A 119,559-nucleotide genomic window follows, 5' to 3' on the forward strand; every position below is an offset into this window, starting at 1 on the left:
CTCGGTAAAGTTAAATAGTGCCTGTCAGATAAGATGGTCCAACAATGTGTAATTAAATCTTGTTTGCATGGTTGATAACATCTTTCCAATGATTACTAAGTTTGTACCCATCATCACGGTTGAAATTATGTCTGTGTTTGTATATCTGAATGGCTTCGTGTACAAACCTTTGATGGTAGCCAGAGGGTTTGCAGAGCACCTTAGTCTCGGAGAAAACAACCTCATGAGAGCCCACCGAGTTGTAGCAATGATCGGCAACGGCAGAAGACTCAATTTTGCCGTGTTTCAAATCTGACTTGTGCTCGCGGGCACGATCAGAGACATGACGTTTCGTTTCCCCAATGTAACAGTCACCACAACTGCAACTCAGTTTATAGACTCCAGGGTATTGCAAGTCAGGGATGACATCCTTCACAGATGGAATTAGATCACGGATTTTATGTACTGTACAGAATCGGACTTGGATCTTATGTTTGTTTAGAATTTTGGAGATCTTTTTGGTCATGCCTGCTATGTATGGTAACGTGACAGTTTTGATCGAAGTTTCAAGTGGCTGTTTCTGTATGGTGGGAGAGACAGCTTGGCGGATGATGCGTTCAGAGTATCCGTTCATCCTGAGGGCCCGATGTACATGTCTCAATTCACTGGCCAGGTGGTGGTGGTCAGAAATGCCATGAGCTCTGTGGTAGAGCATGAGGTTGTTTTCTCCGAGACTAAGGTGCTCTGCAAACCCTCTGGCTACAATCAAAGGTTTGTACACGAAGCCATTCAGATATACAAACACAGACATAATTTCAACCGTGATGATGGGTACAAACTTAGTAATCATTGGAAAGATGTTATCAACCATGCAAACAAGATTTAATTACACATTGTTGGACCATCTTATCTGACGGGCACTATTTTACTTTACCGAGTGTTAACATCCCTAACGTTTAACAGTACTCTCTTTATTGTCAGCCAACATTGGTATAAACATGGGCATTTTCTTTCCTTTCTATTATGTACATCCACAGAGACTTGCGCACAAACACGTCGTTGACCACGACCACGAGTACCCCGTCCCTCTGTTAGCCCCGCCCCCCCTCCCGATACGTTCCATTCATTGGCTACCACATTCTGATAAGCCCCTCCCCCCCTCCTCCCTTAACTGGTACTTAAGAGCTTACACCTTGAATCCCCTCCCTCACTTGATGCAGCTAATCTGGCTGTGACGGTCCCACCTGATGACGGAGACTTGTGTTGCCTCCGAAACGTCGTGATTTTTATTGTTTTATTTTAATTTTAATTAATTTTTTTTACCTACGTGACTTTACCGAAAGAACCAAGAGTATGAATCCTTGCAGTCACGAAAGCTTCAAATCTAGAAATACATAATAATTTACATTTGTACGGCACGTTTTATCTGTGTATGAAAAGCAGGAATTAAAAATAACCAGAGTCAAACTGCCAGAATTAGGGGATATGTGCCAATGCAAAGAGGTACCTAAATGGGTACACTCTGTAACTGCTCTAGAGGCATTTAAAACGGGTACACTCTGTAACTGCCCCGTGCAGGAGCTGAACGAGGCTGGGTTCGTGCGGGAGGCTCTGCATCAGTAGCTGGAGTCGCGGGTGGAGGAGCTCAATGAGTTGAACAGGCGGAGCCAGGAGGTACGGATCACCGGGGAGACAAAGGCGGCCGGGTGTGGCGCTGGCCACACCACCCCGCTCACCACTTACTACCACCGCTCACCACAGCCACGCACCACAGACCACCAACAATCACAAGTCACTCAACGAGTGCTCACCAACCGCTCACCCACAACCACCAAGCTACCGCTCAACACCGGCCTTCGACAACCATCAATCGTCTACCGCTCACCACAACCACTCGCAACCGCTCACCATCACTCACCACAGGCACCAGTCTTCACTTACCACTCACCACAAACACCACAATCTGAATATGTATTTATACTGGAAGAATCCGATGAGCTGTAAAGCTCTTTTCACCAACCCACTCTTACTCCCCCTCCCACCCCCCTCTCAGCTGGAGCGATCCCTCAAGCTGGACGCGGGCGGTCTCGGGGCGGCTCCGCCCCGCGGGCTGCGGGTCGGGCCGGAGGGCCCCCCCGGGGGGGGGGCCCCTCTCTGCCCGAGGCTCTGGCCGCCCTGAGGGCGCAGTACGCGGAGGTCGCGACTCGGTTCCAGGACGAGATGCGAGACGCGTTCTCGTCGCAGGTGAGAGCAGCTGTCGCAACAGTAGCAGTTGTAGCAGCGGCAGCAGCTGTAGCAGCGGCAGCAGCTGCAGCAACCAGAGCATCCAACTACAGCAACAGCAGCTGTAACAACAACAGCAGCTGTAGCAACCACATCAACAGCAGCAGCTGTAGTAGCAACATCATCAGCTGTAGCAGCTGTAGCAGCGGCAGAAGCATCTGCAGCAGCAGCTGTAGCAACCAGAGCAACCAACTACAGCAACAGCAGCTGTAGCAACAAGCAGCTGTAGCAACAGCAGCAGCAACTAAATCAACAGCAGCTGCAGCAGCAGTAGCTGTAGCAACTGTAGCAACAGCAACTGTAGCAACAGCAGCTGTCGCAGCTGTAGCAACTGTAGCAACAGCAGCTGTAGCAGCTGTAGCAACTACAGCAACAGCAGCAGCTGTAGTAGCAACAACATCAGCTGTAGCAGCAACTGCAGCAACAGCAGCAGCTGTCAAATCATCAAAGTGATTTGCTGCTCAAATGAACACATTGGTGATCATTTACAGCTTACAGCGGTGCAGAGCCAATCGTGGCAAAATCCACATTCCTATGGCCGAGTATATCCATAGGACATCCGCTGGTGACTTCCTCGCGAATCCCAACCCCAGCCCTGACCACAGCCCCCCAACGCTTTCCCCAACCTTAATCGTAGCTATGACACTAAGCCTTTTTTCCAGTGCTACCCCCACAGCCCCAGTCCTAACCCGAATCCTAACCCTAACCAGAGCCCCAATCCTCGCCGTAACACATCTCTTACCCAGTTTTGACCCCTACCACAATCCTAGCGCTGTTCCACGACTCGCATGCCGAGAGTAACCTCAACCCCAAAGCAGCCTCCACCATCTCCCACGCGCCTCATTGAATGAATGCATGAACGAACGACAACACGAGTGAACGCGCGAACGACTAAATGAGCGAACGACTTAAGCCGGCGAATGAATAAACGGGCGGAATTGGCCCCCAAACACTGCCGTGTCCCCCACCCGTGTCCCCCACCCGTGTCCCCCACCCGTGTCCCCCACCCGTGCCCCCCACCCGTGCCCCCCACCCGTGCCCGCCCCCCTCCTCCCAATGTTCTCAGTTCGACTCCCCCACGGGGCTAGAGAACGGGGCCGCAGGGCAGGCGGGGACGTCCGGACGGGAGATGGAGTCGAAGCTGATGGAGGGGTCCGTGGCGGAGCTGAGCACTCAGCTGCAGAGCGAGAGGAGCCGGGTGAGCATCCCACGCCCCCCACCCACCCCGAGTCCGATGGGCGGCGACGTTCAACCAGGTTCATGCGGAACACAACGCCGGCTGCGGTGGGGTGGCGTCCCCCGTGACGGCCTGCGACACCACGCAGCCCCACCCCAGAGAGACCCACCAGGTGTCACCAGGTGTCACGGAGCGACGCGGAACACGTCCTCCACGAGCCACGTCCTTCCTCCGAGACGTTTCAGCTCCGTCCGTGATATTCACTCAAAATCCTCTGCACAGGAATTCTCCTCCCAGTTGCATCCAATTGTTCACATTGCTACTCGTGGTGCAACGTAATCCACCGTCTTCGCTGACTTCTTGCGGTACTTATCATGTCCCCAGCAGTCAAAGACAAAGATCCCCCGTATAGCCTGAACAGAATGTTGGGGCAAGTGCTGTTAGCGAGCACCCATGAAGGCCGGAACGGTACACGAGGGGGTGCATGGCAAACACCACGCCCGGCCGTCTTTGTCTCCCCAATGGCGATGTTTACACACCGCACCAGGTACTCATTTGAGGCTGAATCGACCTTGGGGAGGCCCAGGAACGGTTCACATAATCGTCACTGGTCTTAGCCGTGAGCGGGAATCGAACTCGGCTCGCTAACCGCTACACCACCGCTCCTCCCAGTGGCATCCAATTGTTCTCATTGCTACTCTTGGTGCAACTGAATTGACTGTCATCCCCGACGTCCCCAAGTAGTCAACCCCACATTCACATGCGGCCTCGTGTGTTCTCACTGTCTGTCCAAGAAATCTACCACTCTGCCTGTCCATAAATTATTCCCAACACAATGTTTGGACACGGTCACCGATTGGTCTGAATTAGGCATCGCTGTTTAGGCCACTCCACCAGCACTCCTATGAAGGTTTCCCGGCTCGAGATTGTGCTCTGAGATGTGGACACTTTATGGACAAAATGCCTCTGTGTGTGATAAACTTTCGTTGCGTATGTGGCTTTCGTGCAATTTCTCTCGTTTTGTTTAATCTTTTTTTCCCCTGAAGGTTTTCATTCGGCTTGGTAGTCGCCATAAATCGGAGTGGTCCCTCGCACATGAATTAATGCACGGCGTTGTGGGATGCAACTAGCACGGACGATGTGAAATGACATTGGATCATCACATTTCGCGACAACGGGAAAACGTGGCGCGCGATCGGTGCTCGCGAGAGGCCGCGGCCGTAGGATTGCCCCCCCCCCCCCTGGTGAATCGCTGCCCTCGTTGGTCCCCCCCCCCCCCCCCACGGACGCTCTCCTCTCAGCACCAGCAGCTGCACAGGGCCCTGGAGGAGACGGAGGGGAGGACGCGGGCGGCCCTGGAGGCCCTGGGGGCTCGCTCCGGCACCCTCCGGGAGGAGATGGAGTGGGCGAGGGCGGGGCTGGCGCGGCAGGCGGCGGCGCGCGCCGACGTGGCGGAGGCGCGGGGGGCCCTGCAGGAGGAGATCGCGGCCTACCGGCGACTCGTGCACGAGGCCGGGGAGGGCGGCCACTCACGGTGAGGGTCGTCAGTGACGGCGGCGGCGGTGATTGGGAGTGGTGGTAGTGCGGTAGCGGTTATCGCATAACACTACGAACGCGGCGACCCGAATTCGGTTCCCGCTCACGGCGGCCAACACCAGGAGCGATTATCTGAACCGGACATGGGCCTCCCCTAGGTCGACTCAGCCTCAAATGAGCACCTGGTGTGTAAACATTTCCACTGGGGAGACAAAGGCGGCCGGGCGTGGTGTCGTCCACCCACCCCACCCTCTCACAGTGTCGTGCCGGCCTTTATAGTTACTCGCTAACGGCACTTACCCCAACAGTCTGTTAAGACTATATGGGGGATCTTTGTCTTTATTGATGGTGATGCTAAAATGTCAGATAAAAGAATGAGGATTGTGATTCGATGATGATGATGTTCATAATGGTGGTGGTAACAATTAAGAAGGTGGTGATGGTGATGCAAGTGATGATTATTTTCATCGTGATGATGACGATTATGGTGATGATGACGATGATCACAGATGTGGGAATGATATTAACGATGCTGATTATCATGCCGATGATGGGTGACAAGCTTGACATTGTTGATGAAGATGCCGTTGATGATGATGATGATGCTGCTCCTACTGATGATGATGATTATGCTGATGTTTTGTCCGTGTCACCAACCCAGAGGGATCGCCGTCTCTGCAAAGTGCGGCGGTGCCCTCCCCATTGCTCGCCCCCTTCCCCAACGAAGTGTCGGGGTCCCAGGGGCTCTGGGGGTCCCCGTGGGAGCCAAGGGTGGCCCCACTCTGCGAGCCGTTACCGGTGAGTGCCAGAGAGTCGAGCTTCAAGTCGCTCGTTCTCTGTGAACCCGCGGTGTCTACCGCTTCATTATTTATATCTGGGGGGCCACGGTTGGCAAGATGTTAACTCCCTCGCCTGGGATGCAGGAGGTCGTGGGTTCGATTGCGACCAAGACGCCTGCTGTATATTTGGAGTTTTTGTGTTCTCTCCCTCCCCGTGAGCTTTTCCTGATAAAATAAAAATATAGTTTAGTTAGAGTGGGTGTGATATTGATTATGGAGGCAGCAGCGAGGGTTAGTGGATAACCGCACAGACGATGTCGTGAAACATCCTTCCCCGTGGGTGAGCGTGGAGGAGGCTGGCTCTGCCAGGAGAAGGTGGCACAGCAAAGTGTGCGGACGAATCTCCATCAGCCTTAAATGAGAACCCGGTGCTGAGCGAGACAAAGGCGGCCCAGACGTGGTTCTGGCCACACCACGCCCTCGTGCGCCGTCCCGGCTTTTGTAGGTGCTGTTCGCTAACAGTGTTTGCCCCAAAAGCCTCAAAATGCTATACGGGGGGCATATTTGTACGCGAGTGTGTGGGTGTGTAAATGGCATGACGTTAGTTTAACACATAGACTTTTGCGACAAATAATATCAAGAATAGAGGATTTTTGTGTCGTTAAACCTGCCACCACCCGTCACGTAAACAAAACGTGCCAATTGGTCACTACTTCAGCACAGCGGTGTGTTGGAGAGTATCCCCACAACATCTACAATTCGAGTCCGACGTTTCGCTGGTGATTACCAGCTTCATCAGGCGATAGTCAGAATTGTGAAGAAGTCCTCCTGTTTTGGTCTTAAATAGAGGGGAGCAAAGGTGACGTCATCACCGTGGGCCTATCGGGTGCGACGACCAGAGAGGGGGTTAATGTCGTCGTATAAGCTACAGTGGATCTTGTTAATCTGAAAAGACGCCGTACCTATTATTGGTTGTCATGACGCGTTTGCTGTGTGTCACCTGACATCATCTTGGACATCCTTGCAAACGAGATGTTCCACTTCGTCGATTATCCAGGTGAAATAACCCCTCCTTCCCTCCCTCCCTCCCTCCCTCCCTCCCTCCCTCCCTCCCTCCCTCCCTCCCTCCCTCCCTCCCTCCTCCAGCAGCCGCCCAGAACGGGGCCCGTGGAGGAGACGTCACGAGGGCCCGTGAGGAGGGGGAGGAGGGGGAGGAGGGGCGTTCCACGGGGAGGGCCCCGCCAGCGGGGCCAGCAAAGGGGGCCCTGGGGGACGAGAAGGTGCTGAGTGTAGGACCCCAGGAGGTCAGAGGGGAGGTTTTTGAAGAGGATGATGTCATTTTGGAGAAAGCTTTAAAGGTCAATAGTGAGCAAGGCCAGTTTAATGGTGAGGAGCTTCAGAATTTCAATAGTGAGGAGCTTCAGGTCAATGACGAGCAGCTTCAGAAGGCCGATGGTGAGGACCTTCAGAAAGCCGATGGTCAGGAGCTTCAGAAGGCCGATGGCGAGGAACTACAGGTTAGTAGTGAGGAGCTTCACAATTTCAATAGTGAGGAGCTTCAGGTCAATGACGAGCAGCTTCAGAAGGCCGATGGTGAGGAACTTCAGAAGGTTAGTAGTGAGGAGCTTCACAATTTCAATAATGAGGAGCTTCAGGTCAATGACGAGCAGCTTCAGAAGGCCGATGGTGAGAACCTTCAGAAGGCGAATGGTGAGGACCTTCAGAAGGTGAATGGTGAGGAGATTCAGAAGGCCGATAATGAGGACCTTCAGAAGGTGAATGGTGAGGACCTTCAGAAGGTGAATGGTGAGGAGATTCAGAAGGCCGATGGTGAGAACCTTCAGAAGCCGAATGGTGAGGAGCTTCAGAAGGCCGATGGTGAGAACCTTCAGAAGGGCAATGGTGAGGAGCTTCAGAAGGCCGATGATGAGGAGCGTCAGGTGAATAGTGAGGCGCTTCAGAAGGTCACCAGTGAAGGCCCACAAGGTCAGGTCAACAGCGAGGCCCCACAAGAACATCAGGTCAACGGCAATGGCCCTATGGGAGTGTTTGGCGAGGACCCTCAGGGTGGCAGTGAGGTGAGCGGTGAGCAACCTCTGGAGGTGCGTGGTGAGGCTGACGACGATCACTCGCAGGCCGGCGAGGCTACCGGTGATGGCCCACGAGATGGCGCCGAGGTTCTCGGTGAGGAGCCCCGGGCTGTCGGCGAGGAACCACTCGCCGGTAACGGCCCTGCCGGTGACGTCACGGCCAGGACAGGCCCAGAACCGCCCCTTGCCGAGGGCTCGGCCCTGCCAGGGCCCCTTCAGGAGGAGGAGGAGAAGGGGGAGGAGGAGGCCCGGGAGGGATCGGCAGGGCCCGGGGAGATGACCAGTGAGCCTGAGGGCGAGGGGACCCCCATTCGGGACCCTCAGCAGGGAGAGGGGGCCCCATAGGCAGAGGGACGTCATGGGAACCGCCGCTGGAGGAAAGGGATTAGGAGGATAAGGAGGAGGAGGATAAGGATAAGCATTAGAAGGAGGATTAGGAGGATGAGGAAGAGTCAGAAACTCGTATCGATTGATCTGCAGTGGTGGTGCTGGAGCAGTGTTCTATTTTCAGAGGGGGGGGGGTCACTTTCGCCGATAAGACATCATCAGTGTAAGGAGGGCCGCCACACATTTGAAACCATTTGGTGAGTTTGACAACAGCACTGATGATTGGGGGAGGGGGGGTGTCATGTGTTGTGTATTGTCGGGGGGTCGCACGTCAGGGGCCTCACTAAAGGCCACCAGGGGGCCGCCAGTGGCCCGCGGGGCCTTGCGATGAAGAGCGCCGAACTAGCCCATTAGGGGCTGTCCTCTGAACCTCCCTCTTCAATGTATACAATCCGAGTGAGATGACGGAAGAGAGATAGACGACAGAGACACGGATGGAGCTGCTGAGAGAACAGGAATGTGGGCAAAATATTGCGCGACGTCTTGACGTGAATCAGCTTGTTACATTTATGTCAATTGACTCGTTATGTTCGCTTGTACTTGTGCCTAGCGCCGCCATTGCTTGCCTGACAGCTGTTTCTGAACGTTAAGAGTCAAAAGGTGAAAGCTACCTTGGCTGATCTCGTCAAGGAGTAATACATCATCACGCGAACTCCTCGCAAGTAGCAGCGGCGACTTTTGGCTGCCGGCCATCGAACAAAGATGGTCACCGCATCGTGCGTTTTTGGATGCGCTTCTGCGGCCGTCTGGAACGCTCTTCCTTGCGATATTAGGAAGCCGCTGGAACTATGCACTTTTAAATAATCGGGATTTACAAACGAATTTCTTGAGAACTGTTTTTTTGTGTTGAGTTTGTTGTCCTTACCCCGCACCTCCGATTAGCACGGTTGGCTATGTACGGTGCAAAAGAAGTTCAACATACACACACACATACGTGTGCTGCTCCAGGCCTGCCTTTCCACCTGCGTTCCAAAGTTTTTCTCACCAGGTGAGAGGCCGAGGGGCCAGGATGAAGTTTCAGTCGCGAGAGTGACCCCTGGGTACACGAGCAGCTGCTGGTGACATTGATCGGTGACAGCACCCCAGCTAAACATCGATTACGGTGCACATTGTTTTCGGGCCAAGGGTCAGACGGCAAAGGCGTAGCCCTGCAATTGCTTGCTCAGGCCACTGCTGGCGGAAGGGGCCTCCACTGGAGGGAGCTCTGGAGAGGCCGCTCCCGAGGGTATACAGATGCGTTACGAAGACCCCATCGTCAGTCAAAAATATCGTCAGTCGGGCCATCGTAACTCGGGGACTATCTGTATTTCGCTTTAGTTTTTTTTGACGTCTCGGAAGTGATGGGAGCACCCGCACTTTACCCCCACCAGACGCAACCTGCCGATTGACGATGCACGTTGAACTTCTTTCGTACCGTACGTAGCCAACCGTGCTCATCGGGAGGTGCGACTGTACAGTGTTATCCATTTGAAACCGCTTGGTGGACAGAGGATTTCATAAACTTGCCCCGTGGTTTCAACCGCCGTGCCGGGAGATCGAATTGAACCGGTGTCTGCCGGCACACATCAAAAAAATTATTCCCGGCCTTAAAGCGAAAAATGTATCTAGAATTGGATTTCGCGCCGTGTACATTTATGAAGAATCTCAAAAATGTAACGGTGTTGGCTTTCTCGACCAATTATTAATGATCTTTGGGTCAGATCAAGTAACTACAATGCGTTGTGCACTCTCCTCCTCCCGATAAAGTCAATTCAATACAATTCTCACGTTTGTTTAAAGGAAGTGACCCCCACACAGAGAGCTCTCCCGAGCCCGCTGCGACACCTGTGCCCTCCCAAGCCCGAGATCAGAATCAGAATCTTTATCCTGGAGCAATCCGATGAGCTATGAAGCTCTTCACAGATGCCAATTAAGGGGTGGGTCATAAGTTACAACAAACAAAACCAAAGACAGTACAGGAAAAATAGAAAGTAACGAAAAATAAGTTGCATATCCTAAGAGCCCCTGTCAACCCATACGGGTTACCCGTATTCAAGTACAGGGAAATTACTTTTCTGGTCCATAAGACGTTTCAATACGGGCAAAACTAATATGTTTGTGTTTTTCCCTCGTGATGGGACTTTGTAGGATGAAGTTGAGATTGTTAAGGGGCACGGGGTGACCAAGAATGTCTGAATTGGTCTGTAATAAGTCGGGCTCTGATAAGGGGTTGACAGGCACGAGAGCAGATGAAACCGGCACGCGAAGGTTTCTCTGCTTTGCTCACGGACCCTGACAGTCCTTTGTCAGCCACCCACCCACCCCAAACCTCTCCGTGGTTTTTAACAAAGGGGCCGTCTATAAATGACGTCACGCACCTAGGGGGGGTCAGACATTTGTGACGTGTGATGAGGGGGGGGGGGTAGAAATGTGACGTCACATCAAAATGCGCAACTTTAAATATAAACACGTTCTACTTAATTACAACATCAGAGTGCAGCGCCACATTAAATACGCACTACAACGACAACAGTTTAAAGCGATTTGAAGCATGTTTTATTTTGGAGGGGGGGGGGGGGGCAGAGCTTTGTGACGTCATATTTGAGGGGGGGGGGGTCTGACTTTTTGTGACGCCGCGTGACGAGGGGGGGGGGGGGTCAAAAATCGTCCAAAATCGCGTGACGTCATTTATGGACGGCCCCAAAGTGAAAATAACAGTTTGTCTGGGTACACACTATGCCACTAACTTAGCGCAGGTAAACACGCGCGGAAAACGTGTCGAACAAAAGGAACGCGCTTACGTGTGTCAGCTTATTGGTCGTGGATGTAAGTGTGAAAGGCAACAAAAAAATAAAAGTTTGTTTTTTTAAGTCAAATGTGAGCACCGCGAGTGGAAATTCCACATTCGCACGGCGGGGCCAAGGATGGCGACACCTGCAGGCGGCACGCGCACGTGCGCGCCACCCACGTGACCCCCCCCCAGCCCTGGGCCACGTGGGCGACGCGGCCACCACGTAAACTTGGCGGGGGGGCGGCTTCCACGCCGCGGCACATTCGCCAGGACCGTTCAATGCGCATTTGGCCCAGTTGGCTCGGGGCGATGCCGCCTGCGCCGGTGAAGACGCAGGAGAATAACGCGAATACCGAGTGAACTGTGGCCGTCCGTAAGCAGCGTCGATGTCTGTTGTTATTTTTCTAAGTTCGGAATTAAACGAGGGGGGGGGGGTCGGGCGCCATGAATCAGGCGAAGAATAAATTTGGATTTGTGCCCGGAGGACGCCGTTGAATTACATAAAGCGCATAAGCGCGGGAACGCTGGACACGTGCGGCGGGTCACGTGGGGCCGCTTCGGCCAATGGGAGCGCGGCCAGGGCGGCGCGCGGTGCTTAAGCGCGCTATGGTTTTATAAGGAGCGAGGAGGCGGGGCCCAGGGGGCGCGGATCGATGCCTCAAAATGCGATTCACGCGCCTCGATTCCAAGTGCAAAACATCGATTCTGTGTTGTCTGGTGTGTACTGCGTCTTGTCTGTACTGTGCATTGTATAGTATACTGTCTGTGTGTGTGTATTGTATACACTGTCTGTGTGTGTGTGTATTGTATATACTGTCTGTGTGTGTATTGTATACACTGTCTGTGTGTGTGTGTATTGTATATACTGTGTGTGTATTGTATATACTGTCTGTGTGTGTATTGTATACACTGTGTGTGTGTATTGTATATACTGTGTGTGTATTGTATATACTGTCTGTCTCTGTATTGTATACACTGTGTGTGTATTGTATATACTGTGTGTGTATTGTATATACTGTCTGTGTGCATTGTATACAGTGAGGGAAAAAAGTATTTGATCCCCTGCTGATTTTGTACGTTTGCCCACTGACAAAGAAATGATCAGTCTATAATTTTAATGGTCGGTTTATTTGAACAGTGAGAGATTGAATAACAAAAAAATCCAGAAAAACGCATGTCAAAAATGTTATAAATTGATTTGCATTTTAATGAGGGAAATAAGTATTTGACCCCCTCTCAGAAAGATGTCTGGCTCCCAGGTGTCTTTTATACAGGTAACGAGCTGAGATTAGGAGCAAACTCTTAAAGGGAGTGCTCCTAAAAGACACCTGTTCACAGAAGCAATCAATCAGATTCCAAACTCTCCACCATGGTCAAGACCAAAGAGCTCTCCAAGGATGTCAGGGACAAGATTTTAGACCTACACAAGGCTGGAATTGGCTACAAGACCATCGCCAAGCAGCTTGGTGAGAAGGTGACAACAGTTGGAGCGATTATTCGCAAATGGAAGAAACACAAAAGAACTGTCAATCTCCCTCGGCCTGTGGCTCCATGCAAGATCTCACCTCGTGGAGTTGCAATGATCATGAGAACGGTGAGGAATCAGCCCAGAACTACACGGGAGGATCTTGTCAATGATCTCAAGGCAGCTGGGACCATAGTCACCAAGAAAACAGTTGGTAACACACTACGCCGTGAAGGATTGAAATCCTGCAGTGCCCGCAAGGTCCCCCTGCTCAAGAAAGCACATATACATACCAGTCTGAAATTTACCAATGAACATCTGAATGATTCAGAGGACAACTGGGTGAAAGTGTTGTGGTCAGATGAGACCAAAATGGAGCTATTTGGCATCAACTCAACTCGCCGTGTTTGGAGGAGGAATGCTGCCTATGACCCCAAGAACACCATCCCCACCGTCAAACATGGAGATGGAAACATTATGCTTTGGGGGTGTTTTTCTGCTCAGGGGACAGGACAAATTCACCGCATCAAAGGGACGATGGACGGGGCCATGTACCATCAAATCTTGGGTGAGAACCTCCTTCCCTCAGCCAGGGCATTGAAAATGGGTCGTGGATGGGTATTCCAGCATGACAATGACCCAAAACACACGGCCAAGGCAACAAAGGAGTGGCTCAAGAAGAAGCACATTAAGGTCCTGGAGTGGCCTAGCCAGTCTCCAGACCTTAATCCCTTAGACAATCTGTGTAGGGAGCTGAAGGTTCGAGTTGCCAAACGTCAGCCTCGAAACCTTAATGACTTGGAGAAGAACTGCAAAGAGGAGTGGGACAAAATCCCTCCTGAGATGTGTGCAAACCTGGTGGCCAACTACAAGAAACGTCTGATCTCTGTGATTGCCAACAAGGGTTTTGCCACCAAGTACTAAGTCATGTTTTGCAGAGGGGTCAAATACTTATTTCCCTCACTCCCTCGTGTACCGTTCCGGCCTTCATATGTGCTCGCTAACAGCACTTGCCCCTACAGTCTGTTAAGGCTATACGGGGGATCTTTATCTTTGTATTGTATATACTGTCTGTATGTGTGTGTGTGTATTGTATCTGGGCAAAGTCCCATCAGTGAGCTCCTCCGGCAGGCAAGGCTGCGTTGGCTGGGTCATGTAGCCCGCATGCCCAGCCACCGCATGCCTAAACAGCTTCTGTTCGGCCGGATCGAGGGGGCTAGACGGGCGCGGCACGGGCTGGAGAAGAGATGGAGTGATGTGGTACAGGAGGACGTGGAGCTGAGTGGACTTGCCGATGACTGGTACCAGCGGTGTCAAGATCGGCCTCAGTGGAGGAGGCTCGTGAAGGACGCTACTGGGCAGTTGGAGGCAGTCGCCCTCCAACAACAACGGAGGGCGGAGGAGCGACGCTCACAACAACGAGCGGAGCGCCGGGTGGCTAAAGCACAGCAAGTTGGCACAGTAGGGGGCACAGTTGGTGCATCAGCCAGTCATCTCGGTCATCTCGGTCAGTCGACCCGTGACACCTGGGTCTGCCCCGTGACCTCCTGCCAGCGGGCTTTCGACACTTCACGTGGCCTCAAGGTGCACTTGGCCTGGCACAAGCATCGTGGTGACGTCACCGCCACTTAGTGGCGAATGGCGGTTGTTGTTGTTGTTGTATTGTATATAATGTCTGTGTGTATGTGCATTGTATATACTGTCTGTGTGTTTGTGCATTGTATACACTGTGTGTGTATTGTATATACTGTCTGTGTGTGTATTGTATATACTGTCTGTGTGTGTATATTGTATATACTGTCTGTGTGTGTATTGTATATACTGTCTGTGTGTGTATTGTATATACTGTGTGTGTATTGTATACACTGTGTGTGTGTATTGTATATACTGTCTTTGTGTCTTGTCTGGTGTGTACTGCGTCTTGTCTGTACTGTGCATTTCCAATGTGTAGTTTGCATGGCCTGGTCGGTGGTAGTGTACTGACAGTATATGTGTATTTGGCTGCTGCTATAAATGTCCACGTGATGATGATGATGAGCCGCTTCGTTGAGCTGTCATTTGTGATCGCCAGGTGGATTCTGAAAAATAGCTACACAAGCTCAGTGGGCCTTACCTGGGGAAATAAAGTTGAGTTTTTATCTGCACTATCTTGTCCGGTCTATACTGTGCCTTGCCTACATTGTGTGTGTTGTCTGTGCTGTCTTGTACCACTGCCTTGCCTCATGTGCACCGCTATTGGCACTGTGGTCTCTGTACAGATCGTCTGCTGTCCCATACACACACGAACTGGCTGGCACCGTGTTAAGTGTGCTCTGTTGGCTGTCTTCGTTGTGTTGTTTATGTTGTCTCTGATCTCCACCTTTCTGGCCTGTGTGTGTTCTGAAGAATTGGCATCGCCCGAAACGTCCCCAATTATATATTCCCTTTGAATACCAGTGTTGTTACAGACACGGCATGCATTGGGTCATCTGTTCGGTCTGATCTGCCACTGTCAACTCGATACAACGGGGTCGCATGGGCTACATGGCACGACCTTGCCACGAGACATCTGGCAACTCGGCAGCTTGGTTTTGGCGTGACTTGCTGATGAGACCCACGAGGTCGAAACTGCTCCAGAGTTTGCTCGCCTAAGTTCTGCTGCATATATTGGTCTGGCAAAACAACGGACTGATGGACTAAAACACGTGGTCATTAAACACGTGGAGTTGACACAAAACCCGGTGGAGGCCGGGTGCTTGACTCAGGCCATCATCACTCCTTTCGGGAGGGGGGTCGATAAAATAAATACAAAGTTGTCCGGATCAACAGTGGTTGTTGTCCTATGTAAATACTCGCCCCTGCCATAGGAATGTGGAATTTCCACTGCTGGTTCTGCAGGGGCTGTAAACCAAAGCGTCGAGAAACTCCACTCGAGACTTTGGAGACAAAAAAAAGTCAAGAGTAGGAATCGTAAAGGATCGATTCACGCGCAGTCGCTGTGAATCGATTCCCACTCCCCCCCCCACCCGCGTCATGCAACCACTCCCACGGGAATCGATTCGCTATTAGTCGACTCGAGGCGGGGCGCAATCGAATCGAAGTAATCGCTTCATGCCTACCGGGCAGCATGGCGGACGGAGAGGACAAGAGTCTGGATGACTTCTTCGCCAAGCGCGACAAGAAGAAGAAGAAAGACCGCGGCCGCAAGGGCGGCAACGAGGGCGCCCCCGTCTCCTCTTCGGCTTCCTCCGTCGGGCCCTCGGCCGCAGCGGCGGCGGCGGCGGCGGCGGCCCCGACTCCGGCGGCGCCGCCGGTCGCGGCGGCTGCCATCGCCGTCGCTCCCTCGGTCTCGGCCACGGCGGGCGGCGCGGCTGTTGCCGCCGGAGGTGCGAGCTCGGCCGGCGGGGCCGCTCCAGGCAACGCGGGGGCTTCGGGTGGAGGGCAGGCCGCGGCCTCGGCCTCCGTCAAGAAGCCGAGGCGGGAGCGGGAGAAGGCGCAGCGCGGCTCGGAGAACGCGGATAGCGCCGCGGTCAAGGTGAAGCGAGGCGCCACATTCGCCAATCCTCGTCGTCATCGTCACCACCACCCCCACCACGATCATCATCATCGCCACAGCTGTTACCATATCCACCACGATCATCACCATCTTTATAATCGCTCGCGCAACCATTACCGGTGTCCATTGGCAATAGCGTGATGGTGGTGGTTGGGATGTTACTCCGGCCCTTGTCATCAGACGTCGCCACCATCATTACCGCCGCCGCTGCGGATTAGAGCCACCCACCATGTCCACGGGACGTTCATCGCCACCGCGCCAGCCGCGCCGCACGTCGTGTTCGGGAGGGGTGCCACGCGGGGCCCTTGTGCTTGTGCTGAGGCCCTGGCCGGCGTCATCCATTGAGTGGTGGGGAAATTAAAATAAAAACCCCTCGTCATCATCACCATCGCGATTACCATCACCGCTACCCTTACTAATGCCACCGTAATTAGCGCCACCACAATCACTGTTACCACCAACACCGTCACCCTCGCTAGAGGGATGTTCACCCCCCCAGCTACTATTACCGCCACTCACCACCACCACCATTACCTTTCACATTGCTAACACCAGCATCGCCACTATAACCATCACCACAACCTCCAATGCTATTACTACCATTAACACTACCACTACTCCCGCAATTACTGTTACCACCACTAATCACCACTATCACAATCAACACACACTCCACTACCACCGTCAGTACTATCACCACGATTTTTACCACCACCATCACCACTACTGTTATCATCTCTACCAATATAACCATCATAACCACTGTTGCCATCTCCACGACTGTTACGAAGACCACTACCATCAACCACTACAATTACCATCGTCACCATGACCACCATCACCACGACACTTACCATTTCCACCACCGTCACAATATTTATTAATAGTGGCGGTGCTCATGGTGATGGTAATTGTGATGATGGTAGCGGTGGTGATAGTTGTGGTATTGATAGTTGTGATGGTAATAGTGGTCGTGATAGTGGTAATTATTGTGGTGGTGATAGTGGTGATGGTGATGGTGGTGGTGATGATAGTGGTAATTATTGTGGTGGTGATAGTGGTGATGGTGATGGTGGTAGTGGTAATAGTGATGGTTGTGGGAATAGTGAGTGCGCTCTTGCGAAATGGTTGACACGGGGCTCCCCCCCTCCCCCTGCTCTACAGCTTGCAACCCTGCAGCCTCCTCCATCGCACACAGCCCAGCGTCTTGCATTCACCCTCCACTCCCCTCCCTTCTACCTACACCCTACACTCCACACCTTACAACCTACACCCTACACTCCACACCCGTCAACCTACACCCTTCAGCCTCCACTCCACACCCTCCAACCTAGACCCTCCACTCCACACCCTCCAACCTACACCCTCCACTCCACACCCTCCAACCTACACCCTCCACTCCACACCCTTCAACCTACACCCTACACTACACACCCTCCAACCTACACCCTCCACTCCACACCCTCCAACCTACACCCTCCACTCCACACCCTTCTTCCTACACCCTCCACTCCACACCCTTCACCCGACACTCCACACCCTTCACCCTACACCCTCCACTACACACTCTTCAACCTACACCCGACACTCCACACCCTTCACCCTACACTCTACACCCTTTAACCTTGATTTGTGGGGGGGGGGGGGGGGTACACCGTTCCAAAAAGATTGCGAACCACCGCCGTAGGTAGGCCTTGTGGGGTCAGATTCCCACACTATCCATTACACCCAACCCCCAGTGTGTGGCGGGGTGGAGTTGACCCTGGCTGGCCTCTCTTGCCGGCACGAGGTTTGGAGCTTGATGACCACGTGGCCTAGCCAGCATGGTTCTTTTTTTTGTATTCCCGTCGTCACTTTTTCCAAATGGCGAATGAACGGCAGAGAGGGTTTGACGCAGACTCGGCATTCAAAGAGGAAGGAAAAAGGCGCAGACCTGCAATGACTTGCTCTCACCACTGCTAGCGGACGGGCCTCCTGCTATAGACGTCAAGACCCTCTCGAAAGGATATTTGATTTACCCTTCCATGCTGACCACACATTTTGGAAGAGATGGGAATACTACCCGCACTTTAATTCCACCGCACGCGACCTCCTGCCAGCCAATCGTAAGACTTAATCGTGGTGGACAAGTCGACAGTGCCAGGGTGGACAAACGGCCCTCGTGGGTGGGGGGAGGGGCATGGGGAATTGCACCGGCCTCCATAGGTGGCCGCTCATGGCACTTGCCCCAACAGTCTTTGCTTGGAACCGCTGGGATGACGCTGCCTGTAACAAACCTGCGGCGTGACCGCCATCTTTGCAGGAGGAAGAGGAGTGGAAGGAGTTTGAGCAGAAGGAAGCCGACTACAGTGGCCTCAGGATACAAGCGCTGCAGATCAGGTGAGCGTGCTTGCCGAGCCCTCGCCTCTCACGTGACCTCTGCCCACCAGTCCTCCCCTCGATGCGACGAACACCTCTGTTGCCCAGGTCATGGTGGCCAGAGGGCGCCACGGTTACGAAGAGATGTTTAACTCCCTTGTCTGGTATGCAGGAGCTAGTGGGTTCTATCCCAACCCTGACGCCCACTGTATATTGGGTTTGCATGCCTTTCCCAGTGGTCGCGTGACTTTTTTTCCAGGGTCCTCTGGTTTTTCCATCCACATTTAGAATAAATGTCACGTGCTTAGAGTATTTGGCTGCTAGATATTTCCACATGATGATGAGCCACTTCGTGGGGCTCTCATTTGTGGCCAGGTCGCTTTTGAAAAATGAGCTATACAGCTCCGTGAGCCTTACCTCGTAAAATAAAAATAGTCTAGTCTAATTAGTGCTATAGCAGATCGTTAAATAGTCTGGTCACGGTACGGACATGGCCAGGTTGGTGGTGATGGCGACGCAGTGGTCGTGCGATCACCGCCTGTAGCAGAGGGAGGTTCACAGTTCGAATCCGGCTGCCAAAGCTCTGCGGTCCTCTATAGGTGTTATTGGCAAATTAATGACCGTTCATGTCGCCGACAGCGGTGTTCCCGTTTGTACTGCTGGCTGGGCAGAGGCCGAGGTTGGGGTGGTGGGGGGAGGGGGCCTGGATTTAAGAAACGTTCCACATAGTTTTAACTGCCGCGCTGGGAAATTACATTAACACGCCCAGGTCAACAAGGTTCGCATCTCCAAATTGAGAAACCGGGATCGGGTCGAAAAATGTAACCACCAGAAAGCAGCAGCGGCAGCAGCAGAGACGACAACAAAGCAGCCAAATTTCCTGAAGCGACGAAGAGGTTGAGAACGGCGAATCGGAATATCGCAAGTAGGGACACGGAATGTAAGAATACCGAGGGCAACAGGGTTGTTAGAGCTGCACAGAAAAGGATGTGGAAAAATACAGGCGACGATAGCCTAGGACTGGCAGAAATTCGATGGACAGAAATGGGGGAGATAAATGGGGGTGAAGTGCCCATAATAGAGGTTTTTGGGTGAGATTGCGTAAATATATATAATGTGTCATTAAACCCGCCACCACCCGATACAGCCATTTAGTAAGGTTTGTCTCGTAAACAAAACATGCCAATTCGTTACTAGTACAACACAGCGATGTGTTGGAGAGTAAACTCACAACATTTACAATTCGAGTATGACGTTTCACCAGTAATTGCAACTTGCATCATCAGTCAACAGACAGATTTGGGGATGAAGTGATCTGGTCTGTATCCCAATAATGATTCTTCAGCTTTTGCGCTCCACAAGAACCCTGCTCCTCTGGTGTGCACTTTGTCTTCTCCTGAAGACATCATTCGAACTGTTGAGACAAATGTGGGCTTGGGTTGGACGTGTCGTGAGGAGGGATGATGATGATGGCCGATTACCACGGCGCTGTTCGTGATGACCTCTTGACGGTGCGTGTCCCCCCTCCTTCCCCGTGCGGCAGCGAGGAGAACGTGGAGGAGGAGGGCGGCCTCGAGGGCAAGGAGGACAAGGACAGCGACGGGGAGGGCACGGCGCGCGATAGCGAGCGCTCCTCCGGAGTGTGGAGCCGGCAGGGCGGCCAGGCGCAGCCCACTGCCCCCGCCGGTACGCAAGCACCCGTGTGTTTGAGCTGTCTGTCCATCCATTCGCGGTGGCTAGAAGATGTTAACTACCTCGCCTGTTATACAGGAGGACATGGGTTCTATGCTAACCCTGATGCCTGTATATTTGGAGTTTTTTCCCCTCCACATTTAGAATGAACATCACGTGTTTAAGAGTATTTGGCTGCTGCAATACATTTCCACGTGATGGTGATAATCCACTTGGTGAGCTATCATTTGTGGATAGCCAGGTCGCTTCTGAAAAATAATCTACGTAGCTCAGTGGGCCTTACCTGGTAAAAAATATGTTATGATGAAATAATTTCCTGCTGCCCCCCCCCACCTCCCTTGCCGAAGCAGCGAAGCTAGCGGCCGAGGCGCTGGACGTGAAGGGGGTCGTGGGGGGTGTCTACCGCCCCCCGGGTGCTCGCTCGGGCTCAGCGGCGACCCCTCGCCGGGGACCCCAGAAGCCCCCTGAGATCACGAGCGAGTCGCAGTTCCCCTCTCTGCAGGCGGCCGCCATGGTGGAGACGAAGAGGTGAGTCTCTCCCCGTCCTCGCCCTCTCCCCCTTTCCATCTCTATAGCATTGTCCGTCTCCCTGTCTATAGCGCTGTCTTTCTCCCCATCTTATCTTTCCGTGTCCCCCTTCTATAATCTTGCGGTCTGTCTCGTCTCCCCGTCAATGTCTGCGTCGCTGCAGGGAAAAGGAGCTGGAGAAGACGTTCGAGACGGTGAAGCACCGCGGGCGGGCGCGCGAGGACGGCCAGCGCGCCAAGGGCGTCGACCTGGAGCTCGGCAATCAGTTCGCCGTGCTCGGCGAGTAGCGACCAGAGCCATGGCCCATCTGGTCTTTGGGGTGGGGGGGAGGGGGGTGCCAAGTGGGGGGGGGGGGGGGGTTAAGCGGGAGGGAGGGATTGGGGAACAGGGAACGTGTGGCGATGGGGTCGGAAGAGAGGTGGGGGGGCTCACTTTCTAACAACAGTGTATCGGCGTCGCTTATTCTGTACAAAAAAAAAATAGATTGCCTAAATTAGATTTTAAAAAAAGTGATAAAAACACAACGTACTGGATGTCGGTGAGTTAAAAATTGCGGCCGGCGTTTTTGGTGCAGAATAAATGGAAAATAAAAAAAATTAATAAGCCTGTAATGAATGAAACGAAGAAAAAACTAATCTGAGAGACTGAATGGTGACGTGTGAGACGACCCAGGTCGTCGTGCGGCCTTCCCAGCCCAGCGATCGCTGTGACAACGCAGCCAGATTGGACGGCAGAACGGGAGGGATTGAGCAGATCCAGGGGTCGCAGGTCGGTGGTGGGACTGCGTGTGTGCTGCAGGCTGGCCGGTGTGCGTCGGGGGACCCGGGAGGTTGGGCTGGCGATGTCGCCCCCCATCGTCGCGTCTCGTGATGGTTGTGCACCCCCCCCCCCCCCCCCCCACTCTGTGCTCTGTGCGCTAAGAGAAGAGTGAACAAGAAGTGAAAATCACTGCAGTACTGGGCAGTTGGAGGGGTCAATTGATTGTAAGGGGAGCACACGAACCAATCTGCCCTTATCTAACCCCCCCCCCCACCCCCAATGCACTAGCTGACTTGCCAAGCAACATACTCGCTCCAATCCTTACAAACCAGACATCCAGTCACTTAGCATTCTCTCTATTCCAAACCCTAACAACACCAACAGCACTGTTCCCCTCACCTTCATAACCTAGCCAACCACATTCTTGGCCCTACACCAAAACTTAACTATATAACTAGCCCCTACAACCAACACGAACTAAACTTAAAACTAATCAATGAGCCAACCAGCCCCCTTACCAGTAATAAGCTCTATCCTTAACCACGGTAGCCAATCCATACTGCCCAACCGCCTAACGCTGAAAGACTAGCCAGCAAAAACCATAGATCTACATTTATATCTAACAAACTGGACAACCAGCCCCCTAACATTAGCCTGAGTCACAACTCTCACCACACTATCCAACCGCACCTTAACCATAAACAAAATTAACCAACCAGCCCCTGATCCTAACCCTAACTAAACCATTCAACGTGGATCCCACCATCACGTCTAACCCCCACCTCTGGCACTTAACTTCCCATCTCCCCGCCACCTTTTACCAGTCTATTGTTCTCTTTTCATCGTTGCTGTTCCCAGAGAGCCACAGCTCTTGACACGAACGGGGGTGGGCAGCTGGGCTGGGCTGGTGGAGGAGGGGCCTTTGGTGTGCGCACATGTGGATGCAGAATCGGAAATTGTGAAAATCTATGGTGTCTGGTACCCAGTTTTTTTCCCACTGCGTCAACCGAGCCGAGTAAGCGTGCGGAGTCCGTTGCGGTACTGGCGATGTGCCACTGGCTATTTGCCGTGCTGAGCCAGAACCAAACCTTTTCATACGCCAGACGGGATCTGGCTCGGGGGTGGGGGGGAGCGGGGTTGGTCGGTGGGGTCGGTAGGGTCCGAGCAGGGCCAGGGGGCTGGATAATTCTGCGCGTGACATTAGTGCAGGACTCCACCGTCACCGACTCGTGTACGTGCCTCAACTTGTATGATCGCGCGCAACATCGATGGCTTGGCTTGGCTCGGCTCGGCTTCTGCAGTGAGGAAAAAGCTCAAACTTGGTGCCTCGTCTGAGCTGCAGCGGGGCTGGCCCGGCCCCGGCGTGGCACAGCTCGGTTTTGCAGTGGGAAAAAGACCTCTGGGAGACGCGTTTTGTTTTTTTCCTCTTTCCGCATTCTGGCGAGGATGTGGCGGTGGGTGGGGGGGGGGGTCGCTATTGCACCGGGTGCCTTGACAGACGCCTCGACCCGACGTGTGCCCCATCTCTTCGTTTCGTTGTCGACCCTTAGGGTTGCAGACACTACCCGCTCGGGAAGATACTTGAGAGTAAACTAAAACAAAATCCGACACTGTGAGGAGAGAACAAAAAATATTTAAAGCTTGTTAAACTAAATGGCACAGCTTACGGAGTTCAGAGAGGCGATTCAAGGCGCTGAACTCGTACAGAGGTCACTTTAACAGACGTGGAAGCTTTGCGCATTGATAGTCCAGTAGCCACAAGACTTCGTGAGACTTTAGCGGTGCCAACGTTTTCCATGGTCATTGAAATGAATCGATCTTGGGTCGAGAGCTCATCTCACAGGGGTTCTTTATCTCTGGCTCCGAAAGTCACGACGGATCGACTCGTCGATTCTTTCATGCTCGCCATGGTCGTGTAGGAATTGATTTGCAGCCAGTGGTGACACATTCACCGCATTTAAAAAAATATTCTTGAATCGAATTGTGACCTCGAATCGAGAGCCGTAGTGGAGAAGGTGTAATGACAGTCTCGTTAAAGTTTTGACGCGCTACGAGTTTGCATTGATACCAACGATAAAAATTGTGTGGCACAGCAAAGGAGACTGCCGTACGGTGAATTAACCAGGAATGAAAGGGGGTGGCGAGAACCAAACGTTGGCGCACTCCTGAGAAGTATCACCACTCCGAATGACATCGCAATCCTTTTCCCCAACTGCAGCCGTTTGTCCCCTTGTTGCCTTACACTATTACGTCGTGCCCTTTAACGCACCACACATTGCAGCATCGTCCCACCCCCCACCCCACCAGCCCTAAAACCAATTCTGAATGGCTGCAATGGCGCGTTTCACTACGACGGGGCGTTATCCTAAAGCAGGGCAACTGGCGATGGCGTCGTCGTGATCCGCAGTGCATTATGGGGATTGCTCCAAGTGCTGGGAAGGGATTATTGGGGGTTTGCGTTACTTTCCTCTGGGAGCCGGGTTTGTGAATGCAATTATGCATTTTAACGAATTTTGAGCTCACCGGCCACGTTGCCATGATTTGATACCCCCGCGGTGGCGCGTTAAGGGATTTGGCAACCCGCTAAATAAATGGCGGTTTAGTAGACACCCCTTCCTAGCCCGCCATGTTTTAATGTTACTTTTGGAGCAAACACGCGACCGACATCCGACGACGACGTTTCTGTTGTACGCTTTTAAACCCATCACTGCGATTACATCATCGGTGCATTTCGTTGCCGAGAAAGTCGCTTGCGAGTTATCTTTCTCGCCGACGAAACTGCGGGGTCGAAGCGCCTTGTTTCAGATGGCCCAGGCCACGCAGCAGCCTGGCGGTGCGTCTGGGCGATTACGACCGCGTTTGTCTTTTTTTTACTTTTTCGGCTTGTGTTCGAGAAAATTGCGTGAACTTCACGTGGGCCTTTTTGTTTGGGTCATCCCTTCAACAAGTTCACTCCACCTTTGCCCAGACAAGAGTTCCCATGTTTGCCGTGGCCGAGGGTTGTGAGAAATGGCGCTTGATCAATGGAGCCTTTGCGATTGAATCAGCTGCTTGTTCGTTCCCACCCACCCCCTCCCACCATTGTCACTAAACGACCACTCAGTGCCATGCGCTCCGAACACCAAAACCGAAACGCGACTAACATCAAAAAGTGGGCCTGTCGAAGCCTTACCGGAGGTGGGGGTTAGTCACGAGGTTTAGGGTCAGTCCTCGAGGGCTGGTACTCGTGGCTAGTTGGGGTATTAGGGTTGGGGTATTAGGGTTGGCGTTTGGTTAGCTAACGATCCCAACCTCCAAGCTGCTTTGCCCTATCCTCCCCATTCCCACTGTACGGTCTTTTCAGTTTTTTTGCCGCTTGGGTTTTCCGGCGTTCTCGGCGTGTAGGGCCGGTGGGGATTATAGACGCGTGCCCGCGCTGTTGCTGCTCTTTCAGGTGCATGGCTCCTAATGGACGCTTCACGATTGCTTCCCCCCGGCCCGCCACCCCCTCCCGACATGCCGGCTGCCGTCACTGACACTCATTTTCAACAAAATGCCTGTGCCGCGATTGCTGTTGCTCAACGGTGTGGGACAATGGCGGTAAAATTCTACCTTTTCTTTTTTCCCCCCACTGCACAACTGAGCCGCGCCCGGGGGGGCCATGGCGAGCCAGCGCGGCACGCCTCTGGTGGCGCCAGGGTGTTTTTTCCACTGGAAGGAGCTGTGCCATGCCATGCCACCGACGTAGCACGCAACGGACGAGTCGGGACGCGTTTAGCGATGCTTTGTCCTCGTTGCGCTTGCTGGCTGGCGTCGCACGCAATGAACGAGTCGAAGGGACGTACAGTGACACCGTCTGTCCACCGTCTGTCCGCCCCCCCCCCCCCCCCCGAGTCGGATGTATTGTGAGGCCAGCATAGCACGATTTACTTCACTCTGCACGGCAAATGGCCAGTGGAAAACCACCCGTAGTACCGTGAGGGCTCCACACTGGCTCTGTTCGGATGTTGCAGGGGAAAACAAAAATGGGTATTTGGACATCGGCTGGGGGATCAGCAGAGGTGGCGGGCTGCGCTTGTTCCAATAGTCCATTTCACAGCCCATCGACAGTGTTAAAACATGCAAGATATTTTTTACTTTACGCTGAACGTTGATCTTTAAAACGATCAAACTTAAATAAAAAAGCGCACTTGATGCGTGCTGTAAATCATACATCGGCCACCGTCTGCTTTGGTCTTTTCATTTCTGTTGATGTCATTGTTGGGACTGGTTTTGTTTCTTAAACATGTCAGTGTCCGTATTTTCTAACGGGGTAGAGAACGTTTAGGTGGATGTGGTGAGCTGGCAATGCAAGTGATGAGTGCAGCAGCATCATGGAGTTTGGGCTCATGGAATTCATGGTGGTGATGTGGCGATTATGAAGATGGTGTGCCATGTGGTGGCACGCCAGCCACGCTTTGGAAGTAGGGTCTGTCCCCTCCTGGTGGATACTTCATTGCTATGATTACAGATGGGGTCCGTGAGGTCCCCCCCCCTCATTCCACACTCATAGATAATAGTTCTCAACGAATTATTCAAAATATATGCAACTACTGGCTAATTTTATGCATAGGCTTTCACTACCCCCACGATTCAACAATTAGTTTATTTTGGGTTCGATCACTAGATAAATGCCGGTTGTTTTTTTAACTAGAACCCTCCACTACCTGACAGAGCCAATCAGATCAAGTTGCCACGTGGAGGCAAAAACAATCGACCGGTTGATTGTTTTTTGTAAAGCAATATTAAAGAGGAGTGTTGAAAAGCGAGCGATTATTTTTTGAATTGTATCATAAATGTTCCGGCTACTGACCCAAGTACCGATCTGGCTGCGCTACTGTGCATTTGGCAGTTCAGCCGTGAGCGCCGTGCTCCAATAAAAGCAGGCAGCGATTGAAACGCCGATCTTGCGGATATTAGCCGATAAAATAAAGGGGGCACGTCACATGACTACTCAATCCATGGATCGATTGCCAATTAATCCACGCAGCGATTAGCCGGCAAATAACGATTAACCAGGTATTTTAAAAAATATATTCTTATGCCCGTTTTTACATTAATGAAGAACATTGGATTCCGATGTCCGTTTTCATCTTAAACTTGATTCTGTGAGTGCATGCAACACATCTACTGCTGGATGAATGCCGCCTCCAGCCTGCTCTCCCTCCAATGCACAATCCGTATAAGCCAGGGTCTCTCCACTGCTGGGTGAATGCCTCACTCCTCTAGCCTTCTTCCCCCCCCCCACTAATGCACCATCAGCGTTGCGCTCGCGAACGAAGAGCGACGCACCGTGCCGCTTGGCCAGGGAGCCGAGTTCCACCATCGGGGTGACCTCCCCGTGCATGGAGAGCGCCCCATGTCTCGGACGGGTGAGGCGGACTGCTGCTGCTGATTTCCCACCCAAAAACTCTTGCTCCGTTTCTCTACCCCATTGTTACTCAATTCCGTCACTGTCACCTCATCCATCACAAATAACACACCCCGATACTTTCTCAAACAATGGCACTTCCCATGTTGTTCGTTCTTTTCCTCCAGTCTACGATATTCTATTGTTTCATGCTATTGTTTGTTTCATAAGGCCTGCACCTGTCACCTGTAGCTTAAAGATGACTCATTTGGAGCTATACAGGCGACCCTCTGCGTGTTCTCTCCGTGGTCGCGTGGATTTTTTTCAGGGTCTTCCAGTTTCTCCTTCCACATTTAGAAACATTCGTTGAGAGCAATTGGCTGCAGTACATTTCCACATGGTAAGCCACTTCGTTGAGCTATCATTTGTGATAGACGGGTCGCGTTTTCGCCTCAAAGCCCAGCAGCGCTTGGTTATAAGAGATCTGTGGACATTCCCACAGCAATTGGACTGCGATGTCCAGCAGATGAAATACTGCTCAGCAAATGGGTTGTGAACGCAACCTTGCGGACCTTTGAGTGTTACCTCAGGGTACAAATGTGCCCAATTGGGATTACACAAAGCAGGAGCAGTCATCGCCCCCTTCCTGCCAGACCAATGACCCAAGTCGCTCTTGCAAATGAGCTGAATCCAGGTTTCTTGAGCCCTCGCATGCGTGGAGAGCTGGCTGCAGGTACGGCTGCTTTGCTTACACATAACCCCTCATTCATGGGATTTGGCCAAACAACCTATTGCAGCAACCTCCCATTGCGGGATCCATTGAGCCTTGAGACTCAATGAGGGTTTTGCAGATTAATAAATGGCGTTAATCCATTGCAGCCATTGGGGTACTAAACATCAATAGCGTGATGAATATACATCGTAAGGCATGTTCGGTGTGCTACATTTACTAGACCGTTGATACATGGATTTCTTCGGTTAAACCATGAATCCATTAGAATCGCCTCGGCAACATTGCCACTGCTCAACACGCGCCTTCCTACATTCACTCTTGCAGCAATTCTCCTGAGGGATCCATGCAAACATCCAATGAACAATTCCCATTCCGGTAGAGTGTTAATCACGCAAGCTCCATGGCCACATTTTGTCAACCCACTGCACAGTGCGAGGTGGAGCGGGTGACTTGACCATACTTCACCATATTCTTAGGTTTTTTAGGTAATGTCACGTAGGTAAAAAATAAAAATTAAAATTAATAAAAGTAAAATAAAAAATAAAATAAAAATCACGATGTTTCAGAGGCAACACAAGCTTCCGTCTTCAGGTGGAACCTTCACAGCACGATAGCTGTATCAAGTGAGAGAGATTCCAAGAAAACAGTCCTTGTATATATACTAGTTGAGGGTGGGAGGAGCCAAGGTAGGCCCTGAATATTATTATTGTGAGGTTCGGTGCGGCTGAAGCACGCTGTTAGGAATGAGCCTTTGTTGTGTAGACTGGTTGAACTCGGAGGTTCCAAGAGTTGTTAAGGTGCGGCTGATGGAAAGGTGCGCGTAAATGGGACTGAGCCTTTTGTTATGTAGAGGTGGTGCAGCTGAAACCGCTGCCAGGAATGAGTCTTTGTTGTGTAGACTGGTTGAACTGGGAGGTTCTAAAAGTTGTTAAGGTGCGGCTGATGTGAATGGGACTGAGCCTTTGTTATGTAGATGAAACAGCACTTTGCTACGTTGCTGGGATTAATTCTAGATTTGCCAAATATGTGTGGTAAAACTTAAAGTAGGAAAACCAGTGTGTGAAAAAAGAAGAAACTATACGGTAACTGAAGAATAGTGCCTGTCAAATAAGATGGTCCAAATATGTGTAGTTAACTCTGTTTTGCATGGTTAATAATATCTTTATTTTATTTTTATTTTACTTTTATTAATTTAAAATTTTTACCTACGTGACTTTACCGAAAAAAACCTAAGAATATGAATCCTTGCAGTCACGAAAGCTTCAAATCTATAATCATACTTCACCACGCTGGTCAGTGCGGGGTTGGTGAATGTTGGGGAGCGGTAGTCGCTCGCTGCCCTGCGAACCTGGCTACCCGAGTTCGATTCCCGCTCACGGCCTACACCGGTGACGATTATCTGGGCCTCCCCTAGGTCGACTCAGCCTCAAACGAGTACCTGGTGCGGTGTGTAAACATCATCGCCAATGGGGTGCTGGTCACTCACCCCCCTCGTGTGTCGTGCCGGTCTTCACAGGTGCTACTCGTTATCACCACTTGCCCCAACAGTCTGTGGAGGCTACACGGGGGATCTTTGTAGGTGCTACTCGCTAACACCACTTGCCCCAACAGTCTGTTAAGGCTACACGGGGGATCTTTGTCTTTGTAGGTGCTACTCGCTAACACCACTTGCCCCAACAGTCTGTGGAGGCTACACGGGGGATCTTTGTCTTTGTAGGTGCTACTCACTAACACCACTTGCCCCAACAGTCTGTGGAGGCTACACGGGGATCTTTGTCTTTGTAGGTGCTACTGGCTAACACCACTTGCCCCAACAGTCTGTGGAGGCTACACGGGGGATCTTTGTCTTTGTAGGTGCTACTCGCTAACACCACTTGCCCCAACAGTCTGTGGAGGCTACACGGGGGATCTTTGGTGAATGCTGGGAGCCAACAGCAGTGCAAGTAGTTAGCTCCGCCTCCCCTGCCGCCCTGGGGAGCCGTGGTGACGTCGCCGCGGCGTGCGTGATGACGGCGGCGTGTGTGGTGACGTCACCGCGGCGTGCGTGATGACGTTTCAAAACACTGGCTGTGTCCACCAATGGGAAGCCGGCTTCTTCCCCCCACTCGGCGCTCCACCAATGGGAGGCTTCCTGCATATTACAAACGCCCGCACGTGACCGTCACCGCGTGGCTTTCGGGCGCGGTCACCGAGACGGCAACCGCCACTGGCGCCGCATTATTAGAATTACAGGGGCAGCCAATCCGCGTGGCCCGTTCTGGTCACGAGGCCGCGTCACGTGCCTCCCAGCGCATTTGTGGTTCCGGGGCCGTTGGGAGCAGTCGCATTGCAGGTCGCTCTCCTCTCTCTCTTTACGGACGCGGTTTTTGATCTTTATATCCTCGACAAAGTCAACCCGAGTGAAGACTTACATCCGAGTGGTGGAGCAGATACGGGTGATTGAATGTGAGTGCGATTCGGTGTAAAGTTTCAGACGACATCCACAATTTCAACGACACGAAATTGCACTCCACCACACTCCCGCACTATACCACAATACTACGCCACACCACTACATGGATACGTTGTACCACAACACGACTCACAAAGATACAGATCCTCGGTATAGCCTTAACAGACTGTCAGGGCAAGTGCTGTGTCGTGAGCAACTATTAAGGCCTGTCACGGTACACGAGGGGTGTGGGTGGGTAGCCAGCACCACGCCAGTGGCGATGTTTGTACACCCCGTACCAAGTACACATTTGAGGCGGAGTTGACCTAGGTGAGGCCCCAAGCCACACCATTTACTATGGCCAGCCCTTGCTAGTGTAATGAGATTGTGACGACAGAGATGGTTGATGGAGGCAACACGTATTTATTACAGATAACTTCAATACAGCAGAGTAACGACTAACACTCGAAGAGGTATCGGCCTCTTCACCCGGTCTAGTCAGGGGAAGTGTTCCCCAGTTAACGCTCCACATTAACTCCCTACTTCCCTCTATCCTAGACCTTCCTCATATGGAGGCTAGCTCCTGGCCCAGCTTCGGCACAGGTCCCGACCCTCAGCCACACAAGCCCGGCCCTCACAAGGACATCGGGCCTCGCTGCTCTGGGGGTCGCACCTCTGGCTTGCTCTGCCCGGCCCTCAGAAGGGCAACGAGTCAGAGGAGTTCCAGGGTCCCGCTAGCTGGCCTTCAGTCTTCACTGGTTCTTCGTTTTGGGCTGAGACGAACTGAGCTCTGCTGGCCACTAAAACAAAATTGGCCTAGTAAAAAATAAATGGCCAGTCAAGAAAATCTATCCAGCAAAAAATATGAAGTGGACAGTCGAGAACGGATTGGCCCGTAAAAAGTGTGGCCGGTGAAAAAAATGGGCACTAAAACAAAGTGTACCTTTTAAAAAATGAAGTGGCCACTAAAAAATAATTGGCCTAGTAAAAAATAAAGTGGCCACTCAAGGAACTCTATGGCCGGGATATAAATATAAATTGGACATTCAAAGTAATTGGTCCGTAAAAAAGATATGGCCAGTCAAAAAATGTGGCCAGTCAAAATAACGTGGCTAGTCAAAATTAAGTGGCCAGTGAAATGTTATTTGGCCACTAAAAGAGAAGTGCCACGTAAAAAAGTGGCCATTAAAACAAATAATTGGCCTATTTAAAAATATAGTGTCCACTAAAAATAAATTGGCCTTTTAAAAAATTTGGCCAATCAAGAAAATTTGGCCTGGAAAAACGGATTGGCCCTTAAATATATGGGCAGTCAAAAGATTGGCCATTCAAAATGAAGTGGCCAGTAAAAGAAATGTGGCCCATCAATATAATGTGGTCAGTCAAATAAATTGGCCAGTGAAAATAAGGGCCTATTAAATAATAAAGTGGGCAATTGAAAAAAATGTGGCCATTAATGGAAATTTGCTATTAAAAAAATAACATGGACAGTCAAGAAACTCTGGCTGTGAAAATATACAAATTGGCCAGTCAAGAATATCTGGCTGGGAAAATAATAAAAGTGACCATTCAAAAGAATTCGTCCATAAAAAATATACGGCCAGTAAAAAAGTGGTTCGTCAAAATAAAGTGGCCCTTAAAAATACTGTGGTCAGTAAAAATAAATTGGGCAGTCAAAAAACAGTGGCCACTTCAAAAAAGCATGCCGATTAAAACAGGAAATGGCCAGCATTAAAAATGTTGGCAGTAAAATAAATATTATAAATATGGCCTATCAAAATAATGTGGGCAGTAAAAATAAAAATAAAGTGGCAGATGAAAAAAGATATTGGTCATTGAAAATTAGGCATCCAGACATCCACCCTACGTCATTCCTTGTGGAATAGATACGTAGATGACACTTTCGTCATTTGGCCACATGGCCTGCCAGCATTGAACCAATTTCTCAACCACATCAATTTCATACACCCATCCATCAAATTCACCATGGAAGTGGAGAAGGATGGTAAGCTACCATTCCTGGATGTTCTGTTTGAGAAGAGGCCTTGACGGCTCGTTGGGACACTCTGTCCACAGGAAATCCACCCACACAGATTCCTATCTAAAACCTGGTTCCCACCACCATCCGGCCCAGAAGAATTCCCTCATCATAACACTACACCATAGGGCCCACTGCATCTCCAACCAACACCACCTAGCCAGTGAACTGGAACACGTACACCAAGCCCTCAAGATGAATGGGTACTCGGACCGCATTATTCACATAGCTGTTTCTCCAACCATGGAGAAACAATCTAATGAGAAGCCAATCAAAACCATCACTTTACCATACATAGGTGTTACCAAAAGATTTCCAAAATCTTAAACAAACACAAGATCCAGGTCCGATTCAATACAATACACAAAATATGTGATCTAATCCTATCTGTGAAGGAGGTCATTCCTGACATGCAATACCCTGGAGTCTACAAACTGAGTTGTACCTGTGGTAGCAGTTACATTGGGAAAACAAAACGACATGTCTCGGACCGTGTCTGCGAACACAAGGCAGATCTGAAGCACGGCAGAACCAGTACCTCTGCCGTAGCTGACCATTGTTATAACGCTGTGGGCTCGCATGATATTGTTTTTTCCGAGACCAAGGTACTCTGCAAACCTTCGGGCTACTATCAAAGGTTTGTTCATGAAGCCATCCAGATATATAAACATCGACATAACTTCAACCGAGAAGATGGATACAAATTGAACAATCATTGGAAGGATGTTATTAACCAGGTAATGCCTTAACTGGTTGTGGTTGTTCTTATCGTATCCGCCGGTCTACTAGCACCTTTTGTCTTTCCCCCCGTGTCCACACTCAGCTTCCCACTTCTAGCCCCGCCCACTTCCCCCCCCACCTCACGTCCTCTTCCCCTAGCGCTCACGCGGCCCCCCCTCCCCCACCCCCACACCCCCCCTCTCTCCTCCCCCTTGCTCCTCACCCTTTTTCTCATTCCCACCTAATTCCTCATCTTTCATTCACTCAATGGTTGTCTTTCTGTTTCATGGGTTTCTCTTTCAGTTTCTTGATTTTCTCTCTCAGCTTCTTGGGTTTCCCCTCAAATTGTGGGATTTTTACTGCCAGTTGATTGGATTTCCTCTCAAAAAGTGGCCCGTAGAAAAAAGTTCCTTTAAAAAAAAAGTTACCTTTAAAAAATAGTGTCCTTTTGAAAGAGATGGCCAGGGAAAATTGACCTGTCAAATCCCAGTGCATCTCTAAAAGTCCAAATGCTTTCCTCCAAAAAGGTTATGTGTAGCGTCTCGTCATACTTATGCTGATTCTGACGATACTGAGCATGTGTAAATCTCACGAACCTCTATCCTTATGAGCTAAAGTCTCTCTGGACCACGTGGGATGCAGGCTTAAAGGTAAGTCGGCATACTTTAAAAGAACATGGGACCCATTCTTAAATAACCCATTAAACCCCCTTCCCATATCGGAGACCCTCAGGCCCAGTATCACCAGGACAGACACAGCTTGTGAACGCTGTGAGATGCCCCCCAGCCAACACTCAGCTCCCTCACCTCCCATCAGTTAACCACTCTCCCACCCCCCTCCTCTCCCCTTTTCCCAACACTCGTGTGTTCGTTTTAAGAAAAGGTTCCACCAATCCTAGAAAATCCCCACAGTGAGCTCTGTAAATAAGAATGTGCACGACCTGTAACGGTGGGCAGTATGTTTATTGTTGGAATATTACCATGCATTGGACATGTGAATAAAAACATCTTTGTCAAAGCAACTCTGGCGACTCATCAGGGCATTTTGCACTTTACAGTATTGTCCATGAGGGGCTGCTTACGGTGCAAAGTTCCACGTGTGCCTATACGAGGATTTGTATTGACTCCTTTGATGTCATCACCCTTTACTTGCATAATACACGTGTTTTTGGGTTAGATCGCGTAAATATATACATATGTCGTTAAACCCGCCACCACCCGACACAGCCAATTAGTAAGGTTTGTCACGTAAACAGACATGCCATTTAGTTACTAGTACAGCACACCGGTGTGTTGGAGAGCCAAGCCACAACATTTACAATCTCAGTACGACGATTCGCCAGTAATTACAACCAGCTTCATCAGGCGACAACCAGATTTGTGGAGAAGTCTACCTGTTTCGTTGCGCGAAGTGGGGAGGGGATTAATGAATCCATGCACATTATTATGCATGCACATTTTGTGAGCCCATTGATCTTGTACTTCCTGTCCATTGTGTGTATTAAAATAGCTGTACCAACAGTAATCCCTATTGAAGTATGGTGGCCTGTATAGGCATGCATTTAAACAATGTTTTATTTCATGATTCGCTTCCAAGCAGCACTAAGTATGTAGCTATCCGAACGATTACGATTATTTTTATTTTTTCTTAATTTCGATAGATTATCGAATTAGTCTTGGCCAGTAGTCACTAGTTTTACACAGAATTTCAACATTGTCAAAATCAATTGAGTGTCCTTGTTGGCACACGTGTTGTGCTACTGATGACAGTTGTATTTGGGAGTATTTAATATTTCTTTTGTGTCCTTTTAGTGTCGTGCTGATCATTTGTCCTGTCTGCCCAACATGCCATTTGCCACAAGTGCGATTTAGCCAGTACACACCTTTTGTTGATAGCTTCGGTAATACATCTTTTGTACCAGGTATTAATTTCTGTATTTTATGGACCGTGCCAAATCTGACTCGGATGTTTTCCCCCCCACGCATCTGGCTAGTTTATCAACACACCGGTGTGCTGTACTAGTAACGAATTGGCATGTTCTGTTTACGGGACACTCCTTAATAATTATCTGTGTCAGGTGGTGGCGGGTTTAACAATATATTAATATATTTACATGATCTAACCCAAAAAAAACTGTATTATGGATGATTTTGGTCGCGAACGCCTACGTGTTAAACTGACCCTTTACTTGTTTGGCGCAGTGGTAACACTCGGCCCCAGAGTGAGAAGAGTTCCCCAGCTCAGGCGCACTTCTACGTGGAGTTTATTCACTCGTCTCTGCTCTGCACGGGTTCTCTGGGTTCCTCCGATAGCTAAAAACATACGATGTAATTAGTATTGGCTAAACATCCCAATTCTAAAAATACATGCAGATTACTTTATTTAGATTACACAGCAGGAACCTCCTGAAAAATTATTGAGGCTCAGCGATGGTCAAATGGATGCTGTGTACAAGGCATAAATTCAACATTGAATTTGTGCATGTTAAGTTATTACTGTTTACCCGGTCACTGTGACCACGAGTGGCAGAACACCGCAGTTTATCGGCAGGCAGCGCTGGTGCTACGTAGCTTCCAGATGCCGAGTGGAAGCTGTGCGAGGTGCGACGGGCGGCGGCGTGCGAACCGGTGGACGTGGTCGACCTGCCCCACTTGGCCATCAGCAAAGGCGGCCAACGAGCTGCGCCACGATGCACGCACACACCCCACGCATTGCCTCCCACGTATCCACACGCACCCACGTGTACTCGTACCCACGCGCATACACACTCCAGGCACTGTCACCCACCCATGCGCTGCCCCCCACACACGCATTGCACCCACACACAGACGTACGTGCATCCACGCACTCCTAAATGCTCACCGATGCAACCCCACACGCACCCACGCACGCCCACATACTGTCACCTGTGCCAGTACCTCTGCGTACATGCGAGATGTCAGTACTCGTATATTTATTTCATAGATGGGTTTCACACTTCCGATTAGCACGGTTGGTGACGTACAGGTCGCGTCCACAGCGTTATGCAGCTGATGGAAAGATGATAATGCTCGACTGATTCAGAGTAGACCACACACACAGCGTACACTGGCTCCACAGAAATAAGTGACTATCGCACCTTTTCTAATACATTTCGGATTGCAATGTATAAAGCAGGAAAGATTGACAATTGGAAGGTAACGTTGCTGCAGAAACACATTATTCAAAACGTTAAGGCCAAACAGCATCTGCTTGAGCATGCGATGGATGTGCTGCCAACTGTCGCCCTCTCTCTGATCTACTCCGTGGCAGAGTAATGTGCTCCAAGCCTGGTCCGGAAGCTCATGCACAAAACTGCTACACATAATTTATTAATGCACATATACCCTGAGACCAACACCAATCTCCTGGCTCTCTGGTCTGGCAAACATTCTGCCAACAAATATCCACAGAGATGTGCAAACTGCAAGGGAGTTTACACGTTTTCTTGCCACTTTCCCATAACCAAACCCTCAACAATGTCGATCACACTGTCACCACCCTAGAATCTCACCCAGATCCGGAAGAATTCTAGCGAACAGAGCGGAAGAATACGGACGTCCAGAATAAATGCCTCGTGTGAGACCCAAACATCGCACCTCCTGGCTCTGACATTCATCGAAGACACCGGTGGTGTAATTGTAATGACTCCGACGACAACAATATAAGAACGGCCAATTTATGAGTTATTCCATAAGGAACCCTACTATGGATGACACAACAAGAGATCCTAGGCTTCGTGACTGTCTTACGGCTTGTATCCTCCTCCGAACCTCTCCGCTCCTCGTGCTCTCCCCTTATACATCCCTCAGCCCCCCTTTCTGGAATGTTCCTTCATCCTATTTCCCTCAGCCAATCCCTGTCCTTTCCCTCTAACTGATCCATACCGTCGCCTCTGGATTCCACCTTGTTTCCCGCCTATTCTCCTTCAAAACTTTCCCTTCAATCACTTCTAAAGCCTGCCTCCTGGTCAATCCCTATGGAGACCTCTTTCCTCCAATCAGAGACTTTGGTTTATTTTTAAATAACCGTCAGGCTGCACATTTGCTTGGGGTAATTTTCGGTAATTACATAATCATCAACCGCCTCAGAGCACCAATAGGCTGATGCACACGTCTCCATTCATAGATGGGACATTAAAGACAAGCCACAGTGCTGCGATTGTGGCCATGCAACTCAAATGATGGACCATGGAGTCAACGACTGGAGTCTTCGTGTTGAAGAATAATGGAGCTCGCCCCCCTCTCACACCCCCGACTCTTGTTTCCCCTGCGGGCCTGGCACTACCGCTCCATGAATTGAATGTACCCCCCTCCCCCTTCTTCCCTCACCACCCCTTCCCCCCCCCCAGATAAAAGCACATTGGCTTCCCGACGCGATTCATTTGTGTGCAAGGCGATCGATGTCTACCACCCCGACACCCGCGTTTAAATTCCCCCGTCTTATCACCTAAAGCGTTGTTCGGGCCTATGTTGTTGTTTAAAAAATCCTCATAAAAAAGAAGCGAGCCGCACATTAAGCGTTCAACATCTGTCTTTTATTTTGTCCCGACAAACTTTGTACATCAATATATAAAAAGCTATGACAAAAGTGTATCAATATAAATAATCGTAATACAAAATACATGGTGATAAGGCATACACAAATCGTATAACAGTATCGTTTTAGACAACACGTGCGAAACATTTTTAAGTGTCTTGAGATTTAGAGATCATCTCAACATTTGGGATTCGCTGCATTGGAATATGAACCAGCCAAAGCTACTCTACATTGAAATACCGCAATTTGGAGGCATGCTTTGTGAAAACATCTCAATACTTCATTTCTTTCTCCAACTCGTCTTAGCAAGAGCTTCACAGTATAATTATTTGAGTCAACTATGGGGAGTTATTTAATACAACATTTTATTTGATAAAACCCCCCATTGTGCACCCCGTGAACTCAAAAATTCGTGATTTGCTGTCGTCTCCCACGATCTATCCTCTCTCCGTGCCACGTCCGTTATAAAAGACGTCGGCCATCCATGACCTTCAACCATTTAGCTCTGTCCATGATATTTGCTAAAAAAGCTTTGCATGTGATACTCCTCCCACTTGCATCCAATGTTCAAATTGCACACTGTTACTTAATTCGCTATCTTCCCCCGGCTTCTTGTACCTATAATTTCCCCAGTCGCCTAGCTTCTACTGCTGGCAGATTATTCTCAAATGCACACAACTTTACAATGGTTTTGGCCTTACATTTAATGACTTACGGATTGTAAGGGTATGCCCATGCCGAGATTCAGAAACCTTTGATTGAAACGTAAAAGGTTGGGAGCTGAGAGTCGGATTGGAAAGGCAAACACTTGTACAGCCATGCTCGTTGACATGTATGGTGCAGTCTCTAATCTAGTAAAAACTGAATTCATACGAGGGTTGTGGAACGGCAACCAGTAAAATCAGTAACCGTTATCGGGACCAGTTACCGGTTTCAAAAGTCGGTTCACGAACATGCCGATCGGCAAACGCGAATGTGCAAAGCACACGGTGCCCGAAGTCACCGCAAGGAAACATTTTCCCTCGTTACACAGCGCAAAGGTAAAGGCGCAGCCCTGCAGTTGCTTGCAGCTCACACCATTGCTGGAGGAAGGGCCTCCACTAGCGGGAGCTCTAGAGGGAATTTGACCTACTCTTCCACGCTGAACTGGACGTGTCGGTAGCTGTCGACTTGTCTATGTTCAGCAAGTCGGTAAATGGTTCATTTAAACATTTCTTGCGTTTACCAGTAACGCAAACAAAACATGGTAATTCATACAAGGAATAAAGCGACTCATCGATTCATCTATTAATACAGATTCTTAAGCTCACGGCTGATACGTCATCTCGCCACGGTGGCGAGATGTTAACTCCCTCATCTGGTATACAGGAGGTCGTGTTCTCACCGTGGTTGTGTGAAAATTTTCTCCGGGTCCAATTTTGAAACATTCTGTTAGAGTATTTGGCTGCTATACATTTCCACGTCATGATAAGCAACTTCTTCTTGTTTCTTTCGGTAAAGTCACGTAGAAGGGAAGTAATAAAATAATAAAAATAAAACATAATAAAACAATTCTCACGACGTTTCGGCTACAACGCAAGCAGCCGTCTTCAGGTGAAGAATGAGACACTACCAAACTAGGAGCTTATATATAAGCTGCATTGGGGGTTGAAGAGCGCCTTAACAAAAAGAATGTGCATGTGAAGAGGGATTTAGCATATTCATGGAAAATGCGTAGGCGTTGGGCGGGGGGGTGTCAAAGTCATATTATGCCCATGCATTATGCAGGATCAGCAGCAACCAAGGGGGGTGCAGGGATTAGCAGTAACAAAGGAAAGGAATGTTAATGATATGTAGCTGCAGTTACTCAACAACCACGTAGAAAACTAAAGTATAAACTACATAAAAAAAAAAAAAACTAAAGTATAAACTGCATCGCACCATCAGTATACTTACTATACTCTATAATAAGCTGAGTTACTAACAGCAAGTAATACATTACAATTTTACCTCGTAAAAGCATATTATAGAATTTTTACGAGGTAAAATTGTAATGTATTACTTGCTGTTAGTAACTCAGCTTATTATAGAGTATAGTAAGTATACTGATGGTGCGATGCAGTTTATACTTTAGTTTTTTTTTTTTTTATGTAGTTTATACTTTAGTTTTCTACGTGGTTGTTGAGTAACTGCAGCTACATATCATTAACATTCCTTTCCTTTGTTACTGCTAATCCCTGCACCCCCCTTGGTTGCTGCTGATCCTGCATAATGCATGGGCATAATATGACTTTGACACCCCCCCGCCCAACGCCTACGCATTTTCCATGAATATGCTAAATCCCTCTTCACATGCACATTCTTTTTGTTAAGGCGCTCTTCAACCCCCAATGCAGCTTATATATAAGCTCCTAGTTTGGTAGTGTCTCATTCTTCACCTGAAGACGGCTGCTTGCGTTGTAGCCGAAACGTCGTGAGAATTGTTTTATTATGTTTTATTTTTATTATTTTATTACTTCCCTTCTACGTGACTTTACCGAAAGAAACAAGAAGATGAATCCCTGCAGTCACGAAAGCTTTAAATCGAAAGATAAGCAACTTCTTTGAGCGATCATTTGTGGCCAGGTCACTTCTGAAAAATAGCTACATAACTCAGTGGGCCTTACTAAGCAACATAAAAACTATCGTTTAGTTTGCATGTGTAAGATTTTTGCTTTTTCAAATTCTAATTGGCGTAGAGCCATAGCACACTGGTCAGCGCACTGTGTTGTGAACCCAGTACCCGCGTTCGATTCCAGGCCACGGCGTACATCGTTGGGCGAGTGACATCTGAACAGTTTCTGATTCTCCCTTCACCAACCCGCACAAACAACCTCAATGACTAAAACGGCATGGGGAGGCCTTCACTTGGAAGTGGCTAGACAAAGGGCTGTAATCTGTGGTGCAAGTACAGTTATGGGTTCACGTGGCGGCAGTGACGCGGTCACCACTTGCTGGATTCGCAGAGCTTCGCGGTGCGAATCCAGTGGCCGCCCTGATTATCACTGGGTGCATCATCACCACCTGGGATTCATCAAGGTCGAGTATGATGATCCTCCAAGGACAGCGATGGTGGCCAGCTTTTGTGGGTACAGAGGTGGTGGATGATGAGGTCAATCCTAGAACCACATATCTTGTGACAGTGACGGTGCGCGTTGTCGTTATTGATAGTTTGGAAAGCTTTGAGAGCATTGTCCCATCACTGGAGCGCGGAGAGAGGCGTTCGGCCTTGGTTTATCGGGCATAGATGGCTTTGGTTGCTTTGAAGGAGTCGTGGGAGTTTTTTTATGTGTCTGGAAGTTGCTAAATGTCCTCTACCCTTTCCCTCCACCAATTGTTCTTAAGAGAGCGGGTTCTCTTCTGAACCGCAGCTCTAGCAAGACAGTAGTTCTGCTTCTGCGGGGGGAACTGGTGTCGCTTTGCGGGTGAAACAACTTGAAGAATACTCCACGCCGCCTGCTTCACAGTGAACATTCAAAGATTCCACTGACGCCGAACGCAAAGAGTCGGCCGTTGTGTAACGGCGTCAGTCCAAATTTGCTGAAAATCGAAAATTGACTCAATTGAGATTTTACACACGGCAGCAATCGTCGCCCCCTCCTGGCAGACTGATGCCCCCAGGGCATTCTTGCAAATGAGGCTCGTCCTGGTCGCTTGGATTCTCACCACCTGGTCAAATTAAATAAACTAACGCACATTATTCTGCAGCCATCGTGAGTGGTACCATACCATGTAGAAAACGTTGGAAGAATATCGTGGCCTTGAATTGTAGTAATTTATCAAATTGGCAGAAGCAATTATTCCAACCATAATCTTATCTTATATTTATACAGCGCCTTTATCCAAGGTGCTTTACAAGCGTTGACGAGTGGTACAATGAGGGTAGCTAAAGGTGGTATGGTGGATCGGGATGGGTATGGGGAGGGAGGTTAGTGGGTACGGGGTTTAGGGTGGGCACCTAGGGATGGAGGGAAGGATGGGCCAGGGAGAAGAGGTGGGTCTTGAGGGAGGAGTGCTGCCTGCTTCATGTGGAGGGGGAGTTTGTTCCAGTGCAAGGAGGCATGTCGGGAAAAGGGGCGGAAACGAGATTGTGCATCACACGTGAGTTATGCAACATGCACACGGAGTTGTAGTTTGAGAAAGGTTATATGCCATGATCAGAACATGTAAAGTCAACATCGGATGCAGTGGAGATGAGTTTCTTGAAGATGAGTTACTGTATAGACAACGTGTGTAAACAAAGGCTGGACATTCTCTGACAGCGTGAGTAACGACTACAGACCAACGTGTGGCCACGGACAGCCCCTTACAGCTGACGCAGAGAGCCCGAGTGATTCAGATGTTAGCGTGGCTTTTCGGCACGTGGCTTTTCGGCACCAAGGCAGCAACCCATGGCAACTCCTGCAGGCCAGCATCCAAACGGTTCGTGGATGCAGCTGAAATCCACACGGAAGGCCAACGTGATACCCCCAAAAAGACCATGCTCATCATTAACCACGATCGAGCCACTGCTGGATGGAGACCCACCTTGTCACCAAGACCCCACACGCTCTCACGACGCAATCAATGGCCATAACGTATGAGCGATTTTGTGGCAATCTTCACTTGAAAAAGTTTCCTCTTGTTCTGTAGACAGAACTTAAGTTGACCAACGCCATTGCCACGCAAGTTGCCACAGTTGGTAAATGCACATGTGTTTCTGAAGGTTGTTGGCAACATTTGCTCTAAATTTACCCCCGTGCACCATGCCATTTTAATCACGCGCTCTCCTCTTGTCCGCGGTAAATCCCACAATGTTTCTGCCGACACAAATAACGAATGGTCCACACGGTACCGGTGACTCTGTCCGAGTGAAATAACTGCATCAATAACACCTCTTGTGTTTGGCTGTGTATTGGCTGCACACTCTCCATCTAGGTACACTTGATAAAAAAATAAATTTCCGCACAATGCGCTATGTATAACAGCAGCTACCTTATACAAAAGATAAATTAGAATTTCTTATTGATATTTGGGTTAGATCGCAAAAGTAAAATGCGTGTTGTAAAATGGTATCCAGCACACCAGTGTGCTGAAGCAGTAAGATTGGCATGTTTGACAACTATATGAATTGTCTTTGTCGGGTGGAGGAGGTTCACAACACAGAGTTCACTAAGGCCATCTGACCCAAAAATCTATTATAAATAATAAAAAATACACTTTAGATTTCCATGAACCTACCAAAGCTTGCCTCCAGCACTCAAAAATAAACATTGCATTACAACAAAGGATAACATTTTAAAGAAAATAGAGCAGAGCTGTACTGAAAGCGCTGTATGAACGCAAATGTATTAAATGTCTCCGGGAGTAAGTGAGCTGCGATGCAGTGTCTTGCACGTTGGTCAGACAGACCTGGCAGGTGTTCACAGATCATCCGTGTCTCGACGTGGCACGATACCAACGGAATGCCCTCGATCTGTGCGTGAACCATCTCGGAGCACGCACGCCGGTGCTAATGTCCCCCCACCCCGCTCACCACCACCACCACCTTTCATAAAGCATTCGCTTTCGGAAAAGCATCGTGAGATGAAGTCGCATTGAGGTGGTATATATTTATACATTTAACCTGTTTGTTGCTGCTATACTGCTGTTGTCTAACCACGAGTGTCCAACACAGGCCTCATGGGAGTAGGAGGCCCGGGCTCCCCTGGAGCTGGGTCCGAGCTGGTCGGTCCGCGTACGGGAACGGGCAGGCGAGCCGTGGGAAACGATACAGATGATGGAAGTACCCCGAATACCGGACCACACCTCAGTCAATACCAGGTGGGGCGGACCGCCACAGGCGTCAGTACACCGCGTACGTGTTTTGGTTGCTGTTCAGCAGGCCCATCTCGTGGAAACTCTTGCCGGACGATCCCAGGAGCCCTCCCCCCCTCCCCTCCCCGAAGTTCTCCCCCCCTTCCCTCGTGTAGATCGCGTCGCCCGCCCTCCCAGATTTCACCGCGTCATCGCCACCCAGCAAGGTCACGGAGGCCGCGGGGTCGCGGTCGGCCGGCGTCCCGTTTGCCGGCGGCACCGGCGACGAGCCACGCTCCGCCTCCGTCCGGGAGGAGACCGCCACGTCGGCCGTCCCCTCGCCGCCGCTCTCGCCGACGCTTCCGCGGTCGCACGCGGAGCCCCGAGGGCCCGGGCATTTGACCCGGCCGTTGGGGTCGCCGCGAGGCTCCTCGATGTAGACGCCATCCGGGGAACGCGGCCCGTCGCACTGCCCGCGGAGCGAGTTTCTGTCGGGCGTGGGGCGAGATGGCACGGTCACAGCACTGCGGAGGGGACGGAGAGAGCTCTTGGGCTTCCGGTGACGCGTGTAAGCGGTTGTAGAAATGTGAAGATCTGTGAACCCACGCCTTCCAGGTTGCAACGTTGCAAGGTTATTTGGACCGGATATTTAGCCAATGGGATTCTGCAGGGCAGAGCGGAAGCATGCTGTCAGGCTGCAGAGATAGTCTTAGCCAGTGCATACCACGACAGATGTTCACTTTGAAATATATAGAGGATCCTGGACAATGCATGTGTTCACCCATGTGCCTGGTAAACTTCTGCACAATGGAATACTCAAACCGTAAACAAACAAGGTCTTGGCCAACTCTATTCGATTTAGGATTTTAATAGTGCCCTTTCCAGGGTCTCGCTGTACTGCCACCCGAGAGGCCCCTTCACATTACCCAGCAAGGTGGGTGTCTCACAAACGTCATCTTGGCTCCACGAATGCTCCGCCGTACTCTGACGATTTGTGCTCTTGATCGAGAATGCTGCGGCTTACAACCCCCCTCCCACCCCCTGGGAGGAGGCAAATCAACGCAGCACGGGGTGGGCGTGCACCCTGGTGAGGAGGGCAACGGCACGGGGCCCTGTCCAATCCTCCCCCCCAACGCCCTTCGGAGCCTGGCGCCTGGGGTCCCCCCGCTCCACAGCTGCCTCAATACAGATGCACCACCTGCACACTCTGTAGTTGCACCACCTGCACACTCTGCAGATGCACACCTGCACTCTCTGTAGCTGCACTACTTGCACTGTAGCTGCACCACCTGCACTCTCTGTAGCTGCACCACCTGCACTCTCTGCAGCTGCACCACCTGCACCCTCTGTAGCTGCACCACCTGCACACTCTGTAGCTGCACCACCTGCACTCTCTGCAGCTGCACCACCTGCACACTCTGTAGCTGCACCACCTGCACTCTCTGTAGCTGCACCACCTGCACATTCTGTAGCTGCAGCACCTGCACTCTCTGAAGCTGCACCACCTGCACACTCTGTAGTTGCACCACCTGCACCCTCTGTAGCTGCACCACCTGCACTCTCTGTAGCTGCACCACCTGCACCCTCTGTAGCTGCACCACCTGCACCCTCTGTAGCTGCACAACCTGCACCCTCTGAAGCTGCACCACCTGCACACTCTGTAGTTGCACCACCTGCACCCTCTGTAGCTGCACCACCTGCACTCTCTGTAGCTGCACCACCTGCACCCTCTGTAGCTGCACCACCTGCACTTTCTGTAGCTGCACCACCTGCACTCTCTGTAGCTGCACCACCTGCACCCTCTGTAGCTGCACCACCTGCACTCTCTGTAGCTGCACCACCTGCACCCCCTGCAGCTGCACCACCTGCACTCTCTGTAGCTGCACCACCTGCACCCTCTGTAGCTGCACCACCTGCACTCTCTGTAGCTGCACCACCTGCACCCTCTGTAGCTGCACCACCTGCACTCTCTGTAGCTGCACCACCTGCACACTCTGTAGCTGCACCACCTGTACTCTCTGTAGCTGCACCACCTGCACTCTCTGTAGCTGCACCACCTGCACTCTCTGCAGATGCACCACCTGCACTCTCTGTAGCTGCACCACCTGCACCCTCTGTAGCTGCACCACCTGCACTCTCTGTAGCTGCACCACCTGCACTGTAGCTGCACCACCTGCACTCTCTGCAGCTGCACCACCTGCACTCTCTGTAGCTGCACCGCCACTTGTTTGAGTGCAGCCTCCGACACAGCCGAAGGGTGCGATGGAAGGCCAACAAACTATGGGTCTCTGTGTGAGTCTATGGGTCTCTGTGTGAGTCTGTGGGTCTCTGTGTGAGTCTGTGGGTCTCTGTGTGAGTCTGTGGGTCTCTGCGTGAGTCTGTGGCTCTCTGCACGAGTCTGTGGGTCTCTGTGTGAGTCTATGGGCATCTGTGTGAGTCTGTGGGTCTCTGTGTGAGTCTGTGGGTCTCTGCGTGAGTCTGTGGGTCTCTGCACGAGTCTTTGGGTCTCTGTGTGAGTCTATGGGTCTGTGTCTGAGTCTATGTATGTTGAACGTCTTAACGCGCCGTACGTAGCCAACCGCGCGAATCGCCGTCCCCCGCGAGTGAGGGCAACGGCCCGCACGGCAGCGCTCACATTTTGTTGTTCGTTTCCATGGTGGGGGCGGCGGTGGTGGTGTCGGTGGGGGCGGCGGGGCCCGGGGAGCGGAGGGACTGCAGCTCGGCGAGCCTCTCCTCGGCGCAGTTGGCCGTGAGACGGGCATCGGCATCATGCTCCCAGCACTCCTCGATCACCGCCTTGAGACAGGAGATCATCTGCAACAAGAGTGGACGCGCGCGCGCTCGAGTCATCACGGCCTAGGAGACTTGGGGGTGCCACGGTGGGTAGGAGATGTTAACTACCTTGCCTGGTCGGCAGGAGGTCGTGGGTTTAATCCCGACCATGACGCCTGCTGCTGCAGTATATATTTGGAGTTTGCGTGTCTCTCTCACGATCCTCGTGGTCACGTGGATTTTTCTCCAGGTCCTCCCGTTTTCCCTCCACATTTAGAATCAATGTCACGCGTTTAGAGTATTTCGCTACAATAAATGTCCACGTGATGATAAGCAAATTCGTTGATCTATCATTTGCTATAGCCAGGTCGCTTCTGAAAAGAGCTGTATAGCTTAGTGGGGCCTTACCTGGTAAAATGAAATAGTTTTAGTTTCAATAGTTTATAACGCAATGCGCTCACCGCCGTGCTAACCGCTTCACAATTCTTAAACTCGGAACGGGGCCCCCGCCCACAGACCGAGAGATTCAATGTTATTTCCATCCTGCGATCAGACAACTCCTGGTGATCACACCTTTCCCTGTGAGCTCATTGCGAAACAGGCAGTCGGACAGAGACGGAGAGACGGAAAGCCAGAGAGAGAGAGAAATGGAGAAGAGAAGGAGAGACAGACTTCTGAAAAAGAGCTACATAGCTCGGTGGGCTTTACCTGGTAAAATAAAAGTAAAGTTTAGTAGATTCGTTTTTAGTTTACTGGAGCACGTGCGCTCAGCCACCATCCCAGCACTGTTGGCTCTGAAGAAGTGCGAGTACCTATACACCTTACCCCGCCACACGCGGCATGGTTGACCGTGCTAATTGGAGGTGCTAATCGCAGTGTGGATTACACACAGCAACATCGTCTCCTTCCTGCGAAAACCTGGCAGGACCCTCCTGACAAAAAGTCACGAGACTCAGCTGGGTTAAAAAATAAAACAACAATAAAAGCCACAGAGTTTTCGAACAGAAATGCGTTTAATCTAGATTTGAAGTTTTATTTTATTTTATACCTACGTCACTTTACCGAAAGAACCGAAGAGTATAGAAATGCGTTTGCCTCGCGACGACGACCATCAATGTTGCAAAAGGGGATAAATAGGTGGCCGTGACTCACGAAGCTGTCGTCCCTCCACGCGTCGGGGAACCTGGGCCTCTGCCGCTCTCGCGCCACAAAGTGCTGCACGTCCTCGAAGGACGGGTGGTTGCCCAGCTCCGCCTGCAGCGCCATCTCGTAGGGCGGCGCTCGGCCCTCTGACGTGGGGAACACCGCACAGGCGTCATGACGAGGGGGGGGGGGGGGGGGGTAACTGCAAGATCCGACCGTGGTCCATCCGGGGCTCGCCGAGCCGCGTTGGTTTCCGGTTGCCCAACGAATACAGCGGTGTCATATTCTTGGTTCTTTTGGTAAAGTCACGTAGAAGGGAAATAATAAAATAATAAAAATATAAAACGATAAAAATTCTCACGACGTTTCGACTGCAACACAAGCAATCATCTTCTTGGTTCTTTCGGCAAAGTCACGTAGAAGGGAAATAATAAAATAATAAAAATATAACATAATAAAATAATTCTCACGACGTTTCGGCCACAACGCAAGCAGCCGTCCTCAGGTGAAGAACAGGTCTGTCGGGAAGACAGCGTCTGAATGAAACACCCCAGGTTTGGAGCGTATATTTAAGCTGGGATGGAGGGGGAAGAGCGCCTTGACAAAATAATTTGCATATCAAGAGGAATTTAGCATATTTATGGGAAATGCAGATATGGGATTAGTCACTACTTGTGAAATGCGTAGGAGGTGGGCGGGGGGTTTCAAAGTCATATTATGCCTGTGCATTATGCAGGATTAGCAGCATCAAAGGGAGGGGATAGGGGTAGCATTAATAAAGGGAAGGAATGTTAATAGTATGTAGCTGCAGTAACTAAACCACCACGTAAAAAAATTAAAGTATAAACTACATAGTATCATCTTCTTGTTTCTTTCGGTAAAGTCACGTAGAAGGGAAGTAATAAAATAATAAAAATAAAACATAATAAAACAAAATAATAATAATACATAGTATCATTTATACTTTAGTTTTTTACGTGGTGGTTTAGTTACTGCAGCTACGCTCCAAGCCTGGGGTGTTTCATTCAGACGCTGTCTTCTCGACAGACCTTTTCTTCACCTGAGGGACGGCTGCTTGCGTTGTGGCCGAAACGTCGTGAGAATTATTTTATTATGTTTTATTTTTATTATTTTATTATTTCCCTTCTACGTGACTTTATCGAAAGAACCAAGAAGATGAATCCCTGCAGTCACGAAAGCTTGAAATCGAAACAAGCAATCATCATCAGGTGTAAAATCTTTTCCGAACATAGATGGACTCGTCCATCTGGCCAACTGCCAAATCGCTGTCTGTGGTGCTGACGTCAGGACAAACTGCCACTTTTTTAAAATTTTCTTGCCGTGGATTTCACACCTGATGATGATTGCTTGTGTTGCAGTCGAAACGTCGTGAGAATTTGTATTTTTTATATAAATATTATTTTATTATTTCCCTTCTACGTGAATTTACCGAAAGAACCAAGAATATGATTCCCTGCAGTCACGAAAGCTTTAAATAAAAATGTAGAATACAGCGGTGTCACGAGATCGCGCTTCTTGCGGACACACAAAAGTGCTGCGCCACGAATGAACTACGATGCCTTGGCTGACCTCGTCAAGGAGCGTAAAGCAGAATAATCACGTGGACTTCGGTCATCCTTGCAGCAGCAGCGGTGGCGGCGGCTTTTTATTGGCCGTCGAACACAGGCGGTTGCCGCATGTGCGCGCTTTCAGATGCGTTTCTGCTGCCGCTCTCCCTTCCGATATTAGGAAGCCACTGGAGCTATGCACCTTTAAATCCTCTAGATCAGGGGTGGGGAACCTTTTTCTGCCAAGGGCCATTTGGATATTTATAACATCATTCGCGGGCCATACAAAATTATCAACTTAAAAGTTAGCCCGTTATATTTGGTCAAACATTTAATTAACTCACCCCTAATGCGATGGCTGGAACCGCTTCTCTTTGGCGAGGCGTGTGATGTTAGCTGCTGTTGATGATGTTGCTACTCGCAACTGCTTTTCCAGGTTTGCTCCTAGATTTGTTGAATTTCGAGTCCCGCCTGCGGTTGCCTTGGCAGGGCCACACTAAATGATTTTGCGGGCCTCATACGGCCCGCGGGCCAGACATTCCCCACCGCTGCTCTAGATTGACAAACTCGTTCCTTTCGAGCTGCTTTTCGTATTTAGTTTATTGTCCTTCCTCCGCACCTCTGATTAGCACGTTTGTCTACGTACGGCGCAAAAGAAGTTCAACATACATACATAAGTAATAATCGATGAATTCCATTCTGTACGTGATGAGGAAACCATAGCAACAGGAAGGTTAATGTCGGCTGGAAACAAACAAATGTAACAACCCTTATTTTGAACAATGAAATGTTTGTTATTGAGTCTTTCTTTTAAAGACACCTGCCAGATGCACAGAATGCACGATATTGTCCCAGCGTCGTGCAAGTAAAGGATAAGCCTTTCTCTCAAATCTAGGATTTACCAGGATGGCCACGATGTAGTGACACTTTCTTTGTATCGAAAGATGAAATATTTACAATGAGATTATCATCCTTTTTGCCAAATATCGTGATTATGGCCATTATCGTCGCTCATATTTTTATTGCGAAACTTTATTTCCCGACAAAACACGGATGACGTCATTACAGTTGTTAAATTCTTAGCTATCGTCGAGCGCTTCTTAAAATGCAGTTTTCCTCGAGTAATCGGCAGCAGGGCGATTATGTTGCAATTGCTACCGGACATCTGTGAGAAAGAGCTTCATAGCTCATCAGATTCCTCCAGCCTAAATAAAGATGCTGATTCTGATATTGTATTACTTTGCATGCAACTGCCAGCATGGTCATGAGCATCATAGCGAGGTTGTAAGGACTGGACCGACTGGAGGCCTGCCAGCCTCTGCTGAGTGAACTGCAGTCGAAGGACCTGTCAGTCATCTTTATTTGTGCAGGAAGTGCAGCAAAGCGCCGATATCGTGATCACCGTCACATCGTCAATTGGAATATCGTATCGTGGGAATCGATGGCGCGGCAACGCTGGTATTTACTCTTGGCAGGGGCCTCATCTGAACGGCGGATCGGAGTCTCGGGTACCGGCGGCCACACGTAAGTGAGCCATGCGTAGGGCGTGGGTGGGCCACACGCGAGCCACACGCGGGCCGCACGTGGGCCATGGGTGGGCCACATGCGGACCGCGCGTGCGTCTCACCGGGGAAGAGGTTGCGGCACCGCATGAAGATCTCCCAGTAGACGAGGCCCAGCGAGTAGACGTCCACCTGCTTGAGCGCCGTCTCGTAGTCCGTGAGGTCGATGGCTCCGTCCAGCACCTCCGGGGCCATGTAGCGGAACGTCCCCACCTGAACGTACGCGTGGCCGCCGCGCACGCACGCACGCACGCACACACAGACAAAAGCCGAAGATACCCCGTGTAGCTATAGCGGCTGTTGGGGCGAGGGCTGTTCGCGAGCCCCCGTGACGGGCGGCGTGGCGCGCGTGGGAGCGGTGCTTTTTTAGTTTGTTGTTGTCCTTCCCCCCGCACCCTCCGATTAGCCTGGCTGGCTACATATGGTGCGATGTTCAACATTCGTACAAACGTAACAAAAACAATAATCAGAGTTCCGGGGGATGGACAGCAGTTATTCACTGCTCCGCAGGACTTTATCTGGCGATACGTTCACTGGGCGTGTGTAAAGTTACTTTGCCTTGCAGTTTAGGTTTCAGTGCTCTCCCCATTCCCTTTCTCCTTCTCCCCCCTCCCCTCTCCGCCTTCCCCCCATCCCTTCTATCTCCTCACTTTTGTTCTTGTTCCCTCATCCTATCCGTGCTCCCCACTCGCGGTCCCCACCTGGTGGGGTTTGTGCCCTCCTTCCCCCGCACCTCCGATTAGCACGGTTGGCTACGTGCGGTGCGAAAGAAGTTCAACATACACACATGTAGAAAAAAAACACAATAATAATAATGGAGTTAAGCCACAGAAGTGCGCGGAGGAGCAGCTGCCATCCTGCGATGCGGCCGCACCTCGCAGATGGTGGAGGTGTCGTCGTCCCCGCCGCGCTGGACTGGCGAGCGTCGCGTCAGCTTCATGGCGAGGCCCAGGTCGCTGAGCACGCAGCTGTGGTCCGCGCGCACCAGCACGTTCCGGCTGTTCAAGTCCCGATGCGCGATGGCGGGCTTGTACTGGTCTGACGGGGGCGGCAGAGTGGGGGAATTGCGATCGTTAAAACGACCCTTTGAAATGAAAGTAAATAAAAAGTGGATTAACAAAAAATCAATCCCTGCGACCGATCGCGTTCCATTCAGTGGCAGTGGCGGTTGACGAGACGATGGCCGTTTTCTGTTGGGAAATCTGCAGAGAGCAGTGCATCGCTTTGTGTCAGTAAATGTCTCGGCAAGATGACGTCACAGAACGAATTGTGAACATCACTTCACTCGGCCTACCCCTCTGCACGCTTGCAGAGAACACTTTTTGGTGGCTTGCAGAGCTGCGTGTCGCATGTTAAACCATTGAGAATATTGAATAATTATTTGTATTTCAGGAGGAATCCGATGAGGGGCACGGGGTCAGAACGCTACAACAACAAACAAAAACACGGTCGGGAGTGCAAAGTGTAGGAAAGGTAAACAAATCACAAAAAAAAAACCCACAAATAAAACAAAATTTTTCTACCTTATGAAAATTATAATACGTTTTACCCCATTCTTGGTTCTTTCGGTAAAGTCACGTAGAAAAAATAAAAATAAAACAATAAAATTATCATGACGTTTTGATTGCAACACAAGCAATCAACATCAAGTGTGAAAACCACAGCACTTTTGAAAAAAATTCTTGCTGTGGTTTTCACACCTGATGATGATTGCTTGTGTTGCAATCGAAACGTCGTGAGAATTTTATTGTTTTATTTTTATTATTTTATTGTTTTTTTCCCTTCTACGTGACTTTACCGAATGAACCAAGAATATGAATCCCTGCAGTCACGAAAGCTTTAAATCGAAAGTTTTACCCTTTCTGGAAATCAAACAAGAGGTGTTAAGATGTCCAAACATCAAATAGGTAACAGTTTTTGCGAGGAATCAGTCTGCATTAACCACACCCAGTACTTGTGGTGAACATGCAAACAAACATGCTCTGATAATGTAATGTATGATGCATTGGCTTTGAAACTGATTGGTCTACACCAGAGACTACCTTCTTTAGGGCCTTGTCTCACAGTGTCAGACCAGAGAACATCAAAAGTGAAGAGTACAAAGACAATGCACTATCAGAGCATTTATAGCTTGGGGTGAGCAGCTACATCATGGGATACCTTGTTTGCCAATATCATATTTTGATACTGGCAGGACAGGTCCCATGATATTTTCATCTTACCAGGTAAAGTCCACTGAGCTATACTCTTTGGTTATTTCGGTAAAGTCACATAGGTAGAAAAATAATAGATCACGACGTTTCGATCGCAACACAAGAAATCGCCATCAGGTGGGACAACCACAGCAAGACAAAACTGCTGAAGTAGGCGAGAGATCTGCCGTGGCACGAGGTTATATAGTAGGCCTCGGCAGTTGGGGGGAGGAGGCAGGGGGAGAGAGGGGGTGGGGGCAGGGGGAGAGAGGGGGTGGGGGCGGGGGGAGAGAGAGGGCGGGGCAAAAAGTGGACCCCGCGGCAGCACCCGGGTCATTGGAGTAGAGATCGGAGAGATGCACAGAGAGAGAGAGACACACACAGAGAGTCGGAGATAACAGCTGACATAGGCAGGTAGGATGAAAACATCACAGTCAGTTAAGACTTTACCTGGTTAATCACGTGCTTCCACTGAGCTATTAACTTATTTTTAGAAGCAACCGGGGCACAAATGATAGCTCAACAAAGTTGGTTATCACGTGAAAATGTATAGCAGCAAAATAATCTAAACGCATGTTTCTCAATTTATTTGAGTGTTAAATTACTGAAAATAAATCCCATTATACATTATTTCTCTTGTGCAGTCATTGGTGGCCGTGCTGAGACCATCAACTCGAGAGTCTGGTTACATCACGAGCAGCGGAAACCCAGTATGAACCCAGCATCTAAGCGGGTTTTCATGCATAACATTTACAGCGAATTGTCAATCCGCCTGCTGGATACACACCTCCCCATGCATGCCGTGTTGGTCGCGTAGATTTTTCTCTGGGTCCGTCCGGTTTTTCCCTCCACATTTAGAATGAACGTCACACATTCCAAGTATTTGGCTGCTATAAATGTCCACGTGATGATAATCCCACTTCGTTGAGCGATCATTTGCTATAGCCAGGTTACTTATGAAAAATAGTTGTATAGCTCAGTGGGGCCTTACCCGGTAAAATAAAATCGTTTTAGTTTCAACAGTTTATAACGCAATGCGCTCACCGCCGTGCTTCACGATTCTTCAACTCGGAATGGGGCCGCCGCCCACAGGCCGAGAGATTCAATGTTATTTCCATTCTGCGATCAAACAACTCCCGGTGATCACACCCTTCCCCTTCCCTGTGAGCACATCACGAAGCCGAGAGTCGGACAGAGAGAGAGAGATGGAGAAACAGAGAGATAGACGGAGACACAGAGAGAAAGAGAAACAGCGAGACGGAGAGACTGAGAGAGAGACAGAGAGAGACGGAGAGACAGAGAGACGGAGAGACAGAGAGAGAGACAGAGAATGCGCCGCTCGCGCCGGGATGCAAACCGTAGTCGCCGTTCTTGACGATCTCCGAGTGGAGGTAGGAGAGCCCCCGGGTGAGCGAATGCGCCAGGCGGCACGAGCATTCCCACTCGCTCGCGTTGTTCATCAGGAAGTTGCTCAGGGAGCCCTGCGGGGCGGCAGCACGCGCCTGGGGTCACGCGCGGAGGGCAGCGAGGGGAGCGGCGCGACACGGAGCCACGGCACAGTGGGGGGAGGGGGGTGGCATGAGAGTTTAAAACTCTTCAATCTTGATTTGAAGCTTTCGTGACTGCAGGAATCCATACTCTTTGGTTCATTCGGTAAAGTCACGTGGGTAGAAATAAAATAAAAATTGCCTGATGACGACCGCTTGTGTTGCGATCGAAACGTCGTGATTTATTTTATTTTAAACCATTGTTTATGTTACCAGGTGAGCTCCACTCAGCTGCTGCTTAGCTCTTTTTCAGAAGCGGCCTGGCCATCACAAATGGCAGCTCGGCAAAGTGGCCGATATCGTGATGTGACAATGTGTCGCAGCCAAATGTTTTTACGCGCAACGTTGATTCTAAATGTGGAGAGAAATACCGGAGGACACGGAGAAAAATCCACGCGGCCACGGGGAGAACACAGATGGGCATTGCTCAATCACCCCACGCCCCATCGTTGTCACTGTTATATTGGCACGGTTCGCACCTCCAATTAGCACGATTGGCTACGCACGGTGCGAAAGAAGTTCAACGTACACACGCACTCTATTACTATCATCATCATTATAACTCCGCTTGTTTACTCGGGAGAGCCTCACTGCCACAGCAAAACACTCATGCATGACGGCTAAGGCGAAAACACTTCAACTGCCGAGCATCAAGGTGAATTCTAGATTTAAAGTTTTCGTGACAGCAAGGATCCATACTCTGCATCCCTCCTCCCTTGCTTTTACCCTATATAATCGCTTGTCACATACAGCTCTCTCTGTCCACTACAGTAAAATGTTTTTGCTGGGGTTCCACCTGATGACGGAAGCTTGTGTTGCCTCCGAAACGTCGTGATTTAGTTATTTTTATTTTATTTCATCAAGGTGAAACCCACAATTCCAGTGGCGGTGTTACTCACGTGCCGATGTTACTCACGTGCTGGTAGTACTCCATGACGACGAGGAACTCGGGCCGGCCGTCAGGGCCGCTGCGCTCCTCAGCGGCGATGAAGCGCGTGATGTTGCCGTGCGCGACCAGCGGCAGGCGGTAGATCTCGCGCTCGTTCAGGAAGTTCTGCCGGTTCTCCAGCGACGTCACCTTCACTGCCACCGTGCACTCGTCCAGCACCCCCTTCCACACCGCGCCGTAGCGCCCGCGACCTATTTGCTGTGCGCCACAGGCGCGGGGGGTGGGCGAGGTGGAGGGAGGGGACGGCAGGGGGTGACGGTTACGAGAAATTCGTGCGAATCGACAAGACGGACCCTCTGTTTGCCCTTTTAGCCGTGGCGGCGGTGGCTCTGGTGGCTCCGCTGCTGTGGAGGCAGCAGCTTGCGATGGTTGGTGGATCACCGCACACGCAGAGATCGATGTCGAGGATGAGGCCATACCCTGGGCTCGCCACGAGAAGGCAGTGCAACAGATGTGGATGGACTACACATGTGCCTGTCTCTGGTTCTTTCGGTAAAGTCACGTAGTTAGAAATAAAATAAATCACGACTTTTAAAATTTTATTTGATTTCTAACTACGTGACTTTACCGAAAGAACCAAAGAGTATGGATTCCTGCAGTCACGAAAGCTTCAAATCAAGAATGTTCCTGTCTGTACAGGATATAGTATTTTCCCCCTCGCAAATGTGGGTTTTATCCTAGTGCTTCAGTTCCCGCCCGTGTTTAAACATTAAATTGGGCGCCAACACCTTCATACGTAGAGGACAGCAGAGCTTGGGCAATTTTTGGTGCAGTGGGTCCATCTTGTGGCCGCTTTTCTGCCCACCCGTGGTTTCCGTGCCCCTCTGAGCGAGCGAGCGACTGCCACGCAGCGCCGCGGCACGAGATCAAGTCGTCACGAGGACTATCCTGGTGTGGTGCGGGGAGCTGGCAGGGCGTTGGGCTGGCGCTGCTGACATGCTGGTCTCAAATCCGGGTTCAGTCGCCCGCTGTTAAGCCGTCTCTCGAGTGGAGTGAGCTAATGGTCTTCGCACGGTGGGAACAAAAACCCGGCACGTTCAATTTGGTCCTGAAGCTGATTTGTCTAAATTCCAAGTTCGACAATTTAAAATATCTGTTTGACTGTCACGAAACAAACTTTTCTCTCTGTCGCCATGGCCAGGTTGGTGGGAAAGTGCTGCCACATCCTGAAGTGGCCAGGAGGTGGCAGCACTGCCGCACCCCCACGATGGGTTCTCCATAAAAGAGTTTTTTGGGTTAGATCGCTGTAAATGTATAAATGTGTCGTTAAACCCGCCACCACCCGACACAGCCAATTAATAAGGTTTGTCACGTAAACAGAACATTCCAATGCATCACTAGTACAGCACACCGGTGTGTTGGAGAGCCAAGTCTCAACATTTACAATCTGAGTACGACGTTTCGCCAGTAATTACAACTAGCTTCATCAGGCGACAGCCAGATTTGTGAAGAAGTCCATGGGATCTGTGAACTCTATGGGTTCTACACCTCTGTGGGATCTGTTAACTCTATGGGTTCCGCACCCCTATGGGATCTGTTAACTCTATGGGTTCGACACTTCTATGAGCTCCATTCGCTACGTGTTGATGTTGAAATTCTTTCGCACGGTACGTAGCCAACCGCGCCAATCTGAGATGCGGGGGAAGAACATCAAACTAAACGCACTAAGCAGTTCTCAAGAAATTAGTGTTCAATCTCACAGACATACATAAGTTGCGCACCTCTATGAGCATGAGTTTGTTGGTGTCGATGCTGGGATAAGGCTGGGCTTCTGCTGCTCTTCCCCTCTTCCTCTTCCACTGCTCTGCGGGGGTGACACGCACGGCCGTGGTCATGCACGGCACCGGCACAGCCGAGCGCACCGCATCGGCTACGTACGGTGCGAAAAAAGGTCAACACACACACACAAGTGCACCGCTCTCTCCAAAACGCCATCGTCTCCGTAAACAGCCGCGGTCAGGAGCGGGCATTTATTTTAAACTTTAATTTCGATGTCGTGAAGACGAACGGGCACTCACTGTGGCCCTGGCGCAGCGCGTAGAGCAGCGCGGCGAGCAGCGTGGCGGCGGCGGTGAGCGACACGAGCACCACCACCATGGCATGGCCGCCCGGGGCCACCGGCGCCGGCGTCACCTCTTCTGCAGCAGCGCACGCAGCGAGCACGCACTCTCATCACTCTACGTTCACTCTGACACTCTCACTCCGCTCTCAATGACACTCCACACACACTCCGCTCTCACTGATACTCCACTCACACTCCACTCACACTCCACTCACACTCCACTCTCAGTCCGCCCTCACTCCACTCACACTCCGCTCACACTCCGCTCACACTCCACTCTCAGTCCGCTCTCACTGATACTCCACTCACACTCCGCTCACACTCCACTCACACTCCACTCACACTCTCACTCCGCTCTCACTGACACTCCACTCACACTCCGCTCACACTCCACTCACACTCCACTCACACTCTCACTCCGCTCTCACCGATACTCCACTCACACTCCACTCACACTCCACTCTCAGTCCGCTCTCACTGACACTCCACTCACACTCCACTCTCGCTCCGCTCTCACTAACAATCACTCCGGCTCTCGCTCACACTCCTGTCATGCACGCTACACCCTCACTCAGATTCCACTCACTCCTCTCGGCTCACTCCGCCGTTTACTCACACGCGGGGTTACCATGCACGGGGGACACGCACGAGAGCTGCAGCCCTCTCGGTATCGGGGCCATGACGAGCAAACGGGTTCTGTTCTTAACTGCAATTTGTATTTTATTTGACCAGGTAAGGCCCACTGAGCGGTATATCTCTTATTTAGAAGCGACCTGGCTATGACGAATGATAGCTCAACGAAGTGGCTCATCATCTTGACTTAACACTTTCGTGACTGCAGGAATTCATATTCTTTGGTTCTTTCGGTAAAGTCACGTAGATGGAAAAAAATAAGAATAAAAATAAAGTGAATAACATTTATTAAAATTAAAAAACACTAATGTAGGCTGTAGCCTGGTTCTTAATCAAAGTGAGTGTACTGGCTGCATTTGTCTTAGACCATCAAATCCACCATGAAGGTAGAACATTATGCCATGCTACCTTTCTTGGATGTCTTAATAAAAAAGAGACCAGATGACTCAATGAGCCATTCTGTCTACAGGAAAGTAACCCATACTGACGCCTACCTAAAACTTGATTCCCACCACCATCCATTCCAGAAGAATTCCCTCATAAAAACGCTACACCATAGAGCTCAATGTATCTCCGACATGAACACCTAACCAGTAAACTCTAACACGTACACCAAGCTCTCAAGGTGAATGGATATTCTGACTACACAAGCCGCAAGGCCACCACCCCAACCGTGAGGAAGGAGCCATCTGAGGATCCAATAAAAACCATCACCCTGCCATACATAGCAGGGGTAACCAAAACTATTTCCAAAATCATGAACAAACACAAGATCCAGGTCTGATTTAACACAGTACATACAATGCATGATCTGATTCCATCTGTAGAGGACAAGATTCCTGACATGCAATATCCTGGCGTCTACAAACTAAGCTGTATCTGCGGCAACAATTACATTGGGGAAACTCATCGACATGTCTCGGACCGTGTTCGTGAGCATAAGACAGATTTGAAACACGGTAGGACCAATACTTCTGCCGTGGCTGATCATTACTCTAATGGGGCTGGCTCACACGAAATTGATTTCTCTAAGCCTACTGGCTATCAACAAAGATTCGTTCATGAAGCCATCCATATATACAGACACACACACAATTTCAACCGAGAGGATGGTTATAAACTCAGCAATCAATGGAAAGATGTCATAAACCACTTTGGGTCATGACTTGATTTGTGTTTTATTGTCAACCTCTAACGTCAGAAGTGTGGTTGTGTGTGGAGCGAGGTGCCATGATTGCCTGGCGGCCCTTTGATTGGTGTAGACCCACTGCCGGTTAGGGCTGAACGATTTGGGGAAAATATAAAATTGTGATTTTTCTGACAGATATTGCAACTGCGATTTGATTTTCGATAAAAAAAATTAAGTCAAGCTTTAGTTGAACATTCACTGTGTAATAGATTTAAAACATGTGATGGAGCATTACCACATGATATCAAAATATGAACTGATCTATATATTCTAATGCAAGGATGAGAACTTAAAAGATATGAATTGCTTCCAACATGTATTTATTTTAAAAAATAATAATTTAAATAGAACAATCAAACGTAGAACAATTGTTAAGTTAAATAAATAAAGTTATAATAATACAAAATATAAAATTCCAATAAGAAAGTAATAGGACTTTTAAAATCGCAAAAATCGCAACCTTGCGATTTGCTAATCGCATTGCGTCAAATTTCGATTTCGATTTGAAATCGATTATTCGTTCAGCCCGACTGCCGGTGTCGTTGTTTTCTCTACATCAACATCAGCTGCCCCGCCCATGCTGCTGACACACTTGGGCTACGCCCATCTCTAAACCTTTATAAACAGTTTGCCTTTAGAGGCTAACCCCCCGTTACCTGATGACGACCACTTGTGTTGCGATCGAAACGTCGTGGTTTTTTTTAATTCAACATTATAGACTGCCAGTACGCTCACTCAAGTTAAGAACCAGGCTACAGTCTACATTAATTCTAGATTTGAAGCTTTCGTGACTGCAAGGATTCATATTCTTAGGTTTTTTCGGTAAAGTCACGTAGGTAAAACATTAAAATTAATAAAAGTAAAATAAAATAAAAAATCACGACGTTTCGGAGGCAACACAAGCCTCCGTCTTCAGGTGGAACCGTCACAGCCACGACAGCTGTATCAAGTAAATGAGAGATTGCAGGAGCTACCACTCCGTTTATATAATGGTTGGAGAGGGGGGAAGGGGCAAATGCAGCACACTTTTTATTCATATGGTAAGGTGAGGCTTAAGAGGGTGAGCCTTTGTTATGGAGAGGTACGGTTTGTGACTCAACCTGGCCTACCTAACAAAGAGAAACAACTAAACATGGTAAACCTGTGATAGTTGTCTCTCAAATAAGATTGGCCAAATAAGTGTAGTTAAATCTTTTTTGCATGGTTAATCACATCTTTCCAATGATTACTCAGTTTGTAACCATCATCACGGTTGAAATTATGTCTGTGTTTGCATATTTGTATGGTTTCGTGTACAAACCTTTGATGGTAGCCATGAGGTTTGCAGAGAACCTTGGTCTCAGAAAAGACAATTTCATGAGAGCCCACCGAGTTGTAGCAATGATCGGCAACGGCCGAAGAATCAGTTCTGCCGTGTTTCAGATCTGAATTGTGCTCGCGGACACGATCAGAAACATGACGTTTCGTTTCTCCAATGTAGCAATCACCACTAATGCAACTCAATTTGTAGACTCCAGGATACTGTAAGTCACGTTACCATACATAGCAGGCGTGACCAAAAAGATCTCCAAAATTCTAAACAAACATAAGATCCAAGTCCGATTCAGTACAGTGCATAAAATCCGTGATCTGATTCCATCTGTGAAGGATGTCGTTCCTGACTTACAATATCCTGGAGTCTACAAATTGAGTTGCATTTGTGGTGATTGCTACATTGGAGAAACGAAACGTCATGTTTCTGATCGTGTCCGCGAGCACAAGTCAGATCTGAAACACGGCAGAACTGATTCTTTGGCCGTTGCCGATCATTGCTACAACTCGGTGGGCTCTCATGAAATTGTCTTTTCTGAGACCAAGGTTCTCTGCAAACCTCCTGGCTACCATCAAAGGTTTGTACACGAAGCCATCTATATATATAAAATCGCAAATCTGTCTGTCTGTCCGTCTGTCTGTCTGTGTGTGTGTCTGTCTGTCTGTCTGTGTGTCGCCGGACCATACGCAGTTTCATTGGACGGCGGTTGCCCCTGGCAACGGGTAGCGACGCATTCGCTGCGGGGTGGACGCCATTTTTAATTCCCGTTAAAAATATGCGCACGCATTAACACGCGACTCTGAGGTAAATTCATCAACGTTTCACGTCCTCTTCACTCCCCCCCCACCACAATGTGTGCAATTACTATTATAGGGTTGGTAGATAATAAAATTATAGCGATTAGACAGTATTATTGTAGCGCGGGGGGGGGGGGGGGTAATGGCCCCTGTACCCAGCCTCAGCCGGGTGGGCAATTTAGGCGAGGCCGGAGGCTCTGCACGGTACTAGGCCTCGACACCCCACCACACTATAGGCCGTACATATTACTGCACAGCGGCCCAGGAGATCGTGGCTGGGGGGGGGGGGGGGGCAGGGGTAGCAGCCCATCTGTGTATATATGTAAGGTTATTAAGAAATATATTTTTCACCCGGGCAACGCCGGGTACTTATGCTAGTACAAATATACAAACACAGACATAATTTCAACCGTGATGATGGTTACAAACTGAGTAATCATTGGAAAGATGTGATTAACCATGCAAAAAAGATTTAACTACACTTATTTGGCCAATCTTATTTGAGAGACAACTATCACAGGTTTACCATGTTTAGTTGTTTCTCTTTGTTAGGTAGGCCAGGTTGAGTCACAAACCGTACCTCTCCATACCAAAGGCTCACCCTCTTAAGCCTCACCTTACCATATGAATAAAAAGTGTGCTGCACTTGCCCCTTCCCCCCTCTCCAACCATTATATAAACGGAGTGGTAGCTCCTGCAATCTCTCATTTACTTGATACAGCTGTCGTGGCTGTGACGGTTCCACCTGAAGACGGAGGCTTGTGTTGCCTCCGAAACGTCGTGATTTTTTATTTTATTTTACTTTTATTATTTTTAATGTTTTACCTACGTGACTTTACCGAAAAAAACCTAAGAATACAGTCTACATTATAGACTGCCAATATGCTCACCAGCTTAAAAACCAGGCTACAGTCTACATTATAGACTGCCAGTACACTCACCGAGGTTAAGAACCAGGCTACAGTCTACGTTACAGACTGCCAGTACACTCACAAAACTTAATAACCAGGCTACAGTCTACATTGTAGACTGCCAGTACACTCAGGTTAAGAACCAGGCCTTAGTCTACATTCTTTTTGTTTATTATTATTTTATTATTATTTTTATTTTCATTAACTTTATTTCGCATTATTCTTTTCCTATCTACGTGACTTTACCGAAAGAACCAAAGAACATGGCTCATCATCGTGTGGGAATTTAAAGCGATGTAACTCTAAACTTGGAGGGAAAACACAAAGGAGCCGGAGAAAATCCACGCGACCACGGGGAGAGAGACACGCAAACTCCACATTTAGAGCAGGTATCACAGGATCGGGATCGAACCCATGAGTCCGGTATAACAGGCGAGCGAGATAAGATCTCGCCTTGGTGCTGCCCAGCCTGCCCCATCCCTAACGCAGCCCCTCACACACAGCACAGTTCCGTGCTGAACCGGGCCCAATGCGGATTCTTGCGATTGTGCGCAGAGCTCCTCGCTGTAACGCACGCCACAGCGGCGTGCCACTTGTGCGCACGGTTCAGCTCAACTTGGTTATGTTTTTTTAGTTCGCAGTTATCAATTCCAAAATCCACAGCATTCAATTCCGGCGAGAGTGCTGGGGGAGGAACGATCGTGTGTGTGCGTGGGAGAAACGTGCGCGTGTGTGGCGCCGTTATTCCGAGAGCCCCTTTGGGCTGCCACGTCTGCGAGCGAGCGATCGAGTAAACAATCGAGCACGCGATTGAGAATGCGATCGATCGAGTGATCGGGCGCGCGATCGAGTGCGAGGGTCGTCGCTCACAGCGCTCGCTCCGCGTTGTGTTTGTTGGCCGACAGCCGCGGCAATTAAACTCGAGCTGGGAAACGATACGACTCGGAGCTGTGTTTACATTCGACTCCGCAAAAGTAAACGACTCCAGCGCAGCCTCGGCGAAAAGCGTCGACGCAGCAGCAGCAGCCGCTGTAGCAGCCGCTGCTGCAGCCGCTGCTGCAGCTGCTGCTACTGCTGCTGCTCCAGCTGCTGCTGCGGCTGCTGCTGCGCGGTTCAGCGGTTGCGTTGTATCGAGTTGACGCTGCAATGGACCCCGCCGCTCTAAACCAACAATCGCCTCTTTATTATTATTCCACGCTTTTATTTAACTCACTCCGTCTGTTGTCGTATCCTTAAAGCATCTTGTAACTCAATTTTATCCACTTCCCAATGTGCTATCGACTGCAAACTTGGTATACTTACGTCATACTGATGACAAGACTATATTCTATCATAAAAAAATATTTTTTTAAACATTTGACACGCTTTTATTTAACTCACTCTGTCCGTTGTCGTATCCTCAAATCTTGTAACTCAATTTCAACCGTCTTCCCAATGTCGTATCGACTGCAAGCTTGGTATAGGTATGTCATACTGATGACAATACTATATTCTATCATTAAACAATAAAAATATATATTTTTCAACAATCTTTTTTACGGGTCTAATTGTCCACGCTCAACTCACGTTGCCTGTAAATCACCACGCTCCCTTACGCTGTGGCAAGCTGCGGGGCCACTGCCTGGAGTCGTGGAGTTCTGCCATTACGAGTACGGTTCATTTCATTAAAGCGTGTTTAAAAAAAAAAATGTTTTTTATATTTTATTCTTCATTTCAGTTCGCCCGTCGGCGCAAGGTCACGAGACGCATGGGTCCACTCGGACCCCCCCCACCTGTGGGCGCCAGGGTGGCGGTGGCGACGTTGCAGAGGTCCTCGCTGCAGCAGCAGAACAGCGTGAAGTCGACGCTGCACGTTTTGCTGTCGCACCCGTTGCTGCTCTTCATGAAGCATCCTGCCGTAGCGCGCACGCATGCACAAGGAGTCCTCAGTGTGGCTTGCATGTCGGAAGGGGCACAATCAGTCACTACAAGTGCACACACGTGGGGGACGCACGCACTCACAAACACACAGAGACACACGAACAAGACGAAGACAAAGATCCCCCGTGTAGCCTTAACAGACTGTTGGGCAAGTGCTGTCATCGAGCACCTTTGAAGGCCGGCACGGTACACGAGGGGGTGGGTGGCCAACACCACGCCCGGCCGCCTTTGTCTCCCCAGTGGTGGTTTTCAACACATCGCACCAGGTACCCATTTGAGACTGAGTCGACCTCGGGGAGCCCTAGGACCGGTTAAAATAATCGTCACCGGTGTCGACCGCGAGCGGGAATCGAACTCGGCTCACTCCTGCGCGTGGACCCGCGAAGCGAAACCGACTCGGAGACAATTCAGGCTGCCGTCTAAGACGGCGTTCGAGTCAACCCGACCCCAAAAAACACGGAAACTCGGGGTGCCGGGAAGAGTGTGCAGGGGAGGAGTGGGACGGGGCTGGGAGAGGGCTGGGAGAGAGGGCTGGGAGAGGGCTGGGAGAGGGCTGGGAGAGGGGTGCTGGAGAGGGCTGGGAGAGGGCTGGGAGAGAGGGCTGGGAGAGAGGGCTGGGAGAGGGCTGGGAGAGAGGGCTGGGAGAGGGCTGGGAGAGGGCTGGGAGAGGGCTGGGAGAGAGGGCTGGGAGAGGGCTGGAGAGGGCTGGGAGAGGGGTGCTGGAGCTCGAGATCCATCGCGGCTCGGGGGTCAGGGAGCGTCACGCCCGGCAGTGACCTCGCCCGGCACCTCGCGTCATCCCCACGGCCCCTTCTCAACTCGCACTGCAACTCCGCACAGCGGGGTGCGCGTGCATGCGGGTGGCACGGGGGCGCGCGGGAGACGCGCGTGTTGTCGTCGGCGCCGAGGGCACCGCGTGGCTGGCGCGACGCCGAAGCGCGGGACGCGATGCAGTTTCTCGCCCTCTCGGGAGAGCGGGGGGGGGGGGGGGGGCTCTGAAAGGAATCGCCGTTGTTTTTTTTCTTCCCCGGAGTAAAAACGACATTCCCAGAAGCAGAAGAAGACGGCACGGCGATGGGGGGGGGGGGGGGCGATCTGATCACGGCTGCGAGTCCCCCCCCCACCACCCGGTGGTGTCCTGCGATTGGCTGTCGAACCCAAACACGCGGAGCAACGCGCAGGAAAAGCGGCTTCCGATTCTCACGCACGGTGCCGCTGGAACGCTCTGAATTTGAACGGTCACACGCGCGCACCCGCCGACACTCTCTTGGCAAAGATTAAAAATATATATTTAGAATCACTCCGATCCATCGGCCGCGGACGAAGGCCTCGTCCGCCCAGGCTGTCGGCGTCGCTCGCGGCCAATTTCGCCGCTCCATCTCACGCGGCGGACGTCCTCTCGGCGCGGCGTGCTTCCGCTCCCGAGGAGCGTTCGGCCCGAGCCACCTTCATCTTTCTCATAAGTTCATTAAAAGTGCAGCCCCCCTGTCGATCCACTGCTGGATGGAGGGCTCGTCCCTCCGCGTCAGCCGTGGAAGGTCGCTTGACCATACGTCGCCACCAGATTGGTCAGCGCCGGGTTCGGACATCGCTCTGCCCTGACGTTAGCCGTGGCCAGGGATCGAACGAGGGTGGCCAGGTTCGGGGCTACGGTGCCGCACGAGCCATAGTTAATCGAGTGACGAAGAGTTAACTGTACATACGAATTTAATAAAGACGTGTAGATTATTATCGTGACTATGCTTGTTTACTCAGGAAAGCTTCACTGAGTCTCAAGACTCACTTTCAGGAGGGTCCTGCCAGGCTTTCGCAGCAGGGGGGTGTGATATGTGTTGAACTTCATTCGCACCGTACGTAGCCAACCGTGCTAATCGGAGGTGCCGAGGAAGGACAACAAAATAAACACAAAAAGTGGTTCTTAAGAAATGAGTTTTCAATCGAGACGATAATTTGAAAGTGCGTGGCTCCAGTGGCTTCCTATTATCGGTGCTCGATGGCTAGCCAAACGCCGCTGCTGCGAGGATGGCCGCAGTTCCAGTGATAATGGTTTCTGCTCCGTGATGAGATCAGCGGCCAGGTATTGTGGTTCATTTGTGGCAAGCACTTTGTGTACAATCAGTGCTACCTTATAACAACGTATTCCTTTGGCAACCGGAAGCCAATGCACGTCAGGGAGCACTGGACGGACTACGGTGTTGGATCTTACAGTGCCCGTCACGGGGTGAGATACAGAGAGCGTTGCACGTGACACATGTTTCTGCGTGTTCACACAGCGCCGGCAAGCGCGGGAAAATAAAACCCAACCGGAGGGTGTAAGAAACGTAATTTGTTTAAATGCGCAATTACGCAATTCACTTAACAGGGGACGTGCTGCCGGACTTGCGCAGAAAGGCAACGGACCCTTACTCGACGGGGCCAATATTAGAAAGCGCCATGGGAACGTGGAGTTTCCACCGCTGGCTCAGGGCCGCGTTCAGGAGACGGGTGCCGCGTCACTTCCCGCAGGATCGCTGGACTTTGACCACGCGATGTGCGAGCTCAACGAGTGGCGCGCGCACGAGGCATCGATCAAAATACTCCCCTTGTTGACGGCCGCCCAATAACTGCATCTGGGATGATGGCGGTGGCGATGATGATCATCATGAATGATGATGATAATCATTGATGATGATGATCATCATGATTGACGATGATGATCATCATTGATGATGATCATCGTGATTGATGATAATGATCATCATTGATGATGATGATCATCGTGATTGATGATAATGATCATCACGATTGATGATGATGATCATCATGATTGATGGTGATGATCATGATTGACGATGATGATCATCATGATTGACGATGATGATGATCATTATGATTGATGATGATGATCATCATGATTGATGATGGTGATCATCATGATTGACGATGATGATCATCATTGATGATGATCATCGTGATTGATGATGATGATCATCATGATTGATGATGATCATCATGATTGATGATGATGATCATCATTTCTAGATTTGAAGCTTTCATGACTGCAAGGATTCATACTCTTAGTTCTTTCGGTAAAGTCACGTAGGTAAAAAATGAAATTAAAATTAATACAAATAAAACAATAAAAATCACGACGTTTCGGAGGCAACACAAGTCTCCGTCATCATGTGGGACCGTCACAGCCAGATTTGCTGCATCAAGTGAGGGAGGGATTCAAGATGTAAGCTCTTAAGTACCAGTTAAGGGGGGAGGGGCTTATCAGAATGTGGTAGCCAATGAATGGAACGTATCGGGAGGGGGGGGGGCTAACAGAGGGACGGGGTACTCGTGGTCGTGGTCAACGACGTGTTTGTGCGCAAGTCACTGTGGATGTACATAATAGAAAAGGAACGAAAATGTCCATGTTTATACCAGTGTTGGCTGACAATAAAGAGAGTACTGTTAAACGTTAGGGATGTTAACACTCGGTAAAGTCAAAAAATTGTGTAATTAAATCTTTTTTGCATGGTTGATAATATCTTTCCAATGATTACTAAGTTTGTACCCATCATCACGGTTGAAATTATGTCTGTGTTTGTATATCTGAATGGCTTCGTGTACAAACCTTTGATGGTAGCCAGAGGGTTTGCAGAGCACCTTAGTCTCAGAGAGAGAGAGAGACACAGACCTCCTGTATACCAGGCGAGGTAGTTAACATCTCATAGCCACCGTGATAATGATGAGAGAGAGAGAGACACAGACCTCCTGTAGACCAGGCGAGGTAGTTAACATCCTAGCCACCGTGATGATGATGAGAGAGACACAGACCTCCTGTAGACCAGGCGAGGTAGTTAACATCTCCCAGCCACCGTGATGATTATGAGAGAGAGACACAGACCTCCTGTAGACCAGGCGAGGTAGTTAACATCTCCCAGCCACCGTGATGATTATGAGAGAGAGACACAGACCTCCTGTAGACCAGGCGAGGTAGTTAACATCTCACAGCCACCGTGATGATTATGAGAGAGACACAGACCTCCTGTAGACCAGGCGAGGTAGTTAACATCTCACAGCCACCGTGATGATTATGAGAGAGAGAGACACAGACCTCCTGTAGACCAGGCGAGGTAGTTAACATCTCACAGCCACCGTGATGATTATGAGAGAGAGAGACACAGACCTCCTGTATACCAGGCGAGGTAGTTAACATCTCATAGCCACCGCGGCGGCGCCCCCAATGGTGGCCCAAAGCCTCCCCCTGTGAGATGGGCCCAGCGGTGTGGGGCGAGGAAGAGCATCGACCCCCCCCCCCACCATCCCCCCGCGTCCCCCCATCGCCCCCCCCCATCGTCCCACCCCCCGCAGCCCCCCCCCCCATTCCCCCTCTCCCCGCGCTCCCAGGAGGATGTCTGTGCGCTGACCCCCCCTGACCCAGGCCCCAGCCTCTCGCCCTCCTCTTCTCCGTCGCTTCCTCTGCCCGAAGAGGGTTTTATTTAAAGGATAAGTCCAACAGAGTTAGATATTGTGCGCGCGTGCGCGTGTGTGTATGCACAAATGTCAATGGGACACGTCATAGGCGTTTCGTGACCGATACTATTAATAATAAAGGGTTTTTTTGGGGTTATATCACGCGAATGTAAATGCGTCGTTAAAACCCGCCACTGCCACCCCCCCCCCCCCCCCCGACACAGCCAACTGGGAAGGATCGTCACGGGCACAGACCGTGCCAGTGGGTTCCAGCACGCCGGTTGTGTGTTGGAGCGTAAACCCACAACATTTACAATTCAAGTAGCGTGACGTGTCGCTGGCGAGTAACGAAAACAACGACCAGCTTCATCAGGCGATTAGCCCGAATTGTGACGAAGTCTTTCTGTGTCCGCTCCTAAGAGTCACGTGACGTCATCACCGTGTCGGGTGGCGGTGGGTTAACGACACAGATCATATTGACGCCATCTAACCCAATAGCCTTCATCATGAACTTAAAATATCACCCTGCACTCGGGCTGCGCAGGTTACGCAGAATGTGATCACGTGGCATTGGTCTCTCTGCGTCGACAGCTCGGAGGCGTCTGGCGCTTCTCTCTTCCTCATTACCTCTCACTACCACCTGCCCACTCACCTCCTTCAACTCATTCCCTCTCACCACCACCTGCCACTCACCTCCTTCAACTCATTCCCTCTCACCACCACCTGCCCACTCACCTCCTTCAACTCATTCCCTCTCACCACCACCTGCCCACTCACCTCCTTCAACTCATTCCCTCTCACCACCACCTGCCCACTCACCTCCTCCAACTCATTCCCTCTCACTACCCCCTGCCACTCGCCTCCTCCAACTCATTCCCTCTCACCACCACCTGCCCACTCACCTCCTTCAACTCATTCCCTCTCACTACCCCCTGCCACTCGCCTCCTTCAACTCATTCCCTCTCACCACCACCTGCCACTCACCTCGTTCAACTCATTCCCTCTCACTACCCCCTGCCTAGTCACCTCCTTCAACTCATTCCCTCTCACCACCACCTGCCCACTCACCTCCTCCAACTCATTCCCTCTCACCACCACCTGCCACTCACCTCGTTCAACTCATTCCCTCTCACTACCCCCTGCCCACTCACCTCCTTCAACTCATTCCCTCTCACTACCACCTGCCACTCACCTCCTTCAACTCATTCCCTCTCACCACCACCTGCCACTCACCTCCTTCAACTCATTCCCTCTCACCACCACCTGCCCACTCACCTCCTTCAACTCATTCCCTCTCACCACCACCTGCCACTCACCTCCTTCAACTCATTCCCTCTCACTACCCCCTGCCACTCACCTCCTTCAACTCATTCCCCCTCACCACCACCTGCCCACTCACCTCCTTCAACTCATTCCCTCTCACCACCACCTGCCCACTCACCTCCTTCAACTCATTCCCTCTCACCACCACCTGCCACTCACCTCCTTCAACTCATTCCCTCTCACCACCAACTGCCCACTCACCTCCTTCAACTCATTCCCTCTCACTACCACCTGCCCACTCACCTCCTTCAACTCATTCCCTCTCACCGCCACCTGCCACTCACCTCCTTCAACTCATTCCCTCTCACCACCACCTGCCCAACCAGCTCCTTCAACTCATTCCTTCTCACTGTCACCTGCCCACTCACCTCCTTCAACTCATTACCTCTCACCACTACCTGCCCACTCACCTCCTTCAACTCATTCCCTCTCACTGCCACCTCCCCAACCAGCTCCTTCAACTCATTCCCTCTCACTACCACCTGCCACTCACCTCCTTCAACTCATTCCCTCTCACCACCACCTGCCACTCACCTCCTTCAACTCCTTCCCTCTCACCACCACCTGCCCACTCACCTCCTTCAACTCATTCCCTCTCACCGCCACCTGCCACTCACCTCCTTCAACTCATTCCCTCTCACCACCACCTGCCACTCACCTCCTTCAACTCATTCCTTCTCACTGCCACCTGCCACTCACCTCCTTCAACTCATTCCCTCTCACCACCACCTGCCACTCACCTCCTTCAACTCATTCCTTCTCACTGCCACCTGCCACTCACCTCGTTCAACTCATTCCCTCTCACCGCCACCTGCCACTCACCTCCTTCAACTCATTCCCTCTCACCACCACCTGCCACTCACCTCCTTCAACTCATTCCCTCTCACTGCCACCTGCCCAATCGCCTCCTTCAACTCATTCCCTCTCACCGCCACCTGCCACTCACCTCCTTCAACTCATTCCCTCTCACCACCACCTGCCACTCACCTTCAACTCATTCCATCTCACCACCACCTGCCCAACCAGCTCCTTCAACTCATTCCTTCTCACTGTCACCTGCCCACTCACCTCCTTCAACTCATTACCTCTCACCACTACCTGCCCACTCACCTCCTTCAACTCATTCCCTCTCACTGCCACCTCCCCAACCAGCTCCTTCAACTCATTCCCTCTCACTACCACCTGCCACTCACCTCCTTCAACTCATTCCCTCTCACCACCACCTGCCACTCACCTCCTTCAACTCATTCCCTCTCACCACCACCTGCCCACTCACCTCCTTCAACTCATTCCCTCTCACCGCCACCTGCCACTCACCTCCTTCAACTCATTCCCTCTCACCACCACCTGCCACTCACCTCCTTCAACTCATTCCTTCTCACTGCCACCTGCCACTCACCTCCTTCAACTCATTCCCTCTCACCACCACCTGCCACTCACCTCCTTTAACTCATTCCTTCTCACTGCCACCTGCCACTCACCTCGTTCAACTCATTCCCTCTCACCGCCACCTGCCACTCACCTCCTTCAACTCATTCCCTCTCACCACCACCTGCCACTCACCTCCTACAACTCATTCCCTCTCACTGCCACCTGCCACTCACCTCCTTCAACTCATTCCCTCTCACCACCACCTGCCACTCACCTCCTTCAACTCATTCCCTCTCACCACCACCTGCCACTCACCTCCTTCAACTCATTCCCTCTCACCACCACCTGCCACTCACCTCCTTCAACTCATTCCCTCTCACTGCCACCTGCCCAATCGCCTCCTTCAACTCATTCCCTCTCCCTGCTCAATCCAGATGTTTTTACTCTTCGCAAATGATCCAATCAGATCCAAATCGGATCTGATTCTAAACCCGTGGGAGTCGTTGTTTTGGAAATGCATTTTTAGAAGCGACCTGGCCACAATGACAGCTCAACGAAGTTGGCCAATTATAAATAATAACGTCCATTATTCAGGATATTATTTAGATATAAATCACGTGACGTTGATACTGAGACTCACTGAAGCGGCCGGTAGATGCCAATGGAGCAGTGGGGCAGGGGGCCTGGGGTTCAGTCAGAGACACGTGTGTGTGTGTGTGTGTATGTTGAACTTATTTCGCACCGTACGTAGCCAACCGTGCTAATCGGAGTATGTGGGGGAATGGACAACAAACTAAACACAAAAAGAGTTCTAAATAAATTAGTTAGGTTATCGAGACGATTTAAAAGTGCATAGCTCCGTGGCTTCCTAATATCAGAAGGAAGAGCGTTCCAGACGGCCGCAGAAGCGCGTCCACATGCGCGCGATGCGGTGACCATCTTTGTTCATTGGCTAGCCAAAAGCCGCGTCATGATGGTGTATTGCTCCTTGACGAGATCAACAACGAGGTGTCGTCGTGGTCCAGTTGTGTCGCGTGCACTTTGTGTGCGCAATGAGGTGGGGAAGGGAGCAGATCCCATCAGCAGGCGAGCGCGTCAGCAGCTCCACAAACTAAAGAAACTCCGCTGGGTCTATCCTCGCGGCGCCCGAACTGCCACTTGCTGAGTCCGAGCAGCGAGGCTGCAGGCACGAGGAGGGGCAGGAGGAGGGGGGGAGGGGGAGGAGGGGGAGGAGGAGGAGGGGGTGGAGGAGGAGGGGGAGGAGGAGGAGGAGGGGGAGGAGGGGGAGGGGGAGGAAGGGGAGGAGAAGGAAGGGGGAGGAGGGGGAGGAGGAGGAGGGGGAGGAGGAGGAAGGGGGAGGAGGGGGAGGAAGAGGGGGAAGGGGGAGGAGGGGGAGGAGGGGGAGGAGGGGGAGAAGGGGGAGGAGGAGGAAGGGGGAGGAAGGGGAGGGAGAGGAGGAGGAGGGGGAAGGGGGAGGAGGGGGAGGAGGAGGAGGGGGAGGAGGAGGGGGAGGAGGAGGAAGGGGGAGGAGGGGAGGAGGGGGAGGAGGAGGGGGACGAGGGGGAGGAGGAGGAAGGGGAAGGAGGAGGAGGGGGAGGAGGAGGAGGAGGGGGAGGAGGAGGTGGAGGAGGAGGAGGTGGAGGAGGAAGGGGGAGGAGGAGGGGGAGGAGGAGCGGGGGAGGGGGAGGAGGATGAGGGGGAGGAGGAGGAGGGGGAGGAGGGGGGGAGGAGGAGGAGGAGGAGGAGGGGGAGGAGGAGGAAGGGGGAGGAGGAGGTGGGGGAGGAGGAGGGTGAGGAGGGGGAGGAGGGGAGGAGGAGGGGGAGGAGGAGGAAGGGGGAGGAGGAGGGGGAGGAGGAGGAGGGGGAGGAGGGGGGGGAGGAGGATGAGGGGGAGGAGGAGGAGGGGGAGGAGGGGGGGAGGAGGAGGAGGAGGAAGGGGGAGGAGGAGGAGGGGGAGGAGGGGGAGGAGGAGGAGGGGGAGGAGGAAGGGGGAGGAGGTGGATTAGGGGGAGGAGGGGGAGGAGGAGGAAGGGGGAGGAGCAGGAGGGGGAGGAGGAGGAGGAGGGGGGAGGAGGAGGGGGTGGAGGAGGAGGGGGAGGAGGAGGAGGGGGAGAGGAGGGGGAGGAGGGGGTGGAGGAGGAGGGGGAGGAGGAGGGGGAAGAGGAGGAGGAAGGGGGAGGAGGGGGAGGAGGAGGGGGACGGGGAGGAGGAGGAAGGGGGAGGAGGAGGAGGGGGAGGAGGAGGAGGAGGGGGAGGAGGAGGGGGAGGAGGAGGGGGGGAGTAACCTGTACCCCAGTCAGCCGGGCGGGCGTGCAGGTTACTCAGACACGTGGACACGCATTCAGCACAGACACAGACAAACAAAGATAGATGGATACACATACACAGACACACGAGACAAAGATCCCCCGAATAGCCTTAACAGACTGTTGGGGGAAGTGCTGTTAGCGAGCAGCTATAAAGGGCAGCACGACACACGAGGCGGTGGGTGGCCAGCATCACGCCCGGCCGCCTTTGTCTCCCGAATGGCGATGTTTACACACCGCACCAAGTACTCATTTGCGGCCGAGTCGACCTAGGGGAAGCCCAGAACCGATTCAGACAATTGCCAGTGGCGTCGGTGGTCGTGAGTGGGAATCGAACTCGGCTCGTCGGGTTCGTAGCGCGGAACGCTAACCGCTACGCACCACACACAGACAAAACACACACAGACAAAACACACACACACATACATACAGACAAAAGACAAACACACACAGACACACACACACCTTGAGTGGAGGCCCGCAGTCCCTGGCTCGTGTTCTTGTAGTAGGCGAAGCAGGCGTCCTTCTCGTCGCACAGCGTCACGTTGGGTGCCTCCCCTGCCGTGGAGGGCAGCAGGGTGCTGTAGCAGCGCACGCGTCCGCTGGCTCCTGCACTCGAGCGCGCACACACACGCACACACACGCACGCACACACACACGCACACACACACACGCACACACACGCACACACATACACGTAAACAGGCGTGCAAACACACGTACACGCGCACGCACACATACACCTAAATACACGTGCGCACGCAGACACACACGCGCACACACACGCGGCGAGCCCCGCGTCATCAGCATGGCTGAGCCACGCGGACAGAAACGCATCACCGAGGCTTCTGCAGCAGCAAGGGGATGGTTGCCGTGTGGGATCCTGATTGAGTAATTGGCCAGGCACTCTAATGTGTCAGCACGTGGGTTTGTTTAGTCAAGACCAGGTACATTGTGTGGCGTTTAGCTCCGGGAGGAAGAACCGGAGAACACGCGTGCACGTTGAACTTGTTCCAACGGTGCCAAGTCGGAGATGCGAGAAAACCGGAGGAAACCCAACGCAGAACGGAGGGAAGATGGAGAACAGACAAAACTCCACGCAGATAGAAGCCCCCCGAGTTAGGAATATAATCCAGCCCCCCCCCCTCCCCACACCCTTCGTGCTACCACCTCCGCGTCATTATCAGGGCACATCTGTTTGCATGCTCAACGCAAGTACGTGTGGTTAATGCAATTAGGTAGAAATATGGTGTTTGAACATCTTTGCACCGGATTTATTTCCAGAATGGGTAAAAGCTATTCTTATTTTTCAAATTACAATTATGCATCAAAGGAAAACATCTTCAGCAAGGAAGGACCTACAATGTGAATGTCGGCCGAATTTCATTCACGAGGAGATTGGAGAACCCAGGGAAACCCCAGCGTACATACATGGTGGCGGCAACTCGCAGCCTACGACGACTGGGTTGCTCTAGCAGTGATCACCCATCCAATCCCCAACCATTCTCCCATCCAGCTTGGCTTCAAGAGCTGACGAGATTGGTGGTTCCGGTCACATGCTAAAGCATTTTCTGTGACGAAAGCTGCGATTGTGGGACTTGATGGGGGACCGAAGGGAGGGCAGAGCATACGACTTGGAGGTGGCGACTTCCAATGGAGGAACAAGAGGAAGTCTCCTCTACATTGACGAGATGTTAACTCCCTTGCCTGGTATGCAGGAGAGGTCGTGGGTTCGACCCAGATCCCTGTTGTATATTTGGAGTTTGCGTGTCTCTCTGTCTCCCGTGGTGGCGTGGATTTTTCTCTGGGTCCTCCACACGACCACGGGACGAGAGACAGAGAGAAAACACGCAAACTACAAATATACAGCAGCAGGCATCGTCAGGGTCGAGATCGAACCCACAACCTCCTGCACACCAGGCGAGGTAGTCAACATCTCGGCCTCGGGAGGCTGATACGTGTTCTCTCCACTGAGGCATCTGGCTCAGATTTGCGGTCTAGTTTCTTGAGATTTGTAAACGCCCCCCCCCCCCCCCACAACAAAAACAACTGGATGGCGACATGACCGCAACTCTTTCGTTGCGGTGGTCTAAACCGCACAATGGCCACATATTCAGTTCTTTGGGAGGCGGTGGTCAGGATGAGGCCGAGCGAGGGCTGTTGTACATCGCCGCGCGTGACGATAACTCCGACGGCTTTACCCGTGTGAGATTCCAAGCCAAAAAGCATAAAACCAACATTTGGGGAAGTTTCGCAAAAATAGGCAGCCTTGTTCGCGACGTCAAAAATCAACCTTAAAAATAATCGCTCGCCGATTGGCTTCATGTTTAAATGCACGTGCTTAGTCTGAGCAGGACACTAAAACCTCAAGTGACACTTGCCACAAAGCGGAAGGCCGAGACCACGCGAGATTATTGATGGGCGAGCGCCGCCACCGTCCCACACGTGTTTTCGCGAGTTCACGACGGCAGGAGGAAAACGAAAGGGCAGGCCCACGAGGAATTCCACGCACGTCCTGTGCACGCGGCCCCCGCTAAGATGGGGGGGGGGGTGGTGGGGGGGCACCGACAACCCCCCCCCAACTCGCGCCCCCTCCTCCGCGTCTCTCGCTGCGCCGTTTTCGTGTTTTCGGCACCAACATCTGAACGGAAGCGCCCACAGCCTGCCCTCCTCTTCAGATGGCAGAAGCGTTGGCAGTAGCGATCTCGCACACGAACCCCTCTGCTTTGATTACCTCCCCCTTCTCTCACGCCCCCCCACCCCGCCCCCCCCCCCAACCCCGCCCCCCACCGCGGGAACGGCCCTGCAAGCGGAACCCCGAGCGCACCTGTGCCCCCCCCCAAGTCGGCTACGACTCCTGGAATCAACCCCCTGGATGCCGGCCACCACCACCACCACAGCGGCACGGTGGTGGTGGTGCTGATGGTGGTGATCGGCGCGTCAGGCGTTCAGCAACAAAGACCCCCTCTCCCCCCCCCCCCCCCGTGTAGCCTCCACAGACTGTTGGGTCAAGTGCTGTTAGCGAGTAACACCTATGAAGGCCGGAACAGCACACGAGGTGGTGGGTGGCCAGCACCACTCCCGGCCGCCTTCGTCTCCCGAACGGCGATGTTTACACACCGCACCAGGTACTCAGTTGAGGCTGAGTCGACCTAGGGGAGGCCCAGGACCGGGTTCAAATAATGCGTCACTGCTGTTGGTGGCAGTGAGCGGGAAAGGAACGCCGGGTCGCCGGGCTCGTAGCGCAGCGCGCTACACGCTGCACCACCGCTAACAGCTGCACCACCGCTAACAGCTGCACCACCGCTAACAGCTGCACCACCGCTAACAGCTGCACCACCGCTAACAGCTGCACCACCGCTAACAGCTGCACCACCGCTAACAGCTGCACCACCGCTAACAGCTGCACCACCGCTAACAGCTGCACCACCGCTAACAGCTGCACCACCGCTAACAGCTGCACCACCGCTCTAGCCCAAGACAACAACATGACGTGCACGACACCTGCACTGGGGAGTTTAGCGGCGTGAACGACGGCCGATCAGAGCCGCGCTCTGCCGAAGCAGCCCCCCATCCCCACAGCCACCCTGAAGCCCCAATCCCTTCCTCTGCAGCCTCCTCCCACCCCCTACATCCCCATACCGCCAGTCCTCTGCTCTCCATCATGCGTCGGTCTCCTGCCCGGCCGAGGGGGGTGGGAGGATGAGGCTGGGGGGGGGAGGAGGCGGTGGGGGGGAGGAGGCGGTGGGGGGGAGGAGGCGGTGGGGGGGATGAGGCTGGGGGGGGGTAGGAGGCGGCAGTGGCAGCAGCAGTGGAAGGGGAGCCCCTGCTGCTGCTGCTGCGGTGGTGGTGGTGGCGGCGACAGGAAGGCCGCCGGCTGCAGTCACGATCATCTTCCTGCCACGAACGGTCACATTGTAGCCGGCAGGAAGTGGGATCTCGTGGGATTGCCTCCCCCTCCACCACCACCACCACCACACACCCGACCGGTACGGCCCCTCCCCCCATCGCAAGCACCAGCCCCCCTCCCCGGGCCGAGGGAGGGCGCCCGCTCCGCTCGGCGTGCGGCGCCGTCCGAGTGGATCTCGGGGATTCTGGTGCGGGACGCTCCGCGCCGCCTCCTCCGCCCCGGCGAACGAGCAACGAAGCAATGCGGCACAACCTCTCCCGACGTGGGGCTCTCAGTAGGCACGTGGCAGGAGCTTCCTCGCACCTCCGATTAGCACGGTTGGCTACGTACGGTGCGAAAGAAGTTCAACATACACATCACATAAAAGCATTAAACTGACATTGGTGGCAGTTCCACAAATGGGTCCGTTTCAATCACAACAATGTCAAAACCTCCCAATGGCAGTGCTCACGAGGAGGGGGGGGGGGGAGTCTACCTAATTTAAAGAAAATAAAACAACGTAATTGGTTTTCGCCAAACATCCCAATGTTGAAAAATAACCTGAATTATTACTCAATTGGGATCACACAGAGCAGCAACAGCAGCAGCAGCAGCGTCGCTCTCACTACTGCTTTCAAACTTGGCAGGAACCCTCCTCCTGGAAAAATCCTGAAACTCGGTGACACTTTCCAGGGTAAACAAGCTGAGTGATAATGGTAATAATGTTTACAATAATAAGGCGAGGAGCAGTTACTTTGCAGGCGTTGGTTCTCCGTTTGTTTCCCGCTTCCTGATGATGTGAGACACGTGGTGGCTGTGACGATGTGAGACACGTGGTGGCTGTGACGATGTGAGACACGTGGTTGTGACGATTCTGATGATCGGTGCCATCCTCCTCGGCTCGAAACCGAGAAGAGATCGCTCCTCTCCTCTTGTGAACGTAGATCTCGGCAATGACCCCCACGACCCCCACCCCCTCACTGCTCGGGGTCCTGCTCTGTGCAACTCAGGTTTAGAGTCGACGTCGCGTAGCCAGGCGTACAACTCAGAGACAGGGTGAGTCTAATTTTAATGAGCCGCGGGATTTGTGTGTCCGTTCGGGGGCGATGGTTGCACGCCAAGTGCTGTGGTCCCCAATCGACGAAGAGTTTTTTGATCTTCGCCAAATCGATCGATCGATTAATCCTCCTGAGTATATCGATCGCGTTCGTTTCTAAACTAAACTAAACTTTGTATTTGATCAGGTAAGGCCCACTGAGCTATGTAGCTCTTTTTCAGAAGCAACATGGCGATCACAAATGATATTTCATTGAAGTGGCTTATCACGTAGAAATGTATGGCACCGGAATACTATAAACGCACGTCGATTTTAAATGTGGAGGGCAAAACCAGAGGACCCAGAGAAAAATCAACGCCACCACGAGGAGAACATTCAAAATAACAATATACAGGTGTCAGGGGCGGGGTCAAACCCACTTCTAAATCTTTTGTAATCATTTTTGTATTACTTTAATATAAAAAAATGTTAATTTTGATTAATGTTTATTTTTCTGACTTTATGTGAACGAAAAAACAAAAATTCGCTCGTTTTCTCATAGAAAATAGGTAAAATGTCACTGTCCTGGTCACAAAAGCAAAGTTTGTGGGGAATAATAGCCATTTTCTGTACTTTTGAGGTATAAGTAATTAGGAAATAACACTTACTACCCAGGAAGAGAAAGTATTACACAGTGTAATACAAAATGAATGTGTAATTGCGCCGTTCCTAGAGTGCAATGCTCTAGGTAGTGCGCGCTCATCACACACAAAGTGCTTGCCACAAATGAACCACAACAATACCTCGCTGCTGATCTCGTCAAGGAGCACAAACCATCATCACGCGAACTGCGCTCATCCTCGCAGCAGCAGCAGCAGCGGCGGCTTTTGGCTCGGGCATCGATCAAATAAAGTCGCCGCATCGCACGCGTTGAGACACGCTTCTGCGGCCGTCTGGAATGCTCTTCCTTCCGATATTAGGAAGCAACCGCAGCTTTGCACTTTTGAATCATCATCTCGATTGAAAGCTCATTTCTTTAGAACTGCTTTTGTGTTTAGTTTGTTGTCCTTCTCCCGCACCTCCGATTTGCACGGTTGGCTACGTACGGTTCACTGAAGTTTAACACACACACATCTCGCTCCATCGATTATAATCTCTTCTCTGCATCTCTCTCATCTCACTTCATCTCTTATCTGTCGTATACATTTCTCTGGTCCCACCACTCGGAGATCAAAACATTCAACACACAGCAGGCCCGCACCCCCGCACGCCCTCCACCAGCATGACGCCGCGGGGTCTCGCCTCTCGCACTGCACGATGATGCTCCTAACTCGTGTGATACATTCAAGGCGACGTGTCACACACTCGACACAACCTTGCCAGTCGGGAGCGATGCTGATGCTCTGCACGCAATCCCCAATTGAGTCAATTTGCGATTTCAACCTTCAAATTGTGGCTGAACTTGGACCGACGGACGCAGGCACACAACGAGCGGCCTGGCCTGCTCAGCTAGATCGACGTCGCGGAATCATTAAACGCCCAGCACGGCGATCGCAGACGGCACGTGTTTGTAGAGTCAACAACGATCCCCGTGTCGCCTGATCAGACTGTTGGGGCAAGGTGCTATTAGCGACTAAGCAGCACCTATGAAGGCCGGCACGGCACAGTACGGGGCTGGGTGGCCAACACCATGCCCAGCCGCCTGTCTCCCCACCGGTGATGTTTACACACCGTACAGGGCTACTCATTTAACGCACACGTGCGTGCACGCACGCGCAAACGGCAGTGGGAATAACCAGGGTGGCCGGACAGATTTAAACCGTGAAGCTCTGCCACAGGCGGCGACAACCGCGCTACCACCACCACCACACGGAGCTGTGTCGCCGTGAGCATGTTTGAGACAAGCGCGCACCAGATTCGGGGAAACCAATCGCTGAGATGGCCATGCAAGTCGTGGATGGGAGATGTTTACACATCGGCCCATGCGCGTGCTCCTTTCAAGGCGGAGTGGAACTCTGGTGGGAGACTCAGGAATCGAATTCGGGTCGCCGAGTTCGTAGCGCGGTGCCTGACCCCACTGTGTCGCCACTGCTCGCCTCCCGGGCACGAGGGTGGGGGCACAGTGCCTGCACGGCGCCAGTAGCCCGCACTCGCGTTGGGAGACCGCCACCCTGGAGATCCACAGGCGGAGTCACAGCGCCATGTGCCCGCACCGTCGCAGAATGATCGCGGGGACGATCGCGGAAAGTTCGCGGACCCGTCGCGGGCCAGTCACGAAACAATCTCGCAATGATCGCGACCCGATCGTGGCGTCACTCCCGACGACGACGTCGTGGCGATCTCTCCTGTCGCCACAGCTAATTGAAAATACTAAAAACCTGTTCTTTTATTTTGCTAGGTAAGGCCCACTGAGCTGCTATAGAGCTATTTTCAAAAGCGACCTGGACACAAATGATAGCTCAACGAAGTGGCTTACCGGCATGTGTAAATGTACAGCAGCTACATACTATAAATGCAGAGTTGATCCTAAATATGGAGGGAAAAACCAGGGGACCTGGAGGAAAATCCACGCGACCATGGGGAGAACATGCACAACTCCCGCACCTCCGATTAGCACCGTTGGCTACACACGGTGCAAAATAACTCCAACATGCACACACACACACATATACAGGCGTCAGGGTCGGGATCGAACCCACGGGCCTCCTGCATACCAGGCGAGGGGGTTAACATCTCGCCACCGCGGCACCCACATCTGTTGCCAGAGAGGACCGGTCCCCCCGATCAAATAAACACCGCGCTCAGAGGCGGAGAACGGATGAGCCGCAGTCCCTGTTGCTTTCCCAAAAGTGTGCCCTGGAAACTAAACACGCGGTCTGAGCTTCAAGCCAGAGATCCCAGACCAGGTGACGCCATCGCTCATGACTCACTTGGCCCGGAGGTCAGAGCCTGGCCAAGTCCATTGTAAACATTCTGACAAAAAAAAGTCTCGATGCCAAACGCAAATCAAACTTTGGCGTGCCCAGATTGCGCCGTTCAGCACGTAACTGCCGAATTCATGTGCATACTCAAACTCTACGCAGCAGTGGCAAGCAGCAGCAGCGGCAGCAACGTTTCGGTGTTAACACGTGCACGGAAGCGGGAGAACGTAAACTCCTGTGAAGATAAATTGGGGCACAGCAGCCGCTGGTTGAACGAGCGAGGCGTCTCTCTGCTTCCACGAGGCGATCGTACATCCAGCAGGCCCGAGCCATTACACTCACGACGAACACGACATCCCTCCTGCACTCCCGGTGTTCTCGCTTGCTCAATGAAAGGTTGCTCTTCCCCAGTTGCCACGTTCGTTTCCGTCACGCGGCCTCGTTCGCGCGCTACCGCCCTATTATGTATGTGTGTTGAACTTCTCTCACACCGTACGTAACCGACGGTGCTAATCGGAGGTGCGGTGTACGTGTGTACGTGTGTGATGTCAGGTCACCATGATGTCAGGTCAGGTCACAGCGATGTCAGGTCAGGTCACAGCGATGTCACACCCCCTCGTGTGCTGTGCTCGCTAACTGCAATTGCCCCAACAGCCTGTCCAAGCTATACGGGGGATCTTTGTCTTTTTGTGATTTCAACGGAGTCATTTTCAGGTAGTTCGTGAGCATTGGAGCGTTTTGGGCCAATACCAGTTCCGGCTCCACCGCTGTGTGCACGATTTAGCGGTGGGAGGAAACGAATTCCAGGATGGGCGGGGGAGTCGGGTGGGGGGAGAGAGACACAACGCGCAGAGTCCGTGCAGACCGGCGCCGGAGTCGGGATTCGAATCCGTGCCCCCCCCCCTTCTTCTGCTTGACTCATTGCACACACAAAGTAACACAAACGAACCACGACAAGACCTCGCTGCTGATCTCGTCAAAGAGGAATGAACCATTGTCACGTGACCTCCGTTTGTTATCCTCGCAGCAGCAGCACCAGCAGCAGCGTTGGGCTCGGCCATCGAACTAAGATGGTCAGCGCATCGCGCGGCGCTTTCAGATGCTCTTCCGCGGCCGTCTGGACTGCTCTTCCTTCCGATATTAGGAAGCCGCCGGAGCTATGCACTTTAAAACCCATCATCTCGATTGACAAACTAAATTCTATAGAACTGATTTTTGTGTTTAGTTCGTTTTCGCTTCCCCCGCGCCTCCGATTAGCACCGTTGGAAACGTGCGGTGCGAAAGAAGTGTAACGTACACACACACACATACACACATACACACACACGCACACACAATGCTGCGAGGCGTGAGCGTCACCGACTGCGCCGACGTTGCCGTCACGAGCGCGGTGGTGGCGCCAGGCGGGCGGCGAGCGGAGCGCAGCGACCCCGTCGCCACCCGCCGACGGACGGAGCGGGCCCCTCGGGACCGCCGAGTTTCCACGAGGGCCAACACGCGCTCCCGTCACCCTGCCCCCACCTACCCCACCCCGCCCCCCACAAAGACAAAGATCCCCCGTGTAGGCTGTGAAAGACGCGTTAGGGGCAAGTGCTGTTAGCGAGTAGCACCGATAAAAGCCGGCACGGCTCACTCGGGAGTTGGGTGACCAGCACCACACCCGGTACGATGTTTGCACTGAACTAAACTATTTCTATATAACCAGTAACGACCCGCTGAGTTGTGTAGCTTTTTTTTCATAAGCGACCTGGCCGCAAATTATAGCTCGAAGAAGTGGCTTGTGATGTGGAAATGTATAGCAGCCAAATACTCTAAATGTTGATTCTAAATGTGGAGGGAAAACCCGGAGGACCCGGAGAAAAATCCACACGACCCCGGGCGGGGTGAGAGAGAGAAAGAGAACTTGCAAACTCCAAATGTACAGGCGTCAGGTTGGGATCATAACCTACGGACTCCTGTATAAATCAGGCCAGGCAGTTAACATTACGCCACTGCGGGGCTGCACCAGGTACTCATTTGAGGCTGAGCCGACCGAGGAGAGGCCCAGTACCGGTTCAAATAATCATGACTGCTTGTGGCCGTGAGCGAGAATCGAACTCGGGTCGCCGGGTTCGTAGCGCGGCGCGCTAACCGCTGCGCCACGGCTCCCGCTACCCACACTCCGCACCCCACCCCGTCGAGTCGACCACGAACGCGTCCCGGCAACTCGGCAAGCCTCGCGGCCGGCGCCAGCCGAGGGGCCCTGACGCTTGGCAGAGGCGGCGGCGGCGGCGGCGTCCCGGACAATGCGCCCGGCGCGAGCGCTCGGCGCACGGCCCCCGCCGGCCCCAATGGCGCGCGACCGCGCCAAACAATTGGACCTGGCAGCCGGCGGTCGTTTTGTGGTCTTCACGTCGCCGATTAAAACACAATTGGCCATTTCAGTGCGGCTTCTGAGGGTTTATGCTGTATCAATATTTCCAGTCGTGTAATTTAATAATGACGTTTAAAATGTATTTTTTTTATTAATGAGATGCATGCATTGCTTTGGTGAGGTTACACGTTTGACCTCGGAGACTAATTTACCTGTTTCTAAATTGATGCACATGCTATGATCGCATTATAAAAGTCCAAGTCACCACTTAAATATCCATTTGCAAACTCCAGCTAACATCCTATACCTATTACCGAGGGCCTTATTGATTCCCCACCGTTCATTGCAGATCCCTAAAATCTAAACTCAGTCATTTAATTTCGAACACTTGTTAACACATTAAGGGGAGGCCTGGTTTGTGATGGCAGAGTGAATGGAGCCTTAGTCCCACACAGTGTGACGATACGCCGATAACCCTGCGTGTGCCGACCTTAGCTCAGCAGTGTTGAGCCGGGTTGTTGCGCTGAGGGGTGGCCACCACCGCCAACCAACACCACCAGGGCGTGCGAGGTTGTGTAGACGCGGGCTGCAGTGAGGTGCGACCAGGAGGATGGCGGTGGGGAGCATCTCCCCCTCGTGCGCGGTGCTGCTAGGTTGTCTCCGGGGCTCTCCGCTTTCCCTTCCCCACGCGAGGCCGCAAAAAAAAACGCTCTCGGGGAATTCGCGGCCAAACAAACCGATGTGGCAGGAGCCTCCGGATGAAAACGTCTCGAGACCGGCCGAGCAAAGACGGGAACGGTCACGTGCCCGCGACCAACGGCGCGTAAACAACGATCGCCACGCCGCGACCCGCTGCCGATCAGCGGAGCAGAAGATGCGAGCTGCTCGCGCGCCCATGAGGGCGAGGGCAGGATGCGCGCGTCAATGGGACCTCTACGTTGCGGGAAGACATCGAGACTGAACATCGGATAAACACACACGGGTTGGACGAACCACGTGTGCGCTTAAATAGCTTCGGGCGGTAAAAAAAAAAACCCTTAAATGAAGCACTCGAATGAGCGGTTATTAAATCACAGCCGCTCGGCCTGCATTGCGGACGACGCAAATTGTGGCGAGAAGCTGCGAACTAGTTTGATAAGGCACGGGAGGAAGCTGATATAACGGTGCTTAAGATAAGGTGAATCAAGGGGAGAGGACTTCCCACTGAGCGATAGCGCGACTCATCCGTGTCGTGCACTGCACATTGGACGGACGGCACTCTCCCTACGTGTCTGGCTTCCGTCCCGCACCTCCGATTAGCGCGGTTGGCTGAGTACGGTGCGAAAGAAGTTCAACATACACACATACACCGAACCTCCGATTAGCACGGTTGACTACGTGCCGTGTGGAAGAAGTTCCACATACATTCACCGCACCTCCCATGCCGTTAAAATATGTAACAATTGTTAAAAATCTATTTCTCATTTTCCATTGCTGGATGAAGGCATCCTCACTTCGTGCCAGTGGTCGGGTGGGGGGTTGTTTGACCAAACTTCACCACGCTGGTCAAAATATTTGAATCCAAAAACCTCAGTTTGTGATTTTACGCTCGCGTGGATGTTTATCGACGAATAGATGCATCGTCACACCTCTAAAGGGCCAGCGATTGGGCTCAAAAGGGCACTACGGGTGGCACAGTGGTAGCACCTGTGGTAACACCTGTGCCTCACAGCAACAGCGACCTGGGTTCGATTGCTGATCTTTAAAGGTGCATTGAATTTTTTTGATAGTCCTACTGATACTCCTGCTGTTATGGTGTGACTCATGCAGCCAGCTATGGCTGCAAAGTTTGGTCGTACATGTTATGTATATCGTTTATTGTTAAATTTGAATCACAGTTCCTATGATCACTGTTACATTGTTTTTATAGCTTGATTTTGGTGATTTCGAAACGTTTTGGTTTAGCCATATTTGTTTGTTGTAGTACAGAGTTAGACTGATAACTTTAATCTAAATTGTCTTATGGTTGTTATTCTTTGACTTGCATCCCACTGGGATTTTTGCACTCAGCATTGATATTCGGTGCTTTTTCTGGAAGACTTTGCTGTTTTTTCCTGGATTTTTCTGTTGCGCGTCGTCACTTTGAGATGTTTCTTGTTCATGTTTTTGTTTGTTGCGGTGGCACCCGATTCAAGAGGCGCATGGCTCGCAGGGCTATACCTAATAAATGAACTGAACTCAGCATGTCTGTGTGGAGTTTGTATGTTCTCTCTCCCCCCGTGTTCTGCGCGGGTTTCCTCCGAGTTCTTCAGTTTCCTCCCATGACTAAAACATCCAACCACATACAAGGTTCCTGCTATTGGCTAAACATCCCAGTTCTGGAAGCTTACCTGGCAAATTAGTGAACTGGGATTACACAGCAGTAGCAACAAAACACCCTCTCCTAAACAACAGTCTTCAGACTCAGCGAGACTTTCCTGAGTAAACAAGTGATGACCTTGGGATAAAAATAGGACTAAAGGCAAAAGCTGTCATGGTGAATAAATAAGTTGTTAGCTTTTTGTAGCAACATCGCACCTCATTGTGTGAAAAATTCCCTGCAGCGCCGTTTGGTGATAAGTTTAACGGCACTTTCGTTTTGTTCCCGACATCAAAAAGATCGCATGCGTTTCGCAACGTATACTGGCTCACGCAACGGACGGTGCATCAATGATACTGGTCGTGAAAGAGCGCCCACGTGTGAGGTTCACACATCAGCGAGACTCCCGTGGCTCCAGCAGGTGGCCCGTGTGGCTCAGACGTCGGAGCTCCGAGCCAGCGCCGCTGAGAAGAACCTGGGTTTGAATCCAGGCAGCGGCCCATGTTGAAACTGGGCTCTAAAGTGTCACGGGATGATGTTCTTAGCCTGGTTAAAAAGCAAACCCGGTCAAATTATAATCAGTTCTGCGTTCAAGTTGTACCAGTGGCAGCTCAGAATTTAAATATGTAACTTTGACTGTCATGCGATGAGCAGTACTGTTTTGGGCAACAGCAGTGTGTGAACCACTTGAAGGTATTTGAGAGGTAGCTCTACGAAGTCTACTTCCACGGGGTATCCCCTAATCTGACATGAAAGGCTTACACCGCTCTTTGAGAAATAGGAGCAGATCGCTTGTCTCATCCAAAGATACCGATAGTGCCAATTGCGAGAAAATTACAAAAAGATGCTCAAAGGGTTCAACTCGGTCAAACGCAGTGGAGCCAGGCAGCGGTGGGAGCGGCCGACGAGTTGGGATGAGCGATGGTCACAGGCAAGGCCGGCTCCACGAATTCCACGCGCATGTGTTCGCGTGTGTGCATGTTTGTGTGTGTGGGGGAATGGTAGTTAGTGGGGAGCGATAGTGTAGCGGTTAGCGCCACGCTGCGCTATGAACCCGGCGACCCGCGTTCGATTTCCGCTCACGGCCAATACCAGTGATGATTATCTGAACTGGTCCCTGGCCTCCCCTAGGTAGTTTCATCCTCAAATGAGAACCTGGTGCGGTGCGTAAAAACATCGCCATTGGGGAGACAAAGGCGGCCGGACGTGGTGCTGGCCACCCACCCCTTCGTGTACCGTTCAAGCCTTCAAAAGTGCTACTCGCCAACAGCACTTGCCTCTAGAGTCCCGTTAAGGCTACCCGGGAGGATCCGCGTCTTTGTCTGTGCGTGTGCCGCGGCAGCCCCTCGCACGAGCCCCTCGCACGAGCCCCTCGCACGCCCACGCACGTGGCGAGGCAAGGGGAGGCAGCGGCAACTGCCGAGGAGAGCAAACGGGGAACAGATGGGAAGAGCAGCCGACGACATCGACACACAACCAACTGCCGCACAACGCGTCGACTATCCCGGGGCCTTCAACAGTCCTGGGGTCGTCGACCGCCCCGCGACGACCCGTCAACCATCCCGGGGGTGTCCAACGTCCCAGGGACGTTGACCCTGTCAACATCCCGACCGCGCCGAGCCGCAAGCAACAGCGATGCAATTCGGCTTGGCCGTTTGCCGAGCGAAAGGCTGACGATCGATTGCCTTTGGAAACACTAATGTAGACACTCATGTAAATAGTGTACGTTGGAACAGCATTGGCTCCAAAAGATATTCCTTTGGGGGCGCTCTGTAGGAAACCAGCACTGATATCCAATCCGACTGCGCTCATTCCAAAGTTATTCAGCCACCTATGATTTGTGTAGGCGTTGTTTTAAACTTGCATGAGACCTTGGATTCGTGCGAGTCTCATTTGTGCGTATGTATGTTGAACTTCTTTCGCGCCGTACGTAGACAATTGTGCTAATCGTTCTGTGTTGTTTGATTTTAGTTTTTAAATCCACGTTGCCGGAATAAGACTTTTTTTCTTAAGCGTCGGCATCGCTTGAAGGATCAACAACAGATGGAGAGAATTAATGATGTGGTTGTGGCCAAAAGGGGGGAAAACATAGCCGAGGGTAAGCCCGAAATGGGTGAAATCGGAACGCGTGTGGGAGTGAGATGGAATCCAGATGCTGGGAAGGGAGACGGCGGGTTTGGCGTTGACTGATCTCCAGTCCACAACAGACAGAAGGAGGAAGATAAGGATGAGGATTTACATCGACTCGGCCATTTCAATACTGAAACGCTTCACGACGTCAATGAGGAACGTGGACCGACGGGGGTGGGGAGAAATGCGAAAACTACGGAGTGAAAACTACGGAGTGGGAACTACGGAGTGAAAACGACGAAGTGAAAACTACGGAGTGAAAACGACGGAGCGAAAACGACGGAGCGGGAGCTACGGAGTGAAAACTACGGAGTGAAAACTACGGAGTGAAAACTACGGAGTGAAAACTACGGAGTGAAAACGACGGAGCGAAAACGACGGAGCGGGAACTACGGAGTGAAAACTACGGAGTGAAAACTACGGAGTGAAAACGACGTAGTGGGGACATCAGTGAGCGCGGAGCAAGAGACGTCTACCAGAGGCCAGAGAGGCGATGCAGCCCACGGGAGAAACATTTATTCATTAATTAATTCACTCCGCACGTGGTTGAGACCGAGACACTCGCTTGCCGCGGAGCGCTCACAGAATTCGGTCGGAGCTGCTCGGGTCATTTGTTTACCGCGGGATGAGGGGGGGGGGGGAGAAAGGGGAGAGCACTGAACATAAACTGCGAGGCAAACTAACTTTGCACGTGTCAAGTAAATGAATCACCGGCTAAAGTCCTGCAGAGCAGTGATGGACTCCTGTCCATTCCCCGGAACTCTTATTATCGTCGTTATTACATTCGTACATATGTTGCACTTCTTTCCCACCGTACGTAGCCAACTTCGATAATTGGAGGTGCTGGGGGGGGGGGGGGGACAACACACTAAACACACAACAAGCTCGCTCTAAAGAAGTGAAGTTTTCAACCTCGGGTGCTGACGAGGGGCACGCTAGGAACACTGAACCCAATGCCCCCCCCCCCTGCCCGACCCCCAAAAGAAACGCGATAACAAGACGGGACGGGGAGGGGTCCTCCAATCCCCCGTGCCCCCCCCCCCCCCCACTGCCGCTCATGTCCCCCCGCACGCAGGGACTCTGGGAACCCTGGGGGCTCTTTTGTAAACAAACAAAAAGAAGAGAAAACTTTAAAGACAACTCAATCACACTTTGCCGAGCACAGGCCCTGGGGGACCCGCAGTGCCAGCGAAACAGCGGCAGGAGTAAAGTTGTAGTGGACAGGAGTTGGCGGTGCCTTCTTCAATCGAGGGAAGGTCATCGCTCGCTCGTAGGCAGAGCTCGGGGGGGGGGGGGGGGGCGGGGGGGGGCGATGACGGCAGAGAGACATTGCAAGGTGGAGCATTGCGAGGGAAGAGGCAGAAAGAGAATTGAGGTGAGCTGCAGTGTGGTGAGCTGCAGTGTGGTGAGTGGGTGGGTGAGTGGGTGAATGGGTGGGTGAGTGGGTGGGTGGGTGAGCCAGCGGGTGAGCGAGCGATTGAGCGAGTGAGTAAATGAGTGAGTGGTGAGTGAATGGTTGGGTGAGTGGGTGGGTGGGTGGGCGAGCGAGTGAGCGAGTGAGTAAGTGAGTGAGTGAGTGGTGAGTGAATGGGTGGATGAGTGGGTGGGTGAGCGAGCGAGTGAGTAAATGAGTGAGTGATTGGTGAGCGGGTGGGTGGGTGAGTGAGTGAGTGGGTGAGTGCATGTTGGAGGTAGGTGAATGGGGAGCGGTGTGCTGTGCGACGAATCCGGCGACCGGAATTCCATTCCCGCTCGCAGCCAACACCAGTGACGATCATCTGCACTGGTCCTAGCTGGGCCTCCCTAGGTGCGATTTGTGAAAACATCGTCACTGGGGAGACAAAGGCGGTCGGGAGTGGTGCTGGCCACCCACCTCCTCGCATTCTAGCAGCACTTGCCCCAACAGTCTGTTCAGGCTTTTCAGGGATCTCTGTCTGTGTGTGTACAACGTGTATATATAGAGTTACACATTCACACGTAAACACCAGTACGTGTAGACACGCTGTGTTACACGCACAGTGTACCCTGCGGGGACACAAAGCACGCCGGGTGGACAGCCCCCGTGCTCGCCTGGGACCGACCGTCCCACCACTGCCGGGACCCCTCCTCCCACTTGTCTCCCCCGTGGCACAACCGCGCGCTCTCTCAGCAGCCTGGAGGCGGAGGCTCCGGGCTGCGCTGAGATCTGCGACGGCCGCGCGCAGACAACCACCAGCACGGCGTGTTGACACTGCGGCCCGAGTGCCGCTCTGGCGGCAATAACACGGCCCATTTGTCTGCTATCGGCTCGCGGCAATCTGCCTCCTCGCCGACGACTGACGCAGGTTCGGGGCGTCACGCCCACGGAATCCCATTCGCGAACACCGCCCTGGCAGAGCGCGCGTCGGTTGAGTCTCAAGACGCGGCCACGGGAGGGTCCCGCGTACGGGAGACGACGTTCGGCCGATTCCCGTTTGCGAGTTTTTGTTTTTTAGATGTCGCGGCCGCGAAGCGAGTTTCAGACCCAGCGCGCGACCGCCGTTCGTGCCGCATTTGCTCGGCGCCGGGGAGCTTCTCCGGGCGAACGCGACGCGCTGGGCTGGGACCTGAAAACGCGCACCGGGCGGAGAGGAATTGGGGCGAGCGGCGGTTCGTGGCCTCGCGTGGGGAGGAAACCCTCGCTAGCAAACACCAAAAGCAACAAAAAAGCGAACAGTCTTGTTGTTTCGGTAAAGTCACGTAGAACGTAGAACGTGACTTTACGTAGAACGTGACTTTACCGAAAGAACCAAGAAGATGAATCCCTGCAGTCACGAAAGCTTTAAATCGAAAGTCTTGTTGTTGTTGTTCGTTTATTATCGTCGTCACTGATCTTTTCATCAACGATGGTGGATTATTATTATTTTTATTACCATTATCGTTTCATTTACTGTGATTGATCGGCTACGACGAGAGAGATCACATGAAGAAAGAAGCAACATGCAAGTAAGAACGAGAGCGTGACGAGGAGACGAAGAAGATAAAACCAAGACGCTTGTGTGTTCCCAAGCTTTAGCCAGGAAATGCTGACTGCCGAGTCATCGGGGCTGCATCAGCGGGGGTCTGGGTTGTGGTAGATGTGTGTGGGGTTTTTTTTTGTATTCAGAGAATTTTGTGGGATGGAAATGTCAGTGCCTTTAGCAGGAACACGTGACCGTTACACAAGGCAGTACAAAGACAAAGATCTTCCGTATGGCCTCAACAGACTGTTGGGCAAGTGCTGTTTTCGAGCACCTATGAAGGCCGGCACAGCACAGGAGGAGGTGGGTGGCCAGCTCCACGCCCGGCCGCCTTTGTCTCCCTCGCAACGATGTTTACACACTGCACCAGGTACTCATTTGAGATTGAGTCGAGCTAGGGGAGGCCCAGGACCGGTTCAGATAATCGTCACCGGTGTTGGCCGTGAGTAGGAATCGAACCTGTGTTGCCAGTTTCGTAGCGCAGTGCGCTAACCGCTACACCACCGCTCCCCCCCAGGTTCGTAGCGCAGTGCGCTAACCGCTACACCACCGATCCTCACGCACACCAAAGAGCGACTGAGAGATGTCTCACACTCTGCCTGTTGTTAAACCAGGAACCAAGTGGTAGGAAGAGGATGAGCCATGCACCCAAAATAAGCGCAATGAAATTCGCTTTCTCCAAATGTGAGTTTGTTTTCGGAGAGCGCGCGACCTGCTCTGGAGAGCGGACACAAAAAGAGGCGTTTAGCAGCGCGACTGCTTCGCTGCGATTGCTCGCATCGAGACAACTCATTGTCTCGGTTGATTTACAAACTAATTTTTTTCATTTCTCATCCTTATGTTGATTTACTGGGAGACGTTTGGGCCGGCTGTTCGTTCGGCTCACGACTCGAGGAATCGGCGCGGGGGCGAGACGAACCGGTCGGTGCTTCCTGGCGCGACCGTGCACCCAGAAGAGTGCAACATAAGACAAATTGGCGTCTTGCGAGACGCCCTTCGACTGTTCACATGAACGTTTGTTCAACTCTATCGGGCCGTAACAAAATCTCGCCGCTCGGTATAAATGGGAGCAGATCGCACGGGGCGAGGGGGCGGGGGGGGAGGCAGATTGGTGCCTGGGGCGAAATGGACGCGAAACGCATACAACTGCCCATTTGGTGACGATGGAGACAAAATGTCACGCACGGTTTTGGTTGTAACAAAAAAAGAATCCTCCGGCAAAAATAAAAAATTCGCCACGCCGAGAATCTGGAGCGCCACGAGATGTCAGAGCGGTTTGGATATCCGCAGTTGTCAACTCCGGGACTTATGAGCAGCAGCAGCAGTGGCCGAGCGCAGCCGCCACGAGCGGCTGCGAGCAGCGAGTGTTTATGAAGCCCGTGGCATGAGCGGTGCGTAAAAAGAAAAAAAGACTGAGAATAACCAGACGCAAGATCATGCTCGCCGGCGTTGTCTCGCGCCACCGGACAGAGTTGGAACGGCTATCTGCAATTTTACAATTTAACACTCAGATAAACCACAGTTCAACACCATTTCCGAGTCCAAATGAGAATGCGGCGGCGATAGGAATTATGGAATGCGATTTGATGAGATGACGTTGACCCGGACGCGGTCTTTGACAGCGGTGGAACGATTCGCCCGTCTCACGGACTCGCTGTCGCCGTCACCAGGCATTGTCACAATTCGGGACTCCAAACGTTTAAGAATCCGCAATGTGTTGCTGCGAATCTAGCGGCCTCTAGCGAACGCAGCAATCACCTTCACCCAATTACGTACAACGCACTGCACGAGCTTCCATTTTTTTATTATTAATTTACGAATAAACGCATTCAACTACGCAAACCAAGACTACATGCTGAGCCGTCGTCAGGGTGTGGCGAATCGGGTCGACTGCCCCAGGCCCCACGCCTCGGGGTGCCCCACGACGTCACGCTATCAGACGCATCGCGGCTTCGCGTGAAGGCGTTGGGGGGGGGGCCCACACGGCGTCATTTGCCCCGGGCCCCCGCCCCCCCATGGACATCCCTGCCTAGAAGTCTGCACCTCATCAACGCTCATCTTCATTGGCGGTCACGAGCCAGTGGTGGAAATTCCACATTCCTATGACAAAGTCCAGTCCGCACAACCACAGCTGACCGCCCACCGCGTTACGGGCCCCACGCCAGGTAGTGACGGGCTGCCTGCCCGGCCATCCGTGCCGCTGTTTGGGGAGATCAAAGACCTCTGCGAGCCTGACATTGGGTCCGACGTAACCTTTCACGGTGGTAACGACGCCGCTCGCTTGCCCAGGAAAGTCTCTCGTCGAGTCTCGGGATGTCGCTCAGGAGGGGTCGTCAAATGGGACGTTTTGCCCAGTCCCGTGAATGAGCGTTTGGCTTGCGGGCGGGAAAACCAGGAAAACACTCGGGAGAAAACACACAATGTACGTACGTGTGCTGAACTTCTTTCGCACCACCGTACGTAGCCAACCGTGCTAATCGGAGGTGCGGGCGGAAAGGACAACACAACTAAACACAACAACAAGCAGTTCTGAAGACATTCGTTTTCAAACGCTCAAATATGTCCATACAAATGGGAAACTAAAAACTCTCGGGGCGATGTGCGGAAACGGCGGCCACTGCCCAGAACAGAACCACGGGACGCGTAACGCAGATGCGGTGCACAATTCACTAACACGGAGGAGGAGGAGGCATCATCATCATCACAGCAGCGACGATCCACTACTCCGGACTCCGCAATCATCTGGCTCATCAACCACCTCGGTGTGAAATCACGGCTGTGGCTCGACATCAAACATCACCAGCCATACGAAGAAGAGACCCATAGACTCACGTGGAGATCCATAGACTTACACAAAGTCCCATAGACTCATACAGAGACCCATAGACTCACACAGAAACCCAGAGACTCACACAGAGACCCATAGACTCACACGGAAACCTAGAGACTCACACAGACCCCCATAGACTCACACAGAAACCCAGAGACTCACACAGAGATGTATATGACGAAAACATAATCACAGCATAATAGAGGGTTTTTTGGGGGGGGGGGGGGGTTAGATCGCGATCTAACCTCTGTTATGGATACTCCCAACAGCAATGATTCACCACTCCACCACTCCGGACTCTGCAATCATCTGGCTCATAAACCACCTCGATGTAAAATTATAGTTGTTGCTCGCCATCAACATCAGCAGCCACACGAAGTATGTAGAACTTATCTCGCACCGTACGTAGTCAACCGTGCTCAGCAGAAGCAGACTCGTGGTTTCAAGAATCTAGCACTGCCATAAAAAAAAACTAAATATTTTATTATATTTTACCCACTGACCGTGTTCGTGAGCATAAGGCAGATTTGAAACACAGTAGGACCAACACTTTGGCCGTGGCTGATCATTGTTTTAATGCGGTTGGCTCACACGAAATAGATTTCTCTAAGACGAAGGTACTTTGTAAGCCCACTGGCTATCAACAAAGATTTGTTCATGAAGCCATCCATATATACAGACACAGACACAATTTTAACCGAGAGGATGGGTACAAACTCAGCAATCATTGGAAGGACGTCATCAACCAGTTTATGTCATAAGTGGCTGTGATGTTCCCATCCTGCCACCTTCCGATGTAAGTTTTTTTTATTTTCCCCGTGGATTCCGCGCTCCGATTTTACATTAACAGGTTTAACGTCTCACACCAACATCGCCACCTCCACGCACCGACCTCGACGTGGCGGCGGCTCTGCGATCTCACACTAACACGCTAATCTCTCACATTCACATCGCCACCTCCGCACGCTCGTCGTGGAGGTCGCTCTGCGATCTCACACTAACACGCTAATCTCTCACATTCACATCGCCACCTCCGCACGCTCGTCGTGGAGGTCGCTCTGCGATCTCACACTAACACGCTAATCTCTCACATTCACATCGCCACCTCCGCACGCTCGTCGTGGAGGTCGCTCTGCGATCTCACACTAACACGCTAATCTCTCACATTCACATCGCCACCTCCGCACGCTCGTTGTGGAGGTCGCTCTTGCGATCTCACACTAACATGCTCATCTCTCACATTCACATCACTAGCCCCGCCCTTCCCACTTCGTTTATGACCCTTGGGCTACACCCATTTTAAACTTTTAATAACAACCAGCTTTCCCCCTCTTGTTTTCCTCCTAATGACGATAGCTGGTGTTGTGATCGAAACGTCATAGTTTTTTGTTTATTTTTATTAATTTTAACTTATCTACGTGACTTTACCAAAAGACCCAAAGAATATGTTTATGAAGACCATTGTGTTATGCTGCGCCGGTGTATACCGCCAATACGTCCAAATGTCATTGTAGACTCATGGCTGCCAGATGTTAACTACCTCGCTTTGTACACAGGAGGTCGTGGGTTCGATCCCGACCCTGATGCCTGCTGTATATTTGGCGTTTGCATGCTCTCCCTGCGGTCGCGTGGATTTTTCTCCGTTTTTTTCGCTCCACATTTAAAAACATGCGTTTAGAGTTTTTTCTGATACGATACGCCCACTTTGTTGAGCTATCATTAGTGATAGCCAGGTCGCTTCTGAAAATAAGCTACGTAGCTCAGTGGACCTTACCTGATAAAAAAGATATAGTTTTTTTGTATTGCTCAAGAAATATGAACAAAATTTATCAGCAAACATAACTTAGATTACTACAATCGCGTAAAACTGCAAATAACATGACTGAATAAAACACATTTTGTTAAATCAACAATAAACTTTTAGTTAAAAAAACACACACATACACGGCCGTCTACGTTTATACAATAAGCCGGCTTTAGGAAAAAAAACAAGGAACAATACAATAAAATAAAAGCTGGACATTCCTTATTTTTAGTTATCATTGTTTAGTTTTACAAAAAAATGAATCCATTGTCTAAACTTTTCCAGCCCCGGTTGGAATAAACATCTCATCAGAACAGTTCCTCAAATGAAAGGGGCCTTGCGTCGACAGGGAGGAGAGGTCAGAGGTCACGCGCGGTTCCTGCCGCGTCAAATGAGGCCCGGCGCCACGCTTGGCGTGCCTGACCTGCACCGCAAGGCAGTAGTCGTGGCGGTGGTGGCAGTAGTAGTGGCGGTGGTGGCAGTTGTGGTGGTGGCGGTGGTGGCAGTAGTAGTGGCGGTGGTGGCAGTTGTGGTAGTGGCGGTGGTGGCAGTAGTAGTGGCGGTGGTGGCAGTAGTAGTGGCGGTGGTGGCAGTTGTGGTGGTGGCGGTAGTGGCAGTAGTAGTGGCGGTGGTGGCAGTTGTGGTGGTGGCGGTGGTGGCAGTTGTGGTGGTGGCGATGGCAGTTGTGGTGGTGGCGGTGGTGGCAGTAGTAGTGGCGGTGGTGGCAGTTGTGGTGGCGGTGGTGGCAGTTGTGGTGGCGGTGGTGGCAGTTGTGGTGGCGGTGGTGGCAGTAGTAGTGGCGGTGGCAGTAGTAGTGGCGGTGGTGGCAGTTGTGGTGGCGGTGGTGGCAGTAGTAGTGGCGGTGGTGGCAGTAGTAGTGGCGGTGGTGTCAGTAGTAGTGGCGGTGGTGGCAGTAGTGGTGGCGGTGGTGGCAGTAGTGGTGGCGGTGGTGGCAGTAATAGTGGCGGTGGTGCCAGTTGTGGTGGCGGTGGTGGCAGTAGTAGTGGCGGTGGTGGCAGTAGTAGTGGCGGTGGTGGCAGTTGTGGTGGCGGTGGTGGCAGTAGTAGTGGCGGTGGTGGCAGTAGTAGTGGCGGTGGTGGCAGTAGTAGTGGCGGTGGCAGTTGTGGTGGCGGTGGTGGCAGTAGTGGTGGCGGTGGTGGCAGTAGTAGTGGCGGTGGCAGTTGTGGTGGTGACGGTGGCAGTTGTGGTGGCGGTGGCAGTTGTGGTGGTGACGGTGGCAGTTGTGGTGGCGGTGTCAGTTGTGGTGGTGGCTCTCAGTGACTGAGAGCTCTTGAACGTGTTGTTTATAATGGTGGTCCTGATGGTGGTCATGATGGTGGCGGCGGTGGCGGTGATGGTGGCAGTGGTGGTGGTGATGGTGGCAGTGGTGGTGGTGATGGTGGCAGTGGTGGTGGTGATGGTGGCAGTGGGTAGCCTCTAACGAGTAATGGGGGAACATCCATGATTGTTAGTATAAATATTTTTTCTAACTGAATAGAATTGTCTATGTTTATGTGGAGTATTCACGTGATGATGGTGCTTTCAGTGGCAGAATGGTGCCAGCAATGAGCATCGTGTATAAGCAAAATTAAAATTGACTTGACTTGACCATTGTTAGCGATTGTTAATGTTCCATTGTCATCATCATCAAGGCCGTAATTATAATAAATATTGGGGGGGGGGGGACACATCTCCCCCCCCCAATATTCAAATATGCTCAAATTGTCCCCCCCCCATATACTGCTATGCAAAAATTGCTATGCTATGTAAATAAAAACAATTTGCTTAACCTTGGCCACAATATCTGGACTTGTCTTCATATAAATCAATGCATAGACGTCTGTTTATATGCTTGTGGTTATGGTTGTACTTTATTAATCCCTACTCTCTGCTATTACATACAATGAAACAAGAAATGGTAAAAAAAAGTAAAAACAGAGCAATGTAATACTATACACTATTAGACATTATTGTAAAAAATAAATGAAAAGTCCATCCCATGTGTTCGTGATTTTTTTTTATATTTTAGGCAGGAAATTACTTTTCAAATTTAGATTTTTTTCTGGGTTGGGACCCCCAGACACCCAGGAAGATTTGGTCCCCCCCCATGTTGACTCCGTGGCTTCGGCCTTGCATCATCATATTCATCATGACGATGATGAAGCCTCATCGAGGCTTGAGACTAATTTCTATAGTTTAGCATTCTCGTTTTATCACGACAACTGATATTTATTTAGCTATTTTACTCTTATAATATTTATTCCATTCTCTTCAATGCATTTGCTTTATTTTTCGAGTAGCTTTTACAACATTTGTCGTTGTCTTTTATTTTACTTTAATTCGTGGCCTTGAAAGGGGCTCGATAAATAAAGATCACTACGATTAAAACAGTGTACAACTATGTTCGTATTGTTATTATTGTAGTGATTTATAGACTTGTTTGCGAATACTTTCTCTTCATATGAAACTATTTATAGGCAGTACTCGCACCTGCAAAGACAAGCAGGCAAAGATCCCCATGCCCCCAAGGGCCCCGCTTCCATGCCATGCCCACTGTGGTGCCAGAGAGAGCCTCAAGACGCACCGTTCTACTCTTGTGAATGTAGCTGGTGCTAAACACCATAGTGGCTCCACTTACCTCACTACATAAGTATGAATGTACGTGATTGTGCGTGTCTGCGTGTTTGTGTGAGTATGAATATGATTGTGTGTGTGTGTATATGTGAGACGGGCGCAGTACGGGCTAGAGAAGAGATGGAGTGATGTGGTACAGGAGGATGTGGAGCTGAGTGGACTTGCCGATGACTGGTACCAGCGGTGTCAAGATCGTCCTCTGTGGAGGAGGCTCGTGAAGGACGCTACTGGGCAGTTGGAGGCAGTAGCCCTCCAGCAACAACGGGGGGCGGAGGAGCGACGCTCACAACAGCGAGCGGAGCGCCGGGTGGCAAAACCACAGCAAGTTGGCACAGTAGGGGGTACAGGTGGTGCATCAGCCACTCATCTCAGTCAGTCGACCCAGGGCACCTGGGTCTGCCCCGTGACCTGCCAGCGGGAATTCGACACTTCACGTGGCCTCAAGGTGCACATAGCCTGGCACAAGCGTCGTAGCGACGTCACCGCCACTTAGTGGTGAATGGCGGTTGTTGTTGTGTGTCTTGTGAGTGTGGGATTGTGAAAGTCTGAGTACATGTTTAGTTGTGACCATGAATGTTTGATTTCCGCTCACGGCCAACACCAGTGACGATTATCTGAACTGGTCCTGGGCCTCCCCTAGGTCGACTCAACCTCAAATGAGTCCTTGGTGCGATGTGTAAACATCGCCACTGGGGAGACAAAGGTGGCCGGGCGAGTTGCTGGCCACACCACCCCCCCTCGTGAGCCGTGCAGGTCTTCATCGGTGCTGCTCGCTAACAGCACTTGCCCCAGCAGTCTGTTCCGGCTACACGGGCGGCTCGATCTTTGTCTTTGTGTCTGAGTGTGAGGAGGAAACCGCTGTGCAAATAGGAGTGACATTGTAAAATAAGGTAATAAGTGAGAGAGGGCTTGTGTACTTTTAATATCTCGCTCGTCAAACATTCCGCTGCCCCTCTGCCGCAGCAACCGGGCGGCAGTGGACCGAAAGCTGCGGCCTGCCAGTTGCCAGACGGCCTCACGCCCGTGCCAAGTTCAGTGTTTGCACCCGGGTACGGTGCTGAGGTCAGTTTGACCTCTGCTATGGGGGTCAAACGTCACGAGCATCCCTGCAACATGCAGCGCTTACCGACTGCTGTGAGCCCGCCGTGGTGGAGTGGTGGCGCAGCGGTTGGCGCACGAGCCGCTCTCTACATTCGGTGAACTCAGTTCTGTTGCCCACCTCGGGTTACATGAGCGGCGAGTAATATCTGAACTGGCCCTGCCTGGGATCACATCTCTTCCCATCTAGATTTGAAAACGAATTTAATTAGAACTGCTTTTTGTGTTTAGTTTGTTAACCTTTCCCACGCACCTCCGATTGAAGTACGGTTAGCTATGTACGGTGTGAAAGAAGCTCAACATACGTACATACAGTACGTACGTAAAACACGCATGGTCAACGAACCCCCGTAACAGATGTGGCATTGGGAGGCCTTCATCCAGCAGTGGATTGACTAATGGGCTGTGTATAATATGGGGCCCCTCTGAAAGGCATCATCGCGTGTCCCATCGGGCACGGGGAAGACGCGTGCGATCAGTCACACAAAGCGCGTGCGATCAGTCACACATAGCAGCTATTATGCTGATACTTTAAACAACAATGTTCAAGAGCTCTCAGTCACTGAGATCCACAGAATACTGGGATTCCTTATACAGCAGCAGAGTTTATGTGGGCCCCAAGCATTCTCATGGGCGTCCGTGGTGTATTTTGGGAAGTTTGAAAAATATATTTTAAAGTGTGTGTGTGCGCATGCTTCCATTTTGTGCGTAATTGTATTCGTGTGAGGGTATGTGTGCTTGTGTGTGGTAGTGTAGCGGTTAGCGTGCTGCTTCGGCGGCCCGAGTAAGATTCCCACTCACAGCCGACACAAGTGACGATGATCTGAACCGGTCCGGGGTCTCCCCTAGGTCGCCAAAGCCATCGCCACCAGAGAGACAAAGGCGGCCGTGTATGGTGCCGGCCACACACCCCCTCGTGTGCCTTGCCAGCCTTCATAGGTGCTCGCCAACAGCACTTGCCACAACAGATCATCGTCACTCTGGTGACGGTCAGAGAGAGAGGGCAGGTGAGGACGTGGCAGTCTGGTTGAACCCGAGAGGGCACGTGACCGCGACAGGGTAACGAGGGGGCCCAAAGGGTGGCTTGAGGGACACGTGGCGCTCGGTCGAGAACCTTCTGGTGAGGCCACGCTCGGGAGCATAAAGCGGAGGTCCCGAGAGCAATCGCGGCTGTCTGTTGGAATGGAACCCGTCGGTGCTACGTCTCTTCGATCCTCGCTCCTCGGTCTTTACGCTCGGCTTCGTGGGTCAGGTAGTGTGTCACTGACTGACCCGGTTATGTAGTTACCCCGTTGTGGTCTAGTTAACCAAGTGTACATTTATGCAGTTACCCTGTTGGGGTGTTATAGTAAACGTGTTGCTTCCAAGTTCTAGTGTGTGCCTCTGTGAAGTCCACTACACTTACATACACTTACAGCCACACACAAACACAAACATGACAGTCAGAAGTACACAAAGATCCCCGTATCACCTTAAAAGTAAGCACGCGAACAATCACACACTCCCATCCAAAGACAAAGATCACCCGTATAGCCTGCACTAACTGTTGAGGCATGTGCTGTTAGCGAACGCCTATTCAGGCTACAATTTGTTAACGGAAATTCAGTATTAGTACTTGTGTTATATAAATATTAACATTAGAAATATGGACCGTAAATTCCGATATGGAACATTCTTGATGGCTTTTTAATGCCTTAATATGCATATAATTGTGTCGTCATCGTCCATGCAAAGTGCATCTCTCGCAATCGCCGGGGAACCACAGCCACAAGCTGGAAGGCAGCAGCCAGGCCAGTGAGCCAGCGCTGCCAACAATTGCCCGAGATCTGCAGTCCAAGATCTATCAAGATGTTTTCAGGAAATTAATGAGTTTTTAAAATTAGCAGTGTGACTTCAGGTCACTGGCTACCTATTTAATAGATATGTATGTATGGATGTTGAACGTCTTTCGCATCGAATGTAGCCAACCGTGCTAATCGGAGGTGCGGCGGGGGGAGGACAACACACTTAACACACAAAGCAGTAAAAAATAAAAGAGTTTTCAATTAAGAAAATTATTTTTAATTCCACAGGATTTCAGGGAGCTGCGCGCACGCCCCTCCCGTTGAATCGGCAGCTTTATGTATCCAGAAGGAATCCGACAAGCTAAGAAGCTCTTTTGAACAGACGTGGTTGTTTAGGAACATGCCAAATAAGTCTCACCGAGTCCTAACATGCTCTTTGGGAGGGTCCTGCCGAGTTTTTTTGTTGTGCCAACGCCAACGGAGTAATTCGCAGTGTAACGTTTTCCCCATTGGGATGTGCCACACACCACCGGTGACATTGTACGGTTTGTTTGTTTGGCTATGGGGAGTGACTTGGAGAACTCGGAGCAAACCCGCGCAGAACAGGGGGAGAGAGAACCTACAAACTCCACGCAGAAAGGTGCCCGAGTCGAGAATCAAACCCAGGTCCCTGTTGCTGTTAAGCACAGGCGTTACCACTGTGCCACCCGTAGTGCCCTCTTGAGCCCAGACGCTGGCCCTGTAGAGGTGTGACGATGCATCTATTCGTCGATGAACATCCACGCGAGCGTCAAATCACAAAGTGAGATTTTGATTCAAATATATTGTACGTGGACGGCCCCTTCACAAACCCGCACTAACCAGCGTGGTGAAGTGTGGTCAAACAAGCCCCCGATCGCTGACATGGAGGGAGGATGCCTTCATGCCTTCATTCGGCAATGGATTGGCAAATGGGATATACATTATTTATTATTACCACGTACTTTAACGGCATCGCGTGAACCTTCTAGCCACTAATGGCCGCTACATTCACCACGATGTTAAACATCGATTTTTTAAAATAACAAATTGGGGGTGATACCACATCCCGTCCGACTGTGATCTGACAACCTCACACCCCGACACCACACCAGGTCCGACTGTGATCTCACAACCTCACAACAAATACCACACCCAGTCCGACTATCATCTGACAACCTCACACCCTGACATCACACCCAGTCCGACTGTAATCTGACAACCTCACAGCGTTCGAATCAGTGCCAACAAGGCCGGCGAGCGTTGCATCAGGAGGTGAACGCGCTCCGGGGATGTCCAATGCCTTCACGAATTCGAGCCTCCGATCCCCGGCCCGTGCGCACACGTGGCCCAGCAGAGTACGACGCCCCATCTCCAGGGCGATACGGTGACCATACCCAAGTGTGGGGCGGTCTTCATGCAGCAGTGGATTGACAAAGGGCTGTCGATTATTATTACGTTCCTTAACATTGGTGACGTGCGAATCAAATGACCGCGTGTAAATGTTCCTGTTTCACGACGAGTCTCCCTCTGCATACGCAAAGCTGCCTGTGCGTTGCTCACTCGTTCGTTTGTTCGTTTCTCACTCCACTTGTTCCGGTGAGGCTCGTGGCGGCAGCACATTGAGTCAGGCGTTCCAGACCTCCCTTTCCCTGGCGACGTACTCCAGCTCCTTCTGGGGAATTCCCAGGGGCTCCCAAGCCAGGCAAGCTACACAATCCCACCTGCGTGTCCCGGGCCAGGGTCTTTGCCCAGTGGGACGTTGCTGCTGCCCGGTAGAGTTCCAGGGGGAGTCTACCGGGGGGCATCGTGACCGGGTGCCCGAACCACCTCAAATGGCTCCTCTCGATCCGGAGGAGCAGCGGCTCGACCCTGAGGCTCCCCCGGGATTACCGAGCCCCTCACCCGATCACCCTGCGGAAAAACTCAATTTCGGCGTCTTGTAGCCGTGATCTCAACTTTTAGGTCTTTACCCGAAGCTCCTGATCATAGGCGAGGGTGCCACAGTAAATCCAGCTGCTCGCTCGTGACGCGTGTAACACAATACTGTACGTACTACACGTTTATATGTACTTGTATGACTCTATCCTATATATAAAACTCTAGGTATATATATACACACACTAAAAAAAAATCCCTGAAAATCCTTAACAGACTGTTGGGACAAGTGCTGTTAGCGAGCAGCACCTATGAAGGCCGGCACGGCACACGAGGGGGTGGGTGGCCAGCACCACTCCCGGCTGCCTTTGTCTCCCCAGTGGCGATGTTTACACCACACCAGGTACTCATTTGAGGCTGAGTCGACCTAGGGGGAGGCCCAGGACCGGTTCAGATATTCATCACTGGTGTTGGTGGCCGTGAGCGGGACTCGAACTCGGCGCGCTCACTTCGTCCTCAACACACGTGCGGGAGTGAAACCCCACCACATGTACTCGAGTTAAACATATGACAGACATGCAAGGATCGTCCCTAGTCTTGTGTGGGATGGCGTTTTTAAACGAGGAAAAACAATGCGCTATTAAGGGATCAGTGCCCGAAACGTCGACTATTATACTTTTTTTAGGTTGTTGTTGTTGGGTTGTTGGGTGCCGTTAAACCTTCTACTACCCGACACAGCCGCTTAGTGAGGTGAGTCACTCAAACAAAACTAGCAACTACGACTCGAAGTAGTAATTACGAGTAGTCGTTACTCGTGCAGCGCACCGGCGATCAAACCACGACAAGACTTCTGCCGTGGATGAGATAGCTCGCGAAAGCCGACAACGTGTTACACGATTACCATTCGTTTTCTTTTAAAAGCCACGCAAGAGTTGTTAATAACACGGAGGGTGTTTGAATTTGTCTGTGAATTGTGTCAACACAGCAGCAGCAGGAGCAGTAAATCACCTGGTTCGTATGAACGAGGAATGCCGTCATTAATGGACCGAATCGAATTTGCGACCCCCAATCTACTCGAGTAAACGGAACTTTTGCTCAGCATCGGTGCCTCCCGCTGGTACCGATGAGTCCTAATAACGACAAGAACCGGCGTGGAGTGTTTCACGGTGAGTGGCACGTGTTATGCGGTGAGTGTTTAGTGGCGAGTATCACGTGGCGAGTATAGCGGTGGTGGTGACTGCAACGGTGACTGATGAGTCTTAATAACGACGAAACCGATCCACAGGAACGTCTCTTCGAGTGATGCGGTGAGATTTGAGTGGCACCCATTCGTGTTCACGCTGTGGGTTAAACGAATCGATCCTCCCTTCTCCCACGTCCGAATGGATCCCCTGAAGCGGCCACGCCCGGCCGCCTTTGTCTTCCGCCCCGGTGGCGATGTTTGCTACACGCGGCATCGGGGTACTAATTTAAGGCTGAGTCGACCTAAGAGGGGGAGCAGGACCGAATCAGACTATCGTCACTTCTGTTGACCGGTGGCCACGTGGAGCAGGACTCGAACTCGGGTGGCCTGGGTTCCGCAGCGCGCTAACCGCTGCGCCACCGCTCCCTTTGTAAAAAGCCACGGGGACACCCCCAGCACCCCCTTGTGTCGTGAGTGTCACGTGGTGAGTGTCGTGTGGTGAGTGTCACGTGGTGAGTGTCGTGATGGTGAGTGTCACGTGGTGAGTGTCACGTGGTGGTGAGTGTCACGTTGTGGTGAGTGGTGAGTGTCGTGGTGGTGAGCGTCACGTGGTGAGTGTCACGTGGTCAGTGTCGTGGCGAGTGTCAGTGTGGTGAGTGTCGTGGTGAGTGTCACGTGGTGAGTGTCACGTGGTGGTGAGTGTCGTGGTGGTGAGTGTCACGTGGTGAGTGTCGTGGTGAGTGTCACGTGGTGGTGAGTGTCACGTGGTGGTGAGTGTCGCGTGGTGAGTGTCACGTGGTGGTGAGTGTCACGTGGTGGTGCGTGTCACGTGGTGGTGTGTGTCACGTGGTAAGTGTCTCTCGTGGTGAGTGTCTCTCGTGGCGAGTGTCAGTGTGGTGAGTGTCAGTGTGGTGAGTGTCTCTCGTGGCGAGTGTCAGTGTGGTGAGTGTCAGTGTGGTGAGTGTCTCTCGTGGTGAGTGTCTCTCGTGGCGAGTGTCAGTGTGGCGAGTGTCAGTGTGGTGAGTGTCAGTGTGGTGAGTGTCTCTCGTGGTGAGTGTCTCTCGTGGTGAGTGTCAGTGTGGCGAGTGTCAGTGTGGTGAGTGTCAGTGTGGTGAGTGTCAGTGTGGTGAGTGTCTCTCGTGGCGAGTGTCAGTGTGGTGAGTGTCAGTGTGGTGAGTGTCTCTCGTGGTGAGTGTCTCTCGTGGCGAGTGTCAGTGTGGCGAGTGTCAGTGTGGTGAGTGTCTCTCGTGGCGAGTGTCAGTGTGGTGAGTGTCAGTGTGGTGAGTGTCTCTCGTGGTGAGTGTCTCTCGTGGTGAGTGTCAGTGTGGCGAGTGTCAGTGTGGTGAGTGTCAGTGTGGTGAGTGTCTCTCGTGGCGAGTGTCAGTGTGGCGAGTGTCAGTGTGGTGAGTGTCTCTCGTGGCGAGTGTCTCTCGTGGTGAGTGTCAGTGTGGCGAGTGTCAGTGTGGTGAGTGTCAGTGTGGTGAGTGTCTCTCGTGGTGAGTGTCTCTCGTGGCGAGTGTCAGTGTGGCGAGTGTCAGTGTGGTGAGTGTCAGTGTGGCGAGTGTCAGTGTGGTGAGTGTCTCTCGTGGCGAGTGTCTCTCGTGGTGAGTGTCAGTGTGGCGAGTGTCAGTGTGGTGAGTGTCTCTCGTGGCGAGTGTCTCTCGTGGTGAGTGTCAGTGTGGTGAGTGTCAGTGTGGTGAGTGTCTCTCGTGGTGAGTGTCTCTCGTGGTGAGTGTCAGTGTGGCGAGTGTCAGTGTGGTGAGTGTCAGTGTGGTGAGTGTCTCTCGTGGTGAGTGTCTCTCGTGGTGAGTGTCAGTGTGGCGAGTGTCAGTGTGGCGAGTGTCAGTGTGGCGAGTGTCAGTGTGGTGAGTGTCTCTCGTGGTGAGTGTCTCTCGTGGTGAGTGTCAGTGTGGCGAGTGTCAGTGTGGTGAGTGTCAGTGTGGTGAGTGTCTCTCGTGGTGAGTGTCTCTCGTGGTGAGTGTCAGTGTGGCGAGTGTCAGTGTGGTGAGTGTCAGTGTGGTGAGTGTCTCTCGTGGCGAGTGTCAGTGTGGCGAGTGTCAGTGTGGTGAGTGTCTCTCGTGGCGAGTGTCTCTCGTGGTGAGTGTCAGTGTGGCGAGTGTCAGTGTGGCGAGTGTCAGTGTGGTGAGTGTCAGTGTGGTGAGTGTCTCTCGTGGCGAGTGTCAGTGTGGTGAGTGTCAGTGTGGTGAGTGTCTCTCGTGGTGAGTGTCTCTCGTGGCGAGTGTCAGTGTGGCGAGTGTCAGTGTGGTGAGTGTCAGTGTGGTGAGTGTCAGTGTGGCGAGTGTCAGTGTGGTGAGTGTCAGTGTGGCGAGTGTCAGTGTGGTGAGTGTCTCTCGTGGTGAGTGTCTCTCGTGGCGAGTGTCAGTGTGGCGAGTGTCAGTGTGGTGAGTGTCAGTGTGGTGAGTGTCAGTGTGGTGAGTGTCAGTGTGGTGAGTGTCTCTCGTGGTGAGTGTCTCTCGTGGCGAGTGTCAGTGTGGCGAGTGTCAGTGTGGTGAGTGTCTCTCGTGGCGAGTGTCAGTGTGGTGAGTGTCAGTGTGGTGAGTGTCTCTCGTGGTGAGTGTCTCTCGTGGCGAGTGTCAGTGTGGCGAGTGTCAGTGTGGTGAGTGTCAGTGTGGTGAGTGTCAGTGTGGTGAGTGTCAGTGTGGTGAGTGTCTCTCGTGGTGAGTGTCTCTCGTGGCGAGTGTCAGTGTGGCGAGTGTCAGTGTGGTGAGTGTCAGTGTGGTGAGTGTCTCTCGTGGCGAGTGTCAGTGTGGCGAGTGTCAGTGTGGTGAGTGTCAGTGTGGTGAGTGTCTCTCGTGGCGAGTGTCTCTCGTGGTGAGTGTCAGTGTGGTGAGTGTCAGTGTGGTGAGTGTCTCTCGTGGCGAGTGTCAGTGTGGTGAGTGTCAGTGTGGTGAGTGTCTCTCGTGGCGAGTGTCAGTGTGGTGAGTGTCAGTGTGGTGAGTGTCTCTCGTGGTGAGTGTCTCTCGTGGCGAGTGTCAGTGTGGCGAGTGTCAGTGTGGTGAGTGTCAGTGTGGCGAGTGTCAGTGTGGTGAGTGTCTCTCGTGGTGAGTGTCTCTCGTGGTGAGTGTCAGTGTGGCGAGTGTCAGTGTGGTGAGTGTCAGTGTGGCGAGTGTCAGTGTGGTGAGTGTCTCTCGTGGTGAGTGTCTCTCGTGGCGAGTGTCAGTGTGGTGAGTGTCAGTGTGGTGAGTGTCAGTGTGGTGAGTGTCTCTCGTGGCGAGTGTCAGTGTGGTGAGTGTCAGTGTGGTGAGTGTCAGTGTGGTGAGTGTCTCTCGTGGCGAGTGTCAGTGTGGTGAGTGTCAGTGTGGTGAGTGTCTCTCGTGGTGAGTGTCTCTCGTGGCGAGTGTCAGTGTGGCGAGTGTCAGTGTGGTGAGTGTCAGTGTGGTGAGTGTCAGTGTGGCGAGTGTCTCTCGTGGTGAGTGTCTCTCGTGGCGAGTGTCAGTGTGGCGAGTGTCAGTGTGGCGAGTGTCAGTGTGGTGAGTGTCAGTGTGGTGAGTGTCAGTGTGGTGAGTGTCAGTGTGGTGAGTGTCTCTCGTGGTGAGTGTCTCTCGTGGCGAGTGTCAGTGTGGCGAGTGTCAGTGTGGTGAGTGTCAGTGTGGTGAGTGTCAGTGTGGCGAGTGTCTCTCGTGGTGAGTGTCTCTCGTGGCGAGTGTCAGTGTGGCGAGTGTCAGTGTGGCGAGTGTCAGTGTGGTGAGTGTCAGTGTGGTGAGTGTCAGTGTGGTGAGTGTCAGTGTGGTGAGTGTCTCTCGTGGTGAGTGTCTCTCGTGGCGAGTGTCAGTGTGGCGAGTGTCAGTGTGGCGAGTGTCAGTGTGGTGAGTGTCAGTGTGGTGAGTGTCTCTCGTGGTGAGTGTCAGTGTGGCGAGTGTCAGTGTGGTGAGTGTCTCTCGTGGCGAGTGTCAGTGTGGTGAGTGTCGTGGTGCCTCCTCCTCACCCACGGCTCCGAGGAGCGCTGCCGCCAGGAGGCGATGGAGCCACACGCGGGAGGACATCGCCACTGCTGCTGCTGCCGCGACCTCCGTGTGGTTGACGATTTGGGACGTTCCTCCAAGAGCACGAAGCAGCGCAGGAGAAGGGAGCCAGCAACCACCACCACCAGCACTACCACCACCACCAGTACCACCACCAGCAACCACCACCAACCAGTACCACCACCAGCAACCACCACCACCACCAGCACTACCACAACCAGTAGCGAGACCACCACCACCAGTACCACCACCAGCAACCACCACCAAACAGTACCACCACCAGCAACCACCACCACCAAAACTACCACCACCAGCACTAACACCAGTACCACCACCACCAGCACTACCACCACCACCAGTAGCGAGACCACCAGTACCACCAGCAACACCAGCAGCAGCAGCAGCGGTAGCAGCGGTAGCAGCAGCGGCAGTGTGTGCGAGTGGCCCGCAAGGAGGCGAGGTGGTTTTGTCGGCTCGGCTACCCCCCCCCTCGCCCCCCCTCCGCGGGTCCCCGGGAGCCGCGCGGGCTGCGCAGCGCCCCCCTCTGCCGCCTCTGCGGCCGTGGGGACGCTCCGCCGCTCGGCCGCCTTCAGCGGATTCACTGCCGTGACCGGGACCCGGTGTCCGCCGGTCGTGTTAGACTCTGTGTGTTAGACTCCTCCGCGTGTTAGACTCCGCGTGTTAGACTCCGTGTGTTAGACTTTGCGTGTTAGACTCTGTGTGTTAGACTCTGTGTGTTAGACTCCTCCGCGTGTTAGACTCCGCGTGTTAGACTCCGTGTGTTAGACTCCGCGTGTTAGACTCTGTGTGTTAGACTCTGTGTGTTAGACTCCGCGTGTTAGACTCTGCGTGTTAGACTCTGTGTGTTAGACTCTGCGTGTTAGACTCTGTGTGTTAGACTCCGTGTGTTAGACTCTGTGTGTTAGACCATGCGTGTTAGACTCTGTGTGTTAGACTCCGTGTGTTAGACTCATCCGCGTGTTAGACTCCTCCGCGTGTTAGACTCCTCCGCGTGTTAGACTCTGTGTGTTAGACTCCGCGTGTTAGACTCTGTGTGTTAGACTCCGCGTGTTAGACTCTGTGTGTTAGAATTCGCGCGTTAGACGCTGCGGGCCAGATCGCCCTCCAGAAACAACTGAGAGGACATCGGAGCGACACTCACAACAACGAAGCGGAGCGCCGGGCCGATAAAGTGCAGCGAGTTGGCGCAGTGGGGGGGGGGGGGGGGGGGGGGTCGCAAATGATCGCTCAACAAAGTGGGCGTATAATGTGTAAATGTGTAGCAGCCAAATAATAGAATCTAAATGAATAGCCCACAGCTGGGCGCGTCTGCCATCACACCCCACGCAGCAGCCGGCCCCCGGCACCACGCGGGGTCTGCTCCGTGATCCTCCTGCCAGCGGAGCCCGCGACACCTCAACGCGACCCCGGAGTGCACCGAGGGTGGCACGAGCGCCGTGGTGCCGTCGCCGCCTCCTCGAGGGGCGAACGACGGTGGTTTGTTGACGTTGTGCCAACATCAGCACTGCGGGGAGACAAAGGTGGATCTTGCATTGATTTTTTTCTATTTAAGATAATTACATCCAATTGATGATGAGCTTTCACATACCTGTCAACCCATACGGCTTACTCGCATTCTCGTGCAGGACAATTGAGTGTTCAGGTCCAGACGGCGTACAACCGCCACACGGCCGAGTGCGTGAATCCACCTATCAAACAAGCAGCAGCATCAGCATGCAAGATCACAGACAGTAGCACGATAAGTAGCATCATTGACACCAATGATCAGTTTTTGTTTAGCGACATAATTTTGTATTTGTTTGTGTTTCTCCCTTGTGATAGGACTTTGTAGGATGAACGTTGAGAATTATAACGGCCCGGGGTGACCGATGAGGTCTGAATTGGTCTGTAATCAGGTAGGGCACTGACAAGGGGTTGACAGGTATGCGGTTATCATGCAAGTGGGAGGAAATCCCACGCACGTGCAAAGGGACACCACTCTATCCCCACACAGACAGCGGCGAATAGCGATTGGTCCACACTTGCTGTTACTGCAGCTGTTACTGCAGCTGTTACTGCAGCAAGTGTTGACCAAGGGAGTTCCACAACATTTTTGCGGTGATCCAACAACCCCTCGTTACTGTCTGCACAGTGCTGGGTCACAGGGCGGCAGTCACGTGTTGCAGCGGTAACCACCGCCACCACCCGGCTACGTAGCAACACGTGGCCTGTAGCAGCTGCAGCAGCAGCAGCATGCGGTCTCAATTTAAAAGTGCGGCCGAATTGTTTTCACAGGTGTCGCTCGGCTCCAGCAAGCATGAAATATGTGACCGTACGGCACTGTACGAGCACGCTGCCCACTTGTGGACACCGCCTAGACGGTGGAATAATAATGCGAGCGGCGAGTTACCACCGACTCGAGTTTGCCAAGGGCACTTAGAGGTTAGAAAAAAAATGGTCAATAACGCTGGCCCCCAAAGAGGGAAATAACATAACGGGCGACGTTTCAGGCAATGGTCCTGCTTCATAGTGGGAAGATCCAAAGGGCCGAGAGAGAGACCGATTAATAGCTGGAGACTGCACTTTACACAGCACGTGGCCCTGATGGAAATGTCATGTTCGGCGTTTAAAGATAAACGTTCTGGCACGTTATTTAGTAACAGACATAACCTTATATTGCCAAAATAAATCACTGAAATTCTTTTCATCTTATATACATTTCGCTTATATTGTTGGCTTTATGGAGACATACCATAGACATTGAATTTTAAATATTTAGATATTTATCTTACAGATATTGACGGTACGTGTTAAGTGAACGTTGGCAGTAATTCTAAATGTGGATCAATTGAACAGTGTACAAACGACTATCTATTCCTTTCTGTCGCTCTGATTTAACTTTTCCGCATAGTTGTGCTTTGTGTTATGTTATCCCGTTGTGTTTTGTTATCCCTTTGTTTCATGTTATCCCTTTGTGCAGTGTTATCCATTTATGTTGTTATCCCTTTGTGTTATCTCTTTGTGTCATGTTATTCCTGTGTCATGTTATCCCTTTGTGCAGTGTTATCCTTTTGTGTTATCCCTTTGTGTTATCTCTTTGTGTCATGTTATCCCGTTGTGTTATGTTATCCCTTTGTGCAGTGTTATCCCTTGGTGTCATGTTATCTCTTTGTGTCATGTTATCCCGTTGTGCTCTGTTATCGCAATGATGGTGACCCAGGTGACTCTGGCACATGAGACTTCATCCCGTCCTTGCGAGTTCCCCACGAGGACGGTGGACTCAGGCCCACGAGAACATGCAGCAATGGCCCAAGGTGGCGGCTTGGACGGGGGACGCCGAAGGGGCACAGGGGCCCACGTGACGGGAGTGGAGTTGGCGGTTGCGTTGTACGGCCGAAGGCCGCGCGGGACAAGCTTCAGGAGAAGGCCGCCTGATTGAAGTCGGCGAGAGGAGGAGCCCCTTCCGCCCTTGAGACCCACGGCCACCTGCTTCAGGTGTGGTCGGCCGGGCCACGTCGCAAGAGAGTGCCGGAGTGCCAGCGGGATGTTGGCGGCACCGCCGACGCCCTCCACCCTGCCGGCAACTGCTCCCCAAGCCCCTAAGGATCCGAGCCTCTGAGGTCGCCTCTTGCGAGGGATCAGAGGCTGCAGCCCGGTCAAGTTCTGCTGATGAATCCAGGGAGTGGCCGTGCCCTTGAGGTCATTTGTATTTCCCCCAGAGCCCCAAGAAGTGCAAGATCCTGCCCAAGGTGGGGGACCGACGTCAAGGACCCGGTTCATGTGAGCTACGTTCCGGTAATGTGGACTCTCCCTTGTGCTGTGTGATTTGAGGAAAATGGCGTGGTAAGGGTAATGGGTCGTATAGTGTTGTGTGTTGGGTGTTGTTGGTCGGCGGTTGTTGCATGCGCCGCGTGCCAAGTAGTCCCCGGGTGGATCGGTCGTTCTGCTTGTCGGTTCACGGGGACTGTCGTGACTATATATTTTTTGGTTGTATTTTTTGGGGGGTTTTGATGTTCCTCGGTCATGGGATTGCTCTGCCTGTCCACCCAGTTGCGTTGCTGTGTGTCAGCCGGGACGGCTGGTTTTTTAAACAAGGTGGGGGGGGGGGGGGGTGATGTAGTGTAATAGCGTAAGCTGGTGGACAGCAGCAACTGTGGTGTACAGACAGTACACACCAGCCGGTGAGGGCGTGCACGGTGTGTTAGCAGGGCGGAGGAACTAGGGCAAGGGTCGTGGAGGACACCGTTGGAGGCCCCTGGAACCTGCTAGTGGGTTCGAGAAGGGAGGCGCAGCCAGGGCGGAGCCAGGCCGCGTTGGTAAGATAAAAGGAGCCGAGAGCGGGAGTTCGAGGTTGCCGGTTCTGGGATTGGATCATCTCGTCGTCGCTGTCGTCTCGTCGCCGTCGTCGCTGCCGTTTTTACTCGATATTGCGCTGACAGAGAGTTGTTGGCCTGTCTCAGTCAGCGTCGTCAGTGTGAGATGGCTCGTATTGTGTACAGGCGAGGCTAAGCAACTGTAGAGTGTCTAGACGAGACCGTGAATGTTCGAATAAAGAAGGTGCCTCCTAAAAACCTTGTCTGAATCACTGACACTACACACCCATCATTACAAACATTACACACACACGCATTATTACACACGCGTGCTCATTACACATGCACACACGCTGTCTCACACACGCATCATGCTCATCACTTGCACCCCTCACTGGACCACTGTAACCAGTCACGACAAGTACGGGCGACACAGATGTTCGCTGTGCTGAGGTTTTTTATTAGAATCTTCGGCGTAAATGTAATTCAGGATACAATCAAATCTCGTTCAACTCGTGTAATTGGCACGTAATCAGATAACGTGAACAGAAGGATCGTGATTAACATGAAGGGAATTCGTCCATTGGTTATGCTCGATGTCATTAATACGCAATACGGCTGGCGTAAGTTTTGATTTTTGGTTCCGTTGATAACCACGTAAAGGAAAATGTGCGAGATGCTCAGAGTCAAATGGCGGTACGGACGAAAGGGGATGTTCGTGTGTTCTGTCTGTAACATCGTTAGATTATCCACGCTGTCGCGTTAATCAACAAACACCCTTCCTCCCGGTTCACGACGACGAATATCGAAACGATGTAAATCGAAGCGAATTATCAGGGTAGTAGCAGTCGTAGGCAGCGGTGAAGGCTGGAATGACGACGATGCTGTCAGCGACGTTCAGAGTGTGTGGATCGCGGGGGGCGATGCTAGTCTTGGTAGCAGTGTTAGTAGTAAAGTGACGACGGATTTGCGAAACGACGTAAAACGGGGACGAAGTATATTGGGGTATTACTGGTACTGAAATATTGTCACGGGAGCGGTGGCGCAGTGGTTAAAACCAAAACTTTTTTCACCAAACATTTTTTTTTACTAAACTTATTTTTTACCAGGTAAGGCCCACTGAGCTATATATTTTTTTCAGAAGCGACCTGGTCACGAATGACAGCTCAACGAAGTGGCTTATCGTCATATGGAATTTCAGAGCAGCAAAATACTCCTAAATGCGTGATTCTGAATGTGGAGGGAAAAACCGGATGGAGGACCCGGAGAAAAATCCACGTGACCACGGGGAGAGAGAGACAGAACACGCAAACTCCAAATATACAGCAGGCGTCAGGGTCGGGATCGAACCCGCGACCTCCTGTATACCAGGCGAGGTAGTTAACATCTCGCCACCATCAGCGGCGAGCGCTGTTCCAACCGCTTCGAGGTGCGACTCTCAACACGCCAACAAATTAACCCGATTACAACACTAGATTCAACACTATTAATTAGCGTATCTATAAATCAAAATACGTAATATTTAACGTATATGGTATCTCTATACCAAAATCAGCCATATAAATGGAATGTTAACATACAAATAATCAGTGTTATAATATAAAGCTTCGTGCCATATTGTAAATTGTTATCTTACAGCCCTTTGTCAGTCCACTGCTGAATGAAAACCTACATATGCCGTGTCAGTTATGTGGGATTGTACGTATGTTGAACTTCTTTCGCACCGTACGTAGCCAAAGCGTGCTAATCGGAGGTGCGGGAAATTGTTCGATCATACGTCACCACGCTACTCCATGGGAATTTATGAAGCGAGGAGCCCAGTATGAATTCAGCTATCACCCACCCACTGATGTTAGCCGTGATGGTGGTGACCTGAACTCAGGCCCGGAATTGAACTCGGGCCGGGAATTGAACTCCGGCCTCCGTGTCCATTGCAGTTCGTATAACTGCAGCATCCAGACGCCGTGTCAACACTCACATTGGTATCTGAGTATACAATGTAACTGCCCACCTGCTCACGACATACCACCTCAAGTGACACCACATCTTCAAGTTTCTCACTCAAAGTCAAGTTCTTAACAAATACGTCAATGCTGCAGTGTTCCCTCGTTATTCACGAACTTGCTCTGCGCGATGGCTATCCACGAATCGCATCTGGAACTCTACACGACTAAGTGCATCGAGAGAGAGAGAGAAATAAAGTTATGAGATGAGAGAGATAGAAAACTTCTCGAAGATTTAGAAGCATCTGCTGACGTTGCGCGCTGTACAATATTCGTAGAGCCAATATCATTCTCCGCAAAAAAATGTTGATATTCACGAGCATCTCTGGATCGTATTTCTCGCGAATAACGAGGGAACCGTTGTAGCGCGTCGTTAAAGCCTGCCTGGGTTGCAGGGCAGTGCCACCCCCTGCAGGGGTTCCCAACGTCCAGTCCCCGTCACGCTCCCCTCGCGTGTGCCGCTCTCTCCGTCCAAACGGATCGTCCTTGGGCCAGACCAGATATCGGTACCACCAAAGGTGGCAAAACTTCAATGGTGCCATTTTATTTGTTACACCAACAGAAGTAAAATAATCCATGATAACCTTTCCAAATGAGCAGCTGTAGAATTTTTCTCGCAGGAAATCTGTTTTTCCACTTATCTCAATCACGACTATTTGCCCGGACGTTACAAATAAAGCATTCCAACACCTCCGCTGTTAATTAAGACAAGAAATTATTTACAACATAGATGTTTGTTCCCAAGGCATGAATTTCATACATATTCTTGCATTTATTCACGCTTGTTCTTCAATTTCAGTGACTTCGTTACGTCTGGAATAGATTGGCGCCGTCTGTTTCACTTTTGTTTCTAGCGACTTGTTTGCTCATGATCATTTACTGGCAGGTGAGGCAAGTACTGGTGGTTGTGTATTATTTTTGTTAAGTCAAGATATCTAAAGTGCTAACTTTACCCTCAATGTTTTGTTAATGTACCTGTTAAGATGATTAGTTAATGCCGGGTGCTACAGGCAAACATCATGTTTTTGTTCAGTTTGTCAATTTTTATATTTTTCTATATTTTGCTTCGTTAAATTGTAATCTTTCATAACATGCACATGATTAAAATCATAAACACTAACTATTTATATTTTAGAAATAGTTAGTTTTTACGATTTTATACAAACTTTGCCAAGTAAACAAAGCCTTAGAATAGCGTTTTTTTTAGCATCTTTCATCGCAATTTGTCTCCGTATTTTAAGACATAACCGAGCTGAATTGCCTATCATGGACAAGCTTATTCTCTGGAGCAGATGTCTAGCCTAGTCATATTTGGCTATTTACTTTGCTGTCATGGCAATAAGAGGGGGAACACAAGATGACAGTCATCCCTGACAATGAAGGCTATCTGCCTACCATCAATGCTCCAGCGACACAAGTGTCTACTGTCAACGAGGTGCTGTACCAGTCACTGAGCGTCGTGCAGTACTTAGGCCTGACAAAGATTGTCTGCGTCTTTGACCAAGCCCTGTGTGCAATGGCTTGTCCAGATCACATGTAAACACTGTGACAAGCTCCATGATGTCATCGTCAGGCCTGGGGTATTCCACACCATCTGCTGGCAATAATAGGAAAGCGTTTCCAAGCTGCTGGACTCCGAGATATCTGCATTGAGTCTGGCATGACCGCAGAGGGCTCCATTGCCGGTGTTACGGATGGCCGCAAGTGCAACAGGGCAGTGCGACTACACAAACTCACATGTGAGGCTCTCGTGCGACTGACATGGAATGGTTTCCTGTCCTGGTTGGAAGCAACTCGCGTGAACGACATGGTTCACCTGGATGAGACACTGAGAACCGTTGACGACCTTGGGAAAGAAGTTTCACAACCCGCTTTGAAGGAGGTCCTCGAGAACAGCTCATGTACACGCATCATGGAACTGTTTGAAGTCTACAGCGAGTTCCTCAGAGGTGGAAACGGTAACCTCTCGGCCTTCTGGATGTCCTATTTGGACCTGGTTGAAATCTTGTTGGGGCTCATCCGAGCATCCAGAGAGGGAGACTGGATGCTGCACTTGGCAAGCATTCGAGCAATGATCCCATGGTGCTTCGCTTATTATAGGATGAATTATGCACGCTACCTCCCCTACTACTATGTCCAGATGTCTCAGCTGCCCATCACACACCCAGATGTGTACACGGAATTCATGGAAGGAGGCTTCTCAGTTCAAATGGGCTCCACCAATCCCTTTGGCCGAATCCCTGTTGACCAAGCTATAGAAGAAACGGTGAACAAAGACACCCAGACAGCTGGAGGGACAAAGGGATTCACAGCTTGAAACCAAGAGCCGTGACCAAATATTACCTAACAGCTGAGTACAGAAGCATGTACCTCAGACAGTTGAGAGACCTGATAGGTCAAGGCAGGTCCAAACTGTCCCATCTAGATCTACAGGGTCCAAGGATCAAGAGCGATGAAGCAGATGTCCAGTCTCTCATTGACCTTATAGAGAATAACTGGACCAATCCTATGTCCCCTGATCAGACAGATCTGCTTAGCCTCTCCACTGGCACCATGGCTCCACCTGATGTGACCAGGGATCTCTTGAGAGCTCTTGAGATAGGAGAAAGAGGCCTACCAGGTATTCAAGCAAACAAGGTTAGCTGAGGACACACCATTTCTGAAATTCCACGACAAGATGACCAAGCAAAGTCTGAAGACATTCTCCAATATCAGCACAAAAACAGCACATGGAAAGAAAGCACATAATGTGGTTCTGAAGGAAGATAGGAACCTGTTCAGCCACATAATCCTGGTATCTGAAAGCAGGAACGTGAATATGAAGGATGTCCTTGCCCACCCACTGGGCCCACTGCCATGGGCACTGGCAAATGCTGATGGGTCCCTACGAAAAAACAAACATGGCTGCACTTGTCAGAGAGCTTGAAAAGAATGTGTCTCCTGCAGAAGACATCCAAACCCTATCTACTTCAATCATTGATGGGATGAGCCTGGTCCAAAAAATGAATGGCAACAACAAAACCTTTGCACAGGTGGCAGAGTCAGCCTTGACCCAGGTCCTCCACGAAGGGGCACAGTGAAAGGATTCATGTTGTTTTTGATGTCTAGCATCAAATATGCTGAACGACTGAACCGGGGTGTAGACACCACTCTCCAGTACAAGATCCTTGCAGGGGGACACCACGTCCAGTAGTGGAGAAAATTCCTGTGCAGTCCCTCAAACAAGACCATTCTAATCAAGTTCCTGGTGGAAGAGTGGAAACTCCCACGATACAGAGAGATGCTGCATGGCGAGGTGTTGTACATGACCTGTGAGGAAACCTGCTACAAGTTGACAGAAGATGAGTGTGAGGAAGTAGCAGAGCTGAACTACACACATGAAGGAGCTGACACTCGTCTGCTCCTGCATGTATTGCATGCAGCAAATGTGGTGTTAACACCATCCAAGTACACACAGAGCTTGATAACAATGTAACCTTCTTCACATATACCCATCACTAACGATATATATGGGATTACATGTATCATTGACTAAGTATATGCAAATGTCAATGTTTATACTATTCAAGTAGTTCCTTGCCTCACTATGGTATTCCTTATTATCCGGTGTTATAATTGTGTATTTAAACCAATAAAGACCATACTCTTAGGTTTTTTCGGTAAAGTCACGTAGGTAAAAAATAAAAATAAATGAAAATAACTCGATTAAACCACGACGTTTCGGAGGCAACACAAGTCTCCGTCTTCAGGTGGGACCGTCACAGCCAAATTTACTCACTTGATACAGTCAATTGGCTCTGACGGTCCCACCTGAAGTCGTGATTTAATTGAGTTATTTTCATTTATAATTATTTTATTATTTTTTACCTACGTGACTTTACCGAAAAAACCTAAGAGTATGAATCCTTGCAGTCACGAAAGCTTCAAATCTAGAATCAATAAAGACCAGTTTGTGACGTAACTGGCTTTGGTCTAGGTAGTATTTCAGTAACAATGCCCATTTCATCGTTCCGGACGCCTGTCATAGGGTCTGGATATAAAAGTCACGGTAACTACAACTAAGCTGCCACTCCGCAAAGGTTATCATGTCAGAATGTGCCCCACACACACGTGGAGGATTACAAAGCTCATGACTAGACGTTGCCACCTCAGCTGGTACCAACAAGATGATTCTTCTGGTCTGGGCCCCATGGACTCGGAGCCATCGTTGGGCGCTGCGGATCGCTGCCGCTCATCCCCAGGTGGGGGTGGCGATCGCGATGGAGACCCCCCCCCGCCCCCCCGAGTAGTGGCGCTGCCCAACCCACTTCCCCGCGCGTGCCGTGCCCGCCTTGATAGGCGTCATGGTTGTTTTCTGGTTATGTGCATTTCTCCACCCACCCCCCTCGTTATTTACGTATTCATATATTTTGTTTGTTTCATAAGTGGGGGTTTTGATTCTTGGTGTCGTCTGTGTAAGGGGCCGGCTCATTGATGTGCGGCGTTGTGGGATGTTATTGCATGAATGACGCTCTATAAAATGGCATTATTACTCGCCACATCACTTGCCCCAATAATCTGTTAAGGCTGTCCTGGGTGGGGGGAGGGGAATCTTTGACACAATCGATGTAGAGAGGGAGAGCGCGCGCGTGATCGTGTCGTTCGGCGCTCACGACAACCACACGGGATGCGTTGTCGCAACGATTGCGACGCGTGCCCGCACGTCGCCGCGATCGCTGGCCTCGCGATCCTGCATCGTGGCCGTGCCCCCCCGCCCCCCGCACTGTGCAGGCAGCGAGGGGTTAGTGGATTGCGAGGTCGCCATCTCCTGGCTCGCCAGCGTTCCCGACGGCAGTACGGAAAGTGGGTCAATTTCCATCCGTATTCCATCTGTACGAAGACTGAGTGTCACTACCCCTCGTATGCGTGGGGTATCTCTGGGCACTTGGGTTACTTCCGACGTGGATATAATCGCTCATTCGTGGAGTTGTGCAAACATCCAAATATAGGGCCACAGAGTGGAATTGTTGGTAGCGCCAGTCCTGGCTGCCCTTCCACTCGTCTTTGGTGGCACACGTCTCTGAATGGAACAAATGTGCGTGTGCTTTTATACATCTTTTAGAAGACTGGTGAACACGGGAACGTGTACCGTCATGGTGCATGGCGAAAGCTGGAGTTTAGGAATACCCGATAGCGTGTTGCGGGACGCAGCGCCAACGAAAGACTGCATGGGAGATGGCAGAGTTCGGACTCACGCCCTGGGAACGGGCCGTTGACTCTGAGCGACACAACAACCAAACTCCCACCTCAACCTCACTCCTACCCCAACCACACTCCCACGCCAACCACACTCCCACCCCAACCTCACTCCCACCCCAACCACACTCCCACCCCAACCACACTCCCACCCCAACCACACTCCCACCCCA

The 119,559-nt window shown here is 51.5% G+C and overlaps 2 protein-coding genes and 1 long non-coding RNA gene across 6 annotated transcripts; 2 read left to right on the plus strand and 1 right to left on the minus strand.

The window, feature by feature from the left end:
* Positions 1 to 15,535: 15,535 nt before the first annotated feature.
* Positions 15,536 to 20,903, plus strand: LOC133358209 (protein CDV3 homolog A-like). 2 transcript variants are annotated; one of them, XM_061576449.1, is made up of 5 exons: positions 15,536 to 15,980; positions 18,307 to 18,380; positions 19,903 to 20,045; positions 20,402 to 20,579; positions 20,743 to 20,903. In XM_061576449.1, exons 1-5 carry the CDS (start codon positions 15,573 to 15,575, stop codon positions 20,864 to 20,866), a joined length of 927 nt encoding a protein of 308 aa, XP_061432433.1. In that variant the 5' UTR covers positions 15,536 to 15,572; the 3' UTR covers positions 20,867 to 20,903. The 2 variants fall into 2 exon arrangements, with proteins under 2 accessions (XP_061432433.1, XP_061432432.1); XM_061576448.1 differs by having other exon boundaries at positions 15,537 to 15,980; positions 18,304 to 18,380.
* Positions 20,904 to 29,745: 8,842 nt separating this feature from the next.
* LOC133358206 (uncharacterized) lies at positions 29,746 to 63,457 on the plus strand. 2 transcript variants are annotated; one of them, XR_009757028.1, is made up of 3 exons: positions 29,746 to 29,884; positions 42,860 to 43,005; positions 63,333 to 63,457. It is a non-coding gene; the product is annotated as an uncharacterized LOC133358206 (long non-coding RNA). The 2 variants fall into 2 exon arrangements; XR_009757029.1 differs by lacking the exon at positions 63,333 to 63,457 and adding an exon at positions 51,416 to 51,496.
* On the minus strand, positions 39,790 to 108,275 carry LOC133358204 (bone morphogenetic protein receptor type-2-like). 2 transcript variants are annotated; one of them, XM_061576442.1, is made up of 12 exons: positions 107,799 to 108,275; positions 73,444 to 73,587; positions 63,388 to 63,507; positions 56,730 to 56,846; positions 56,433 to 56,515; positions 54,679 to 54,909; positions 53,573 to 53,696; positions 50,898 to 51,061; positions 50,089 to 50,236; positions 46,903 to 47,039; positions 45,614 to 45,792; positions 39,790 to 43,466 (listed from the first exon to the last, which is right to left on the minus strand). In XM_061576442.1, the coding sequence occupies exons 1-12, from the start codon at positions 107,854 to 107,856 to the stop codon at positions 43,028 to 43,030; spliced, it is 1,944 nt and encodes a 647-aa protein (XP_061432426.1). In that variant the 5' UTR covers positions 107,857 to 108,275; the 3' UTR covers positions 39,790 to 43,027. The 2 variants fall into 2 exon arrangements, with proteins under 2 accessions (XP_061432426.1, XP_061432425.1); XM_061576441.1 differs by having other exon boundaries at positions 56,730 to 56,849.
* Between the last annotated feature and the right edge of the window lie 11,284 nt (positions 108,276 to 119,559).

The sequence above is a fragment of the Lethenteron reissneri genome, chromosome 61, assembly GCF_015708825.2.
Source record: "Lethenteron reissneri isolate LAM-NWPU_2019-01 chromosome 61, ASM1570882v1, whole genome shotgun sequence".
In the NCBI taxonomy this organism is placed as follows: domain Eukaryota; kingdom Metazoa; phylum Chordata; class Hyperoartia; order Petromyzontiformes; family Petromyzontidae; genus Lethenteron; species Lethenteron reissneri.

Excerpts from the sequence above, each read along its gene's own strand:
- LOC133358209 (XM_061576448.1), top strand. The coding sequence starts at position 15,573 with ATGGCGGACGGAGAGGACAAGAGTCTGGATGACTTCTTCGCCAAGCGC. Across the intron at positions 20,046-20,401 it reads GCAGCCCACTGCCCCCGCCG|CGAAGCTAGCGGCCGAGGCG; the intron begins GTACGCAAGCAC and ends TTGCCGAAGCAG. Across the intron at positions 20,580-20,742 it reads GCCATGGTGGAGACGAAGAG|GGAAAAGGAGCTGGAGAAGA; the intron begins GTGAGTCTCTCC and ends GCGTCGCTGCAG.
- LOC133358204 (XM_061576441.1), bottom strand. The coding sequence starts at position 107,856 with ATGTCCTCCCGCGTGTGGCTCCATCGCCTCCTGGCGGCAGCGCTCCTC. Across the intron at positions 56,516-56,729 it reads CGCGCTGCGCCAGGGCCACA|AGCAGTGGAAGAGGAAGAGG; the intron begins GTGAGTGCCCGT and ends TCACCCCCGCAG. Across the intron at positions 54,910-56,432 it reads ACAAACTCATGCTCATAGAG|CAAATAGGTCGCGGGCGCTA; the intron begins GTGCGCAACTTA and ends TGTGGCGCACAG.